General features: G+C 37.4%; 2 protein-coding genes across 11 annotated transcripts in view; one reads left to right on the forward strand and one right to left on the reverse strand.

The window, feature by feature from the left end:
• Nucleotides 1-12,213, forward strand: part of Pde8 (phosphodiesterase 8) — an 85,215-nt gene extending 73,002 nt beyond the window's left edge. The window contains exons 12-17 of one of the 2 annotated variants that reach the window (XM_071597412.1): nucleotides 2,799-3,077; nucleotides 3,994-4,121; nucleotides 4,202-4,353; nucleotides 5,755-5,916; nucleotides 10,197-10,326; nucleotides 11,639-12,212. In XM_071597412.1, coding sequence (XP_071453513.1) covers nucleotides 2,799-3,077; nucleotides 3,994-4,121; nucleotides 4,202-4,353; nucleotides 5,755-5,916; nucleotides 10,197-10,326; nucleotides 11,639-11,757 — 970 coding nt within the window. In that variant the 3' untranslated portion in view covers nucleotides 11,758-12,212. Of the gene's footprint in view, nucleotides 1-2,798; nucleotides 3,078-3,993; nucleotides 4,122-4,201; nucleotides 4,354-5,754; nucleotides 5,917-10,196; nucleotides 10,327-11,638 lie in introns of both variants that reach the window. The other variant, XM_071597371.1, reaches the window with a different exon arrangement.
• Nucleotides 12,214-28,043: 15,830 nt separating this feature from the next.
• LOC139687446 (neuronal acetylcholine receptor subunit alpha-7-like) lies at nucleotides 28,044-100,817 on the reverse strand. 9 transcript variants are annotated; one of them, XM_071584606.1, is made up of 12 exons: nucleotides 100,685-100,817; nucleotides 73,809-73,948; nucleotides 65,768-65,812; nucleotides 59,905-60,014; nucleotides 55,043-55,223; nucleotides 49,556-49,631; nucleotides 45,556-45,750; nucleotides 41,621-41,707; nucleotides 39,805-39,891; nucleotides 39,144-39,230; nucleotides 36,599-36,708; nucleotides 28,044-32,416 (listed from the first exon to the last, which is right to left on the reverse strand). In XM_071584606.1, the coding sequence occupies exons 1-12, from the start codon at nucleotides 100,782-100,784 to the stop codon at nucleotides 31,769-31,771; spliced, it is 1,866 nt and encodes a 621-aa protein (XP_071440707.1). In that variant the 5' UTR covers nucleotides 100,785-100,817; the 3' UTR covers nucleotides 28,044-31,768. The 9 variants fall into 9 exon arrangements, with proteins under 9 accessions (XP_071440707.1, XP_071440716.1, XP_071440724.1 ...); XM_071584615.1 differs by lacking the exon at nucleotides 41,621-41,707; XM_071584623.1 differs by lacking the exon at nucleotides 39,144-39,230.
• Between the last annotated feature and the right edge of the window lie 43,362 nt (nucleotides 100,818-144,179).

The following is a 144,179-nucleotide window of genomic DNA, read 5'->3' on the forward strand; positions in this document are numbered from 1 at the left end:
GTAGATACAGGCATTACCTTATGTATGCACGGGAAGATATTGAGAGCTGGTTTTGTAAGTTGAAAAGTTCCCAAGTTTAAAATAAATAAACTATACCAAATAATTATCGAGACATAGTTTAGTAAATTATAGGCTACCTGAGATCATGCTTTTTAATTATTTACTTGTGTAATAGTTGGTATACTTTCCTTCTTATCTCTGAAAGTTGGTCAAGAAAAATTTTCACTTGCTGAGTAAAACCTGAATTATGTTGTGCCTTGAATTATAATGAAGATAATAATAATGTATGTGCCACAAAAGGTGAATGCCGTGATGCAGTGTGTAATACCCATACTTTTAATGTGGGGTGGATTAACTGGGAATTTACAGTATCTGGGATTGTTCTTTCCCTTTTATTCCACAAAATTGAAAATCTTCTGTCTCATTGTCCTACAAAATTCAATCTTAATAGGAATATTGTCCAAGATTGTTCATGGTAAGTCAAAACCTATTAGAGTTTTATTTTATATTTTTACAAATATGAGGTATAACTACACTTCTTCTTGTCTGTATTTATATCGGTGGCTTCTTATGATGTGAAGAAATGCTATTTAAAAGCTTTTTTTTATTCTAACAGATGAATATGCTGTGTGTGTTATGCACATAACTGTACACTTTAAACTATATTTCTTAAGTATGAATGTGCTATCCATTATTTGTGTACATATTTTATTTCAGTTTATTTTAGTAGAAAAATGTGACATGAAACGTTTTTCTCCCAAAAAGTCTTTTGTTCACATAATATTTTGAAACCTGTTTTTTATGCATCTCAAACGATGCTGAAAACTTGTCATATATTTACTTGCCTTTGCATGAGAATAGTTCTATAAATATGTAGGAAAAATACCATTAACTAAGCATTTTAGAAAAAGATGCTTTGAAAAAATATTCTACAGTGCACAGTTATAAAACTTATGTTTTAACTTAAAAATAGTATGAAGCTTTTAACTTCTAAATTGGGTATAATTTTTTTGGTAATTATTGAGATTGTTTCCTCCTTTCAATGGTATCAGACTCAACCACGCAAACAATCATCTTGAGGAATAAGATAATCTTTGTAAAATCAACGAAAAAATTAATCAACACATTGTTACTGGTATCATCAAAGGGGTAAAAAATATCCCCTATGCGATGAAACTGGTAGTACTATGATGCTAATATTTTTTTTTACTTTACAAAGTTTAAATTCTCATCATTGTGTACACCATTGCAATTGTTGGTTGATTGATAATCACCAGAACTTCCGAGACTAGAACCAAGAGCTGAAACCAAGTAAAAACTGGTACCATATAAAAGGAAAGTGGAACCTACCCATCTGCAATACTCATACATATTGATAAATTAACAAAATTTATTTGTTATTTTTGGGAAAAAATGGTTTCCTCCTACAGAAAATTCGAAATTAAAATGCGAATCATTTTTTGTTTGCACATAAACATTTCCCACTAAGCTAACGTTTTTATATAAAAGATCATATCAACAATATTATTGTGAGCCCATATGATGAGGTCATGTCTTTTTGTAGATCCTGACACTATTTTCTTAGTAGGTGATTTTTTAACGATGAATACTGAAATATACAGCAGAAGAATACAAAATGTAACAATTTTTAACTTTGGAAAAATCAAGGTTAAAAGGTGAGGTTTTACTCAACATAAAAATGGAGTTGGAGCATAATAAACCATTAAGGATGTTTCGGTTAAGTAATGTAATGCAGTTTCAAAATTAGCAGTTATTGGGCTCAGAAGTAGAGAAATGAAAGTGGAATAAAAGTGTACCCTCCATAAAAGAGTGTGAAAGATTTTTTGCAAAATAACTGGTACAGTTTAACAATTTTCAAAAAGTAAAAATCATTCACCTTGACTGGTCGTCCGAACCCTTGATGTTTGGTTGAGTGTTTTAGGCAGTTACGAGTAAGCAACTGAGGCATCCTCTTACATGCCAAAATCATGGGAGCTTTATGAGAAAATGCCTCAAAGCACTTGGCTGGACATTGAGGGACCTGAGTTGGAATCCTGGTCAAGGCGGATGACTTTTACTCTTTGAAAATTGCTGTGATGTAATGCTCATTAGCAGATGATTCCATTAAAAGTTACTGTTCCTTCATCTCCAGCAGTTTCTTTGAAATTAACTGGTAATTGAAGACCGTTTTATACATTTCATATTGTAAACCTTGTGGTTATTACCAGTTCAATAGATAATTGATATCACTATCTCTCTAAATTTATTAAAATCATAAAAGATTATATAATTTCACGATTAATTTTTGTCAATGATGTAATGATAATTATTTCTTTTGGATCATCAGAAATTTGAATAAAACTGAGGTTACAAGATTATGATTTTATATTAATTTTGGGCTAAATTGATTCTGGTATTTCAAAAATAGAAATAGAATATTAAATCTTGATGTAGTTAACTGATTGATTAAATTTTCTGTGCTCAGTTTGTATTAATTGAAGAAGATTGGGAGCCATAATGCTGTGAGGACAATGATACATTGATGGTTTGCTCTATTATTGTGAATAATCATATCCTGATATTTTGTGATTGATAGATTTATTTGTCTACACCAATTGGTCATCATTTCAAATTATTACTTTTGCATCATTATAATACTGTTTGGAATAGCATTTAGCTTTTTAACATTTACTTTGTTTGCAAATTCATCCAATCTATTTTAATTTTATTTTATTGTCTTATGAATAGCAATCAAATATAGTCATTTAACGACTTCATCATTGTAATTATTATTGCAGACCACTTGTTTGGCTGGGATTGAAGCTATTCTGCCGCTTTGATGTGCCTGAGGTGCTTAACATTGATGAAACCACACTGCAGAATTGGCTAAATTTAGTGGAAGCCAATTATCATGGTAAAAATTCTTATCATAATTCAACCCATGCAGCTGATGTTCTTCAAGCTACAGCTGTGTTTCTAGAGCACGACTGCCTTAAAGATATGTTTGAGCCCTTAGATGAGGTAGCCTGTTTGATTGCAGCAACAGTCCATGACATAGATCACCCTGGAAAGTCAAGGTAAAGAACCACTGACTGGTGCAATTACTTAAAAATGACCACTAAAAGAAATGTGTAAATAAATATTGGAAAAATATTGGACATGTATTCTTTTAACTTAGCTGTGTATATATTGTTAGGGCAATAATTGCTCCCTGAATGGGTCTATTTAATTCACTTCCTCAGTTTTGACAGCCATCTTTATATCCTGAAATTACCTTAAGGTAGAGAGGTTCTAGTTTGGGGTATTGAGAGAAGTCTTCCTCTTCCAGATGTTTTGCAGCGTTCTTGCTTTCATCATTCAACATAACACTCTGGTCAAGCATCTTTCAAATCTTTTGTCTGCTATTTTATTTCACTTAAGTATTTTATTTTGATTTGGATGCAAAATTTGCATTTCAGCAGTCATTGACCATGTTAACAACTACATTAACAATTGTCTCTGTGAGCAGTTTAGAATTCACTTAGCTCATTTGAAAAAAATGTGGTGTCTTAGAATTTAATGTTTTTCATGAGTGTCTACATAACTAGTAGGACTGAATGAAACTGTTGTTGCCTGAATTATCAACATGCTGAGCCATTATTATAGAAAACTGCGAAAGAACCTGAGCCATTATTTAATTTTATCCAATCATAATTGATTATTACAATGATGCTCAACTCACAAGAGTTGCGATTCATTGTTCTCAATTTTCAATGGCCCTGTAAGACGTGTTCAAATGCATGATGCAGGAAAATGTTGACCTTTTAGTATTGCTTATCAATTTGAAATGAAATTTGAAGCAAACTTGTGAGAAATAAGGTTTTAAAAGTTCATTATTTTTTTTCAGCATTTTTAATATTTCGAACTTATAATTTTAAAATTGTTCTTCAACAAAATTCCAGTTATACTTTGTGATCTTTATGTATGTATGTATGGTTTTCCTTTTGATTGCAGTGCATTCCTTATTAACTCCAGTAATGAACTAGCAATTCTTTACAATGACTTAAGTGTTCTTGAGTCACACCATTCAGCATTGACCTTCAAATTAACATTATCTGATGACCGTGTCAACATATTTAAAGGTAGAACTAATTCTTTATGTGAAAATATTATGTATAACTATCAATAACATGTTTTTAATTATTTCCTTGCTTTATACCAGGTTTAGATAGTGACAAATATAAAATCCTGCGACAGAGCATCATTGACATGGTTTTAGCCACAGAAATGACAAAACATTTTGAGCACATGACAAAGTTTGTAAATGCATTCACAAAACCAGCATCCAGAGATGAGGATGGATTTTCTATGGAGGCAAGCTTGCAATGTATATTTTTTAACCCTTAGTACTATTTTTTAATTCACTCCTTTCATAATACAGTGTCTAAAATTTTATTTCTTGTAAGGGAACCTCAGGCCTCATGGTGTATTTGATGGATGAAAACTTTACTCAACACATTTCAAGCCCTAATTGCAGTATCTCAATTAATTTTCCATATCCCAGTTCTCCCATTTTTTCCCTTATTTTAATATTTCTCATCTGTCCAATTTAGTCTTTTGTATGTTATTTTACAAAAAATCCGTTTGTGATAATAATATCTGCTGTTGATCTTCTGTACTAAATCCTGCTTGTTCATTTATTGTTTCCATGCAATATCTCTCTCATAATAATTCTGGAGTTCAAATTTCTGATAAAAGGGATGGAAACTGACCTCATCTAATTCCTAGGAGTATCTCGGGTCACTCTTTATGAATGAATGTAATCACTCAACCTCTAAATGGTTACTGATCTTTGTATTATCACATTCATTCCTTTTTGTTCAATACTACCACTACCTATTGCTGGATCTCTTCCCCTCAACCAAGCTCTTTAACTACCATTCCAATAATCCCCATTATCCATCCATCTTACCCTGCACATGTATTTATATTTCATCTTTCTATCTCTTGCTTTATATTTTTTAATTTTTCTGTCCTTAGCATTGCCCCAACATTCCAAGTCTCTATTCTACGTGGTTCAGTGCCCCTTTGCACCTTCTTTGCTACTGCTGCTGTTGATTCCCCTGGCAAAAATTCCATGCGATAACTACTGTGGAAGCTTTGCCTCTCCTGCTGCCAGGCACAGCACATCACCCAGTGGGCCGAGTCCCGTAGTTGCCAGTACTCAAAATCAAATCTTTGCCCATTATTGGTTTATAAGATGAATAATTAAAATAATTTCCCCTCGCCTTCCTTAATAGTGTTTTCACTTGACACCATCACTTAGATGGCCATCCCACCTGGGGCAGATGTCTTTACAGCTGCCTCACTGAGGAGTAGAAACTGCATGGACTTTCTTTCGTCCGGCTTCTACCCTTTGTCCTCTCTGGCATAGGTGACCACTTTGGAAGAAGATATCATTGATCTCACCTGTATAATCCTAGGGTTCATCAGAACATGTAAGCCCTTCCACTGAATCAAAGTTGTAGTCCTTTGGGAAGGGGAATGACAATAGGATGTGTGAAAATAATTGTCATCAATCGAAACTTCTGTGACAACTATCAACATGTTGTCATCTGGATGTGAATGTCTAGTTGTTTTAGTTTTCTGAACTGTTAATCAAAAAGAGTCCTTCTTTCAGCAATAGTATGTCAGCTAGTCATTTTTATTCTAATGGTTATGAATATTGAATTTAAAAAAATAGTTTTTGGAAATAATTTCACTTTAACTTTTTAGGTGGCTTGTGATGCATCTGAGTGTGGTTATACAAGCACTCCCGAAAATATTGCATTGATCAAAAGAATGCTCATAAAATGTGCTGATGTGTCAAATCCCTCCAGGCCATTGAAGCTGTGTGTAGAATGGACTAAAAGAATAGCCGAGGAATATTTCAACCAGGTGAGGTGCCACATAGGTCTCCTGCACTACCACTTAGGGATGAGATGGTCTTTGATGAAATGTTAGAAATGAACATTCTAATAATTGGAAAAATGAGAAAATTTTAATTTACATTCAACTGGAACTTTTTTGTCTGCCTAGCAACTCTTTATTATGTCATCAGATCTTCCAAGCCTTTGATGTGTGGCTTAATACACTTCCATGATTAGTTTTGATACAATCAGATGTCATTTAGCTAAACTTGAAGAGTTATGGCACGAATGTTATTTTGCTTGGTGAGACTTGAGATAAATAAATTCTTGCATTAATTGCCATACTATTTTACGTAACATTCGGAATTTCCACTCAGTAATGGCAAAATATGTTGATCTTACATGGTGAGAGTAAGAGCAGTATTCCCTTATGTGTGCATGAGAGCTTTATGTGCTTTGAAGAGGCATATACATACTGTAAATAAACTTGTTCTGGCACTGAAATGCACAGTTAGCTCTGGATCAAACTTTGAATTGAATATGATGGAATTTAATTCACTTTGCCCTACTTAAATATTGTACATAATTAGTTATGCATAAATTTATTTATTCTATGCACAGATTGAGTGAGATAACATTGTTGTTACGTGACCAATCAGTTTTATGTCTACAGTGATGGTCTCAAGGATGTGAGGCCACTAATGTGTCCGATAAAGTAGCCATAATTGCCCTGAATTTATATCCGATAATCCATCTTTTTTATTTATCTGCTGACATCTTCCCCTCAATGAGTACAGATAATTGGTTCTCTATTGCATGTAGACATACATACACGTTGCCCTGCTAGCCGCCCCCAGGGTGTGGGAGGGGGTGATTACACACCAGACTGCTTTTGACGCAAAATACTTTTCTCCCTACTGCGGTTCGAAAATATTATTCTGATCCCTTATTGTGTGTGAGAAACACTCAATCTCTCTAATTTCATTTACATGATCTTGCAACCATAGTATGATGGGGTAATAATGTATTTTTAACGTCATTGCTAAAGAGACATCCTTCCAATTCATGCAAGAGATTTAATCTGTAATTTAACCTTCACTCCGTGAGTGATTCCCTGCCTAGCTCCTCTAATATTTTGGATGCCCTACCAAGTTAATCGTAGCAACGTTTTACAAATTTAGCTCCTTTACACTGCATGTGAAACAGTCTAGCAATCAATCCAATTTCATGAGGATTTCACATATGTACTTGCAGCATATTCTAATTGAGAGCTGAACAGCAAAAAATAACATTTTTCTTTGACATTTTCATCACATTTACCCAGTACTCTTTTGATAAATTCTAATTTTTTGTTAGCTTGCCCATATATTCCCCGTATGTGTTTAACCCAAGAGAGGTCGTGAGTAAGGGTAAAGTGGAAGTATTTAATCAAGTCTACTAATTCCATTTTGGTGTTCCTGATGCAGTAGCCTTTGGGGAGGGAATTGCTCTTTTGTTGGCGTGGCATATACAAAGATCTGTGTTGCCTTTATCCGTTTTGAACAGATACTTATCCTAATCTTCTCAGTTGAAACACTTGCACGCATTACCAAGTGGAAGAAGTTGTTCCAACCACAGTTGAGGCCTTTTCCCCCATCCTTGCTTGGATAACAATTTTCCTGCTTCATGTTTCCCTTCAATGTTAATCATTGTAGAATCCCTGAAATTTGGCCAAAATGCCTTTAGCTGCGTTGTTTAATTGTTCTGAAGCGTAATTGATGAATAGTAGTGCAAGTGATATACTGTGTGACAATCATCTCTCAGAAGATCCCATGATATTATTTTAATTTTTTATGCTACATTTAGCCTTTTATTATTTTGATAATATCAAAATTTATATTAAAAGCAACTATTTTCAATGGCTCTATGACATTCTTCTACTACTTAAGGTTGAACACGTGTAGTCTCTGAGTTGATCGGTAGAGGTACAATTTTCTTATGTATTAGCAGAGGGGCGACATTCCCTTCGGCCCAACATGTATTAATTTTGTAGTGGCATCACATGTGAGATGAAACTAAATATGCTACATTTTATGCAAATAAAATTTATTGAGGAATTTTTTAGGAAGTATTTTCAATGAAATATTTGAACTATTGCTTGCCACTGCATCAAACAATGTTATAATCGAATTTGTAATAAAGGCAACCATTTTGTATGCCTGATGCTGGAAAAAAACTTAATAGTAAGTATTATACTGGTTAATAGGCTTGTGCATATAGGTTGAAGTTATACCCCTGGTTCATAAGGCACATGCTGATTTGAAAGCACATTTTGGATAAAAATAATTGTCTTATGGACCAGGAAATTGAGTTCATACAAAAGTTGTATCAGGAAGGTTAGAGGGATGATATCTTGCAAGTAGGAAAGTAGAAAACAAGGTGTGTATTATCATTGAGATATTGTTTTTAATAAGAACACTAAAAATGCATTTTGTTTATGAAGACTGTTGTTTCAAATATAGTTAATTTTTTATGCATTTTATGATCACAAACTCCTAGAAGGATATGACGTGCTGCATTGGTGCATCAACTTGTTGGCTGCAAATGCTGTTATAGCGATAAATATTTATCTTTTCTGATGCATGCAAGTTGAGCACGGTCACAAAATCTTTAAGTGTTGTCCTTTATTTTTATCAACTCTGAGACATTCATTCTTTTGAGTTAAGATAAGAGGGAGAGCAAAAAGAAACCTACAGTGAACTCTTGCTGCTATTTGTGAGTTAATGTATGCACAATGGAGCAAGGATAATTAAAAAACACAGATGGCCAAAACATGCTCGGAAAATATGGTTGTGATATAAAAGATAATATATTTATGAACAGAAACTCTCCTTTTTGCTTTCTTGTGATCAGATCACATTGTTTAGCAATGGTAAATACACCTCCATTTTTCAGCCATTTTCATAAGGGTGGAATTATAGTTTTACCAGCACACAGAACTATGCGATCAAGTGACAATAGCAGAATGTATTTTTCTCTGAAAGCTAAACCAATCAGATGGCCAGGAAAAAACAAATGACAGATGAGGGATGAATATTGTCAAATGATCGCAGATACGGATTCTGATTTGTTATGTGACACTGATTAAAATAATGCAGTGTACATAGTTAATGACTTATTTGTTGCATAGTAAAGCTATGCCTTTGAAACTTGTATTTTTTTAATAATATAGAGGTTTGAAATCATTTAATTATCTTTACAATTGTAAGTTTATCAACCCTTTTAGTGCCAGCAAATCTATTAGCCAGTGGGGTGTGGGCAAAGAATGCCTCTGGCCGATCTATCGGCCAAGTGTTTTGTTGCTCGCACCTTTACTTTTCTGTGCATCGCAAAGCATTTGTAGACAATGTTTGAGTATCTGTTATCCTTTCTTATCATTGCTGCCAAATTTTCATGATGAAAATGAATTATGTTCAAGTTTTGGTTATTTGAACCTAAGGAGTTTTCTATATTTTGGCGTATCTTTTCCTGCATAGCAGATGCCGTATCAACATAAGCTTATATTTCAACATGCATCTCTGTATTACGTACAGGCTGGTCTCTGTATTAATTTAAGGTTTTCATCGTAGAAAGCACTATATACCTAATCCCTCTTGCCTTAAACACTTTTCCGATGATCTCATAACTCATTTATCGATAAATTCCGATAACTCATTTCAATGGAAATGAAACATTTTATCTCCGCTATGATATGGGATTCTCCGTAGTAGCCCTTTAGGTGTGTATGCACGTGCACCATTATTTGATTGGGATAGAGCCATTTTTTTAGAAAATTACTGAATTAACTGGTAAGGCTTTGAAAGAGTGGTTTGCAGTGGGCTCTACAGGGTTTATCATGGGCCTAAGCAATTTCTTTTGAATGATAAATATTTTAGTTAGCTTAGTTAATGGACCCACTTCCACAGATTATGATACTATACGATACAAATTTTTAATATATACTAATATCAAGCTTAGCATAAATTTACAAGTGCAAAGTTTTTATCAAAACAGCCGTGGCATTTTTCACATACACCAGTGAAGAGAGGCTGGCCCTGAAAGGGTTAAAATTATAAGGTGCTGTGAAGAGGGAGAGAGAGACAGAGCAGTACGGATAATCCACAAAACATATAATCAGCACATGGATAATCTAGAGTTTACTGCATTTGTTTTTAGAATTGATTATTTTCTTTTCACCATGTATTGAGATGAGATGGAGATGTGTACGGTCAACTAAATTATGGCCTAATTTTTTGCCGTAAACTAAAAGTATTTTTCTCCAAATGCTAGACTGATGAAGAGAAGGAAAATAATCTTCCAGTTGTCATGCCAGTTTTTGATCGTGCCACATGCTCAATACCAAAATCACAAATTGGTTTTGTGGAATACATCATAAATGACATGTTTGAAGCTTGGGGAGGTATGTATCATTTTAATTTTTATTTTCTCTTATTATTTTCACATATCACTAGCCAAGATTTAACTTTCCATTTATGAAATACATATTGGAGTCAGTGCTGTTGATGCACCATTTTAGAAAGCTCATACTGTGCTCATTTTTTTTAACTCTGTTGCATTTTCTTTATGCATTTTGGGTAGTTATAAATTCAGATTAAAAATAATCGGGCATGTTTTCATGGTAGGTACCTTAAAATTGAAAATATGAATTAGTTTTTCTTTATTAATTTGGTAATTTTCTAACCATGAATTTATGACAGCATTAACCCCTTTGCTTGAAGCATTCAAGATTCAAATTTATTTTTCCCAACTATTCGTGTGCAGTGAAACCTCAAATTGACAGATCCAAAATTAAAATAATTTAGAATTTTCATAATATTGCATGGCCCAGATAACCCTCCACATTAATCAATGCAGTCCAGTTGACTGACTTAAGTTACATGTTATTTAAATTTAATATTGATTGAAATGCTTTGAAAAGCTCGAAAGAAAATAAAGGCATTCAAAACGAAGAAGAAGAATCTGGATACTCTGCAAGATACAAAAATAGGAAACCTTATTATGTGAGAAATCATGCTTCAAAATTTTCATTTTAAAGATTTTGTTAGTTCGATTTCTTGTACCTGATTGTATAAACAAAATGTCGCTGTTTGTATCAGTTATTTTGCCTTAATATCCTGAAATTTATTTCATTTGTAAAACATGAATTTAGACTAGCAAAATATTTGTGGCCCCATCCTTGATTATACAGAAACGTCAATTTTTAAATCTTTTTCCTTGGCCCCTTGACACTGTACTGTCTTTCATCCGACAATGGACCTAAATTTGCAAATTGACTTTCCTCTCCTCTGTGAAATTAAAACCTCAGATTGAGGCTGTCCGTTTTTTGCCCTACCTTGGATGATGGTGGGCTTGAAATATGATAACAATATTGTGCATAACATTGTATTGAGGTGTCAGTATTCTAAATAGGAAACCTTTACCACCAACTTTCCCAACTGACTACTCAGCAAGACCACTCTTTTTGTATAGTTCAATTCTTCGCACATCTAATTAATACCTTTCTTCTCTTAAAAATTTATCTTCCCCCAGGCATGTCTGTTTTGTCATTTTGAAAGTACTGCCTTAGGTTCGAGATAATGATAGCCAATCAGTCATAATCTACAATTTTCATGTCTCATTGATAATAAATATGTGATATTATGTTTATTATATCTAGTAAATGTCTTTCAGTATTAAATAATTTTTACAATAATCATTGCTCTTATTTGCAGCTTTCATTGACATGCCTGAACTAATTCATTATTTGAAGGCCAATTACCAGTATTGGAAAGAGAAGGAGCAAATGGGAATTACAAACATAGAAGAGTTGAATGAAATTGAAAAGGCATAATCCTACATGTCGACAGTACAAATCAAGGAAATGTTTTTAAAAAAATTGTTTTCATTGTGATATTTATAAAATCAGGTTGTAAGTATTTTTTGTTTAAACAAAGTTATTTATAAAATATACTATTACTTGAGCTACTTTCACTGTCAAAGCATTTTGTTTCCCCAATTTCTTATTTGCTGTTGAGGTTGATAATTAACTTTTAGGCCCTATTGCCTGATCCTATTTTATCAACACCCATGAATAAACGGCTGTAAAATAGTACCTTGCCACGTCACCCTATGAACTTAAGTTTATATTTTGTTGGTCAAAAGAATATTATGGTACAAGAGAGTTTTTAATGTTTAAAAATTATGTAATGAAATTCAATATTTAAACGTAACCAAAATATCTTTGAGAGTAAATTTTAATTCCTTGTTTCATTAATTATGGAACACAGGCAATGCAATGCTAGCTAGTGACATAAGAAGGTCGCTAGCATTCAAATGCATGGTGTTCCCATTTACTTCATAACATCCTTTAAAAAAAGTCTTGCTACATTTTGAAAAATGCATTCCTATTTATGTTCGTATTTAAATAAAATTATTTTAATCTACCAGTAGATAATTACATATACATGTGCTAATCATTAATACTCTATTCTCATTTCATGATTACATTGAGTATTATGCAGAAGAATGTGAAAAGATAATATAAAACCTTTGGAAAAAACTTAAAAAGCATGTCGAAATTTTATGAAGCAAATTCATACTAATAGCAATAGAATACTTCCCTCCCCATAGACTCCGGTGTTGATGTGGTGGAAGGACTTGTGAGCTCTGGTGACCCTGGGATTTGGCTGTTGGGAGCAATGAAAATTGCTTCTGGCAGGGTCACTCGTGTCAGATAGGCCAAAGGGGAGGAGCCAGATAAAAGGTAGTCTTATCACCATCTGTGCCTCAGTTAGAGGCAGTTGCAAAGACCTCTAACCTCAGTGGGATGGTCTCTTGAGTGATGGTGTCACGTTAAATACACTATTGAGGAAGGCAACAGGAAACCTCCTCAATTATTTATCCCACAAACAGTAGTTTTAGTTTTTATGGGAGGCGACCGATGGCTAAGGTCATTTGTGCCATTGTGAATGGATGGGAAAGGAAAGGTGGAGAGAAACCCGGCGTCGGCATTAGCCTTCTCTTAACGAAAGGCGCCAAGGGGTTCACAGTTTAAGGTCGCATCCAATGGACGTCATACACACTTAAAGTGCTCTCCGCAAAGCATCTGATGTAGGGATTGGGATACCGCTGAAAAATATTTATCTCCAGGATTTAAACCTGGACCCTCTCAGTGGGAGGCCTGTACATTATCCACCGCACCATCCCGATCTCCCCCCCCCCCCCAAATAGTATTGGAAATATCAATGATAATGAATCCTAGAAGCGATAGAACTTAGCCTATTGGGTCGTGTGTTGTGCCTGGCAGCAGGAAAGGCCAGGCACAACACAGTGCCATGGTCATCATTGTGTGAAATCCTTGCAAAGCAGCATAAAATAAAAACAGAAGAGTGCTGAAACAATAAGAATGTGGACTTGGAATGTTTGAATGGTATTAAGGACTGAGAAATTATAAAATATAAAGGAATTGGGATGATGCAGTGACTAGCATACTGGCCTCCTACCCAGAGGGTCCAGGTTCAACTCCTGGTGGTGGTAGATCTTTCTCTGTGGTATCCCAATCTGTTCTCGAGGTGCTTTGTGGAGAGCACTTTAAGTGAGTATGGCATCTGTTGAATGTGACGTCAAACTGCGGGTCCCTTAGCGCCTTTCGTTAGGAGTTGGCTGATGGGTTTCTCTCCACCCTTCTACTTTCTCATCCATCCCTTAGGGTGTAAATGACCTCAGCTGTCAGTCACCTCCCCTAAAGGTACTACTACTGTGCTACATTTAGAAAATATGAAGCAGAAGATAGAAAGAGAAAATATTGTTATTTTAGAGGTGTGCAATATGTATGCAATGACTGGATAGTAGGGATTCATGGAGCAATATTTGTGGAGTAATATAGTATAGTAATAGGGTGAGGGTTGGCAGTGGTATTGAACAAAAAAAATGCTATTGGATGTGAGATGGGAGTGAGGTAGGGGACTACAGTTTAGGAACAAGGAATGATCATGGGGAGAAAGCAATAGGGCTCTGTGTGTGAAATGGCTTAATGAACACTTTTTAAACCCAGTTTAAATTCCCCTTCAAATATGAGGAAATTCATGGAGATCCAGAGGGATATCAGTGAGACAATATAGTGGTTAGGCATATATTTAGGAATAGTGTAATTAACTCGCACAGTTTCCCAGGAGGGGATGAGGATTCAGATCATAATTCATAGCCAATGAAGTGTAATGATGGACTCACAATGATGAAACAGGGAAGATGGATGAAGCAAATGTTATGCAGAACCATTAACTGGGACAAAAAGAAAGGAATATGAACCAGGGTTCAGTTGAGGGAATTATGAGTTAGAAAAGAAATATGGTTGCAATAGAAGAAACTTGGGAACATGTAAAATAATGAATATAGAAAGCTTCAAATGAAACTATGGGAATATTATTGCAGATGGGATATGGGATGGGATAATATGGATTGCAGATGAGATGGAAAGGGAGATAGACGAGAGAAGGAAAATGAAAAAACAGATACACCCAATTGGGTAGATAAAAGTACTAAGAGATTGATGGAAAAACTGAGGTGAGAAAAGTAAGAGCAAAACTATGGTGGAAGATGCAGGGTGAGGGTTTGTAGAGTTAACAGAGGAAGGGTGAAATCAGTGCACTGTACAGGAAGATGAAAGTACTGTCAAGGAAGAGAAAATCTGTGCTCACTATCAAAGATTTGGAAAAAAAATTATTTATCAACCCATGTAAAAATTATTTACATTTATCAGGCTGCACAGGTGGGAGTTTGGATGAACTGTTTAAGTAGGGGGGTACAACAGTGCTATTCATTATTACCTATGGTTTTTAATGTACGAGTTGATGTTATTGTTATGTATGCCACTGAAATTTGGTATTTGAAGAAAGAAAATAGGCATAGATTGGATGTATGGAGAGAAAGGTCAATATTTTCACAAAATGCATCAAACAATGCGGGTACGTAATATAAGGGAACTTTTGGCCAACCCTCAGTGGCAAAAATAGGTCTCAGTTGAAATTATGTTATTTCAAGTTCATGCAGCACAATACATCATGCATGATGCTTTCCTCCCTCCCCATGGGTGGGGAAAAAATGCAATATTTATGGGTATGCCAGAAAGGTTGCTAGGTTGCACTAAGCATATCACAGCAAAAATAAGTGCAACATGACTGTGTGTGGTATCATTTTAAAGGTCTATTATTCTATCCTGGGTGGGTTTATTCAGACAAAGAAAATTTTGGGTGGTTTGAACCAAGCATTAAAAGGGACTCGAATGGTGGGACTCACAGCATAAGTGAAACCTTTTTTTCTGGTTGGAGTTGGTGATTCCAGATTGTTGAAGTGTATGCATATTGGCACATTGCTGCCACTGTCATCAGCTTCCGTATTAAGCACTATCATTGCCTGCATTGAAGTATTAACAGCAGCAACCATTCACCAGTAGAAACTTGCACATTCATTTATGTGTTCAACAGAAGGGGATGCACAGTGTTAACATTCTTGTACAGCCATGTCAGCACATACACGGATGGAAATAAAGCGAAAAATTCACAAATTAGAAAAGAAGGTGGAAGGACTTCTCCAACTGTCTCTCTCCGTCTTTGTACCCAGTTCAGTCAGTCATTCCAACAGCATGAATGGTAGCTCTATATTTGCACTGACCTTCCCTATGTCTTTGATATATGTATACCCTATAATGGAAGATTTTGGAAGTAAGGAATAAATTGGAAGATTTTACCCCTCCCATCTAGAAGCCCGGAGAGGTGCAGGATTTGCTGCTGGAAGTCTCAATTAAAAAGTTTAACAAGGAACCACTTTTTACAGTTGTTGCTTTTAAAACATTACCTACTCATACATTGGTATTTTAACCAGTTAAGCTATCAAGGCATCCTTTTACACTCTGAAATTCAGAGTGTAAAAATTATTCACCTTGAACGGGATCCTGGTCAAGGCGAATGATTTTTACACTCTGAAATCATTGCATTGTAATACACACTTAGTGGAAGACTCCGTTTAAAGTTACTGTTGTGGCATCTCCCACAGTTTCTTGGAATTGGTCAAAGGTAAAACACCATTGTGTTTAAAGTTGGCCCTAAACCTTATGGACTGTGGTGCTTGAGCACAACTATGAATGCCTGTGACATTGTATGTATGGTATTTTGTCGCAACATCCTGTTCCTTTAAAGCCCCCAAAATTTTATTGGTATTTTAAGTATAAAAATAATACATCCACTTAACTTTCTTGGCAAGTGTGGAGCATATGTTATTTTACACAATCAACAAATCAACATGACTGTTGTAAACTTTCATGGCACAAATACCATGGCCCACTACGTTGTCACTGCGACTAAGGTAATTGGTACAGTGATTGATTGCAGCATTTGCCTCAAGTATTAAATAGAATGTTAAATACGTAATGAATAATGGACAATGATACAAAAATATGAAAGTTCGAGAGAATGTCTTCCTTGAATCACCCTCTCACCTTTCACTTATGAGCCATTTCCTCTCCAATGAACACCTTGAAACAATATGTTACTAGCCCATTTCAACTCTATGAACCATATAGTTTTAGGCTTAGCTTTGTGGAAACTTCCCATATTGGAGAGAAATAAGAATTAACAATTGTGATATCCATTGTACAATTATTAATGAAAAATAAATTAAAACCTCCCCTTGTCCTATCTCTCATCAACAAGAGCCAACATGCATGATATTTTTACCTGAAGATGACACGAAGTGTAGAAATCTAGGTTATGCGAATGAAAATAGTATAGGGGATATCACAATACCAAAAAACTGCAGCAAATTGTGACCTTACATGCTCCCATCTGGAGAGCTCAATCAGAACTGATCATCCTCCAATTTTTCAATTTCATAAATCATTGGAATCAATGACAAAAGATTTGAGATGAATAATTTTGACTATCCTACCAGTTGTCATTGTAATTAATTATATAAATGAAAAAAAAAACACTTTGTTCCAATCCACCACTTCCTTACAGGTACGACTAGTTTCGACGCTACAGCGTCATCCTCGGGTACCCGAGGATGACGCCGTAGCGTCGAAACTAGTCGTACCTGTAATAAAGTGGTGGATTGGAACAAAGTGTTTCTTTTTCATTTATTAGAACGTAGCGGACCCAGAAGTAAATGTTTTTTGTGTTAACTGAACTATTCGTAAACAATTTTTGTTCGAACTCGTCCATAAAAAGGTCGGTAGGTACCTGAGGATGACGCCGTAGCGTCGAAACTAGTCGTACCTGTAATAAAGTGGTGGATTGGAACAAAGTGTTTCTTTTTCATTTATTAAAATGAACTTCCACAAAGTTGAGGCTGAAACTATTGAATTAATTAATTATATATATAATTTTCATTGAAATTATTTTTTGTATTCAAAATGATTGTGTGGGTTGCGGTAGTCCAGGGGGTAGAGTGTTTGACAACTGGCCGGAGGGCCTGGGTTCGATTCCCGGGTAAGCCTCATGGGGCACCTACAGCTCCATCCAAGGTTTGTGATTTTTCGGATACCTAATCTTCTGAGAAACCATAACCGGCACAGGGAAAGGAACTGGCCCCCCTACCCTGATGTGTGAATTTCACACGCCTTCGGGCTTAGTACTGGGTGAACTCTACCATCACCTACCAAACCGACCTTCGGGTTGATTACTGTGTTTTTGGTTTTTTTTAAAATGATAATGCGTTTGAATCAATAGCCTTATCACAATTCTTATGGAATAAGTGCTTCTTCACTTGTGAAATACTTAAAAGTGTAGGAATTTTTCTTACTCAGGAATGCTTTATTTCTGACCCAAAAGAATTGCTGCCCGGCCTTGAGATTTATTCAATCGGCCTTGACATTTGATAGTTTCAGGAAAACATATAAAGACCTGCAACACAAAACTGATGAAGCATCAACCAATATTTTATTTAGGTGTTGAAAATGTACATTCTCATATTTCACATAAGATAAAACCCATTGATTTGAATTAGCATTATCATTTTTGCTTCATACAACATCACTTGTTTGTTTGATGGAAGGGAAATGACAAATAGCCATGAAAATGGAAAGAAACCGCTGCCCAAACTGTGCAGCTTGAGGTTCCCAGGTGAAAGGAAATGACTGGGCTCCTGATACAAAGGTTACCGTTGTATCACATGAAATGCTGAGCAATATAATACAATATGCTGCAGCAAATCATTGAATCATTGTGTAGATAGTGTTTACTTACCTTATTATATAGGTATATGTGGTATGAGCCGAGGTTCCATCTTATTGTAATGCTTTCTCAGAAAGTTAGGAACCCACCATATTTTGATAAAGGCGTTAGTCCCATTTTTTTATAGCATTTCTAAAACAGCTTTCTCAGGGATCTGCATGAACTTGGGAAATTTTGGAAAATACTAAATAATTATTTAGTAAAAATTAGGCATCCATTATGATTTATTGTCAACAGTAAGGAATAATTTTAGTTAATTACATTGCTGCCACTGAAATGGTTTGTAATGCATGAGAGAATGAGTGCCATTTTTTGCTTTGTATGGTCCATGTATAACATCATGGAGTTCTTATCCTTCTTGCAAAGTATGTGTTAGACACTCCGTACATTTTGGGAAATTATCTCCAAGGAGCCTTTACTTCATAATTGTTGAACTTCAGTCTACCAATGTGTCATTGCTGATGGAGAGCAACTGTTGTTGAGAATTTCTAACACAAAGAATATTGGAAATCATATAACATAATAAGAGGACTGAATTAGGTGGCAGCTTTTTCTTTACATAATTTACATTGGAAGACATATTGAGGGCATTATCAAATCATATTTTTTAAAAGTTCAGGAAGGTGAAAGAATTTTCCAGACATTTCAGCTTGAGACTGTGTACGATAATTTTTGATGGAAATTCTGAATGGTGACATAGCCCCTTGAATTGTTTGGATTTTTGGAAGAAAAGATTGTAACGTGAATGAGTAATTCTGAAGGGCACCCCCACAAACACCTGCTTATGATTTTAAATTTAAAAGGAATGGATGTTCTTCGATGTTGAAGGTAGCTATTCAGTAAGTTATTTTTCTTCTGTTTCTTCTCCTATATGTTCACTTATAGCTATTGCTTTTGGTGGCATACTCAATGAAGTAAAATTGAGACTTAAGGACTGAGAAGCTTGATTACTGATTCATATTTTACATGCATTATGATACAAATATGTTCATTAATATGTTTGTAGCTTACGGGTCCTGAGAATTCATTCATTTAATGTTGCTAGGTGTGTTATCTATATCATGTATCATGTTTCAATGGCTGTGATAGTATGTGACTATAAAAATAATTAATTGTTACTTATAATAAAAGGATAATGGAAGTATAGCCTTCTGACTTGCCCTATGTATGCATGTCAAGAAACCTATTTTAGCCAACACATTAATTGAATTCAATACATTTTTTCTTAAATAGTGAAGGTTATTGTAGTGCAGTTCAGAATAGGATGAGAATAGAATTATGTTGAGTGAGTCTGCAAGTTTTGACTAACAAGGCATAGGTAGACAATAATGAGGACAAATATTAAATCATCATTTTATGGATATGACTATAATACCTGGGAATTTCAAACTGGGCATCTTTTAAAATGAAAATGCTCTTGATTTGATAGGAAAAACTCCCATATATGTACTTAGAAGCTAAATAATGGGAATTATTATCTCAAAAGAAAAGAACAAACCTTCAATTTGCAGACAAATGATAAAAAAATGCAATACCCCCATTTTTATGAAGTCTGCCAAAAGCTGATTGGAATATTAAAAGAAAAGCATACTGCATTCAGATTCAGGAAGAAATGTTCAGAGGGAATAGAATACGTGATCAAAAGGAAGGACGTTGTTACTCAACTTAGCATGCATTAGCAACTTCTTTTTCCAAAATATTATCCAGGCAAGGAAACAATGGAGACACATTTCTTAAAACAATTTATGTGGCAGCTTTGAAATATAGCGGAGGAAAGGCACACACAACATGCAACACCCCTGCCAAAGGACTTTAACCTTGACATGGTAGAAGAGTTTGTGTGTTCTGATGTCCCCTAGAGCTATATGCTGGTGGGAGCAATGATGATTGCACCTGGTGGGGTTCCCCATACAAGATAGGTTGGAGGGTGGGAGCCAGATGAAAGACAGTCCATGCAGTCAGTGTCTGCTCCTCAGTGAGACAGCTGCAAAGGCCTCTCATCCCAGTGAGATAGCCATTTGAGTGATGGAAGAACATAAGAAGCACTATTGATGAATGCAATGGGTAACAACCTCAATCAATTATTCCATGAGACAATGATGGGCATTAGAGTTAAATTTGAGTCCTGACAACTACAGTACTCAGCCCACTGGGCTGTGTGTTGTGCCTGGCAGCAGGAGAGGCAAAGCTTCTGCTGTAGTTATCACATGAAATTTTTTATAGTGGAATCAACAGCAGCAAAGAAGGTGCAGAAGTGTGCTGACCCAGATAGAATAGGGACTTGGAATGCCTTGATGATGTTGAGGGCAGGGAAATAAGAAAATATAGGCATGCAGCGAGGAAATAAAAATATTTCAGGGCTGTGTGGGGTGAGATGGAATGACAGTGGGGGAAGTACTGAAATGACAGTTATAGAGTAAAATACAGCTGAGTGTAAGAGTAGCAGCAAGGGATAGCATTAGTATTGAACAACAAGGCTGAAATAAACACTGTAAATATAGAGGAGGCAAGTGATAGAATATTATGGTAGAAGTAAGAGCTGAATCAATGAAAGTGGTCATTATTCAGGTCTACATGCCAACAAGCAATCATGGGGAGGAAGAAATAGGGTATATCATCAATTAGGGGAAATAATTGCGGATTTTCCTGTAAGGAAACATATGATAGTAGCATAGGCAAAGGGAGAGATGGTGCCTAGGTGGGGGATTACAGTGTAGGAACAAGGAAATACCGTTGGGAGAAAGCAATAGAATTATGCAGGAGACAGGGTTTAATCAAAATTAGAACCTGGTTTAAACTACACAATAGGCATAGGTGTACATGGGTAATTCCCATGTTTCAGAGAGATATCAGTTAGACCAAATTATAGTTGGGAACAGTTTCACAGGAACAGATGTGGATTCAGATCATAATTAAGTGCTAATGAAGTATATGAGTAATCCCAATTTAAAGAGGATAAGATAGGAAAGGTAAACGGGATGAAGAAACATTAACCCAGATGAAAAGGAAGAAGTACTAGGAGACAAAAGAAAAAGTTATATAAATGAGGACAGGGAGATGGGAACATATCAAAAGAGAACTATCGAAAGTCTCAAATTAAATTATGGGAAGAGTAAACAAGAAAAGGATAAGGAAACTGTAAATTTCATAAGAGATGATCAGAAAGATGGAAGGAATTGGAAGAATATATCACAGAATTAGGAATTAGTGATCAAGCTTTAGTTAGACTATCAGCCAAGGGGTTACAATCATTGATGAGTACATTAGAAAATCAGTATCATGGGTATGGGATGCCAATCAATGTAAGAAAAACAAAGGTAATAAGATTTTCAATCAGGAGTAAGTCCAAGTTGAGCATTAAAATAGGAGGGCAAAAACTAGAGCTGGTGGAACAGTTAACATTACTTGAAAGTGTCTTGGACCAAGACACTCCAAGGAAGTATTAGTGATATATGGGGAATTGCTTCAGGCAAAGAAGCTTTTACAATGAGGGAATTGATGACAGTGCTGTTATGTAAGTAGGTCAAGAAAGGGCTAGTAAAATCTTTGATGATGAGCAAGGTTTTTTATGTTGCAGAATCTTAGTTGTTTCCCACTGAAGGAATATCCAAGTTTTACTTACTATGTCTTCACAGACTAATCATGTAGGCCTTTGTAAAAAGTCATCTTTTGGATGAGGAGGCAAGTTCCAAGGAAAGAAAGAGTCGGTGAAGGCTGAAGTGTAGTCTACAGCTTCCAATTTTCATTATATACTGGAAATACTGGTAAGCATATCAGAAGAGAATTAAAGCTGGAGCAGGAACTGGTAATTAATGAACAAATAAGTTCATTTTTCCAAACAAATGTTACACTCTTGGAATAATCAGGCTTAAGGATGATAATTGAAGGAATTTAAGGAAAAGAAAACAAGCCAATTTCGTCAATGCAGAGATAATGGAGAAAGAAATCCTCCCTGTACTTTGTTTTTCAGATAATTTTATGATAAATCTGAAATGTCACCGTGCTACTGCAACTTTTAATCAGGAAAATACTAAAAATAAAATTATTGGGTCCTAGATTCTGCTTCAACTGAACACCTCATGACAATGCTTTTTTCTCATGAATATCGAATCACTTAAGATGTAAATGAAAATTAAATGTTGCTTAATCAGTTCAGTTGATGACTATGAAGGATTAAGGTGAATTGACTCAAATTGCATCAGTTAAGAGCAGTGTTAAAATGTCTCAAATGCTAGTGGTCCTCAATCTAGAAAACTTCTGTAAATATGTTAGTAATGAGTTTTTTCACAATTATCATTGAAAAGAGCATGGATGCCATCATAAAAGGAAACATTCCTGCTGTATGGGTACCTTTTAATTATGTGCAAGTTGACTGTGGGGAAATTAAGAGTTTCAGCTTATTAGACAACATAAGCTGAAGAACTTAGGCACTAAAAACTAGGATTCAGGACTGGATTGGAAAAAGTTGAGTATATATGAGTGTATGGAATCAAGATTGAAGATTGTAAGTTGAAAAAACAAACAATGCCTCCATAGAAGGAAGGCAGACCACACAACCAAGGTGGAAACCAAGGAAAATGTCCCAGTCAATTAGAGTGCAATTATCTACGTGTGCCAATCAACCCTCTTATCATATGATGGAAACTTTTAAAACTTAACCTTCATTGATGATTTCACTCACTTTGCGGGTACCCATTTGCAATAATAAAAATTATAAGCCTTTCATTTTGTCAAGATCTACGAGGCCGTGGTAACTACTCATTAATATGAGTTGAGCTGATTTTAATGCAGCAATGAAGGGGAGTGCATATCAAATTAAGTTGAGGCTTATTTTGAGGGTTGAGGAATACAGCTTAAATCCGCTATGAGATGCATACCATGGCCAAATGGAATTGGGAAATTTAAGAGACACATCATCAGAGTAAAGGAAGTTTGCTTCATAGTTCTGGATTGATGAGGAAGCCCTTATCTGAAGCTGTCATGGTAGCAATTTACCTTGTCAACAGACCTCTGTGGTCAAAAACCCAAATCTAAGCAAGTTATAAATATTTGAATGAGTTGTATACCCACGTACATGGTTTGTATGAAAAGTATCGGGAAAAATTTCAGAAAACTAGATTTATTTCAGATATCGATACAATGCCTCAAAATTCTTCGAAGTACATCCATTGAGTGTCAACACACTGTTGCCAGTGGCTTCTCCACTACTCATAGGCTCCCTGGTAGTTGAATACCAGGAGGTCCTTAAGTGTATCCATGCAAGCTTCTTTCATGGCACTTACGGTCCCATGGTGGTCTCCTTTGAGGGAGGGAGGGTTTCACTACTTTTGGGAATGGAAAATAGTCTGCTGGTGCAAAGTCGGGACTGTAAGAGGGTTTGGGAATCATGGCAATGCCATGGCATCTTATCAATAACCATACGACCTGCGATCATGCACACACTTCACCAACGGTCTGATTTCAGCACTTCACCCACACATCAGGAAAAGATTGTCGCCGATACTTTTTATACAAAGGTTGGACTCTCAAGGAACTACTTGTAGGGAAATTTGGATCTAGAATTACAAAGTGCTATCAGTGGTATCCGCTGGGCTATTGTACTAATTGATAATAACTTTGGAATCTGGAAGTATAGATCAAAGAGGAGACATTATTTGAGGCATTACAGTTTGTGACAACCATAGAATTTTTTAGTGTTGTGCATTGGATGATGATGAAACTACAATTCTACAGAGGGAAGTTGGAGTTTCAAAAAAAATAGTCAATTGAGATGGAATGGGAGTAAAGGAACAGTTATAACTTTGATGCACTGGAAGAATGAGAAGTCAACCAAAGCATCTTGAGGACTGTTGTATGCGAAGCCAATTCTTGTCTTCTTGCAATATTTACCCAAAAATTATGATGAAATTGAAGATAGTGTATGACCAAGAAAAATAATATGAGACAAGGAGTGAAGAAATGAATGCTCTCAAAGAAAAAAATATTTGGAGTTGAACAATGCGATTGACTAGGGAGAAACTAATTCGTAGCAAATGGGTGTTTAAGATAAAACATAATGAATCTGGAAATGTTGATCAACATTCCCAAATTCATTAAGTTGAAATAGTGATGAAAGAATACAGAAAAAGGGAATTGATTATAAAGAAATGTATGCACTTGTTGCATGTATTTTAACTTTCAGTGTGTGTTTAGTCTGACATGAATTAGTCAGTCTGTGGGCCTGTATACAAATCATCTTGATGTGAAGAATGCATTTTTATACAGAAATATCAAGGAAATAGTATACATTAAACAACTCAAAGGATTCATTGAAGACTTTAATCTTGTTTGCCGACACAATAAGGTAAAATGTGGATTGAATCAGAACCCATGGCAATGGAATTCAAGATGTGATGAATTTGTGAAATACATTTGTCTGTCTGGGAAGGATCCAGCCATGAAATATTTGGAGAAAAATAGCCTACCTAGAACAGTGAGGAGGCCTTAGTCCCTTTCGAAGTATTCCCCTTGGGACCTCATACACTGGGTTAACTTTTAGTTAGGTAAAAGTAAGTAAAATATAATCAAGTCAAAAGAACTTGGAAGCTTGGTTACTATACATATGCTAAAAATACCTATGTCTTTGCAATATTAATGATGTGGATATTGAAATCCTTCCATGCTATAATGCATTATAGGTATTGCATGGAGTGCATCATGACCAAGGCTACTGGAGTATACTCTGAATACCTTGTCAATACCAGCAAAATTTCTTTTAGCTCTGAAATAAGCAATTCTGGTGTCTTACTCGAGCCCCCAAAATTAGTAACTTATTTATATGCTCTATGATAATTATCAAACTCTAAGCATTTACGTTTAAATAATAATTATACTTCTAAGAATACCCCTAGCTATATGATAGTGATAAAAGTGCAAAAGGTTAATTTCTGCAGCAAAGGTCAACAGCAGGTGCTTCACTCAACTGTTTTACTACCGACAAATTAATGGGTTGTTAGTTTCCTTATTTAATATGCACATGTCACTCCAAAGATATGCCTCTTGTGCTTCATAAATATGAACCTACCAATTTCTTTGCTGTGTCTCCCTTCATGTTCATCCCTACTTTGATGATGTTGCTAAAATGTCATCCAGGGAGGATATTCATGAATAGTTGGTTATAAATTTTTATTTAATGCAGTAACAGCGTAATCCACCTCTTAAAGTATTAGTCAACATATTACATCAAAATTTTGGGTTCTTTAAATTCAAATTTTCTGTACAACAGAGATATGCAAATATGTACCAATCAACTATTATTTTAATGTAACAATTTATTTAACATTTATACATAATAATCATGGCATACAGTTGCCATGCATTTTGTAAACATAGTTTTCTGGATTCAGTAGGGTTAAGATTATTTCTCATACCATTAAGATGTAAGTGGCCCTCATTTTAAGCGTCCACTCCCCATCTCTCTTCAATGTATAGACATGAAATTCATTATCATATTGACTATACCAATGAAATCCTCTAGCAGTTAATGTATCAGGAAAACTATATATCTAGAACGTATTTTTGGCTGGCTAGTTGTTGGTAATATTAATTTTAACCTAATTAATTTAGATACATTGGAAATTTCTTAGAATCAACTGACCCTTTGCCAATTTGCATCTGCATCATACTCTTCCAAATTTACCTTTGAATATCCTCCTATCATCTCTTCTTTCTTGATTGCTGCTTTAGTGGAACACTTGAGACTTAATATTTCCCATGCCCAATGATCTACATAATAGTACCAGATGGCATCATACTCACTGTCTTGCCGTAAAATATGTACTGTGTATTTAAGGTACATGCATTTTCAACAAAATTATTGAAATCACCATCAGTTATAATTGCATCCTTGTTTTCTTCTTGAAACCTTTTGATTAATATGCAAAAAGAAATTCCTTCACTTCCAGCTTAGCTAAAGGTGTTTTGAAGACATTTCTTTCTGCTTCGCTGAATGGTTCCTCTCTTCCTCCAGAAATTACTTTGCAAATGAAGATATTAGTTCCAATTACATATGGTCACATTATGTCCGTATTCATCAATTGATTTGGCTAATTTTAATGCAACATGATTAGTTTAATTGGAAATTTATTAGGGTTTCTTTTTCGGAGTGCCTATGTACACTTTGGACCTTTTTGTTTTCACATTCTTTACTGTAAAATTATTGACCTACATCATTAGATTACTATGCATGCATGTGTAAACAGAAATTTTCCATGAAAGGTAAAAAAATCTTATGGCATGTCATAAATTCACTGTCGTCATATATTAAGTCATAGGCATACTAAGAATATTAAAACTTGGAACACCTAGAAATGATAATTTTCAATATTCATTATGTAATTCTAACTAAAAAATTTTGCTGTATTAAACCAAGGAAGAAAAATAAATGTTGCCATACTCGTTGATGAAGAAGCTGTTGATTCAATGTTTGCCCACAGATATTTTGTATTTATTTATAAATTAAATAAGTGATCCCATCAATTTAATGAGGAGATCATATTTATCAATTGTTTGTCGTTCAGTTTTACACACTCAAGTTTACCAAAGATTGGAAAACATGGAAAATATAGCATTGGAATTGCAAGTTATTAGTTATATTCTGATGTTAATTAATAGAAATATGTATTATCATATTGAAATTTTTAACTTTATGCTTGTATTAGTAAACCTTGCGTATATGCTACAATTTTGAATAGGTTCTGACTCCACATGGAAAAACCTATATTGTTGGCAAACTTAAAACATAACATAACAGAGAAATAAGATCTGAATACATAATAAATAAGGGTTATGTAAGTTTTTAAAGGTTCAGTATAAAATGCAACTTTTGGGAAAAATAAATTGATGCAAAACATTTGTCAGCATTGTATGTAATATTGGGAAGACTCTGAAATAATCAAATTCCACAATGGTACACAACCTGCAGTTAAAAAAAACCTAGTTATCCAAAAAAATGTCACACAAGGGTTACTAGAGTAGTATATTAGAGTAATGAGTTGTCTGTGTACACATGAATATAAATTATGGCATGGGCATTGCATGGTTGTTTGTTTAAAATATTTAACATTTAGTATGAGGAAAACTATGGTTGATATTCCCTTGAAATATTACAGCGTACTGTTTGGGTGATTTAAATGTACTCATAATATAGGTGAAATCATGAGAGATTTATATTATGGCTTTTTTCAATGAAAGTTTTTATGGGGTGTGTCTGATTGTGCCAGTTGAATTTCTTAGAGTAATATCTATTTTGCATAATGTTAATTTGTGTCACATTACTAATGAGATGCTGATATGATTATTAAAAATGACAGTTTAGTATTTAGCATTCATATCATAGCATGCTGAAGCATTTTAAAATCATAATTATTCACATGCTTATTCTTCAATGCAAATTTATTGAAGCTTATACCCAAGTATTAAGTTTGGCATGTGTATATATTATTTGTTTATGAAATAATTTAATAATAAATTTCCTTAATAGTGGAAATCTTGGCAGCACTAGGTGAATGTAGTAAAATGTACATAAAAGTCAATAAAATATATGAAATTAGGATAGGCTTGTAGGAAGTTGTACATAGGTACTCCCCTTGCCAGTGACCTCAGAGCTCTTACCACTAGCTCTATGGCCTCAGAATTAGAAATCTACCACTAAGTTTTACTAATATTTCATGTGCACCCATATTACATTTTTATTTATGATTAAACGCAGTCACTGTCACAGCAAAGTAAGATTTTCTGGTGAATGAACGGCTAGAAGAGATTTAGGCTTAATGTGCACTTTATCATGCAGTTCCAAATTTTACGTCATCTACAAACCTTTATATGCTCAACTACTTGTCTATATTATTCAAATACATGCATTACTCAATGAGAAGTTCTTTTAAAATTTATTTATGGAAAATCGTTTACAGAATTGTTATAGCTCTTGTAATGGTTATGAAGCACTTCTACAGAATGCAAGCATTCTGTAAAATTGCACTAGAGATGAACTCTAGTGTAACAAAGAATGATTTTTATAATTCATTATTAAATGGGTTATTAAGTGAAATATCATGCGAAGGAGTTATGAATCAAATATAATAATGATATCTTTTCACATTGGGTTTTGGGTTGATGAGATGTGATGGTAATTTTTAAAAAAACAATTGACATGTCTTATATAGGGTGTAAACATTTAGCATTTACAAGTCATTTATAAAAATATGTCAAATCAAAACACAGGATTTATTTAACAAACATTTCAATATTAAAAGTTCATTTACACAATCTCAATATATCCCATAATGTATTAAAATCTTTGATACAAAGTATTAAATTTTATTGTCATAAAATTATAATTTTTGCATTTACACTTATTAATACATATTTGACACTATTATATGCATTTATGTATCTCTGTTTGTATGGTGTATGTGTGTATGTATGTATGAATGGGCATGTGTGTATGGTACATTTTTGCCATTTTAATTGTGTTGAATAATAATAATAGAAAATCATTTTTTAATTGTTGGTAAAAAATTGACAAACTGTTGTAACAAGGTCTTTTATTACATTTGAAAATTTCACTTACATTGTAAGAATGTTACATCATTTTCCCGCGGCAAGCTAGTAACAAATGATTTATTCTTGAATAGGTATTATATCTTTCATTGCTTTTATGCACTAATTCACTTATCAATATTCCTGCATGAAAAGTGATTTATTCAGGAATGTTTGCTTTTTAATTGGCTTATTCTCAAAGAATGTAGCTTTAAGAACTCGTGGTATTACTTGAGCATAAACATCTTATAGCAGTTCAAAAATAGGAAAATCTGGGAAATTTTTCAATCTACTCTGGTGTTTTCTACTTATTGCCCAGAGGATCTTTCATATAAATTAAAGTATAATATAGTATATTTTCCATTTTATGATATCCTTTTTGATGAATCTGTATTGAGTTTCATCAAAATAGGAAATAAATTTCATCTAACACAACCAATACCATTGGTTAAATGTTTAGTGATCTTTTCCATCCTAGTTCGCTGTTATTAAAAATACTTATCATAACCTTTGTTGAGAACTACCATTTATTGCCAGTACTGTTCTTTATAAAATGTCTGTAGTAGTTGATACCGTAAATGGCAATTCTTTACAAAAGAAGTTCATGTTACAGTTGAAAAATTTCTGATCATTAAAATGGCTGGCCCGCACTTTAAGTTCAGAAATTTTAAAGTAAAGTTCCCAAATTAAAACAATATCTTAAACCAAAATCAATCTAGACATGAGCCTGCCTTATTGATGAGATGTTTGTTGTTATAAATTTATATCCACATGCATTTTACCTGGTTGAATTGGACCTTAGTAAGTTGAAAATGGAAAATTAATAAAATATTTAATAAAAATATTGGAAATAAATTCATTGTTAAATCAGTTGAACCAAAAACTTCTGTAATAGAAGTATAATAGGTACAGAGTAACTTCTATACAAGAATATATTAGTACTTTATATGCTATATAGGTTTCATTCTTTAAAAAATCCCTGTAAATGATAAACCCTTAAAAGTAATTAATTAATAAGCTTAATCACTTTTTAAATTGAAGATTTAGTTACTTCTAATGTTTAATAGAGCAATGAAAGATTTAGATATTAACACAACCTTTGTTAACAGTCAGTTTAAATATCTCATTCCTTTTATATTTCTTTACTAATGGGACAACACAATAAACATGATTTCATTTACATTTTTATGTAAATATGTACCTGAGTTGTAAGCCATACTCGGATATGAATTACTTTTTCATGAGAGTAAACATAATTTCGATGAACTATATAGACTATATGAAGCATTATGAAAATATGCACCAGATTGTAATAAGATAAAACAGGTATGCAAATGAGGCTTACTGAAATGTTTAATTGTAAGATTGTCTTGCATGTAGGTATGCTAAATTAGTGTGGGTTTTTCATTTATGCATATTTTATTATTAGCATTGTTCATAATTGTTTACTTATTTTGTAACCAAATATTAAAAATTTTCCAGTGTTAAAACTTTAATGATGCCAAAATTTTAAGCAGTGTTTGCAGTTATTGTGCTGGTTGAGGAAATTGTTTTAAAGAAAAGAATTTATCATAATTTTTACATGAAAATTAAATTATTTCTTAAAATCATTGTGATGCAAAGTATGTTGACTTGGGAAACAGATTAAGAGCAACATTGAAATGCAATGAAAAATTGGCTTATGGTAGTTTACAAAAAATCATGCAGTATTCAACTTTTACCTATGAACTTGAGCCATTTGGAATATCAAATTCTTGGTTTTGTGAGGCATATGAGATATAACTCTTGACACTTTCAGTTCTTGGCTTGCATTCATCAAAAATTCTAGTCGATCTCTAAAACATTAGTTTCTTATAATTAGCAATTCAATCACACATAAAAATAAGGTTATTAATAATAGGTCAACATTTTGCATTCTTGAAAAAATTTTGTGCATTCATGTAGGTGTTGGGAAATTGATCTTCAGTGTGGTTTGTGATCTTATACTCAGATGTTGAACTTTTCCAATGACCTTCCCAAATTTCTTGCGTAGATGCCATGGCATATTTGTAGATTCAGATACACAGACATACACCATGAACTTACAAACACTCATTGTGAGACAGGTATAGGGGTGTATGGTGCATTTTCACGAAAGATTATCCTCCAATTGTTCTGATTGTTAATAATTTAATTAATTGGATGAAAAATTTTGGCAAATTTTTCATAAAAATTGAATTACCATAATTATCATCCTTTCAAATTTTTTGTAAATCCATTGTTAAAATCTTGCTTCAGTCACTCATGTTATTAACATTGCTTGAGTATTATCCTATGGTTCACAACACAGAATGAATTATTGTTACCGGGAAGATAATTATAAAACCTACCTGTCTGAAGATATATCGACTAATTCGTGTTTAACATGGAAGGATGTCACTCTGAATGAAGTAAACAGGCTTCCTTCATTTATAACAATATAACTTTGTACATTGGTCCTACAACCAAAATGCAACATATCCCACATTTAAAACAGACTAATTTAGCCTGAATATCATCCTATGCTTTTAATCTATGTGTGTATTATGGGACAGCTATAATTTCAATCTTCAGGAATCATTAACAATTAACTTTCACTCCTTAAACAGAAAGATTGAGCGATTAGACATACCACAAGTGTTATAAAATTGATATATAGCAACCAATTCAGTCTATTGAATTTCCATATATAAAAATGTCATTAGTTTTGTCACAACAACATGCAGTTAAGAGACCAGCCCTAACAGCAATTTCTTGTCCCTGGTGTTCTCTGAATTGCCACCAAGAACAATAAAGGGTGTAACCAACACATTTGACTTTTTCACTTTTTCTAATTTTGAGAGTTTTTCTCGGCGATGTTAAAAGGGAATCATTTGTAGAATTTGATTGCCTCTATTGGTGCAGGATAATATCTTTGATCTACTGACTTTTCATCATAGAAAAAAGCTCATCGTTCCCAAATTACCTTGAAGGTGCTCTGGGGTTAGTGCCAAAAAAGATACAGGCCTGAAAAAGCCTATAATGCAGGCTGAACCTTTGTTACTGGACAATGATGTGTGGTGCAGAGAGGAGGACTGCAACCGTAGCAATGACTGTAAATAATGTGAAGACAATGAGGCAAAAACGGTCAACTACCATTGCGGCAAACTTCCAGTCACTTATCAACTCGGCTTCTTCATCTGCCTTTCGCATGCGGTTTGTTATGAACTGAAGCTCTCGCAGAATGGCCTGCAGCTCCCTTTGGGTGAGGGCACAGGGTGGGGGAGACAAACGTCGAGAAGCTGCAGATGCAGCGGCTGCAGCAGCAGCAACAGCTGCGGCTGCAGCGGCTGCGGATGCGGCATCATCGGGAGTCGCAGTGAAAGCACCTGTGCCTGGAATAGATCCACTCCCTGCAGCAGAAACAGCAAGTCCAGATCCAGAAGAGGAAACACCACGAAACAAGGATGTAGCTGGGGCAGAGGCAACAGCAGCTGATGCTGCAGCACTGTTGGATTGTAAGGTACCACCATGACGGAAGTCATCATCAATGTCTAAGACATTTGCTAGAAGGGACTTGGAGGACCGCTCTTTTAGTTCCAACTCTTTCATACGGTTGCTCATTAGAATCGTTTTTCTGGTAATCTTCTTCCCTGGACGACTCATACCCAAGATCCATGGCAGCCACTGGAGGAAGACACACTTGATCTGGAAAAAATATTATGGCAAATGAGAGTTGGGAAAACCTTAAATATTGTGACTCTCTATTTCAAGAAAAGAAAACAGCTCTCGTGAATCTTGCAGAGAAGACTTATCTTGAGGAAAATATTTGGGAAAGCTTTGATGGCAATAGGTTGGTTAATAATAGAATATAAATGTTAAGACATATGATTATGTTGTATTCTTTCGTTCTTTAAGAATGTTGTTTTCATTATTTATCTTAATTCTTCAAAATGAATGAAGGGGTCAATGAAGAATATTTAAGACATCACAACTCATCGATCTTGGATGTTTTACATTTCTCTTCTGGTTAAAATACACTCTGAATCAAAGTTTTGAATAATATTTTGAGCCAATGGCTTCAGAGCAGTACTTTTATTATTACTACACGCATAACTGACATTACTACTAGCTTTCTTGGTAGAGAGGTATGCCTTTTCATACTTAAGGATAGCAATGTGTAGCGGGAATATTTTTCAGAAACATCATTCTAATGCTGTCATAATTAACTTAGCGATGGTGCTAACTCTCCCAAGTAGCTACTTAAATTCAGGGCTAGTTCTGTGATACATGCATTGCCTGTGAACATCCTTGAAAAAATATGTCCATGATTAAGTCTATAGCCATTATTATTATAATTGGGTCCTGATGATTTCTTGAACATCGCTATGTGATGCACGGCTATCCTAAACCCTTCAGTATACCACATAACTCTAAGGATATACCTATATATTCCTTCAAGGAATGTGTTGAAAATCCCACAGTTAGTTGTCACAAGAGACCAAGATTACTTTAAAGCTATGCAATGGTTATTCCTGTCTCTTTTGAAACATTCCAAAGAGTCTCTCCTATAGAAAGGAGTGTATAAAATTCCACAACAGGGTTGACTTACTCAATGTTCTTGCAAGGTCACTTGTAACGCACCATGTTGAGGACTGATTGGTAGTACATGATTGACTTTGAAATTCTGTTGACTGGACTGCCTCCTTTCAGATCGCAGGTTTTATTGCATAGTCTTTTGATTATTTTTCTGTGTTTTGCATGTTCAAAGGAAATCTTTTTTGAGCTCAACTGATAATTTACAAAAATAGTAGGCTTGGTTGCAAGTCAGTGCATCAGAGTTGAATGGTCTTAAAACTCTTCAAATCGTCAATTTCACAAGCCTGACTTATGAGCCTCTTAAACTTGTTGATTAGTGTTGGATAAGATGTTATTTGATTATATTTCTTTATCCATCCTTAATCTGAGCTAAAACCATCCAGAGAAAACCTCCCTTGTTCTTGAATCTAGCATTCCGGGAAAATCACCGCATATGTTTGCAATTCTATCGGAATTTACGGTGAGGTTTTCAAAAAAACTTGTCTCTGCTATTAAGCTAACATTTTCCTATTTGAACCCCTGGACTGAGTTGGACTTTTTTTTGGCAATTTGTGCAGTTAATCATTGATACTTGTTTACTGTATTTACTAACTAATTCGAAAGACGCATTTGTGCGTGAAACGCAAGTGGGATGAAATTTTTCAATAAAGCTATAAAAACGCCACCACCGTGGTAGCAATTTAAGTTGCAACTAACTGAGTGCATACTTGCTAGATTGTGCTCTTTTCCAGTTTTTTAATAACATCCTTGGGTATAGGCAACACATCATGCCCCACATTGGATTAGGCAACAAGCATGACATTCTTTTATTGACATTCCTTTAATTATAATTCTCTATATTTTGGCTCAGAACTTAATGCTATTAATGTGAGAATAGGAAAAAATGCATAGAAATCAGTGGATGATACAATGACCTTGAATTAATGTTGTAAATTAATGGTCTCGTATTGGCAGAGTTGAATATTTCTTTTAATCAAATGGTGAATGGGGTTTGGGGGAATTGAGATTGATACCACAATAGGAGCAGTGGCTGTGGCGCACTTTAAATATATAGACACTGATGTCATTATATTGCAAGCATAAGGCTGCATCCCTATCAGCAATGAATAGGAAGGAAATGTAATCTATAGAAGATGCCTTACAAATCAAGTGAGGAATTCTGCAAAACTCTTTGGTGACCAGGTCATCTTTGAGGTGTCCTAGGGAGTGACTTACACGGCAAAGTTAAGCATGGAAAATATTATATTCTAAGTGTGACCCTGAATGTGTTAACAGCATTCTTACTGTTTGAATTATTTTTCCATAACTAGACTTGATTAGAATGAAACTTATGATCTATTACATTAATTACTTAAGTCTTCATGTGCAATAGCTTTTTGCATATAATCTTGAAGATAAGATTTTGTATTTCAATCGAAAATAGTAGCATTTGATAATAAAGCTAGAGATGCAAGTTTTAGTAGGAATGCTGTTATGGCATTAACCATAAATGCAAAACATGAACATTATAAACATTTGAATCCGATTGTATGCAGAAAAACTGGAATTGTAAGTGGCTCCTTTCTTGGAGAGAATATTTGTTTCAAGCAGTAACCTGAAAATAAATTGTATGAAAAGAACTGGAGTTGAGCCACAGAGCAGCTTCTGAGTAAAAGATTTTCAGAGAACTGATTAATATATTAAGAACTCTTGGGATTGCTTTCCTTCTCCTAAATTGTATTGATTGTGTATGATTGTGTGCTGAGTAAGACCTGCCTTGCATCTGGGATGCAGGTTATCCCAATTTTTTCAATAGTACTCTCACATAGGTGTATTGCTAATTATAATGTGGCTTAATGCTCCGAAGTGAATGCAAACATTGAAAAGTTTTGTACAATCTTAAAACCAAACTAAATGCTAATATGATAATCTAATAAAGCTAGATCTTTTATTTTAATTACGCCTTTGAAAAGAAGAGGTAATATGTGAACACATGAACTTTTTCTGTTTAATTTCCCAGTTGTGCTTAAATTTTAAGGTGGTGATGATAGGGTTATAAAATTTCCATATTTCCTCGCCCATAAGACTATGCATAAGTATAATAGACTATATTAGACAACCCCTGATTTTTCAGGTTCGAATTAAAAAAAAAACTTGAATCAGGCAGAAGAGGACCAAAGTATTTTGTTGACACTGAATTTGAAGATAGTTGAATTTTATATATCTTAAACTAGCAGATATTTGTATATCAATTTTAATTCATTGCAGAATCCTGGAAACTCATCATCACTCTGCCAAAATGCCTTTAAGCTGCCTTGTTTCCATGTTCTGAAGCTTAATCCACAATTTTAAGTTTACATGCAATACTGTATGAAAATCTTCTCTCTTCAGATCCCATGACATTATTATTATTTTAAATATTTATGCAACACTTAGTTTCTGTTATTATTTTGATATTATCACAATTTGTATTAAAAGCGACCATTTTCTCTGCCTTTGAGAAACCCTCATACCGCTCAAGGTTGAATGCCTGTAGACTCCGAGTTTATTGAGAGAGATATGCATTAGCAGAGGGGCAACATCTCCGGTAGCCCAAACACATGTTAAGTTTTGTGGTAGCAGCATCATATTTGAGATGAAATGAAATGCAATCTGTACATTGTAATATTTATGATTTATTTGGAAATTTTAAAAAATACTTACTTAATAGAAAGTATTTTTCCAGTAAATTGGCTTATGTTTATAGGTTGAAGTTATACCCATGTACTCCTGGTCCATGAGATACGGGCTGATTTTAGAGCACATTTTGGAGTAAAAAGTGTTTTATGGGCCAGAAAATATGGTATTTCTTTTAGATTGAATTGGGGTATAAATGAGGGAAAATGATTGACAGTCTTAGCTAAGGTATTTCTTGAACATTAAAATATCATTGAACAAATGTGTAAAGGGATTATGAGGATTTTGTCTTATTCCACTATTGTGATCTTTCTCTCCATGTTTAATTACTGGATCAGGCTCCACAGTACTGCAGCAGTCTGTTTATCAACTATACATGAAAACAAGGGAGAGAGAGAGCATACAATTCAGAATGTTAAAATCATTAGAGTGGAAACTGAAGTTATTAATGTTACTCCATTCTCATATGCTTCAAAGCATGTAAGAGAAAATAAATGATGTGAAACTACTGAAGTAAGAAGAGTATTATTAGTTCATTTGGCATGGGTAATTCAGTAGTGATAATTTCCTTTTCCTGAATGCAAGAGCCTAAAGAATTGAATAGAGTCACTCACCCTCTGCCTCCATATTACTCACCCAATGTGGCATCTCATGTATATCAGCTGTTCGGTGATGATAGTTCAAGACGACTACTGTAAGCACCACCGAAGATGCCACCATGAACATGATGCAGTTGAAGTATGTTCCTGGAATTCACCATTGATGAAGACATGAATGGTTCCACCCCTACTTCAATGAGTAATGGCCAAAGAACTTTTACTTTAAGAAGTATAAAAAAAGTAATATTTGCTCTGATAATGTAACAAGTTAGGAAAATGAAAAAACTTTTGCTAGTATTTGATAGCCCACTTAACAATAAATTTTAATATTCACGCAAATCAGATACAAACAATTGTAATACTTTCCCCATAAGCAGTTAAATTATCATATTAAAAACTATCTTAAATATTCAATTTTTTAATTCCCTTTGAAAGATGATAATTTATATAATAGATATAATAATACATAAAATAACTAATTTACAAATAACTAGGACTAAAATGTGTCGTAGCCTCCTCAAAATAAATTTAAATTTAAAATAGGTGCAAAAATCTACTGAAACGTGTTTGAATACCAACACTTAGTAAGCAGAAAATCTGTTAATTTGAATGTAAGCATACCAGAATTAAAAGCAGAGTTTATTAAACAAAAAGCATTATGTTTAACTTGGAGGTCAAGTTCTGCTTTAATGCTAAAATTTATAATTATTTAATAATTTGATGGCAGACCATCTTCTGTTTTCATTGAGGTTCTCAAGGATACGTAGGTTTGAGAGTTAATAATTTATTCATTGATTTTCTACTTTAGCCATTTGACATGCATGCCACTGGGTCACTCTGCTTGCCCTTTTAATGATAAAAATTATGTAGAGTCCACGATGCTAAATGCTCATCAGCCATCTATGTTAGGATGGTTAACTTTTGGTAAGGAATTTTATTTTAAAGGAATAAGCAAAATGAAATTAACATTGAGTACGAGGAGCTTCACTTTAGTTGCACTGGTTTTCATTCAGTTCAAATAGCTGCAAAGGACTCTTTATTTTTTTGTGACAGGATTTAAGAAATGGGATTTATTTCTGACGTTAATTTACCTTCAGGTGCTTACCAAACTCCAAAGGCATTCCAGGGGATTAGAGAGATGGTTGTTTATAAGTCCTGCTGTTAGGTGACGTTCTGCTCCTTGCGTGAACTTCGCACTGAATGCACGACAAAATAGATTTTAGGAACAAAGTGTTTTGTTCTTTTGCTTTATAACAGGAGTGTTTAGATTTTATATAATTTAATTTTCATATCGTTGCATTTCTTGGTATTTACATGCTTAGGAAATTGCCCTTTCAATATGAAATTGGTGAGGAGGAAACGAATCCATAATAACAAACAATAATAATAATGAAAAATAGAACATTAACTAAATATATAAAAAGTACGCCTTTTTGTGAATGGGACAGAGTCAGTTGATACTTGGAGGTGGAGGGTGGCTTTACATCTTTTGGTTAATAACAGTTCTCATGATCAAGAAAGTAAGAAATCTGAAATCAAGTTAGTTAGTCGTTCATTCAGAGGAATCGTGATGGGAAAATACCAGATATATTTAATAGTGGGTTTAGGGTTTTGGTGGTAGAAAATGAAACAAAATAGGGCTACAGATTAGAGGCAAGATAGCAGAAAAGGGTCTCCATTGAGCAATTTCTTTGAAATTGGTTGCTTTCCTCACACTAATCAAGAGTGGAGAAAACATTAGGCAATTAAACTGGTTAAGAGGCAATCTACTTCCTTGGCACATACATATCCATGGGATCATGACAGCAGCAGGCACAAGAGCCAGGAATATCAAAAGGCAGTAAAAGATAGCTTTGGAGACAAATGTTTAAAAAAGGGGGCTATGTATACAGGAGCAAGGCGTACATTAAAATGGTAGCAGCTTCAGTATGAGTGAAACATTCTTTTGATTAAATAAAAAGTAGGCAGGGTAAGAATAACATATCATGGATATATTGCCTTTAACATGGTTATTAGAATACTGGTCTGAAGTTCACATTAGCAAGGATTTTTAGGAATGTATTAAAGGTTTGGAATGAAAGAAAGAGTAGGAAGGTGTAACATAGGCATAAGCAAATTTAGGTGCCGTTCTTACATTGGGAATGCTAAAGGTTGATGAAGCCATGCTGGGTAGAAGGTGAAAGCGTCACTATAAGCATATTTCACCATCAAAAGTCAGAACACAAGCAGAGTCTCATTCCTATGTTCTACTGAAAGTGATTGGGACCTACAGAACTATGTGTCGATACATTTGATGTAATTTATAACCAATTGCTGTAATGTGGTGTAGGAAAAAAAACGGCCCAAGCTACCATTTTTTATGAGCTTCTTATTATGCATACATCAGAAACTATAATGATTATTGGGGCTTTAAAATTGTTGCATTTGCAAAAATTATACAAAGGGGTTAAAATTTAAATTACAGGAATTGATAGTTGTTTTATAGATTCCTAGTTAAAAACTTAATTATGGATATGGTGAGCATCAACTCATGCAGCGGTACTTCAATACAACCGAAACAGGATTATGAAAACCGATCTAACCTATAAGGGGGACAGCATCGGAAGTCTGGGGCAATACGTCGGCCACAAGAAGGGAGAATACTGTTAGAGACAGCAGGATAGTGACACCTGGAATGTAAGAGACACTCTTCAACGAATGGCAGTGCGAGAAATGGCCAAAGACTGGCTCTTCTCTTACTGTTTACATTCCACTGCCGAGTGCACCGAAAAATTAAATCAACCGAGGCCCGAGGGATTAAGGCCAAAATTCATTCCACGCCGTGAATAGAACCATCCAAAGAATGGAATAATGGGTTCGAGGAGAGTTAGGGACATTACTCAACAGGTTTAATATGGACCAACAACGAAAGTAGGACAAGGGTTATTTTTTTACTTTTTGTGTGGTTATCGCCTTACTGATGTGATGTAAACGGCGAAAAATGACCGTGGTACTAGCTGAATATGGAAGTTTGCATCAAATCCCCCTCCTCCAACTATCCAAGTATCACGAAGCAAACAACTGTCACACACAGTTATCACCACCAGCTCTAAAACCAAGAAAAGGCTCCAAAAATTTACGACATATGCAAACATGTATATGGCCACACTTCCAGGCACGCAGAGACAAACACCCTCACACACTCACACGCACGCACAGAATTATGGCTGTACGGACACAGAGGCGAGAGTGAACCCGAGCTACCTAACAGGGGGATGGCATCGGAGACTTGGGGGAGGGTCTCGGCCACGAGGTTCAGGAAGACAGTCAACGAGAGCAAGATGGTCACTCCTGAAATAGAACAAGGCGTTTAGTATCCCTTAGTCCTTGTAAATGGCACAGCATGCTATGCGCACATTTTGGCACTATCGTTGTAATATCAAAAAATGGAAATCAAAGAATTACTCATATATTTTAGATATCATAAATATTTTTTTTTGGAAATACAGTTTTCATAACGTAGGCCATGTAAAAGATTGTATCGACTTGATATTCTTGATAATCGCTTCATGCGGGGTCCCGTTTTTAGATTGACAGGGAAGATCACATATAAATGTTTGTTTATTTAAAAAGTCAGTTTCTAACTATCAATCCTGAATATAAATAATGTGAAAGATGATAGAATAATGGAAGCAGAAAATTTAGTAGATAACAAGTTTTGTTAAGAGGTAACTTTAAGTTCGAAATGAAAAATCTGATATAGAAGAAAAATAGTGAAACCATGAAGAGTTGACAATTTAAGTCTCTGATGTATTATTTTTTAAATTACAAAATTTTGATAAATGAGATGTATTCTTGGTATATATATAATATGACTGATGGTTTCTGTGGAATTTGCGATAGATTTCCTAGCCAAGTGAATTATGGCGGTTAAAATATTTCAGTATGTGTATCTACTGATTTGATTCTATTCCATTGAAGTGATATTCTCTGCCCACAATTAATCTATATCTAATCAGATAAATTTACTACATAATGATTCATCCCATATAATAAACTAGGCTGAAAACATTTATATTTCTTATCAGTGAGCATGATTAAACACTATACTTTCATGAGACTCAAGGACACGGTAAGACAGTTAATGACAGTCACAGGGTAACTTAAGAAGGTGGATAAAGAGCAATGACTGCTGTTTTCAGTGAAATACCAGTATTTACTGTTTGTATTTCTGTCATTTTTTAAAACAAGATAATTTTTAATCATTTTTGTGCAAAATTTGGTCACAATATGAGCATATAGATAACATGAATTGCAAAGAAATTCTATTGGTTCATTGCTACTACATTCCCTTCTCCATTAAATCAAATAATTTGCCTAGGACAACAGTCAAAGCACATCCACTTCTGCATAGCAGACACAAGAAATGGGGTTATAGGATGTCTATTTGGTGGTATTAGGCAATAAGGATAGCCCATGAGGCAGGGGAATGAGGGTAATTTTAATAATGCCAATGCCACCAGTAGACACAAACCCTTTGAAATGCTGGGATGAAAGGGGTAGGGGCTACAAACGGCTGCATCTATATCTAATTGAAGGCTCACATATTGTCACACGCTTAGCACAACATATAGCAGCGGAGCTATTGGCTGGGTGGATGCTGTTGGTGAATATGTTTGGAAGAAAGGTTTGGTGGGATGGAACACAGAAGGAATACTCAAAAATGCACATAAATATTGGTCTGTAACATTCATTAAAGTTGCACAATGATCATTGTTGTCTTTCAAGAACAATGTCTTCATACTGAAGTCCATATAATGTCAATATCAGCTGCTTCTTGTTGGGGTAGTATGGTAAAACATTGAAAAATGTGAAATACTTCATGTATGGGATTACATAGTAGTCAATAGTGTAAACCATGGAACTGCTGAAAATAATAATTCATTGGCTTTGGAGAAGTGGATATGAGAATGATTGTAGAACTTGCAAAAATGAGCATGATGCCTATAACGAGCCCTCCAAGTATCAGAGTGACCTTGCCTTCGTTCAGAGATCCGAGGTCAGAGGTCAGAGGTCATACCTATCAGTGGTACAGCATCGGAGGTTGAGGGCATCTTTTCAGCTACTAAGTTGAGAAATACAGTCAACGAAAGAAGTATGGTGACTCCTGGAATCAGATTTCAGAGTTGATATTTAGTGATGAATTGAATTCTTAATTTTGTAAGACTCACAGAAACACAGTGAAAACATATCCCAAATTAAAATAACTTTGGTGAAAATCAAGAAAAATGAAACAGAATCCTCTCAGTCATTAATGAAAAGCTGCTGTCATGAAGATAACCAATAATAATGCGCCCTTATGAAGCAGAAAAATATCAGCAGCCCATTGTAAACCTTGAATGTTTTCGTTGAAATGGGGTTTTTTTTAAAATTTTTACTCTAATAAATAAGTCCCTTGCAAGATTGAAAGACCTAATTATATTCAATCCGGGAAAACCACTATGATATAATACAAGTATGGTAATACTTGCGTGTTTGAAATTGTGTGAAAATTTTTCTTAATAGTGAACAAAGGACTCAAAAATCAAAATTATATTAGCATATTGTCCATTTTAAAATATAGTTTTAAGTAAAAGTGGAAATACAAGCTATCCAAAAATTTGTTGATAAATGTTACAACCACATTGAAATATACTTAATGTTTTTGTTGAACCAAAGAGCTTAACAGTATCTTTAATTTAAGCTAGCAAGCGATCATTTTTGAATAAAATTTATTTATACAATTGAGGATTTTTTTAATTTATTAAATATTCTTGATAGATTCATTTGAAATGCCTTTTGAAAGCAAAAATATTTTTGATGCTAAACTGATTTAATAATGCTAAAAGTTAACAAAATACGGAAACTGTTACCATTTTTAAAAATTAGAATAATAGTTATCTATTATATTAATGACTAAATGATCATTTTTTTTAGATGGAAAACATTGTAAAAAAAAATTGAAGGGCTTGCTGAAAATTGTATTAGTTTTAATCTTTTATTGCTGAAGCAACTCCCTGGATCAGAATGCGATGAAATCAAAAAAGGAGAAAGATTGCTGAAAATTATATCAATATCTTTTGAAAGTATCAGACTGATTTATTCCTCCAAACAAAAGTGAGCTGAATGCTAGCAACTGATAAGTATATTGCTGAGTATGAATTTTTTATAATAGTTGTGATTTTCTTTCCCATAGCAAAGGCAATAAGTTATAGTTAAACTGCCGTTCAAACCAACAGGCAGTACGAAAAATGATTTAATTAATTGAATGACAGTTTAGAAGTGAGTGAGAATGGGATATGTAAAGAAACAATTTTTCAGAGGGTACTACAGTGGTTTAAGAGACTAGTATAGGATGAAAATAAAAATAATGATGCCATAATTGTTTTAGAAAAGTTTGCCTGTGATTTTCATAATTTGTCTGTTGCCTGTTTGTTCCAAATCTAAAATCAAGTCTATTCTGCCATAATCCTTGTTCCAGGAAATTGTGAGTGATTTAGAACTGTAGCATAATATCCGGCAGTGAAAGTTTAACAATATTTTATTCATCCCAATTGTGACTATGTGAATAATCCTAAGGAGACTGAAAATTGGCAAAGCCCTCTTGATTAGCTCATTTTTTTATATCTTGTGTATGATATCTACTTATGTAGCATTAATTGAATTTACAATACTTAGCTGCACAATTTATATTTGGCTTCCACGTATCATGAATGTCTCATTACCCTCATAATTCGATGCATTAATTCATTGAAAGATATAGAAGTTCAAATGAAAAATGATATTCTATTTACAATTTTTTTAGCCTCAAGAAATTCCTATACCATTGCATTACTGGTAGAGGAGATCATTCCTACCTGATGTTAAGGTTCCTAGCAATTATAATGTATTAACTGTACATAGCTATCATTTATTGGTTTCACTTTTTAAATCATTTTCATTTTATCTATAATTTGCTCATAAACATTAGGAAGTTAAATGATGCCTCATGTACATGTATTAAACTTTTATTTCTAATATTTCTTCATGGTCCCAGAAAAGTTAGCTAATCTTGCTAGTTACAATTACAGAATCATCATTGTTATTTTTTGTGCTCCTGATCCTGATTTTTCATTAAGCCCTGATTGATGAATAAGTTTACTAATTAATGATACTTAAATTAGGTATTCAATTTTCTATCTGGGCAGTAACTTATTAACTAAATCTCTGCAGATTCATGAGCATGAAACATGATTGATGATTTTTTTATTTTATTTTTTCAAGCAGGAAGCTTGAGAGGACATAATTTTTCCTGATATGCAATTATTTTGGAAAAAATCTTTATTCTTCAATTAACTTTTGATTACATAGCTATATTTTTGTTAATTATCCTGTCATTTGGGAGATATTGTCCCTACTACGAATAAGTTTACCAGCCTAAGTGGCGACAGTTGTATTTCAATTCATTGTTTTTCAGATTAAGAACTCTATCATCAGTTTTCTCTTGACTGAGTTGAACTCTGTTTATTAGAACAGAAGAATAAAGCTACTTTTGAAAGCAATGTTCAAAATATTGGAATCTCAGAAACACATTATAATTTATATTTCTTGATAATTCCATGATAAAAAATGAGTCTATAAAACTTATATAAAAAATATGGGTGAGCACCTGCATATCTAATGTAGGAAACTTTTCAGGATATTTCAGAAAGTAAGTTGGTAACTTATTTTATCCTCTTTTTCAAAGCATATGTTATCTTTTTGTTTCAATGCCTAGGGAATGTCCAAAAATGTAAATGCATGGACAATTTTTTAATACTCAGTGATTTTGAGAGATCTCAACTGTACCTCTTGTCTCTTTTAAGCAGCCGACTGGCATAAGTATTTATTGACTTTATTTCTTCTAAATAATGAGTATTGTATTTGATTATATATTATGTAGTTATGAAATATTAAGGAGCTATGTGGATGTTTAAGGATATTCCTATTAAAAGAAATAGGCATATCAACTATTTTTCACAGCATTCCTACTTGATACATATGTATTAGAAATTTTGCCATTCAGGAGAATTGTTAATTTAAAATCAACATCGGACTGATTGCTATGAAGAAAAGGGTGATAAGTCATTTCCATTTCTTGGCTCAACTCCTTTTGCTGATGGTTCATGTGAGTAAGATAAGGCTCGATGTTTTTTCCCCTTCAATGACCTCTTAATTTATGCATATTTTACCTATAATTTAATGTATTTATGCAAATTTTCACGATGTTGCAAAAAATGAAAGTCAAAGAATACATATTAATTCCTTGGAAATCTAGGTAATTTTCCGTTTTCATTGTAATTAACAATTGTGTGAAAATGGATCTGATCTGAAAATATGCATGGGACAGATGATTGAAATGAATTTTCTTTTTAACCAGGACATTTGCCATGGTTAATAGATGAGTGAATTGAATTAATGAGATGAATGTGACAATGAATGAGAGAGATTATTATTTTATCATATGTGTAGCCCAATGCCTGAAATAATACAACTTTTGAGAAAGGTTTTGTGTCTTTGGGTACTTTGGTAATCTGTGAATGTGAATTTGCTGAGATATTTGGCACCCAGCTGGTTTCCTGATCTTTAATCCGCAGAAAACCCTGTTAACTAATGTAGATATTAATGTATCAATCTTTTATACTCCTTCGGTCCATCCCCTTCCTTTACAATAATTTAGTCAATGCTAAATATTTAATTTTTTGAATCATACGGATGGATGACGTTGATGAACATGTTGGAATAACATATGGAGGGAGACCCGTGTGTGGAAGACTTTTCGGATACCCCGTGGAATATGTTATTGGGGATATGTAAATGAAAGGTCCTCATAGTCATGGTCCACTCCTGACACTAAATGATGATGCCTCATTTCTTCTGACCTGGTGAGTCTCTCCACTGAGGTGACTTCACCCCAGGGAAATGAAGTCGTTCAGTAGATAGATGTGGTTGTCGTACCTAGGGTCAGCTTTTCACCAGAATCCGGTGGAAGAGTGAACCCAAGCAGTGCCATTGATGAGATGAGGACACAGGGGACGATGAGGTTGAAGAAGTAATAAAGGGTCCTTCGGCGGATTTGAATTGTGAAGGTAACATCCACATAGGGCTCTGGGCAGCATTGGTAGGTTATTGTGTTTTTCTTTCCTGGCATACCTGAAAAATCATATGTGAAGGGCATATTATTTATGCAATCAATCGTTTCCACATTAATTGTATTTGTTATGGTTTTTTTAAATTTATAACAACCATTTGTAGGGATAATTGAATGAATGAATTACATTTTTTGCTGTCACAACATCACCTGAACAAGAAGTCAACATCAGGTCAAACTATTCTGTATTTTATTATCCAACCAATTGATAGTTATTTGTTCCAAAGTGATGTACTTTTCTTTAATATTTACCAATTATCAAATGAAGGAAATTTAAAATATTACTAAGATGGTTAACAAGAAAATTGAGGATATATATATATATATATATATATATATATATATATATATATATATATATATATATATATATATATATATATATACACATATATATTCATATATATTTTCAAGGCAGTATACAAAAATTCATGTTGAGATAGCTGAATAAAGTATAATGAATTTTAATAAGAATGGTTGACTTTTTAATATTGTGTAAGAATAGAAGGTCAGTGTGACAAATATGATAGGGGCCACAAATATTTTTAAAGGCCAAAAACTCCCTGAAAGTAATCCAGGATTGAATTGAATTTAAACAATGTAAATTGAATTTTGGTAAGAAATTTTGATATGATGACAACCTAACTAAATAGATCTAATTTTATTTATTTGCTCTTTAATGACAATCCAAACATTTATTTAGGAACTTTTGACAAAGCAAGTTAGGTTTGCATGTTTCTATTATTGCATAAATAGCTCATAACATTACATCTGCATCCTCAAAAGCCAATATTCATGTAGATTGCTGAGGAAGTAATATTTATGGTGGATTGAAAAAAAGGAATGAGATTGAATTGTAATACCATAGATCAAATGATTATCTGGTTACCAAATGGAAAATATTCAAATTTTAAGCCCTGTGAGTTCATTTCTCAGGATTTATCAGACATATAGACATAATTAATTTAAACCAAAAATGGTTTGTTTGGTGTTATGATAAACATAATGCCTATTATTAAAGTTTAATCACTCAGGTATTCTGGAAAGCAGAGAAGTTTTTCAATTTTCCTTTTTTAATATGCCTATATGCAGAAAATTTGTATCTGAAGTAATTATTATGTATTTCATCACTATCATAAAGGATCCAGGCATATCATACAGTAATTGTTTTAGTACAGCTAGGTTTAGGTTAACAGTTTCTCAATGCTTCAAAAGAATTTTTGCTTTGTCATATTTTGACTAATCAAATATCCTAAATAAATGCATTGATATGTAGTGTGATGGCATTATTTCATCCTTATTCTGTGTTATCAAGTATTGTTAGTTCCGAAGAATTTACCGTAATTAAAAACGAGAGATTTTTAACATGGGTGTTATTAGTGGATCAACTGCTGAGTTCATTTGCATTTCTATGTTTAGGTGAGTAAGGATTATGGTTGGACTTGATAAAATTTTAGGGAGGGGAAGAAATATTGAGACAAATGTGGAACTAGATTATTTTGATCAAGGGATGAGATACCTAGTGAATTATTTTTCTATGAATGTACCTTAAAGATGACATTCCTTATTCTCTTTCATTGCATCAAAACATTAAAACTGTGACTATGGAACCATTGTCTAGATATATTGTATAAACAAATTGTCATGTAATCAAGTATGAAAAAGTCCACATTCATCTCCCTCTTCTGAGTAACCTCCAATACCTTTTTTAATCCACAATCTCAAAGAGAAAACATGAAATAATAGGAAGAGAGAGAAATGCAATGTGATGGTAGTGGAGAATAACCTGAGTTCAAATAAGCAGGGGTGAATTTTGTTTACATGCACTTAAATCATTTGTAAGGTATTGTAGTGGAACACAGAGAGTAAAAGGGATGTCAAGAATTCTTATGTTCGCTTGGAGCAGAAATATAATTTTTTTTGGAAAAATTTCTGCCGTTAATGCTGTAGTTCATACTTGTTAGTGAGTCATTGATGATAGAGCTTTGTAAAGACGTCAAGATTGGTGAAAATTTTGATCTGGAGCATAGTTTAGTGTGATCTTAAACTTGCTTATTGAGGGAAGAGGGCGAGATTTGATTTGAGACCTTATTAAGGTATTGAGGGGAGTTCCTTTGCCAGTGCCACCTACGGTTTCTCATGGAGATCTCTTACTTGAAAAAGCCCTCAGGTTGGGTGAAGCTTAGGGTGCCTGTAGGTAATACTGGGAATTAAAGCTGTTTCCTCGGATCAGTAGCCCAGTGCTCTATCTACTGGACTATCATGCCCCCAAAATAGACAAAAAGAGGGAAAAATGAAGAAGTACTAGGCATGGTAGGGGAAGAGAGGAGATTGTTGGAAGAAATTTGCTGGCCCCATAGGGGGCAGGGTAATTTCCTTGCCTGCCAACCTAGAGGTCGCAGGTTTAAGTCTCACCTAGGTGGGTATTCCTCCACCTAGGGCACGGGTGCTTGTATTTTTCTTCAATATAATGCTAAGGGATTAGGTAGTAAAAGTGACTATGTAGTCTCAATCTCAACTCATTGAAGACAATTAATATATAAAGCTAAATCAGTGGACGCAGAGTAGATTGAGGCAATTGAGTGTTGAAGACTGTGGTAGAGAAGAGAATCTTGGATAAGAGGATGAAAGAAAAAGATGGTCATTTTGGACATAATAAGAGGAGGTGGAAAGTATGTGGCTTTAAAAAAGAGGTTTATTATAGTGCATGTTTCTTAGTTCTATGTTAGTCGAAGCCTAGAAGATTGGCAGTGCTTTTATAAATTCTAGAACTTAACTGTTAAAACTGACAAAATATAATTGTTAACAGTGACACAATATTAATGATAACACTGGCACGATATTGTATGGTATTAGACTCTGGACATATTGTGTTGAAGTAAAACATGCAACATGGGATAATATAATTTCAAAATTTATTGTTGATGTATTTTTGTAACATAAAATTATGCAAGGGTTAATTCTAAAAATCTAAAATATTCCACTTTTTTACTCTGAGCAACTGTTACCACTGAGAATCTCATGGCCACCCAAAAGGTGAAATAGCTATTGGTACTGAATATGCACATATATACACATTAGCATTGTTTGTAATCACATATATAATACCAGGTGTCCTAACTGTTTATAGGGCACCTACAGATTACTAGCTGCTGACCATTGGGTCATATTTCAAAACCTACTACCTACTAAATACAAGCTACAAAGCTTGTGGATAGTGAATAATTCTGAGAAACTGCAGTGCATGGGCCAGCTAAAGGAAATAGCCCACATTAACCAGACCAAGGGGATTTCACATGCTTAGTACAAAGAGAGTTTTACCCTCACTTATTAAAGGATTTTTGGATTAATGACCAAGGCTATATGAAATAGTTATTATTTTTACAAGGAGTCTGGGAAAATAATTGATGACTAATTTTACACTATAGTGGAGAATTTTGGTTTTTTGAACTTAATTATTCTGAATGCTGGTTAAGTTGGAAGCAATGACTGGAAAAGGTTAAAGTTTCAATGAGATGTCTGTTAAATTTGTTGCATAATTCATACTTTCAAGTGGTGATGTTATTGTGCCTATATATTTTTAAAGATAACAAGTTTTCATTAACTTGTTTTGATTCTTGGCATTTTATTAGTCGAGAACAAAATGAAAGCCTTGGAACTTTTATGATTTTGATGAAACTGGGATTACTTATTATTTAATTTATCAGGTGGAAACTTATTATTTCTAGGGCATTTGGAAAAATACATTTAACTCTGTTAATTAATAAGGAGTAGCTAATGAAAAAGTTAGCTAAACTGTCAACTTACCTAACAAGTGCCACTCTCCATTGGTAATGAAATCTGACAGATCACCTCCTTCCTCAGAATTGAGTACTAGGTCAAGCTGGAAATGGTTATGGTCAGTCAGCTATCTTGAAAATTAGCCTCAAATTAAATATGCGATTAGCCGCTGGGCATAGCAAAGAGATGTTCATGCATAGTGTAATGCATTCCAAATGGAGTAAGGTACAGTTTTCTGAAGCATTTAATTATTTCATCTACTGAAGCTATTACCATAGTCAATTGAGATATTCTATGAATAACATTCTCAATTCTACAACTAAGAGGAAATCATGCATTTTTTGTGCATCTCAAAAAAATATGGCAATAACAGTAACTCATTCCTAATATTTAAATACATAAAAGAAAATTGTTGGAATCATCTTTGTTTTGTCATCAAATTCCACCTATACCAGAGGATAGGTACCACATAGGAAATTAATGTGAGACAATAAATTAAGCATAAAAAAGCTATACATTCACATTCACAAAAATAAATATTGAAATTGCGTGACTCTTCATTGCAGAAAATTATATCTCTGCAGTATTTCAGGCCTGCCCAGTGTATTCTGTCATCTTATCCTCACAATCGATTTCATTATGATTAAATAGCCGCCAATATCATTATTTTTTCAGGAAATTTTGTCAATAATGAAGAAATTTCCTGCCTTACTTTACTACTTTTCTTCTGATTAATTATAAAATAAAAAATGATTAAATTATACTTTGTTTGTCAAGAGAAGTTTTGGGGTTAAACCTTTTTTTTTCACTTCTGTGGCTATTCAAAGTAATTAACACATTTATTGTGTGTCATATACATTTATTATTTTGATTGTAGACATTGTAGTATATTTCCAGGATCTTTTAGAACATGAATCCCAGAAATGAAACCCCAGGGATAAGTTATTAGTAGACTTAGCAAGTTTTCATTAATCCCTCATCGTGTGATACTACAAACCTCTATCAAAGATACATTTTGGAAATTTATGTTAACAGTGTGTAGTGAGTGTGGGTTCTCTAAACAAGTCAACAATTAAGTTTAATGGCCCTCTAAAGAGTAATTCTTATTATGCAGGTATTTAAACAAATACTATATGCTCTCTGTTGGATGTGGCATACTGCTAACTGTTAGTGATGTGGATTATTCTAGTTATTTTTAAGTGACTACTTTTTGTATCTTTTTTCATTATTGACGACATAATTTCTTGTTGGATCGCCTATTTAAACCAGTGTTAATGAAATCAATTGGAGGATAGGGGAAAACACTTGGCTCCATGCAAAATGGAGTCGACAATGTAATTGCTTCCCCATCTGATGATCAACCAATGATGAAACCTAAGTTGTTGAAGCAGCTAAGTAGCTCGCATTGAAAGAAGTCCACACTGAAGTTGATTATATTAATGCATAGCAATGGAGTAAAAGGAGGCATTAGTGGCTTTTTGGGTGAATCAACGATGAATGGGCTGAAAATTTCTTGACAGGTCATAAGCTATCAGGGTAGAGTGGATGAGCATGGGTGTCTAAGGACTAGGTAAACAGGAGAAGGGCTCGTGGAGAAGAATTTGATATAGCAGGGTGCAGGCTCTCAGTTATTGGAAGAAATCAGTTGGTTCATTCACATTGGGGCCTGACTATCCTACTTCCCTCAGAACCCCACATGTCTTGGCATACCCCTTTTGGTAGGCACCATTATATCATTGTCTGATGAAAATTGGAAATGGATGGGATAATATAAAAAGGATGACTAAAATGGCTGGGGTTTGTGAATGAAGACAGGTATCCTCATTGTTTAGCATTTGATTCTACATCTTTAAGCATATAAGTAATGTTGTAAAGCTTTCATGTTGGTGGAGGAATACATTTCCTTAAACCAGTTTTAATTCAGTGTTGAATCCTGCAATTGTTATACTTGCATGTGCAAGATACAAAGCTTTCCAGTGAAAGTGAGTAAACATTAATCCAATGTACGCCATATCTATGTACACTTAAACACACTGAAGAACCAAAGATTCTTGGCTTCTTAGTCAGAAATTTTTCTTAACAATTTTATGAGCTTGATGATTTATTCTTTTGCCGTAATTTCTAAATTTCCTAAAATATAGTTTCAATAGCTCTTAAAAGTATTGAAATGTTCATTTCTATTTTGATTGGCGATGGATGACACTTGATACCCATGATACTAAATATAATTAGCATTATACTAAATTTTGGGCCAAATGACATGCAGATAAAAATCTTGTAAAAAACTTCATTAAAAATAATGATACAATAAAAGTACGTATTCTAAAGAAACTTTGAATCCTTTCATTATAATTGCCTAATGATATCAACAGAAACCATTAGATGCTGGTAATGATGATCTAAGATTGAAATGAATATTTAAAACTTGAGGTAGATATTAGGATAGAAAAATATCATTTGACACTACGTAATAGAGTTCCTGCTTAAGCAATTTCAATGGCATATTAACATAGGCTACATCACAATCTGTGACTGTTCTAGTGGGGACTAGTTTTTGTGCTGGGTCATTCAATTACTGTTAAGTCTTAAGAGCAGTATTTGCTTTTCAAATTTTATTATACCATTTCCAATTAAAAGTTCAAGTGCAGCATTCCTTGATTCACACTCTACATCACCTATTATTTATAGTCTCATAGAGAAGGTGTATAACTTGTAAGATACAACTTTAATCTTCATCTCTATATGCAGCACCTTTAAAATATATGATAAACCACGGTAGAGTACTCCCTGCAAAACCTGAAATTCTATGGAACTGAGGATCTTGCTCCATCTTCAATGAAATTTAAATACATTGTAAGATAATCCCGTTATTCTCTTTATATGTTACCTCAGGTTAAATGAAAATAATGATACCTTTGTAATTTACTTTGCTTAATATGCCAGAACAAGAGAATTTTAATTTAATGGAAAAAATAAATATTGGATTAATGGCTTTCCAATGGATACATAATTATAATAGTTATATGTTAAAGCTGATATTTAAACCAAATAGAGCCCTTAATAGATAAAGATGACCAGAATATTAGCAGTAAAAATAAAGGTTATTTACTTATACTACAATTAGTCATGAAAAATTGTTTCAGCCCCAATTCTGAGCATTTTACTGAGGGCTAGTAAATAATGGAGACTAAAAATATCAAATTATGCGAGAATATCATGAGCAAATATAATATGAGCTCTTATTAGCAAAAGATGTGGGATATGAGATGAGAACTTCATCAACGTAGTTTATTAAAGAAAAGGGGTTTGATGTGAAACTTACTAGTTTCAGATTTTAACTGACACAACTTTACTGATTGTACAATAAATAATATCAAGAGTCATTTTCAGAATTATATGATTTAATTCCAAGAAAGCATTCATTAAAGAGAATCACAATATTGCTCTTATGGAAAACTTTTGTGTCAATACCTGCATCTATTCCATGTTAATTTAACTCTATACTCTTCTAAGGAGAGTAAGTACCTATGTAATGTTTAAAAAATGCAATTTATATATGTATCATGTCACCTCAGAAGCCCTGTAAGGTTTTTACCAGGCAACTCAGTTTTTCCTGTTTTTACTAAAAATGTCCCTCAGCCTGTATCACTTAATTTGCTGAATGACTTATGAGTACTTTTTTTGGAATATTAAAAGAAAATGATTGCCTGAAAAAATCTGAAATAACAGTAAAATTTGTTATTATTGATTTTTCACGGCAATTTCAGGTAGGTTCTTTATGAAAATTAATTATAATTTAGAATAACGAATATCTCCATGGCATACTTGGAATTATGAGATCACTGGGAAGGTTAAAAAGCATTTCATACTTATGCCTAAATAATTATGCACAATGCATTTCAGTTGAGGCTAAGGGACTTAATTTGACGAAGTTTGAGCTTCCCACTCTTGATATCTACATTTGGAAGGAACCTGTTTACATAATTATTCCAGGAGGAATAATTGTTTTTTCAACATGTGTGCAAGATGTGTCATTTATTTTACTTGCTCCTGTAAAATATTATTTTGTTGCTTTGAAGGGAATAAGTGTCTATTAGTTCTTTATTATGCCTGACAGAATAAATTTTGAAAATTGAAACAATCAGTAAAAATTTAACCTATTGTCGCTAATTAAATCAGTTGGCTTTACTGGTGGTATCTGGCAAAACAGTTGTTATCAACTGATAGCATAGGTGATTATCGCATATCACGTAAAAATATTCTGTTTATTTCTTTATCTGTTGCAGCAGTTTCATAGCCTATTCTTGATGCATTACTATACACATGACGAAAAAATAGAAAAAAATATTATATTTTGAGCAGGTATTGGGCATTTTTGTGCATGTTGTTCCCTCAAGTTTACCAATTTCATTGCATCCATACCAGCCAAATTATGATAATGTTTACGAATTGCATAAAAATAAATGACATAATATTTAAAAATTAAATTTTTGACTAATTTGTAATTAATACCTTGATATTCATATTGCTACAAAAAATGAAGAAAAAGCTGGTACTTTTTAGAAAAATACCTATTGATACATAATACCAAGTTAGCCAATTAGAGCTAGCATTAGCAGTGTAAGAAATTAATAAGATATTAAGAAGGAGGACCAAGGGTTTGATAGGGATCACGTTAGCAGTAAGGTTGCTCAATTTTTGGGAGCAGAATATTCCAATTAGAAACTCCTCTAATTCAGTGAAAAAACATGAAACTGCATGCTTTTATTTGAATTATTATTGTCACAAATGAGATTATTTTGGATTAGATAATTGAATACTATGCTTGATGTTAGTCTGATTGAGGGGGGTGTTGGAGGAAATACAGCATAGAGAGAATTAAGTGGTGTGATGTCTAACGCGTAGCTCATCTGTTGTCATGTCGCATACTTTTCATCATCCCAAACATTATGTTTCTACTCATCTCTCAGTGCATATTATAATGTCTCCTTGTCTAGTTTACTTGTGAAATTCTTTATATATTTGCCATGAAGTTCCATAAAATGAAACTAAATAGAAGTTTGAAATACATATTTAGTTGAATGTTAACTAACATAACTTTGCAAACCAAAGTGGAGGACTGTGTGAAGAATTGATCAAATTTCATTTCAAAGACTTAAGACAATGGAAGAGATGCTCAGGCAAGGTGCATATTTGGAGTTGCACTTACTTTAACCTACTCCATGGAATTTTTATGAGTTGCATTACTAGTGATATTAGAAATATATCTCTTAATTTATTCTGCAACTCAAGGTGATATTTTATGTGACAACTTAGAAAAAAATATCTGAAAACAATAAATTTTTACCAATCATAATTCTTAGATTATAGGGAAAATATGGGGGAATTTTCTGTTAAGAAGCCTATTTTTAAGCTCAACAAAGATTGGACTGGGTTTTGTAGAACGGCCTTATTTCAGTAATAATCATCTATCAACATTAAGGACCGACTAAATAAAAACTCTTTTCTTGATACCTGATTGCCATCATAGGTCCAGCTACCAAACTTCATGTCACAGTGTTGGTCATCAAAGGGGAACCAAGTAATGTCTATCTTGCATGTGCTCTTGAAGATGCCAGGAGGAACGTACAGGCAGCTGCCGTTATGTCTCACCACCACGTTCGTGTGGTATGTCCCGTCGAAACCTTCATCGGCACTTCACAAAAAAGGGTACACAGAAAGGCTATATTATTTTATTTATTCATCCGCTACTTCTTGTATTACAATGAAAGTAGAAAAAATAGGCACTAATGTAAAAACGACCAAATGATAAAAATACATGTTGAAATAAAATTCATTAATATTGTAATTAGTTGAAAATATTGGATACATCCTGTAGCATCAAGGAGTTATTTTGTAACATTAATGTTAATCAGGATCAGATTAAAAGTTTATTGTATTTAGTAGTTTAGTATAAGATGGTCGAATTAGTGGAATTTAATTTATTAAATAAGCATTTTATTAAAGGGTGAATTCTACGTAAATAAAAGGTGATCTATTCAAAATTTTAAAATGCGCAACTTCATGTAAATATGAATTTTATTTAACATAAAATAAAAAGTACTTAGGTTCATGCTCATGTTATAGGTATACGAGTGTTGTAGAAAAAATGATTTAATTATGTACAACTACAAAGTGGAGGTAAGGGTGCGTTATTATTTACCTATGCTAAGCCTCGTTAGCGAGTGAAACAAATCGAAGAAGCTCTTTACTTGCAAATTCAAGACATGCAAATTTCTCAATGATAAGGTCTCTCATGCATATCTCGATGAGCACTTTCTAAATGAGGCCAAGCATTATTAAATAGTTTAATTAATATAAGTGCGAATGAAAAAGTTGCCATTGAACGTACTCATACATACATTGGTTTATGCAACAAGCGGCCAGTGTCATCTTCATTGCATGAAAAGAAATTGAATTAGTGGCCGGGTGTGTCTTGCTTGAGGCACTTATTTATATTTATTTAAACAATTTTATTTTTGCATCACTTGAGTCCTAATTAAGGACATTAGTTTATGCATATGCTTTGAAAATAAGGCGTATAATAATGAGAGTAAAATAGCAGCAAAATGTTTTATATTTCTTATTATCATCTTATACTCGTATTTTAAGTTGTGTTATAAAAATAAATGTTTATTATTTATTTATGGAGATTAATTATTTTGTTAAAGTCACTTAGCACAAGCATTTTAAGTTGCGAGCAATCCACTTGGTCATTTTGGGTTTGTGATGAGGGTGGAGGGAAATGGAAATGTAGTTCGATGTAAGATTTCGTCGGGGACTATTTTTTTAATCAGGGAAATCCACGACCGCCTTTCTGGGAAGGTAAAATTGCAATGTCTTCGGAGATCGCAAAAACCATTCGTCGACGAGACCATTGTTTTGGGAAAACACAATGATCGTACACTCAATTTATATACACATTTCAAGTGGCTTGGGTCGACAAAGGAGAAAGGCAAGCGGGGAGAACCCTCTTCTCTCTTTGCGAAGAGAGGAGCTGATGAAGTGGCCCACAACAACTGCTGCCTGTGGGGTGGGGCGAAAGGGGCGTGGGGGGGGGAGGGGTTGAAGGTCGAATGGGGGCAAACCGCTCGCCCTCCTCCGCAACGGCTCGCGTTCAAAGTCACCCCACGCGTGTGCGAGGGGTCACGGCGAGGGCCTCTTCGGAGGAGGGCTTGGCACGGCCGGGGGCGTAATAGGCCGGAGGAGGGCAGGCCATGGAGCAATTTATTTATACACAAGTCTCTATAAATAAATAAATATATATATATATACACACACACACACAAATACATAATTGATTCATTACTTATTACCTACGCTCCAAGAAAGAGAAATAGAGAGAGCGAGAGAGAGAGAGAGAGAGAAAGAGAGAGAGATAAGAGATATCATAAACAGTAGCCACCCCAAGGAGCCAGGGTAACGCAAGACAGGTGCTCTACAGTGGATGCTTCTAAATAAGGGCGTTTCTATGGAAGTGATAAAAAAGGTTGTGGTTCTATTGGAGCTGTTTATATTTATAGCTAATTACGAGAAATGCACCTGCACGATGTATAGCTAAGTTTTCCAGGGTAAAATTGGACTTCATACATTTGATATGCAATCCAAGGACTCGGAACACTCATTATGACACAAAAGTAGCACATGCTGGTGACTATCTAAAGTGTGTTACATCTTTCGGCCAATGGTCGTTCCTTCATGATCAATAATATTATAATCACTAATGGATCAAAGTTAGGCAATAAATTCTCTACAATTGTGAAGTGTTTTATTTTAAAGTAGCCTTCTGGAACTAGCGGAAAACTTGACTGGGAGGTGACAATGCAGGATCATTTCTTTTCAGCAGGAAAATATTAAAAATGCACGAGGAGAAGTTTTAAGGAGGATATCAGAAACTTGCATGAAACTTAGATGTTATTATTATAGTCACACTTCTGATAATGTATAAATGCATTACTTGAATTCGGAGAACCCAACAGACTGGAATTAAAAACAGCAAGACCAAAAATAAATTGTCTATGAGAAAATATTATAAGAAAATGCCACAGAAAATAAGTAATAGAATATAGTAGTTCTTTAATCTACAAGTCAGTTAATTGCGCAAAAATGAGCATTTAAATCTCAAATATTAGCAAAAAACATTTCTAAGAGTAAAGAACTCGAGAGAGACTACTTTTTTTACCCCCTACAAGAGAGGGAAAAGGTAAAGAGGAAAAGAAGCCACTAAAAGTGAGCAGAAACATGAATATATAGACACAAGTTCACTAAGTAAAACATTATGCAGGTCACTCTAACACAAACTGTGTCGAACACTATTATAAAAGCTAATAAGGAAGGTAAGAAACTCTACGTCACCTAGGGAGAAAGAAATATTTAGGAAATTTAGGAAATATTAAATTACTTAGAGAGATAGACAAATAAAATATGAAAAAGTAGATAAAGAGAGAATGATTATTACCTGAGCACAGAGTATGGGTCAATGAGGGCAGTGACAGGGACCTAATGGGATTCCCAGCTTGATCGTGCGTTTAAAGTAGCGTAAAATTTCGACTTTGAAACAATGATTTAAAATCGCATGACAAGATTAAAAAATTACGCGGAGGCTGACTTTTAATTAAGCGCCTTATAAATGGGAATAGCAAGGGATAGTGGGGATTGTGTTTAGAATCACAAAAACAAAAAGGGAGAGAGAGAGAGAAAGAAAAGGAATGAGGAGTAGAAGATGTGAGCAGGGTTTGGGGAATAAGGGGTGTGGGAGCAAGGGTGTGGTGGAGGGGAAGGGTGGAGGAGGAAGGTTCTGGGAATGTGGAAGAAGGGTCGGCTGTGGTAAAGGGAAAGAAACACGAGGGAAAGTGGGACGTGATGGAAAGCTGAATGGGAGTTAAGAGATGGGGAGGCGTAGGAGCCTTTTTGGAGAATGCATGAGGTGGAGGTAAATTATTAAGCGTAATAGGGAAGTCGTTGGAAGAGGTTGAAGGCGAGGTAAAGAGAAAGTGCGAAAAGAATGAACAAGGGAGAGGTGTGGGAGAAAAGAGGAGAGAAAAAGAAACGCAGAGGAAGGAAAGTGCGCTTTAAGTTTCAAATGAATTTCTTCCTCAAATGTGAACATTTTATGAGAGATTTTTTGAGAGGAAAGTGATCTTGGAAAGATAATTTTGGTACAATGCAATAACGCACGATATTATCGTCTGATTTAAAAAAATTATAATTTATGAGAAGTTTGAACTTTTCATTACAAAAGTTCCACATTCATGATTAAGCGTAAATCGCTTTACGATGCATATTTTTCAGCAACATGTTCACACCATTGTTAACACATCCGTAGTATGATCTTTCGGGAGGACAAAATCTTCCTTTCTTTAAAAAATATATCGGATTTCCAGGTATTACGGTGGCAGTGTGCATATTTACAGAAATGCGTTAGTTACTGATGTGAAATAAGAAATTGGTAAATGAAATGTGCAAACGTTTACTTTTATTTAAATGGTCTTCCTTTATTTTCCTTAAAAAATTATATATTCCCTTGTTTTTTCATTTCATTCTTAATTTTATTTACACACCAACATGCAATTGTAATAATAAAAATAGGTTACTTTTAATGTTTATAATTCCATTCTTGCAGTTTACAGGAATTTAAGGGAAGGTTATTAGAGCGTCTGCCATAAATGCAGCTAGTAAGAGAAAGAAAGTTTTTGATGTTAGATATTCAATAAGAACATATGAAATATTATGTTTTAGATTTTGATTGCACCACCATCGAATAACTTAACAAGTGGATTTCGATATTTTACACATAGATGTCCTTCATCGTTTTAATTTATCACACAATAGATTATTAAATCCAAAGTAATGTACACAATTAAAGATACATCTGGAAATAAAGTATTTAAAGTTAACATAAAGACATAATTACACATATAAAATATTTCTCAATAACTGCGATATATTCCACATAAATACAACATTAACTCATAAAGTATATACGGTTAAGCACAACATTATCTATATTTTACGAAAATAATTTTGAAATCATACTAAATAAAAAATTCATTCAAATGGTAAAAATTTGTAGTTACTTTTGCTGATTAATTTTCTAAATTTTTGCAAGTACTGCTTGGAGGTGGGGAAACTCAGAGCGCGGATACTCAGTGAGATGAGAGACTTTTGAAAGAAGCTAATAATCAATAGGAGTCACGGCCATGAGCGCCGCGATTCGACACCGCACATGCAGTTGTCGTCTGTGTCTCTGAGGAGAGACTGACGTGTGGCGTCTGTGGGTGGCGGGCGGTGTATTTTTTGGGGGTGGGCGGGCAGGCGAGACCGGGTCTCTGCTTTACCTGTTGTACATGAGCACGTCCGGCCTCCATATCTTGTTGGGTGTGATGCGGAGGTCCCTCACGCCGCCATATTCAGAATCGTTCCACTTCAGATTGTAGTCATTCCACTCCTGAATGGGGATAAGAATGGGTGGAGTGGGTGTGCGGGAGGGGGGGGAGCGGAGAGAGAACGTGAAGAATGATGGAGAGGTCGAGAGGGTCAAAGGGGGCGAGGTGGTGGAAAGGGGGCGGGAGGAGGAAGGGGGTGGGGTAGGAGGGCGGAGGATGGGAATGGGAGGGAGGGAGTCGACGCAGGAGGGGTGAGGAGTGAATCGGAGACGAGAGAAGGGTGGTTAGTGGCCCAAACTAAAGCAGACTGGCCGCTGTTTAACCCTGGAGAACTGTGATTGGAGGAAATATCGTATTTACTAGTCCTGGGTGAGCTCTGTCGTTGTTTTTTCAAGGATTTCTGCACGTAGTTTAAAACTCGGGGTTGTGAGCTTTTATTTTCCTTCTTCCATTTTTTTCGTCCTGGCGGACAACGCGAAAAGTGTTAACTTGCTTCATTTTTCAGTTTTTTCTCTCATTTGTATGGGAGCCTACATAGGTAATCTATCTGGTAATTTGGCACTCTTAGATTGAATAAATAATTTAACTGCAGTGAATAGCAGGATTAAAGAAAAATTTAAACCTCTTATGAGCGATATTTCTATGTATTCTTTTTCACAGCGATATGTTGTTAGTCACGTTTCATGACTCACTGTGAAGTGCTGGATAACCTATTTTGGGCAGGCTACATGGCAAACATCCAATGGATTGCCTGTGCGGTCTACTCACTCCGAAGCCAGCAAAAAACCTCTGTTTTTGGTCCGAGTTAATCGATAACTAACCTATTCCATTAGAGGTATCATATGATACCTTTTGGAATTGATTTTATGCTCACCGAATGAGAATAATGAGATGAATCTTACTCTCGCATGATTTTAAATATAATGGATACTTTTGGTAGTGCATTGAAAAGTGTATTTGATAAGTTGCATAGATTTATTTAATAGGAAGTCTTCACGAGGCCAACGGACGTTACTTCGCGATAACGAATAAAATCTCGTCGATTGCGTTTTTCTCGTTTCCGTGGTACCGTTTATTTTCCTGTAAATGTGCTGGCTCAACCATGCTTCATTTACAAGTGGAATCAGTCAACATTTCTAAGACCATTGACAGCAAATATCAGCGTGATATTGTTGAATTAATTATCTGACCAGTCGCGAATTGAATGCTGTGTTATGAGGTTGATAAACACATTTATTTCAATGATGAAAACACAAGTATTTTTCTCTCTTGCTTTGAAAATATCTGCAGTGATTTACATTCCGAAAACATGTTGATGAAATTAGCTGATTGGTGTCATTTCCATAAAAACTATACTAAGGGATGCTACAATACAGGTATGTAATTTCCCCACCTATCGTCATCTAAAAATAAGCTGCCCAACCTAAATTAAACATTGTCATTGAAAAACAGTAATCATTACCGAGATTCCTGGGAACTAAGGTGCAGTGAAAACGGATTTATACCTAAGATTCGTGGCGAGGAAGAAGGAGGCGGGATGAAATTTTTGGTTTATTAAAAAAATCGAAAAAAATAATTTGCATTTAATAACGAATAGAATCATAGAATGATCGTTATTTCTTATGGATTCCAAAGTAATCAGAATAGCATATTTGAATTCAAATTTGGAGCGAAACAAGGAATTTTAAAGAAAATATACATTCATTATTCATGCTGTGGCCTTGTTTTATAACTAAATGAATTTTCCGTCTCCACGGCATTTTAATCAGTCTAGGAATTGAACCATAAATCATTTCTTGAACCTTCATTCAGTGTCAAATCATAGGAAATCCTATTCATCCAAGATTCGTAATGCCTCAACGTCCTCACATATTTTGGTCAACTTAACTCATTTTGAGAGTTTCGAACGAAAATTTCCTCTTCACAGAAAATTGCTAACATTTCAATATCAATAGGCTGGCGTAGATAAACTTCACCCTAGTTCTTCGATTACAACGTGTTGTATCTGTTTACCTCTTTTCTCTGTTTCTTTCCATTTTGTAATACCCTCTCTTTCTTTTTCCATTCCTAATAAGCCTCCGGCCTTCTCAAAATCCTTTCCCCCTAGTGCGTGGCTCCCTCTTCAGCGAACCCCGTCACGTGGACGGTGGGGGACTTGCAAGGTATCCTTAAAACGACCACTGCCCCTTCGTGAAGGGTCACCTAAACCGGAAGTTTCAAAAATGAGAGCCCAGCGGAGGGATTCCAGGAAGGGTTGGCGTCGCACACAAAAGTTCGTATGGAGGAGGAAGAGCTTCAAGCTTCCTTCGTGTCCTTCGTGATTGTGGTCTCTCAGTTGACGGAAACTCGAAGCGTTTCTTACTTCGCTCACAGCCATATAGCACATATGTTACGACCTCCTGAGAATTGATTTGAACGTCGGTTTTCTCCAATGATTCCTTTAATACTTACTTCAAGTAGATTGATTGTTTGCGGTTGTACGCTCTGCGTGGGGTCAAATAAACTATACCAAGTATCAAAACCATGCTGACGATGTTATTCATTTTTCCTGTGCCAAGCTCTTCTTCTTGTACTAATTTAATTATCCTGGGTTAAATTTTCCTGAACTCAATTATATCATATTGGTATTTATTCGATATGTGCTGTCAAGAGCAAAATATTTTTAATGAAGCAATTTCATTTGACTAATTACGATAAGAATGACTTCAGATCGCCTTCTGATAATAATATTGTTATTACTCATTAAGTGATTCAATAAACACTTGAGAACATGACATTTAAATTTCTCCAGGGTTACAGCTTTATGCAAATTCGACGTAAATATGTGGGATGTAAATTTATGGATTATTTAAACAATAATAATTACATGAAATTATAACAAAAACTATTTTACCAAGCATAAACACAACATAACATGCACATCAAAGCACAAAAGTATTTTCTATTACTAAAGTTAGATGGCATTGAAAAATAAAATCATGCATCACAGATTATACTGCAGAGAGTGATGAATCGACTACAGAGACATCTACCTTGAAAAACTCTAGCTCAGGAAGGATTTAGATAATCAGTACTAATCGTTAATCTGACTTGTTAAATTCGAACAATTGACTAAGGCAGACTTTCTTCTTTTTTAAACACGAAGAATCAATTTAAAAAGTCACCTTTTATTTTCATGTAGACTCCATAAAATTTGCTGAAATTGCTCAATTTTTGTGGAAAAATAACATTAGCCAATCATACTATGCAGACATGGAGACCTTCCCTTTTATCTTTTTAGTGCTCTTGAGAAAAATATTACGAACTCAATTGAGAATTGTTGCTACCAAAGTGAGTATAGAAACGTGTTACATGCTAAGACTTTGAAATAAATCATCATACAATTAATTTAACATTGGGATAAAAAATGTCTTTTACGAATAATTTTATGTCTGGCGTGGATAAAAGGGGCTTAAAAACGGTATTTCTTCAAGAATGAAGTAGTGGTGAAGCATTTGTACGATTTGAAATAGTTAAAACTCTAAGTAATTTGTGGGAATGATTCTTATTTTGCAATTTGAAGTCAAAGTTAATAGTTGGGATATTTTAAGGCTTCAGAATATTCGTCTTTTCCTTTATTTCAAAGGAACTACGAGAACATTAGTTTTTATATTCTTACGTTCAAAAAATTTTGCAAATGAAATTGAGGAAGCATTTCAACGTAAAAGTGGAGTTGAAAAAAATAATGCGTGAACATATTATGCAATTAATTGGTAATTTTTCCAGAAAAGTTTTTTTATTCGTCATATTTTTGCACGTGCCGAGACAGTTTGAAATACGTGAGGGTTTCTAATAAACGTGAGGGGATTTTAACTTCCAATATCCTTGTTTCAAAGAGAAAAAGTACTAGCTTCAGTACTTACCCATGGATAAATATTTAGCAAGATAGGATGGACTCATCACCTACTTAAAAAGTTTAAAAGAAAAGAAGTGAGATTTTTCCTGTCAAAGTCTCCAGTTGTGTTAGATGATTGTTTACCATTTAAAAATTAATTACCCTCAGTAAACATTTATTTGTGCTTAGTGATTGGTAAAAGTGCTTTATAATTGTTTGATTGGCTGGCTGTACATGGTTCTCGATGATAACATTTAAAGTGGAATTTTAGTGCCATCTCATGGATATGAAGCTTGAGTATTACAAATTCCGATTTTTCACTGTGGTGTGAACTTATAACTGAGCGTGATTTTCAAGCAAAATTCTCACTTCATGAAAGGCTAAAATTCAATGTAGCGGTGGGTTAATGGAGTTAGGAATTTTGCAGGATCTACTAAAGAATGTATTGGATTATGTCAAACAGGCAGACAAGTACAGGTAGTGTGCGAATGTTTTTCTAAGAAAAAGATTTCCAATTTACTTGGTCTAAGTTTGCAAATTTAAGGAAAGTCAAAGAGAAAGTATCTTAGGAAATGACTCGTACATGGCAACCTCCGGGGAAGAAGATATTTAAAATGGCGTCAAGTGAAGGGTAAGTTTCAGGAACGTGAGAAAGGTAAAGTTTTAAACATAGGAAAAATACCAAATTCACATCATATATCCGGGGCATTAGTTGTGACAACTTGGATAAGAGAGACTCGTAGTCCCCCTTTCGGATCAATGGATGTCGGAAGTGTCTGTGATTTTTCCGGAATACTTTCTTTAGTTCTTTTTTGAAATGACCTTTGATTATTTTTTATAATGAATTCAACTAAAGTCACGTCATTGTCACGTTGTAGCTCAAAAATGGTGTACTTATCGAAAACATTTTCATAGCTTTGCCTCGGAAAGCAGGAAAAGCGATCAAGGAAGGTAATTACAGATTTAAATCATAGCCGAAAGACAAAAGTAAAATCTTGGGGAATATTACATTCAAAATTTTCTGAGGATCTTTTGAACAAACTGTGATTCGCAATAAAAAATAGTTTCATTTGTGCCATTATCACTATCAGTGGAGAGTGGATTCAACCTTCGAGTAGGAAAGGTATCTTAGTGGTAAAGGATATGGCTCCTGTCTGAATGAAATCGGGTAAAAATTCAGGCATTGCCTCCAAATTCGAAATATGTGATTTTTCTAAAGGAGAGTTCCTTTGCCGGGGAAGGTAAATTTTTTGCGAATCCACTGACATTCCAGGGAAATGAGCTGTCTTCCGCGCCATGTGGGTAATTTAACACTTCTTAGAGCTTGTATCAGGTTACCTCTAACATCACGTGTGAAATATCACCTCGGGTTTCAAGATTTGATTTTCGATTACCGGGTTTGGAACGAAAAAGTTGGGTGAAGTTTTAGAATGTGATTACGAGCTAGTTTCATGAGCTTCATTTCGCGTTCAGGGGTTGTAAAAAATTCGTGATAGGCTTCATTCCATGTCATTCTTTTTTTGTTTTAAAAAACTATGTCGTAATCCCACCATAGAAACTTAATGGGGTAATATAACACATGACTCAAATCGAGTCACATTATTCTGTGACAGTTATTTCTTCTTGATTCAATGACCACTCTAGAATGATATGTAGTCTTTATACTACGTCAAATGTTCTCTGCTAAGTGAGTGAAACAGGAGGAGAACGGTATGAATTAAATTTTACTTAAATTATGTACAATAACGGTATGGTTCATGAATACGCCTAAAAGAGCATAGATAGATATTCTGTTTGAGTTGGTCCACCAAATTCACTTAGAGTAAGAGGAGAGGGCTGTGGGGAGCAGGAAGGTGGGAAGGAGATGGAGGCTGCCTGGTACAGAGTGCTCGTGTTTGTGTAGAGAGGAGCAACTGTTGTTATGATTTTGATAAGACTTACCAAGGAAAGCCAAATATTTGTTATTAGGAGTTGGTTCTTCTCGTCCTATAGTAAGACACAACAAAAAAGGGAAAACAACGAATGTTAGTGACGTCACGAGACACATGCAAACAGCAAACATACGAGGGCGGAGAAGAGTCGCGAGGCGAATGCATTTGAGATTCCGCGCGCGGGGGAGGTCGACGGAGAGCCAGGGGGTGGGTTTTAGGGGGGGAGGGAGGGGTCGGCTGGAGGGATTGGAGAGGGGTGGAGGGTGGGGTGGAATGGGGCTGGGGGAGGAGGGGGGAGGGGAAGAAGCAAGACGTAATGGAAGTGAGGTGGTAATACATATACTCCCGATTGGGTGGTCGAAAGAACCCGATATTTTCTTCGAGAATAATGTTCTAAACAAACGATAGCAGATCGAATATGCAGGATAAGTGAAAAAGGATAAAGTGTGCATATATTTCATTGAACTTAACGATGGGCAACTCGCAATAAATTGGTTTCTTATTGAACATTGTTTATTTGAAATATTGAGAAAAAATTCCGCTGGGGATTTGAATTATTTTGTGTGATCCCTCATTTCACGGACGCATTGTATGAAAGGGTTTGAGCGAAGGATGAAAAATCATGAAAGCTACACGTGCTGTGCGGATGATGCGTTTATTATATTTACAAAAAAATCTTTTTTTCAGCGCGTTCTCACACAAAATCAACGAATAGTTCCAGATTCAGTTTCGTTTCACACATTAGTAATTAAGTTCCCGCCACCAAGCGTGCGAGAAATATTGTTTAAGACTGTGAATGAATTATCAACTCGATTCAAGATCTGGATTAATCAATATTTAGATCAATGATCCATTTCCATAAAGACCAGGGAGAGATATACCGTTAAATCAATTGGTTTAAGGCCCCAAAAGGGATGTCTTGCCACTCTTTTAAGTCTCACGTTTTCTGGGTGAAATTTCACACACATCCCTCGGGATCCTCCATCGAAATCCATTTGAGTTAGATATTGAAAAGGAGGTTTTAAGGGAAGGGGATGTGGCGGGTGGGGATTGGGGTTGTGGAAGGGGAGCGATAAAGAGAAGGATAAAAAAGGCTCTCCATTCACACCCACATCGCGGGGAGGTACCTTCGCCCCCTCGTCCTCTCCGCCTTCACCAATCGTCGCCAGCATAACCAGCAGCCGCACAGCAAGACGTCCCCTGAGGACGTTAGCCTTCCTCGTGTGAAAGCAGCCAGCCAAATTAGCCAACGGGACACGGAGGGGGCGGGGAGCGGGCGCCGGAGCCGGCCATCCCAGCCCACTCCCAAACATCCCCCCTCTAGGCCCCTTCTCTCCCCTCCCCCCGCCTCGTCCACGTCCCCTCTCCTCCCCCCATCTTCGGCCTCCCATAGAGGGGGGCGGGGGACAAAGGGGGGGGGGAAAGAGAGATATGGTGGCAAGGGGGCTTCGAGTTATGTTTGTTGACCCGCGGAGGTGTGAGGGGTGGGTGGGTGGCGGGCTCCCGCGCGCGATCTCGCCGGAACACACAAAAGAAAGAAAGAGAGAGTGAGAGAGAGAGAGTCACACACGCAAGGAACCAATACGACAACCTCTGCCCCCGAAGGGAACGCCTCCCCCGCCCGCCGCGAAGACCACCCCGAGGGGCGAAAGTGCCCGTTGCCGCAAAGGGCGAGTTTAGTTCGGCGGCGGTGGTTGCGGGGGTGGCGCTGCTTCGGGGGCGGCGGCGGAGGAGGCGGCGGCGGCGTCCGGTCCTCGGCCTCCGGCCGACCCCGGGTCGGCCGGAGGTGACGACGGCCGCCACCCCCGTCTCTCTAACATTATAATGATTAATAATTATTATTATTGAGCACACAACACGCACGTACGAACCGTGTCAACGAGACATGGCCAAAGATCCACTTACCAAATTCAACCAAGCGTTTGTCGTCAGAATTTGATTCTTTTCGTCCTGGAGGAGGAAAGAGTTGGCGGGTTGGTTGGAGGGGAGGGAGTCGGAGAGGAGGAGTTGGAGGAGGAGGAGGAGAAAGAGTGATAGAGAGAGAGAGAGAGAGAAAAAAGAGAGGGGGAAGGCAGTTAATAAGTGAAAGAAATCGCCACACACATACACTTAAAAATCAATGTGTGCAAAAGACACCTTGCGGATTCCTGGTCAATATGAAAAAGCGAAAAACTAAGGTGGAGAGAATTCAGAGAAAGAGATAGATAGAAAAAACGCAGAGAAAAGACAGAGGTGCTGCGAAGGACGAGCGACAGAGGGAAAACGGTGGAAAGTTCATGCTGAATCAGAAACATAGAAAGAAATATGGGTTTCTTTTCTTTTTTAATTAACAATCGATCTTTTCAGAAGTCTGTGACAAATTAATAAACTGCATTCCAAAATTTTGTACTATGCTTACAAATAGCGCAGTATTGAAGCGACCTAATGAAATTAATTGTGACTGCTAGAACAAACACAAAGGTCAACTGGAGAGCCATATTCTTTACAATCTTGTCTATTTAAAAACAGAAGAAAGCCACGCTAGCAAGAGTAGTAAGCATGTTTAATGTCCTTGATAAATGTAAAAAAATAACAAGTCTAGGAAATATTAAGGCATAGTTTTAAAGTGAGTTTTGCTGCAGAGACATGGCTTCGAAGAAGCATTATTACTCACATTTATAGTTGTAATTTAAGAAAGTACAAATTGATATTGAAAAGCAATATTAGGAAACAATATAAAAATAATGAATGCATGAATCTGGAGGCCAACAAAAACGTTCTATATACAACGGAAATGTAATAAGAGATAGAAAGAGAGAGAAGGAGAAATGAAAGATTGTAGCTACAAGAAATATCAGAAGTAGGATGGTGACATTTTGTGGAGAGTATTTACAGGAATGACTGCGTGGGAGGGAAGGGTTTTGTGATGGGATGGCGGAGAGGAGGAGGGCCATGGGGGGAAGGAGTGGTGAGGAAGGATGTCCGGGCAGGGAGGGTGCAAGATGGCAGGCGTTGGGAGGGAGGAGAGGTCTATGCGGAGGCACGGGACAGGCAGGGGTCGGAAAAGAAAAACAGCGAGAGAGTTTTTTTTATGTGAATGTGCCACGTATCTTTTAATTGATTTTATTCTCATGCTGATTTTTTTAAGACACCCGATTACATAAGCAATCAGTGATTTGTTGTTTAGGCAGATAATTCATGGATATTTGAATATGGTTAGCGAGTTGGTTGTTATTTTCTTGTTACGACTGCTGATGGGACTGATATTTAGGTTTATCGCAATTTTTGTTGCATATCATTAATTCCGAAGCTTAAAGTGACTTGTTTGTTTGGTTTTTAATAATTTATGGCTTTTAATCGACAACGAAATGTTTACATGCATATTATCAGGACAAGGTACCATTAATTTTATGATAATTTTACATTTTTTTTACCTACATCTGTAGTCTTATTGTTGTTTTTCCCGTTAGTGGAAACATTAATTTCACGATATTTCCCTGGGACACATCGCATTTCTATGAATAAACAAAATATATGAATCAATTAATAATTTTGGCTGAAAAATGTGAATCGTTTGGGCCAATGCACTTCCATGCGCAATTAAGCCAATTTGGCTTGACAGCGTTCAGTATAAGGTGGACGTGTGATTCTAGCGAGTTATATTGAGGACTATTCTGCATTAGTATTGGTATAAATCGGGTTTTGTGAATAATAATAATAATATGTGTAGGTGATATTAGTGTGTTCCTTTATTTATTTCTCTCTGTTTTATTAACAGTAAAATAAATAGCTGAATATTTATATGATTATATATGTTCTGCTGTATTTGATAATTATCAAATGGGTGTAGAAAATATCTCTAGCTATGGAATATTAATGACTAAATCTCTTGGATGCCTCGGCTATAAAATTTTGATGAAATGTCAGATCTGAAAGTTAATTTGAAAACTAAGGAAGCACCTATGGGTAAAGATGATTTTAGAGTACAAACTTAATGGAAAAATGTCTTTAGGATATGTTAGTATATTCTGTGAGTATGAAATCTAGAACTTCACTCCTAAAGATGGAACTCATAACTTTCACTTCTGGTTTATTTAAGCTTTCTCTGCATTTTTAAATCTTAAAAATACATACTGTGTTATGCACGTAATGTCTGTCGTAGGCGCAGTCTAAGAAACTTGAGCCGTGTAATCGACTTGATAATAAACTTTAGAGCTACTCGTATATATTAATACGAAGGCGATGTATTTTAAGTTGTTTATCAGTTAGAAATATGAGGGATGCTGCCGTTATTCATATAGATTTCCGATCTTTCAGAGGTCAGTTAGATGTTTAGATGAAAATGAAGTGCATGATAATAAAGAAAACAGCATTTTTGAAATTTTAATTAGGATAATTTTAAAGGTGTTACAGGAGAGGTTAATAATTGTTTTTGGTGATCGCCATTATTAAAAATGAATTCCAGGATTCATAGTAGGAACTCGAGAATAAGTTGGAGGATGATAATTGAAAATTCGAAAAGTCAAGCCATCGCAGTAACTCAGCAGATACACGTTAATTAATAAGTAAAACCTTGCCTATGTCTGTGAAGATATTATATTGGAAAGAACAAGAACGTGAATTTTTAATGCCACAAAAATATTGTGGTATCGACTGTGGAGTACCAAATTCGATGTACCACACTAGGCACTCTTTCCACGTGATTGACATATATTTCGGATGGTGATTGTATTATCACGGTCCATTGAATGAGCCAGGCTTGCCCCTTCGCGTTTCGATTGTCATCTCTCATCCTCCGTCGAGATTCACGGCTAGGAAAGATTATACTTAAGCATAAAAGAGCGGAAGTTCAAAAATATAAGGAAAGGGAGTATTAATTTTCAAAATAAATTAGTTTCTTCACATTTGATCGCATATTCTACTATCGATTCAGATTTTATGAAAAAAATCAAATTATACAGGAAATAATATTGGTTTTACTGCTTGGTCGTTCAAAATCAAAATTAATGTTTCATTTGAGGCCCTTGAAGTCGATATGGGTAAAATTTTAATACGCGTAAATGGAATTAGCATTTTATTTGACAGAATAATTTATGGAAAATAAGAAAAAATATCAACACTAATTGAGATGAAAGGATAATTTCTAGAAGAAAGAAGAGAATACACATATTATGGAATTGAAGATGGACGGAAAGAAGGCAAAGAAAAATGAAATATGTGAAGAAATGATGGAGTCTCAGATAACGTTTTTAGAAGAGTTTGATGGAGGGTGAGAGTAATTGTGAAAACACTGATGGAAATATAGTACATTTGACACTAGTGATTAGAAGTTTCTTGATCAAATTTTGACGGTCATTTCTTTGAGAATTATTCAAAGGAATGCAGTTTAATAATTGATGTACATTCATTGTGTAGTGTGTGATTTAATTCAATGATGTTTGATCTATGATACATGTCTTTTAACCTTTCAGTGTACGCATTTAAGCTAAAGTTTGTTGAGAATTTTAAAATGTCTATGTTGATTTTTACCATTTTCAGTTTAAAATTTGTATGTCTGCAATATATTATTTAAATTTACCTTAATTACTGTCTTTTTATGCTTCTTGTCTCTCAATCCTGTCAAACAGAAACAATGTATTGTTGTTTAGAAGAAAATGAAACAGAGAGAGCATAAAGTGCACAAATTAAAATATTATATTTGTATGCAATCCATATATATATAATATAAAATTAAAGTAATGCAACAAATTAGATGGCTGAATCTTATATCCTATTCCTTTCATTTCTCTAATAGTTTATAATACCTACCTTTACGAAAACATTTCAAGAGATCTTGCATTATTATTCCAGTGAGTAATTTAAAATGACAGAAAAATCAGTATGACACATTTCTAGAAATTAAAAATGTGTGTCTGTCGATTTAAAAAATATAAAAATATTTCACCCTTGTCGAAATCAATGGCTGTCAGCATGTCAGCTACTTTTTAACATCTTTCGTGCGCCATGGGTGTATGCCTTAACGTCATTGTTTTAATTCAAACAAGAAATAACAAAAATAGAGATCATACTGCTGATACGGAAACGGAGTGAGTGCTCGCGAATTAGGCATGACTCTTTCAGCACAAATAGTGTACCTCTTTTTTGCTGTATTTTTTCAGGGATATTTAAATGGAATACGTCATCAAGCCAGGGTTTCAACGGCTATTTCATATGAGACAGCCGTTCATATTTCCCAGATACTCGTTGAAATTCACTCTCCCGATTGAAAAAAAATCCATTACTTTCCATTAATTCATTGATTTTCATTCTTATGGATCTTTGCTCTTTGTTGGAATTAAAACCTGATCTTTCACAGCTTATAATTAATTCATCAATGGCACAATAATCGTCAGAACTTATTGATAATTTTTTTTCTTTCTAAATACCTTGCCTAACACTTAAATCTTATAGTTACATATTCTGTCTTCCATTCATTATGAAATATCAAAGTAACATTACGTAAACTAAATATACATAAATGGCAGCAAAATATGTACATCCTGTCTCCATGAAGCTGATTTTTTGTCTTTATTATAGTATTCCGCCTCAAAATAATAAGCACATGAACCATTACCATCGATTATAATTTTTTTCAATAGCTTAGCTGTGTATTTTCCTATTGCACTTTCATTCGGGTCTTCAAGGCATTTACTTCCTTATGTATCAAATGCATTCACTGACCCTCATCTCCTTTGCATCATACAATATTTTCTTTGCGTATTGAGTTTAAAAAACACAGTGAAACAGGAAATGTGTAAAGCGCAAAAGCAGTGATTCCACTGAATTATTTTTGAAACAGCCATCTGTCATGTGTGTGTTCAAAAATTTTTCACTTTTTATCATGTCCATGCTTTAACGTAAGTTCTTATGCGAACTCCTAATTTCGCTGTTTCATTGCATATTATTGATAATAAAAGACATTGATGCATTGATTTAGAATGTTTACAAGGTGCACACCTTCAATTATTTTGAAGGATATATATATATATTTTATTATCAATAATATGCAATGAAACAGCGAAATTAGGATATATATATATATATATATATATATATATATATATATATATATATATATATCCTTCAAAATAATTGAAGGTGTGCACCTTGTAAAGGATATATATATATATATATTTTATTATCAATAATATGCAATGAAACAGCGAAATTAGGATATATATATATATATATATATATATATATATATATATAAATATATATATATATATCCTTCAAAATAATTGAAGGTGTGCACCTTGTAAACATTCTAAATCAATGCATCAATGTCTTTTATTATCAATAATATGCAATGAAACAGCGAAATTAGGAGTTCGCATAAGAACTTACGTTATATATATATATATATATATATATATATATATATATATATATATATATATGATATCCTTAAAAATACATTTGCATGGATATCGTAGCTGTTTATCACTGTTCATCTTTTTCTCAAATTTAATTTAACGCCACTGAAGGAGACAGGGTTTGCTGTCTTAACATTTACCCTCTTTTTTGTATGAATACTGAAACATTGAAAAAAAATTCAATGCCAATTATGCAACATACATTGTGCATAGAAATGCAATTTTTCATGAGCATAGCACCAGTATATGTTGCTAATTTATATCCCGTGGAAATGAAAATCATAGGCATGAGAAAGATATTATTTCAAATTTGACATTTGTGACAGGGCAGGAGTTCTACTCGGAGAAATTCCTTTATCGTTCGACTCAGGGCGTAGGTAGCTCAAGCTCACTTCGACAAATTCTTTTTTCGCGAGGCCCTTCCCTCGTCTACCTCCCCTTTTTCCCCCTCCCTCCATTCCCCTCCCCTCCCCCCGCCCCCAGAGCCCAGAGCATCTCGCGCTGCGCCGAGCCATAAAGGGATTCTCTCCGAGGCGGTCCAGTCCCCTGGACCGGAACACCTTGTTGATATGCAGTTATTGTGTTTACATTGGAAAGACGAGGCGGGCGCCTCGCAATTATCAGTCGGCCCGCCGAATCGCGGCCTGCCATACTCACCACATCTATTATTTGCTGGAGGGTGAGGCCGAACTTGACCTCCAGCGGTTCCGACTCGTTCGACACTGGCCGTTCAAGTGTGTTGTACGTGGAGAGGAGGTAGTTGAGCAGCCTTTTCTCGTGTGGGCCCTGGATCGATCCTGTTTGCGTCGAGGGAGATAGAGAGGGAAGACAGAAGAAAAGCGGGTATGAGAGAGAGGGACGGATCAATCGATGGCATTTTATAACTGGGTTTGAGCGCCCGAAGGGAGGCTGGTGTGCGGGAGCAGGGGTGGGGGATGGAGGGATTTGGGAGGGAGGGGCAGTGATGAGCGACGGGTGAGGAAGAGGGGAGGGAGGGCGATGGCAGGGGGGGGGCTAGAATGGGAAGAGGAGGAGGCTGCGATGCGTTTACGGTGCTGACCTAAATCTGTTGGCGCATCGATAAGATGCCAATGGGCGGAACAACACCTCACCGCAAGGGCATTATCTAGTTTGCTCATCCTTTGCTATTCGGCTGAAATCTCGGAATGGGAAGGCGGCTTTCCATTGTGCGAGTAAATACGCTTGACGGGACGTTCGCGTTAATTCCATGTTTTGGGTCGTGCTCTCTCGGATGATCGTGGCGTGCTCTAGGCAGGGTTTGTATTTCATGTGGCTTGCGTCGCGGGTCGGGACTGTCACGGGGAGAACTCGGGAGTGGAAATGTGAAAGTATGTCATTTCCACCTAGTTATTTGGAATTTGCTCTGCGTTGGCGGTGGGAGAGATTATTTTCCCTGGCGCCCATCGTTGGACAATCGTTTCCTATGGCGACGGTTATTTTATTCTGCGAAAAGACGAGTGAGTCAGTCTGAGTTAAAAACAATGATTTCGGAGCGCTCTCCTCTTGATAAGAACGTCCATTAATTTTAAACTGATTTATTTTCGTATAAGATTTATAATCGGATTTATTTCAGTTTCAGGGGTTTGAGAGACAGTTTCATGTCAGGTGTAAAATTTGATGTCTTTCGCCGGAGAAGGGAAATGTTTGGAAAGTCTCATAAAGTAAGATTGTAAGAAAGCAATTAATTACGACTCTCTATCGCAAAAGTGATGTTCAGGCATATTTTGTCGGTGCGTTCTATCTTTCACCTCAAAGTTGGCTATGCTCACCTAAGTTATTCATTATCGGGCGCTTTTTTGTCCTCATGTAAGAGGAAAGTTAACAGGAACTCATTTCTAATCCCTGAGGTGAAAGATTTAAGTTATAAGCCCCGATTAGATTTCAACAAAAAAAACTTGAGGACTAACGTGCTGGTAGTATCGTGATTTATGGGCGATATTTTTGGTTAACAGTTAATTTTATGCGAAGTGGCATACTTGTCCTCCTTAGATCTCTCCTTTTTCCCTTCGGTTGACATTTTGGGAAGCATTCTCCAGGGCTAATTCCCCCATGCCCAATACAATCCGATTCCCTAGGTCCCTTAATCCTAAATTCTGGTCCAGGAGAATGTATACCATAATGCTGCAATGATCGTTAGTTTTTTCATGATTGTATTGGGCTTTGCCAGAATCATGAAATAACTGAGGACCATCTGAAAGGACTGTTAACGTATGTATGTACAAGTATACAGTTATCGTATCGTGATGTGTCTGACGATGTTAATGAGGTTTTTGTTCTCGCATTTAATCTCGCAAATATAGTCACTAAGAGCATTATGGGTAGTGTTCTCGCGATTCTCTCGGTAAGCCTAGTTGCACATGCTCGCAAAATAACATAATATTCTACTTTCGGATTCTCGGAGTAATTTCTATACAGCTTGTATCATTTTAATCTCCGGTAATTATCTTTCTTTCGATCTCCATTCCCAATATTACGGCCCGTCCTTAGAATTTAGGAATCCTAGGCGTCGGAGGTTAGCCATTTGGACGCTAAGGTATTATTGTGAGATAATTGCCTGCCCTCCCGGGATTTTGGATTGAATTGATTTAATATTTTGATTACAATTTTTATATAGACATTCGTACGAATACATATTACGTAATCATAACGACATAATGATATGATTGAATACATTAGCACAGTGATATTTCATTTGAACTGAAGATGAACCATCGTTGGTACTAAATTTGTCCTCATAAAATATGTTTACAAACCGACGACACGACATAAACCTTCAGCATTTGTCAGTTCGTCCCTTAAATTTCTTTGCCTTCGGTATGATTGACAAGCAGATGGATGGTGCTATATTACAGTAGAATGGGCAATCGACTTAGAAAACAATAGGAATTAAAGGCTGTAATTTGTTAAAATTTCCACTAATAACCTGTCAGTTTGATGTCATTAAAAAAACACGAATTATATTTAACGGATAGGTAAACATTATCAATTTTTTCGGTCCCACTTAACTCATTATTCCGTCATAGATCTGGAATTGAATTCTGACATTGAATTGCTACTAGTAAGAGCTAAGAATAGACTAGTAAGGTTATGAAGAGTCGAAAGAAGTGTTCTTGTGAAGTTCTTTATGTTGGTTGATTTTACCTTGCACACTACTACTTTCTTGCCAAATTTCTAGTCCATATTTTAGTGGAAAGGAACTCGTCATGTCATAAAAAATGTAAAAACTCTTGTAAAGGCAATTTATCCCATATTTCATGAAAGGATTTATGACGTGGACGACTAGGTTTGTATGTAAAGGGCGTACTTTGCAAAATCCTATAAATTAACATCCGTGATTGGCCGGGTATCTTCTATGTTCTTAAAGTAGTCATTTCGGTGGACACCTTAGAAATAATATAAGTGGACAATTATATTCCTAATCAAATTCCTAATGTATTCATTGTGTTCATCCTTGAATTATTGAATATGACACAAGGTTTGATTGGAGTGAGTGATACTGATGAATTTTTGCGCCAAGGTGATCCCCAGTATAATTTTTGCTTATTATTTCTGATTATATTCATGAAACAGTAACATCTTCTGTAGAATTTCAGGCCTGTAAGACTTAAAACTGCGTTAGGATTGGCAGTTATTAATGTTAATCTGAACGCAAGTCATGGTATATTTTTGATTATGGTTATATATTTGGTTGTTGCTTTGAATTTGGAGACTCGTGCAAGATTAATTGAAGGCTAAATGCAACTCTATCGGCTAATACTCATAGTAAAATCTCAGTTAAGCCGATAGATAATTTAAAAATAGCAAATCTACAAATTGAAAAGCAGGGTGTCATAATAAACAGAACCCAAGTATTAGAATACTTCTATATTTATGGTAGGTAAAAATCATGGCATTTAGGTATTCTTTTCGATCCTCATGGATCAAAAAACAGTATAAAACTTACACTTTTTCACACAAAGTCAATTGAGAAATACATTTAATTGTCCGGGGGTTTTAGCCATTGAGCTGGTTGCTAAAAGGGGATTGTTGTGCGCATTTCATAGCATTAGCCAGAAGTTTGAAACCAGAAGGATATAAATTGGCATCAATTGCACATTAAAGACATTTTTAAGACAAAGAAGAAGTTGAGATTTTTGCTGTAGCATTTCTATCTGGAATAGAATTTTAAAAAAGCCTAATAAAATATCAAGAAGAATTTTGAATGGTATTCCCTAGAAACGGTTCAAGAATGCCTAGAGAGACAAGTATTACTAGGAATTACATCCTATTTAGGCCATCAAATCATGAAGACTTAAATTTTAATCAATAAAAAATAATTATCTATATAATTGAGATGTTGAGCTGTTCATTGATCAAAATCTTAGCTTAATTTCGAAATATGCATCTCAAATTGGTAGATAGCAGAGTTGAATCAGTTAGTTGAAAAAAATCAAAATTGTTATAGTTTTAACAATCTTAAATAATTTTTGAAAAACTAAAAAGTAGCATAATGAAAATAGTCTATTTATAGTTGTGTGGATTTGAAATTTCAAGCTGTACTGCGCGCAGATTACACTTAAATGAGTGACTGCAGTCCTTTGAAACAAAATTCTCTCGTTATTGTTACTTCAGAAATAGAGGCAGACTGGAAAAGTGAAAGGGAAATAAAAGTTGGAATATGGAATGGTCAAAGTGCTTGGGTGAAATAGTGAGTGGAAAGCAATACTGTACGAGGCATGGCTATCGAGGGAACGTGATAGAAAAAGAAAAGAATCTTTCGGAATTTGGATTCAGTGGAAGATGTTGAATATCACGAGGTCGGACAGGAAAAGAAACGAAGATGTTCTGAGGAGAATCGGGGAAGTGAGAAGCTTGATTGATACCATCTTAATGAGGAGGAAGGACTGGCTTGGAACCGTTCTGAGAAAGGACTTTTTAATAAGTGATGTCTTGAAATCAGCGGTGGAGGGAGGTGTGAGGTGGGAAAGGAGGAGATATAAGTTTGTGGAAGTTTAAAAGGGGAATTACTACGTGAATATCAGGAGAAGGACAGGGGAGAAGGAACTATGGCTGAGCAATTGGGGTCTACCGAGCAGATTAATTATGATGATAAAATTACTGGAAGGCATTGCATAAAACTCAAAGGCAGGACGGTTAACATTTGGAAAACAATATTATGCAATTGCTTGAGGCTGTTTGACTAATTTTGTCTTGAATATGCATCGTCATTTTAAAATTATCATACACTGTCTGATTAAAAAATATAATTGCGGGAATTGGCATTACGCTTACAAAGAATAATGTGTGTAGTTCATAAATATGATCACATGAAAACGTGCAGAACAGACGAGGTAAGAATATTAATGAGGCCGATGTCTTGTAGCTGCAAATTAATTTCATATGCATAGCTATTTACCTGATGTTGTTGAGACGATGGTTTTAGTATTATAATAGAAGACGAGTGCCATGAAATTCATTTGATATTTAGTTATGTTTCAATATCATCTGCAAACAATAAAAAAAGGCAAATTGAATCTCAAAAGGGCTATAATACGTATTTGCTCACATAACTACTCTTATATCATATTTTGACGCAACTTCTATTGCTACAGGAGGCACATATCCGAATTCGTTTGTAGAAATGTTGAATCATCTGACTTGTTTGACTATGCCGAGACGAAGTGTTGGATTAATCTAGACTACAATTGAAATTATATGAACATTGGCCGTGGCAATACACTCTTGGTTAGATATACGAGTATTGCGTATTTTGAAACAAAAGTTTTCAAATCACTGACAGTAATTGAAGAATTGATATTCCCGACATAATTGGACGTAATGAGGCTTAGTTTTAGATAATAGAATTGAAAAACATAAATACCAATTGGCATTTTTAGAATGAGATCAGCCATCCATTTCGTTCGAAGTAAATTCATCTTTCTACCTTTCCAGTCGGTAGTGCCTTAAAAGACTATAGTGTAAAAAAATATGCCTGAACGATTTAAGGGATGAATATATGTGTGAATGGAAGTAAAAAAAAGTGTTCCGAAAAATGGTGACTACATTGCTTCAGCAGAGCCGACTGAAGCATGCACTGCGGTAGCACCAGAAGGTAAGGAGTGCACATTTGGTGTAAACATAAATAGGAGCTGCTGCCTCCTCACATCGTTGTTCATTCACTAAATAAAATATAGTATATATCCAGGTGAACCAATGAAGTGTGGGAACAGGTGCAGGCATTTAGGTTTTTCCTAAAGACATTGCCAGAGATCTTGTGATAAATCAACCTGCTAAGGAAATTTGTGTACCTTTTATACTGCTTAACCAGTGATCTTGTTTAGCAATTAAAGAGGGCAGATAATTCAGGGGATTAGTTGTTTTAAGTATCTAATCAAGTGCCACCAGGTGAGAAAATCTCTCATGATCGAATGAAACCGTATTTATTACTTTGAGATTAATTATTGCCAGGGAGGAAATTTACCAAGTATCTACCTAATTGCTTCCCAAATTTGGAAATGGTAATTGCTCTGTCTTTTCCAGGAAATAACTCTAGCAAATGGTACAACGGCAAAACAATGATAAGTTATCTGAGCGTTAACCGGTGCGGTTGTTTAAATGGCTAATGTCCCCGAGATATTAGGGAATGTTTCCTGCTTTTGAACACAGATGACGCTTCTCGAGCAACCATGCCATCAATCTCTGTGATTTTTCGGCCACCAGATTAATTTTGGGAATATAATGATGGAGGAAAATTTCAGGTTATGGAATTTCAAAGCCAATTAAGGACATTAATACGGCCTTCCTTCATATCAATAAGTGTTGTCATATTATGGCCTAATTTCAATGTCAGGCGCCATGGAGTCTAGTTCCAGGCGAAGTCAACTCTAAATATTGGACCGATTAGGAAGAGAGATTAGACTACAGATATTTTTTATCGGACTGATATTGCAATTACAATTTAATACCAGACCACCCTCCACTCCGCAGACACCTATTTCATTCGCTTCAACCTAGTTCCTGTGGCGTGTGTTCTCAATAAAAATACATTGACCCTTATTAACGTTGCAGCGCGTCATAATTTTTGACGGGAAGTTGGGTGTGAGGAACACCCCAAGATTTAACTAATTATTCCTAACACATTTTACTTAGTGGCTATTGTGATTGTTTTTGAATTCTAGAGTTTTTTAGATACGAGTAAATTTTATTTGCTTGGTGCTTGAGGCATTTTTAATTGTAACTGAGAAAGTACTAAAATTGAAAGGACCGATACAATTCAGTTTCTTCGGTTATTTCTACAAAATGACCGACTGCAATTCGGAATTTCATATCACTGGAGCTTTTGGAGGTGAACTAAAAATTATGTGAGGACAAGATCCATAAGAAACTTGAGAGAAATGAAATAAATATGGAGATTTGAGAGATAGTTGATACTTTGTATGGAACTCCATCTGTAAAGCACGAAGAAAGAATCAAAGGCTTTGTGTTTCCACAACAGGAAAGAATTTATTATATTTAACTAGTTTCACAACTCTGTATGATGATACCGCTACTCTGTATGATCGCCAGATGATGCTACAATTTGGCGAAACAAGTCGAATTAATAAGTTTTTCCTCTGGAAACGAAAAGTCTTTGATTCTTTCTTCGTAAATATTTAGATCCTGGATTCTACAGTCTCTTGTAAATATTTCTCGTAATAATTTCAATTTCTTGTAAAAAATATAAATCTCTTGTAAATAAATATTTCTCGATTTCTTCTCCTACCCCAATTTCCGCCGGAGCCACGAACCGCCCGAAATCTTCCCGTTGTGCGTGCTCGATTCTTTTTCGTTCGTTCCCTCCTTGGGCGAAACAAATGCACGTGGCGTCGCGCGACCTGTGGCAATGGTCAGTGCGAGAACAAAGGACGAATTGGCACGCGAGGGTTTATTTTTAGAGACGCCTGCGAGCGGGACGGGCCATTTGGAAGGCCTTGCCCCGAGTCCGAAGGGACGCACGCACGGCGCCGTGCCTCCGCGGCCTTCCTTTCGGGCAATTTGAAGTGAGGCGAGGGGCGGGGGCAGAGAGGAGGTGGGGGAGAGTGCCTAAACAGTCGCTTCCGCGTCGAATCGATCCCGGACCTCGCTTGGCATCGTCGCTCTGAACCGTCGCTTCGTGAATCTCCTCCGACCCCTCCCCTCGCTATTGATGGAACAATTAGGATTCCTCTCCTGAAGAATGTGGGCAACACCGGCGCTATTACCACCAGAGAGATATTGAAGTTTGGCGGGGGAGGGGGGGAATCGGGGATGGAGGCGGTGGGTTATGAGCGCATCCATGCGGACGGCATGAGAGAGGGAGAGAGGATGAGAGGAGGGGGAGAGGGAAGAAAGAGATGCGGAACCACTCCTTCCTTGCATGCCCCCTACCTGGGTCTATTTTCCGACTCGTTGTCGATACTTACTTCCTTCAGGGCTTTATGGTGCGTTCGGAGACACGTCAAAAGGGTGGGTGGGTGGGTTTTGGGTCCCATTTCGGAGTTCGCAGCAAGTGGAGCGAATGGATTTCGAGCGGAAGGACCGCGGAATAACAGCCGAGATTGGCCGCGTTAAGTTCGCCCTCGACGTCCTCCCCACTCCCCCGTTTATCGACAAGGGGCGACGGAATGGCGGCAGGGTGGGGGCCGGAGAGGGGAAGGGAAGGGAAGGTAGGTAGAGAGGGGGGGTAGAATTTGAGAGGGGGTTTTATTCCATATTAAATTTGGGAGAGATTTGAATCTGGGGAAAATTGTTGGGGTTGGCTTTTATGGCATGCCTTCCCCGCGAGTCGGAGCGAGAGAGAGAGGGTTTTTTTTACGACGACGCCTTCCGCAGGTGGGGGCGGGAGATCGATGTGGGGGCGCTCGTCGTCGCCACCTCGGCCTGCCCTTGTTTGTCTTCGATGATGCCTCTTCGGATCGCTCCCCCACTCTCTCCCCCCCAACACCAGAGTAAATCCCGGCCGCGACCCCCCCCCCCTCTCTTAGGCACCGCCGCCGTTTATGCACTTGCCGCGGGGCGGCCTCCATCTCCCTCTCGCACCTCCGCCCCCCTCGCGACACCCCCCTCCACTCCCTGTCGACCCCACGGCCACCCATCGCACACCTGTTTACGCCCCCGAAACACAAATGTTCCTCGCTCACCGGCACGCCATCGTCGACTCCTCCCTGGACACGCCACTCGCCGCGCCCCCTGCCCCTTCCTGCCTGCCCCCTCGCCCCCTCCCACCCCCTCCACCCCCTCCCGCGTGCGTGCCCCGGCGAAATGGACGGACTCCATCTGCTCGCTCCTCCTCGCCTGTTGCATCGCTTGCCACTTCGGAAGCAATGCCCCTGGGCCATTAAGCGAATGCCGACCGACTTCGTGGATGACATTTTACGTACATGACATGACGTGAGTTCAGCTGTAGTTTAGGAGGACATATCGTGGAAAAAATTCTGTTCCTCCTCCGCTTTCTAATTAATTTTTTTCCCGAATTCACTGGAAACGGCTTGTTTTATAGTCTCGAATTACTCGAAAGGGTTAGGAGAGTGAAAAACTCCGTCCTTCCAATTCTCGCGGTCAGATTCACGGAAAAAGGAGTGTTTTCATTTTTATTCGTCCTGTGTCATTGGCCAGGTACAAGGAGGAAAGCTGTCCGTTTTGTGGATTTGGTGGTTTCACCGCCTCCGGGTGAAACGTGTAAAGGGACGAATTGGTGGTGGTGGCGGGTCAATGGAAAAACGTTGTGCCCCCAGGGGCAAATTCAGTGGCCTGCTCGTATCGTGACAGGATGTTCAGACTTTGGCATTTTTCCTTTAAAACTATGGAATTCAAATAAATTTAAATACTCTGCTACGCGAGTGCTCGACTCAATGTTTTTGGACGTGCGCTTACAACTTATTTCTTCATTCAGATGATCGATTGGATTTAATAACAATCGGTATGACTTCCCAATTATTTGCATATTTGTTATTTGAAGCAAATAGTGTTCAATTTGGTTCATTTATTTATGCGGTTTACAGAACGTCGGTGATTGCTTTGTAATTTAGCTCCAATTTGAAATATGAGGCTGATGTATCATTTCTTAAATATTGGACACATAAATTGCATTCTGAATGTCATGTCTCATAATGATAATTGTGCTCGTTGATTTTTGCAGAGTGAAGCAAATACCGCTCAGCAAATTTCTTACAGTGGCATCCATCTATTATTTTCATCCATCCATCTATTGTGGTTCATCCATAGATGGTAATCGCTATTAAAAATCAATCTAAAAATTAGGATGGGTGTTAACCTTTTGTGATGCGAGGTAATATGGTACATTTTTCACAGTGTCGATTAACAAAATTCTAAGTACTTTGTTTCTCACATGGAATATTTTTTACTAAAAGTAGATAATTTTTAGCTTCTAAAATTATTAGACAATTTCAATCTAAAACTATTTAATGCCAGTAATTCTTCCGTCTTCAAGGGTAAGATAATTAACTAAAATTAATCTGCATATATTTTTCTAATAGCATATAGTAAGCAGAATCATTCTGGCCAAAAACCAACTTCCATTTTGGAGTAGAGGTTAAATGTCATTTGTCTCAAAGTCCTACGCTCTATAATAAGTACACATTTAATGATTCTTCTTTTCCTATAGGACCTAGCGCTCATCAGAAAGTTCTAGAACCAAGTAAATCATAAATCCTGGGTTTAGTTGCTTGCCTGAACAATAGTAGGAATCTGATCGTGGGGCTCTGACTCTTTGTCAGAAGCCTTTGACCTCTGTCACCTTGGCTACAAAGACGCGGCAGATATTTCGTAAAACACTCGGCATACATTTTAGACGAACCGAGACTGTCCCAATATCATGTGGGACTCTGTGGATAATGTTTTTTTTCCTGCCGGCGATTCTTGATTTTTGATCCCCCCGTGCCAACATCCGAATTATTTTTATTGCACCATACCCCGCTACGAGGATTCCGCCTCAAGTGTAAGACTTTACCGTGTCACATTGGAAAATATTTCAACATATTTGGGTAGAAGAGTGGATTTTTACGTGATTTGGATGCTCTTCTCTCACCTCGACTGCCATGAGATTTTAGTAGTATTGAGATTGATTGTGTGAGTGGTATCATTTTCTTCCCTTCATTGTGTTGCCCTTAAAGGATGCCCAGAGCGCAGCACCGTCAACTAGAGTGCCAACACCGTGTGTTACGCAGTGCCTTATTTTCATCGAGATTGTCCTTGCCGGGGTGTTCTCGCTACCAATCTAAATACTCCATTGGCACATCCGAAATTTGAGCATTCATTTCACATGACTGAAAATATAAACAAACGAATGATTGACCCAATACAAACCGTTCTTTGCGTAATGAAATGAGGTCACCAAAAAGGCAGGAAATCTGAAATAGATGTGACCTGGAAATTTACCTGGAATGTGAATGATTGGCAAAATCTATAACTAAAGACTATGAATTAGAAATTTGCTTAATTTATGGAACTTAGATAATAAAAAGGGCAATTCAGTAAGTGAAACATTTATTAAGACCTAGGTTTCGCTAATTACAGCATCATCAGGTAAGCGGAACAGGTGGAACTATTAATAAGTGTGAACCAAGTGCCGCAGGACTTGCCTCATCATTATTTTGACCTGATGGCGCTGCAATAAGCAAACAATAGGTCGTAATAAATATTTAACTTGTGGAATTTACGTTTTTTTATTTCTTTTGGTGATGTTTCGTTCCCACGAAATACATGTATCACCTGAATCTTCAGATTTTACGAGTGATGGAACTGAAAATATGCATGCGTGGTTTTGAAACAAAACATCAGTGCCCAAATCCCTTAGGGAGTGCGTTGTGCCTGTAATTAACAATTATATTAATTTGCACTTAAAGTACTTCTCATTTTAAGTGAAAAACGACGATCATATTGAATTCTTGAACCGGATTTCTACAGCCATGCATTATGCACCGAAAGCGTATTCCGAGTCTTGAAAATAATTTGTATTTAGCAATGATGATTGAATATAAGGTATTTTGAAATCAATATGAATGTCAGATTATTACTTCTTTTACTGCCTGACTAATTCAAAATAACATTTTCCTTGTAGTGAGTCTACGCAAATATTTTTATGCATGGAAATTCAAAGAACCGTGATAGATGCCACAGCAGTAACTTAAACGGAGTGATACACTAAAATGCATCAAATTTAAAGTGTGAAAGCCATTCGCCTTATCCTGGATATACATTTATTTGAAAGAGAATTATTTAAGAACATACATAAGAATATATATTTGGCATATGATTTGCAATACTAGGAAAAGAGACAAAATACATGAGAAAGTTTTATAGTTCTAACTTAATATGTTAGAATGGTGGCCATTTAATAACGTGAGCTCGAGGAAGGACTGGGCTATTCTGCGGATCTTTCGAGGCATGGACCTACCCAAGGAGATGCTGGGGTCGATCATTAACATATACAGGGACACTTCCGCGACTGTGGTAATGGATAGAGTCGACTTCGCCCGGTTCCCAATCCTCTTCACATGGGAGACGGGGAGATTCACTCTGGTCACCCCAGTTCAACTGGGCTGTGCCTCGAGCCCATGCTGCGCTCGGCATTGACCATGAGAGTGATCGCTGGCTACCCTCGCGAAGGATCTATCATTTGCACCCTGGTCTATGTGGATGATATAATCCTTATCACCATGGAAGCGGGAGTGCTACGAGCCCTTCTGTACGAGGTGGGCAATACGGCATCCTAGTCTGGGCCATCATTCAATCCGAAGAAGTGCCCAACCCTGCACCTGGACTGTCCCAAATCAAGCAGAATGATTTTTTGTCACCAATGCTGGAGTGGGGTGTTTTGTGGTGGGAAAGGTAATGGGAGATCTTGGGAAAGAAACGCGACTCAGGTCATTCACTGTAGACATAGCGGATTGCTGCTAGACTCACGACAGATTCACGATGCCACTTTTCATGAACCGATGATATGCGATATAATTGTTAATTAAGCTTGGAAAATTTGGTTCGGAGACCATGACCATGATTTAGGATGCTTATGGAGAAATGTCCCAAGTGATGTGAGTTTTCTTCTTATGCAGGATGTCCCGGGAGGGTAGAGAGGAGGTTGACGATGAGGAATGCCCTGGGCATCCATCAAGAACACAGTGCGATGAAATAGTGAAAAAAAGTGAGGCACATGCTCAATTCCGACTGACCCCTCAGTATTAGGATGGTAGCAAAAGAGTGGAATATTCAGACAAACACAGTGCATTGCATTCTTACAGAAGATTTAGCCATGAGAAAGATGTGCCAAGATGGTCCCCGAAGTTCTGTCAGAAGACTGCTTTGTGTGACAATCTCGCTTTGGGTGTAACCTTTTTGAGTACCATTTTGGACCACTGGATTATGTCAAGTAGGCCATGACGAGTTGCCTGAACGAATATCCTGTTGATCCTGCCTTACAGGAAGCATCCCGCAGCTGGCGGAGGCACTGACATTGGTGCGTCTATACAAAAGGGTACTCTTATGAAGAATTCTAGTAATTTTTACTTTGATCTACAATAAACATTTCTCTCAGATTTATTCTACTTATTTTTTGGACAGACGTTGCAAATGGATAAAGTTATGCCTCAAGATAAGGAATACTAGGAGTCATAGGGACGACGAATGTTTGAACCCACGAGTGAATGTGTGAGACGAAAGTAGAGTCAAATATTTTTCAAATGTTTCGGAAGGACTCGAAGCTGGTGAGTGATAGCGATCTGGCCCCATGGCAGAAGGGTTGATGCCCCTTGTACATATTTACCACCACGAGTGGACTTCCGCGAAGTTTCGTGCATGACCAAGAAGTCCTTGGAAACGTTTGGAAAAGCCATAATGGAAACTCTAACTATACCATCTCATTGTTGTCGGGCACACAAATGGCGGTTCGCCACCTGCGTGCCTGACCGGTTCTAATACGATTATACCGACCACAGTGGGAATGGAGTGATACCAGACTTTCGCTTCGGGTCATGGACCCATCACCAAAAAGAAAGCTGCTACTGGTACCTCCCTCGACCCACGTACAAATTCTCCCCTCCCTTCACAGTAGGGGAGGCATGCAGACGGAGGTTTAGTAGTCAAGCCCGACCAAGACGAGGCAATGGAGGTGATGTGCTAATGCCCAGACAATAACCAGTAGCACTCACTATAGAAACCAGTCCGCGCACAAACAAGGACATAACGCAAGCTGCGTGCGGCTGTGAGTTGTTCGCTATGTAGGTCTCCTACCACAGCAATTGTAGAAACGATATGTAAATGCTAGCTGCTAGATTTTAGCGGATTGTAAGTGTGTGTTTTTTTACGTCGGGTTTTTCTGTTTTCATTGGACCGCTCCTTGTTCACAAGGCGTTTCGATTGGCACTTCATGCGCAGGGCACGTCCCTTAACGTGACGAGGAAACAGATTTGGACAGGAATTGTGAAGCGGCTGACGAATCGCTGCCACACGTAATTGATCCCTGCCTTATGTTCTTCCCCATGTGGACCAGGAGGCACGAGGAAGTCCTAGAAAAATGCTTACCAATACCCTGCCGTCTTCATCGAAAGTAAATTACGAGTGATTAAGACAGTAGAAGGTGACCCCAGACTCGATTTGGTGATCACCGAGATCCCAGGTGGTTTGGCCCACGTCGTGGACGTGACCATCCCATTTGAGAACAGGATGGAAGCATGTAAGGTGGCGGGTGAGATTGGCGGGAGTGGTGAAGCAGAGTGCGCTGCGGGCGCGGGCAGGGCACTCGAGTGCGTTGGCGGTTGGGTGGATGGGAGCCAGAGGACGAAAAGGTGCGGCACCAACAGAGGGCACATCCGGAGGAGGTCTCTCAACCACAATAAAGTGGTCGCGGGACATCTACGGACAACATGTCTCAGGGAAGAAGCACAATTGAGCTATGAAATTTTTTCACTGGTATTTTCACGTTTTTTGTTGCCCTAATTATTCTGCACCATGTACAAATAAATTGTTAAGGGTCTATTCCTATCTGCCGTCTTCTGGCAATTGGTAGTTATGTAATATGTTTATCAATAATAAAGAATTTCAGACTTGATCTATTGCATCTATTAATATGAGAGCAGTTAAGAAAAATTTCTTCCGGAACGAATGAGTGAATCATGGAATAAGGGAATACAAAATCAATCAATAAGCGTGGCTGGTGGTGGTGAATTTATGTTAAGAAAATAGAATCAAAATCAATTGAAGTCCATGTTTTCAGGCTCTACGTGTAGAAATTTCATGATTTATGAACAATCAAACTCTGTATTTTATTTGTTGTCTCAGGCGTAACTTTGTGGAATTTGCATAACATATTGAAATGTAATGAAATAATTGACTTTGTAATTCCACACACTTTATTTAAAAACACACGACCCAGGTTTCGACGTTGAACGTCATCATCAGGTGGTCCTCATAGAAGCACGCTGGCTATATATACCTTCTGATCATAGGAGGGGGGGGTTGGTCAGAGAGGGAGGTCGGAGGGGTAAAAAGGTTACAATGTAGCTGGGAAGAAAAGAGAATTACATTTTTGATTTAGAAGAGTGGTAGGTCTAGGAGTGGGGAGTGGGAGGGATACAAAATTTCGTTGGCAAGATCATCTTTCCAACGGACACATTTCAAAATTTCTAACTGCTCCAAAGCATCGAGCCTTTGACCTTTTTCTTCAAAATGAATAATTTTTGTCACAAAGTCACTTTTGTGATCACTTTCGATGAGGTGTTTTGCAAAGAGGGATGTTATGTTCTTATTTTTTACACATGTTTGGTGTTCTTTAATCCTTTCTTTAAATTTCCGTCCTGTTTGTCCAATATACTTTGTGCTACAATCCGAGCACTTTAACTCATACACTCCACTCCTCTCGTTTTCGGGGACTTTGTCTTTAGTGTGAGAGATCAGGTTCTTAAGGCATGAACGACTGTAAAAGGCACATTTAATTTTTTCTTTAGGTAAACTTTTAATTACTTTTTGAGAAATAGTCCCAAGATATAGTATTCTCCGCCATTTGGCAGTGGGATCTTTTACATGTTCGGGGTTGTAAATGTGGCTTAAGGCTATTTTTGTAAGTTTATTCCGGTAAAGTTTATTTATTAGATCTTCTGAATACCCATTGTTTACTGCATTTTATCTGCTCTGTATTTTATCCCAAAATTCTAATAAACTACTAATGATGCATCGAAACCTGTAGTCGTGTAATATACCATTTGGGAAAAAATACAAATTTTACTTATTCAGTGGATATGCCATTATTCTGTATAGTTTTATGCAGGGGTGATAGTTTATTTGATAGAGCGCCAGGATAATGAGCCGAGGACCAAAGTTCAATTCCGAGCGACGCCTCTGGACACCCTTGGCTTAACTCAAACTGTGTGATTTTTCGGGTTCTAGTTATTTGCGAGAAACCATAGTCAGGGCACAGGGGAAGGAACTGGTTCCCCTCTGCTCTGATGTGTTAATTTCACACGCATTTTGGTTTAGTACTAGGTTAGCTGAGCTGAGTCTATCAAAATTTGAGTCGATGACTGTGGCTGGTTTTACAATGATATAACAAAAAAGATATAAATATAAAATGAATCACTCAGAAGAAATCAGAAATATAAAACTCTAAACATTTTATTAAGTGTGGTCGACCAATCGGATACGTTTTCCCGAGAGATTGCTTTTTATTCAATTTAAAAATATGAGAAATAAATAACTTCTTTTATGAGCATTCACAGCGATTCACAGAAATATCAACTTATTTTTCGAGACAGTGAAGCTTGAAATAAACCTGGGCCAAATGTAATTAATAAATAGCACTTAATTAAGTACTAATAGTAACTAATAAGTAATTGAAAGAAATTTCTATATCTGGAAACAAGTTTTAGTTTGGTTTGAGTCGACCCAATTGTAGATGTGTTCCTATTTTTTTGTGTATAAACAATATAATTTTTATGCCACATTCTACTCATGAAATCTTGACGATGCGAGTCGACTTCTGAAGAGAACTGTCATACTCACCCGCTATTCTATCTCAGCACCAAATTTTGATTTACGTCTTCTAGCTGATTTTTTTAAAAGCAGAGAGATTCGTTCATCTGAATGAACATGCTAATATTAAATTTCGCACATGGTTGTTCATCTATTTTTTGTTTCGAACGTATATTTTCTCCTCAGGCATTTGTTTTTTTCTCATCGTGCTATTAACCTGTTCATGCCCTAGCTTCACTAGTTTCTCCCTTTAATGATTAATACCCTAAAATCCTCAGCCACATGCCTCTGTGGCGACCAGCAAGGTGATACGACTCCAGGTGTAGTGGACATTAAATGGAAAGGCGGACGTGAGCGAGATATAGACACAGCCACGAAGCCTCCTTGAGTACCAGACTTAAAAAAAATGGAGCGGAAAAAGCAGAGGAGAGAAGCGGGTGTTTGGGAGGAGTGAGAGGTGTGGGGAGGGCGGGCGAAGGGGTTAAGGGATCGAAGTGTTGGGGATGGGGTGGTATCTGCCAAAGAGGGAATGACCGAGGAAGAGAAAAAATATAAGAATGGAGTGTGTCGGCGGCGCCGTTAAAGGCCCTCGAGGAATACACCAATCAATGAAGCCATAAATAGCCCCCCGAGGATGAGAGAGTAATCGGATTTTGCTTGTGGAGTCCTAGGGAGGAGGGTAATATGGAAACATTGGCGTAATTGATAATTCATGGATGCTTACAAACATATGCAGATAGATATTCATCGGTTGGCTGGAAACTGATTCGTTGCGATTGAACCGAAGCATCGCGTAATCAAGTTTTAAAGCCATTCCAAGACCGGTGGGAAAAAATATTTTGAAAGGATTTTTATCACCAGACCTGCACCTGTGCCGAGACGGCGTGAATTTTCAATAATTTCACATTTGGACACCTTTTAGGGCACTCAATATTACGTTAAAAAATCATTTCAATAAAACCCCTTACTCGCGTTGCACCAAAAAGTTCCCCACGCAAACTCAACCGTTAAATATAATCGTTGTTAAAGATGCATTTATAAAATAAGGGGGCAAATATGTTTCGACAATGATTTGAATTAAGATTCAAAATGAGTGCAGTGCGCACGTATTAGTTTTGCGCGGGGAAGCTGCTTTCATGAGAGATCGAACATAATTTCGCATCTGCTGTCGTCTCGTGTGTGAATGAACACCAATGATCTCCTGATTAAAGGGAAAAAGGGTCGAGTGTATGATAGAGCATTCATTTGTTCGCGCCAACGGCAAATTTTCGTGTTGAAAGTAATGAGATAAAAAGGAGAGAGAGAGAGCTTGGTGTCCAGCGGGCTGAATCTTCCCATGAACTCATCACTTATTTCACACCAGCGGGAATAACCCTCTCAGCCGCCGCTTTGTGCCGCGATCCGCATTGGAATTTCGGCATGTGGCCCCTTTGAGTCGGGATCGCTGCCTAACGTGGCTATGCACGAAGTTTCGAGAGCGGTTACAATGGACGCTTCGAAAGCCGCCTCCTTTTGCATGAGCCGACCGCCCCCTTATGCCTAAGGTCACCTAGACGAGACCATAGCGCTGCGGTCGGCGCATTTGACGCTATGCGGCAGTTTCCCCATTTCTCTGCCCCCCCCCCCCAACCCAATACCAGTGCGCATTTTCGCCCGCAGGGCGGCGTTGTTTGCCATTGAAGATCATTATCTTATTGGTGACGACGAGAGATGAAATTTTCATCAACGTCTCCATTCAATTAAATTGAGAAAAGGAATTGACTGCGAGGGAAAACTCAAGAGCTTACGAACAGATTGAACTAGATTGCTGCAAGGGTGGGAGTTGACAAGGGAGGAATAAGGGATGCCAGTCTAGTACATAGTAATTTCAACCACATGCAGCGATCATACAACCCCATCCTCCCGTGAAATTTTACTCCTAGGACCCCGGGAAGGCACAAAACTGCCTTTCAAAAGCAACCCAAATTCCATGTATGGTGTTGTGGGGCTATAACGAACGTTCAATGTCTGAGGCATTCGAGGGCCACGTGTGAAAACCATTGTCGGATCATTGTTTCGTTGAAAGAAACATTCAAAATTGAGTCTGCCCGTGATATATTGCATGAGAGAGAGAACATTTATACAAGAGATGTGTTGTATAATAAATTAAAATATAATTACGAAATAGAGAATGATTGCGAGATGACCATCTGCAGAGAGGCGGATATGGGTTCTATCTGGAACGATTGCGTTAAATTATTCCCAATCCAATTCATTTCCTCGTGATTTACCACGAAATATATATATATATATATATATATATATATATATATATATATATATATATAATATATATTTTCCCTCTATGAATGCTCAGTAGAACTTTAATTTACGGTCTGTAACCCAATGGATAAAATAACAGGATCATTAATGAGGCTATCACCCTGGAATGAGTGCCTTCCAGTTTAAATTCAAAGGAAGTGCGTAGGTGCGTGCACATCTCTACACACACTCAAGTGAAATACACATTCGCAATTTAAAAACTATTTCTTAATATTCTATTAAGTCTAGTATGTAATTTTTACCTGCGGAGAGAAATTATTTTTCATTCAAGGCAGGGGTCGATTTTTCTTTCTTGTATGCGTTTTTTTTATTATTTTTTGTCCAATTTGAATTTTCCAAAAAACTGATCTATACAAGGTGAGCTCAGGTCCTTTATTGATTCTATACTCATGTAAGCATGAAATCTTTATGATGAGATTGCGAAAAGTGTTAATTTTAAAAGATAGTTTTACGTCTCTTATGAGAGGGTAGGTTGAAAACTAATTCACACATGCTTGTAGACCACAAACAAAATTACCTTCAGAAGCACCCCTGGTGGCATGTGGATGTAACATCCCCGTCAACACGCATGCGCAGGTTTGAGGTCGTTACATTCACCAAATAAATAGACATTTATGAACGGCAAGTATGATATAATGAGGTTACCCTTACCGTAATAGAGACGCAATGGGGGTTTTGAATTTGAAAACAAATGAAGATTCTCATATCATAATATTTAATTTTTTATGAAAACCTTGAATGACTATGAAAAATGCTAAAAATGATTCTTTTGAAGACTATGATATTTCTTGTTGATCTTTAGCAAATAACACCTGTGATGAGGGCAATAAGCCATGACGGTAGGAATGCGTAAATAGGTTAGTTATTACGAAATGGAGTATTTCGAACGCGTAGAATATGCTGTGGAACAATTCGCTATCCTACCGATTGGAGACAAGAAGGCCTCAAAAGAGACTCAGGGGACAAAAATAATGCAAGGGTGGTGTGAAAATTTCAACTCAAACTCATTGCTTGTCGTATTGAGGTGATCTTTCGAATGGAACCAGTATTTTAGGATATCTGTGAATATTTTAGAAGCTCGTTCAGTTTTGTTGCCACCTCATATAATTATCAGATTTCAATAAAAATATTTTTCTATACTTTTTGAACAATATAAATATGGTTCATGAGCTGATAAATGATAGTTTTACGAGATGGGGACTACTAATGTAAATCAAATTTACTAATGAACTATGCACACATTACTAATGAACTTGACTCAACAATCGTTGAAAAAATCCTTGGAGAGTTATTCTAGTGGAGGGAAATCGGTCGTTTTTTCGATATAACATAAGATTTGTAACAAATCAAAATATGATTTTTCCATCTAAAATTAACGAGCGTATCTCTACGAGGAAAAAATCTTACTTCGTGTTCTAGTATGCCTGAAAGGACAAAATCATGGAGTTATCGCACTCTTTAGGTATTTAATATGAACGGTAAAACACAAACCATTTTTAAACTAATATATATTTCTCAGAAACTTTGAGGGAAAAGTGCGATTTCTGGAAGGACTGATCATAACGTTATTAGTAGAATAGAAATATTAAAATAATTTTCTAATAAAATAGATCATTTAGTCATTTTAAGGTAGGATTTAAGATAAGATAGTTCAAATAGTTGAGAAATTCGAATTTCTGTTCTTCGGATAGAGTTCGGGAAAAAGGGAAATCAATTGGGATGCCAATATTTTTCTAGTCGGTAGAAGTGCTTGAGAGCTAGGTGGTCAAGGTTATTAATCTATAATGATGACTTGTTTCAACTTTTTATCGAATATACATAGACCAATTTTGTGTACACAGAGTATTATTCTTCGAGGGTTTGCTTATTGTGGCGTTGTAGAAATTATTAACTTTGCGCTCTATAAATAATATTGTGGGAGATTCCTTTTCGTGCTGTTATATTTCCCTCATTTCAATTCAAAGCTATTTTTTAATTTCTTTCCCAACCGATAGTGTATTATTAAGTTATATGAATGTTAATATGAATCTGACACACTGAAATAAATGGAGAGAATTTAAGGAATTCACTGTTTATTACTGGAAACATTTCAAGGCAATACACAAGTTCTAAAACGAGAATTGATTTCAATTATAGAAATGCATATAGTTTTCGTATGAATATCTTTTTAAGTGGGAAGTTAATATGTATCTGTTCCCAATGTATTGACCCTGTCAGCAAACATAATCCTGCAAAAATCCACTCGCAGAAACTATTGGTTCTTAGTTTCAACAACTTTTTATATCCATTTGCTAAATAAAATGTATTATTTGACCCAATATTTGAAACCCAATACGGTTTCAAAAACCTTTCGTTGACATCAGGTATCAAAAATGTCTGTGATCCCGCCCATTTGAAAAAGTATGATATTGTAAATATTTTTTCCCAATTATTTCTGAACCCAAATTAATTTTTTCATTCTATTATATATGATTTACTTTCTAGTGTGAATTTTCAGAGGAAAGTTTACGGTTTTAACAAAGATTTTCCGTTATTTGATCACAGGAATATTATTGTACACATATGTGTATAAAGTCTTTTGGAATGTATATGAAACTGTGTATCTATTGATTTTGAAAGGCTTATTAGTGGTAAATACACGCCAAAGTTTAAAAAAGGCCTATGTGACGCATAAAAATAACAATGAACACTACCTAACTGGTGCTAAAAAGTATTGTTAATTCATCATTTAATAGGAGTCTGTTCTGAGGAGTATTATCCATGGATTCGTTGAAATCTGCAAGAATAATTTTTGGGGCAAGTGATAAATTTATTTAAATCATTAAGTGGACCTTTTATAAAAATCAGATTTTGGGTTCTAGTGTTGGAGTTTTATTTAATTTCCCTTGTGCTCAGCTCAGTGGGCAGTTCTGCCGCCTTCCAATTCTAGGGTTGCGCCCACCGCTTTGCTTCTCATCGCTATCGCTATCCTCGGCGCGATTTTACTCAGCAGCAAATTAAGCGATCGTAGATCATTCGACTCTGCTTCTGTAATTCGTAGCTGCGCGGGAAAAAAAATTTTGAGTCCCTTGGGGCATTTAAAGAACGGCCATAGAATATTTGATATCCATCGACTCGTTAATCCCTGTGAGGTCAGCACACGTGCGTTATGAAGATCGATAATGCTGGATCCACAATGCAAAGTTAAATTATTAAATTCTGACAGACGCAACGTGAAAAGTCATTATATTATCTCAAGTACCGTGAAGCTTCAAAAATCTCCTCCTATGAACGAATATATCTTTTATTTCAGCATAATTTTAGTATTCATGATGTTTTAATCATATTGCGTTGCATGTATTTGCATCATAAACGTATTTTATCTCCAGTCGAGCACATGCTTCAAACGTTTTGAGCAAGTTTTCTTTCCCTATATTTTTTTCATTGTTGCCAAGCTGCCTGTCAACAGATAATTTGCCATTGGTATCTGATTTCTTGGACGGCTAACACAGTAAAATAACATTCCTGTTTGATTTAAAGGTTCACAATAGACAAACAGAATAGGGAAATGTGAAGAATAATTTAATTACTTTGAATAAACAAGGACGGGCTAGCGGTAATGACAAGCCGAAATCAATAAATGTGTTCAAGTTGAATTGCATGTATTCAATGGAATATCACATTGTACCGAAAACAAGGAAAAGAAATGAAGTTAATAGAAAATATATTTGGTAACCATTATTTAGAATCAAATTGTTGTACGGAGAGAAGAAATGGATTTACCCGGATGACCTTCAAACGCTCTTTCTTTGCTTTTCAAATGGCTTCACGGAAAAATAAGTGGTACATTTTTCTTTTGTTCGTTAATTACGTTCATGGAAAATATATGGTTGAGATGCAATTTTGATTGCATTTGTAAATTGATGAAATGTTACCCAACTTTTTTTTTACCAGCAGAAAATCACGTCGCAGATGGCGTACAAATTGACCTAAGCTCCAAGGCCCACGAATGACCATTTTATTTTACTCGCAGCATCATTCAATAAGGCACGCAATAACGAGGTTAATAAACATTTAAACCATTTAAAATAAATGAACCCACGGCATGGAATACGTGACTGCTGGAGTCCACGCATAAAATTGGAACTCTTTTCCGTTATTCATGAATTGCAGACACACACACTCTCTCTCTTTCTCTCTCTGAAGCCCTCTCTCTGTCCCTCAATACCCACGTTCCATTATGCCGCCTTGTAACACAATTTTCCGCGAATGTATCCCGAAAGCCGTATGCACGAATATGACAGCCCGGCAAACTAACCACACGCAGTTTAGGCATAAAATGGGCTATACAGAATGGCACACGTTCCGTAGCACCTCCATACGCCGTAGTCCAATTAAAAAGGAGGGAAAAAGAAGAAGAGGAACGGGAGGAGGGAGGTGGAGGAAGACCCTTTAATTTAAAGGATGAAAGGAAGTAGATGGCGGAAAGAGGAGGACCAACGGGGGTGTGCAAAGGGGAAGGGGGTCAACGAGGGAGGGCGTCGGAGGGGACGAAGAGAGGGAACGAGGGTGGGAGGGGTGGGTGCTTTGGGCGATGGTGTGTGTGTGTGTCTGTACGAGCATGTGGTGAGGGAGCAAGGGAACGGGGATGGGGGGAGTGGCGTGGAAGGACGTGCGGAGGGTGGAGGCGAGGGTGCGGGGAAGGGCGTGGAGTAGGAATTGACGGGAGCGGTAGCGAAGGGGTTAGGTGCGGGACGTGGAGTAGTTGAGGAGGCGGGGTGTCGGCGTGTGGGGTGAGGGTTGGGGTGGGGTTGTTGGGGGCGGGAGGGAACCCAGGGGCGGGGTTTAAATGGGAGAGGAAGGAGGGGGCGGGAGGGAAAGGGGGCGGTAGTCAAGGTGGCGGCGAGGGAGTCGGATTGCGGAGGAGGACGGTCTGGGGTGGGCTTAAGGGAGAAGGGTGGGCGAAGCGAGAAATAAAAAGGAGAAAGGGACTGGGGAGGGTGTGCAGAGTTGAAAGAGAGAGAGGAAAAAAAACGAAGTTTGCGGAAATGGATATAGGGAGCCGTCGGCGGTTGAAGGACAATGTGTTGGGGATGTACAAAAGAATGCAGCCACGAGGGTGAAAAGGAATTTAAAAAAAAATACTAAATCGAATCTCAATCTCTTGTCGATAGCCTCGGCCCCTGGTAACACCGCAATGCAAACAACTTGCCTGTCACGCGGGTCACCCTGGATTCAGGGAGATGAAGGGATCTTGGATTTTTTTTTGAAGAATCCGAGAATTGATCTCCGGAAAGGGGAGCACTGGTCCGAGATCTCTCCCCCGAGGTATGAGATTTTAGGGAGATCATCGATGATCATGCTCCCTATTGATGAAAGAATAATGAAATTCAAGTGTTCGTATCCATATTCTCTCATTTAACCCCCACATTCCAGGCAAAGCGTCGGAAGTAACCTTCAGAGTGACTAAGCATTTGATGATTTTGTTATTTACCTTCGTATAGGACAAATGACACTATTTATTTTGGAATGTTTTTTTGAATTTTGAACCCATTTAGCAACTTGAAAAGTATTGGGCATGTAGTCGAATACATATGAAAATTAAAAAAGGGGGGAGCATTCTACTTTTGAAGTAGTTCCTCTGATGGTTTTAATTGCTAAGTTTACTCGAGAAATTTGTCCTAAATTTCCATGGCTGGTATTCGATGAGGTAAGGAGCAGTTGAGAAAATGATTGCGTGTATCGATGCAATCTAGGCGTGAAAATCGAGTGGACGCAGCGATAGAAAAATTTTACATCTCAACTTGATGCTTATTTTGGACTAAATTTTCTTGAAAATCATTCAGGAAGATCCCTTCCTTCTTATTGCACTGTGTATTGGATCATAGATTGTTGATGTTTTCTAATTACTGGCAAAAATAATGTCAAGTATCATTTTGAGAAAATGAAGATGTTGCCAATGCAAGAGGAATCAAGGAACATTTTTCAAAATGAGAGGAAAATTGATTATTAAGTTTAATATTGAAAAAAAACATGTGTATCAAAATGTAGCAAGAAAAAATCTAAATGAATCACTTTTGTCAACATTTAAGGTAATGAATCCGGAGAGTCAATACGAGAATATTATTTTGAAAACCACAGAGACTAGTGAATATAATATTATCTGAAAAATGAAAGGTGGAAATATGAAAATCACAAACAATTTAATATTCAAGGATATTATTATAACTTAGTGTACATGTTAATAATAATGTGGCTACAATTATATCTTCATAATTGAAGTTAAATTCAGGGCATTCTTTTATATATTATTTTGCCTGATCTCTTTCAGTATTTTTTTGCTTGGTTAGTTCTCCTTTTAATATAATTTGTCACAAATATACAACTTTACTTTGCTCCATGATTATATCTGTTATGCGCTGACCTATTCCATGATTGATTCCTGGGTGAATTGTTGGCATACAAAATAGCCACAAGGCGAATGCGAATAATACATTCAAGTAAAGTAAGATTTTATTTTATTTGTGATGCACAAATGATTCGATTGCCCAAATTAACCCATACCCTAAATTCAATATGAATTAATGTAAATACATACATTCTTAATGGAGTTTAATTTGCATTCTGTATGATTATTTTTTTCATTTTTTTTCCGGGCTTTTTATTATTTTTACACACCCATTTGGATCTCACGAAAGAATATTTTAATATTCCAAGGGAAATGGGTTACATGAGTTGTTTTCCTATTTTTTTAGATCCTATTCTTTAAATTTAATTGTCCTCATTATCAAAAAATATGGATACATAGACAACATCAATTGCATAGACCTTTGTTTTGGAGAATAATTTCATCTTGTTATCTCATCAGATTTCAATCGATAATTTCACATGATATTTATTTTTCAAGCATTAATAACTATTCAAAACGTAAAAAAAATATAGGGATACATTTTAGCTTACTATGGTATATTTTTTGTGAACTATAAACACCTTTTAAGTTTGTTGTCTCTTATATCAATTCAGTTTTGATATAATATCTATTTGTTCGTTTATAAAATATCCTGAAAATATGAAGAAGTCGAAAAAGACCTAGTTTTTATTCATTGCTAGACCTGCTACGATTAAATTCAAAAAACAGACCATACCGTCAATTTTGAGCGCCATTTTAATCACATACACACAGTAAAAATTCAAATGAGGATATCTATACAGTTCCGACTCTCGCATGCCTCGGCGGCATATTTTTGTTCAAATATTCTGAGCAGCTTATACCGCTCGCAATATTCTGCGAACATTTCAGAGAAATATCGATCTCATGTGCGAAGGGAGAGAGCGAGAGAGAAAGAGAGGGAGAGAGAGAGGGAGGGAGCTCCGCTATACCTTCCTTTCGCCATTCGCAGCAAGAAGCTTCTTTGCTTGTGCGCGAAAGAGAGGCAGAAAGAGAATGGAGGAGAGGGGTAGAGAAAGAGGGAGAGAGGGTAGTGACACAATATACACATACTATACACATGCTATACATATAATATGCACGCATACGAAAATACATGCATGTATATATGTATTTATATTTATGACCACGACGAGTCCAAGAGAGTGCAGTCGAGAATTTCCAAGCTTCGCTTCCAAAGGAGGTGTTATTCCCTTCCCACTCGCCCCCTTCCGCCATCTCGCAGAAATGCGTCCCGATCACATGAATTGCCTTCATCCGTTGTGCAACAATTAAGGTGGGTGTGTCCTGCCTCGATTGGCTGTATCGATTTTTTTTTCAAAGCAATCAATCACAGTAAACCACGGGAAAGGAATAGATTTTTCGCAACCGAAGGGCGTTTTCTTTTTCTTATTTCTTCTTAATAAATTACGCATTACATTCTAAGGTACTCGACTGTTTGACTGCAACTCTCGCAAAGGTTTAAGGAGGTCGTCTGCGCGTCCCACTGGGGTTCCCGCGGAAGGAGATCATTTTTATTACCCTGAAGCGATCCTTGGGGGAGCCTCCCCCACGGGAGAAAAAGGGTTCGCCCGTGGAGGGTTCGTTTATCGCCTTCCTTTCACCGCGTTCCTCTCGCCGCCGTGACCCCCCCTCCGCCCCCCTCGGAGCGTGCCAAGAGTCTTTCCGCGCTTTTGGTTTTCGGGACCGCGGCAAGGGGGGGCGGGGGGGGCTGGGGCAGGGTGGCGGGAGAGGGTTTTTGCGTGGAGAGTGCGAAGGTCCCCCTAATCTTTCAGGAGGGGCTTACCTTGAGGAAGCAGGAGCAGCAGGACGAGGAGTGAGACGAGCACCTCGGCGCGGGCCTCGGGGTGGCCCGGCCACCCGGAGGGCACCCTGGAGGCACCCATGGCGCCCCCCTCCTCTCCCCCGGGACCGCTCGACCGTCCACACCTGCCCTACCGCCTCCGCGTCCTCCTCCCGCCGTCCAACCCGACGCCGCCTCCCGACTCCCTCAGCCCCCTTGCTGCTCGGACCGCCGCAGGTGCACCACCACCACCGCCTGGCTTATTCGTCATGTCTCCGCGCACCATGCAGCAGCTGCGAGCACCATCAGCGCGCGGCCCTGCCTGCACTCCCGGGATGCAAGGACCTGCTGCCTCCGTCTTCTGCCTGGACTCCCCCTCTCTCTCTATCTCTCTCTCGCACTCTCTCTCTGCCCCCCTCACCCATGCCCCCCCGCCCCCCCCCCTCTCCTCCGGATTCTACTCCCCTCTCCTCCCTCTCTCTCCCTCACCCTCCCCTTCCCACCCCTCCCGCTCTCTCTCTCCCGTTCGCGTTGGCGGGCTCGGCCGCGAGGAGCGCCACCGTCGCGGGGGCTGCGCAGTGGACTCGCGGTGCGAGGGGCGGCCGCGTTGGTTCCGGCAGACGGCGACATCTGGGTGCGGGATGGAGACGTTCCTTTCCGGCCCGGAGGAGGGGGGGCGTTGCGGAAGGGGTAGTGGAGGAAGGAAGGAAGAGGTGGGTGGGGGTCGGGGGGCCATATTCCACTCCCCCCTCCTTCCCTCCCATCCTTTAAGAAAGGCGGATGCAAAACGACAATGGATAGGCCCGAGAGCAGGTGCAAGCGGGGGTGGGTTGGGGTGGGAGTGGATGGGGAGGCTATACATGCCTCCGCAGTAATTTTCATCGGCTTCGTGGAAAAGGAGACGCCGTCCCGGGCTAACTATGAAGCAATTTGTTCCTCCGGTATGGAGATTCAAAAATATTCATCTCCTTTGACCAATGAGATAGTTAAATTTTTTTTTCAAGACGGAGTTATCTCTCGCGGATCCGAATAGTTTTTGTTTTGGGTGCCATTATCGCGTTTAAATATTTAGGGGCGAATCATTGCGACGGTGCCCGAGGCGGACTTTGGACCAGAATCGGTGGAATGGCTCCAAATCTCTATGCCGACCGATCTAATTCTACGGGCTTGATAAAACACCAGTTTGTTTTTAGGGGGGGCGGGGTGAAGGCCGTGGTTAATTAGCAGGATGTTGAATGTGGAAGGAAAAATGACTCCAAATATAAAGGGAAGGTTTTTTTTAATTTTTGAGCAGTTTATCGGTAATCCTTAATCGGCCTTATCATATATTACGCTCAATAAAATATGCATGGAAAATTGATTTTAATGAATTTCGCGAAATAATAGGTAGGGGCATTCCTCCTCTGAGTTGTTCCGAATTTTAAATATTTTTATGCTCTTGCTTACTCTATTTGTGTAAATATATGTAAGAAACTCAACTGGGAAGATGAAAGTATTCACCCAAAACGACCTGTTAAACTTAGAAGACACCGTCTTAAAAAAACTCATAAAAGAGAAGATTTTTAGTGTCTCATATAATAAATTTAGTAAGGTATTTATTTAGTGAATTTTTCAGTCAGATTTTGCGGAAAAGTAATATTTCACTCCAGAGATTTTTCACTCTTTATCATGGATTCTAAATTAAGAAATTCTGATTCTCTTACGAGAAGATGGAGTATTTGGAATGGAATTGTTTATGCTCTCGTGCATATTGCATTTTATTGCTTCTTTGAAAAAATCATTAATATATTTTTTTAACATTTTAAATTAATTTTGAGACAGAAGCTTTATTTACATTAAGGAAGGACGCGATGGAAATGAGATCTTGGAATTAAAATCTATCTGGTGTGCTTATACGTTGGTCAATTTACCTACTACCTTACCAGGGGAACAACGAGACTTTATATAATGGAGCTTCCTTTTCTGTTCCTTGACTTATTATCAAATTGGCTGAGTACAAAGAAATGCCTATTCATCTAATGTATTCAATATCATTTCGAAGAGTGCCACTTGCATTTTCATTATGGGTTGTGCATGAAAATTTTATAATGTTAATATCCCAGGGCCGAGAATCTACCTCGGAAGAAAACAAATTATAATAGAAAGTTGAAGGAGAATTCTCCCATCATCAAAGAGTAATTTGAAAATGGTGGAAAATAGTCCATTTTTTTCGTACCTGTAATTCATGATTTTATTGCTTTTGGATGTGAAAAGTTAAGGCTAAGTATGTGAAAACATTTTTGAAGAGAGTATGTCATTGGGATTCTTATGTCTATGAATGCACTCTGTTATGGAATGTTGACAGACAGTTGACTTTCGCCCTTGTCAAACTGTTTGGTACGGTACCTCTAAAAACCTCATGTCAAACGTTTATTTGTATGTTTTACCCATGATATTTTTTACAGATTTTCTACTGAGGGGTAGGTAATTGCGAAAAATGTATCAATCCAAAGTTCAGTCTTGATCCAAAATAAAGTATTTGGTTGCGCAAAATGCATTAAAAAGATCCTGAAAAAAAGAAGAAACAACTTGATGCAAACGAGAGCATTTCCGGCATTAAACGAGAAACAGGATTGCAGTGCTGTTGGATAGAGCGTCGAGCAAAGCGGATGGACATTCATTACATCACCCTCGGGGCACAAATTTGATTACTAGCGAAACAAGCATCGCGGGCAGGATGCTCTCCGTTGATTCACTCCTATGTACAAGGGGATCTCTTACGTCCAGTGGCTGCTTCATTTCGAATTAGATATGATGATATGGGAAAAAGAAATCCGACAAGGAAAATTCATTTCAATTGCGTAATGTACCGTATTGCACCTTCTTTTTAACTGTGGGCACATAAATCCGTATAATATCGATGGCTTAACGACTCTGATCCCTATGGACACCTAAAAAGTTTATGGGTACTACGGCCATTTTATGAGAAATCGGATTTACGAGAAACCTGCAACCTTATCGCGCTATCAAATTAACAGTTAAGCTGAGGGCGACTATTTATTTTGTAAGACATGAGAAAAAAATCAAAATTCAAGATTCAGGTAATAAATTATACCATAAATTAGTATCATTTAGATGAGTTGGAGGTGGGAAATGTTTGTAAAATTATGCCATTTCATTATCCTTTGAGATTAATGCAATATTAATTATTCTTGCGTTCAATACCTATTAAGTATGATATGCCATAACATAGACACGAATGTTTAGTGATAGTATGTATTGATATGGGTATGAGGGACTGAAATGAATAAATTCATTGGAAATATCATGAATTTTATTTTAGCATTATCCGTATGCAGTATGAAATCTTGATAGTTATGTCCTGCTTTGCCATCAATATTAAGATCTAAAATTTTGATTAAATGAAATTTATTGAATTAAATATGATGCAATTGTGGAAATAAAATAAAACAGACAAGATGTACGATATGGCAAACATTTCGTGTTATCCTCTACAAAAATTCACAAATAACTCGTGTAAATTTGTATTTTTGAAGACTATTCTTGACACTGCATTCAAAAACTATCGGTAATTAAATCTATGATTTACTGATATTTAAATCTAAGAAAAAATAAATAATACGCTGTAATATTCACGCAAAAGAAGATACGGCATCGGAAAGATGGAGTAAACATAAACTACTGTTTTTCTCCGGTCAGTACTGAATACTGGTCTCGTTCTTTCGTTTTTAAGACTCTGCTTAAAAGTAATAAGTCTGCCATAAGTAATACTAAGCTCTGAAAATGTTATCGTCACCAGAATCGAATTTGAGCCACATGTACATGTCACAATTATTACAAAAATAATATACACCATTGCTAGAAAATATGGATAGAGAAAAATCTTGTTGCGAGGTTAGGAATTTAATAGTGCTTACTGAGTACACTTCAATGACTAATAATTCACTTCAAGAGTTTAAAATGTTTAATGGAAACATCTAGTTAAACACTAATCATTATAGCAAGCATGTACGTCATTGATTTCGTAAAATTCATGAACAATATAGCTTGCAGAAAGAAACATTTGTGAATATACACACACACACATATATATATATATATATATATATATTTTATTCCTTAAAGAATTAACCATTATTCTCGACCAATGGCTGTAATAGCTGAATGAATTATTTATTATTCGAAAAAGAATCATACTTTTTATAGCGCTTTCTGTAGATTAAACATTATTATTGGTAATCAATGGAAAAGTCGAAGATTAAAATAAAATAATTGCTCATAAAAATTTTATTTAGATGTACAGATTTAGTCTCCTATGATTTGGCTGAAAAATAAAGAGACATGTTTTTTTGCAAATTATTGCCCATTCGTATAAAAAACGTCAATCCTAACAAGATGCTGCAAGAAAAGAGACGCAAGTTGCCAAAAGCTCCCCAAAATTAACACTACAGCACACTTCTTCCCTCTGCCACACTTAGGACACACAGAGTAAGAGCTTCCTGAACGAACGGAGGAATTATCCCCCCGTTTCCATTCCTACGCCCGGAGAAGAAGTCAACCTTCTTGCGGTGAAGGCGACCCTCGGGAAATCCGGTACACTCACTCCATTATTGCTAACCGGCATTTTTACTAATGAATTTCGTCTATACACCCCCGTGTTATCATCCAGTACTCTACTTTAGCTTATTTCGTCAAAATCAAACTCGAGTCGAATATCTAAGGACAAACCTCGAGGACGTTAAAGTTCAGCAGGGTAAAATAAAACGAGGACCGCAAGGGTGGTTCTGGGGTTGAGTGAGACGAGGGTTCACAGCCGTGGGATCGGCATTTTCGGGGGTTATTCAAAGGGTCGCGGGGGTGGTGGTGCCCCGGAAGTCAGGAGACGGAAGTGGCCAAGCGTATGAAGTGTGTGGTTTTGGCCATCTATTCCTGAGAGCGGAGGCGTGCGGCCAGGGCCCCGAATCAAATTGCGGCCACCCATTACTTCCTCCTCGATGGACTACTTTTCAATCCACACACATTTTTATTTCACCCACGGAATTGGTGTACTCGGGTCCCAAACTTCTAAGTTTTAGCGTCAAAGCTTGAAGATAAAAATGCAAATATCCCTGCAGTGCCAATGCCGGTGAAATGTTAATTCTGTTGGGTCCCTGAAAGTGAATGATCATGAATGGACTGCATTTTTTATAAATTAGCTTTGGTAATTTGTACTCATAAATATGAAAATGTATTTATACATACAAATGAAAATAAAGTTTCTTCAAACTTGATTTCTCTCCACTAAATAATTATATTAGGATTAAAACCGTTAAGGAAATTATAAAAAAGTTAAATTTTCATCTATTTTAAATATTGTTCAATTGGCTCTTCGAGCATCCTTATAATGTACGAGATATGTCTTCCACAGTATACCTTTTTTTCTACACACTGGTTTAGGAAATTGTTTTTATCGAGCTGAGAGCGTAGCAAATAGTAATTAAACATGCATATTAATATGAGTGATATTGTTGATTTATTTTTGAGGGGTTATATTTTCGAGGGATTTTTATTTTTAAATATTATTTATTCTCCTTCACATCAACAAATATGGATGCTCTGATCAAAATGAATTCAAATTCACTGCAATGCACTGTGCAATGCAGTTTTAAAATGTTGAAATTACGAGTATAATGCTAGTAAGTGTATGGTGAATATCATATATTTTTAAGTTAAATAATGCGACGAACTGTGCTCATATCTCAAGAACGATGAGCCGCCAACATTTTCGTTCTCCGTATACATATACGGTTGAATGGCAGTTAGACTCTGGCTGTGAAAATTTTAAGAGATTTGTATTTTTACAGTTACATGATCCTTAAAATTCTTAAAACATTTCACTGTTTTTCCGTAACCAATCAGTTATTTTTAAGAGGTTACAAATAATAGAACGATTGATAAAATAAGGTTCAAAGGGTTCTTTGCATCATGTTCTTCTTTGCGTGATCCTACATACGTAAAAATTATCTCAATCAGATGAATGAAAATGTTTGCATAGAATATTGAACACCCAAAAAATGTTCCAACGCTGAGAATGCGTCGTATTTAAATTAATTATTCATTGTTATTTCACCGTAAAGAGCAACTATAACTACAAATGTTCTTGTCAAGAAAAGTGTAGTTAAAAGCATTACAAAGAAAAAGGAATTTTTTTATTCAATCGTTCTTAATAAATTATAGCACCAACGTGAAGTAGATTAAAAAAATGAAATATCATTCGTGGTCAATTCATATTTCATGAAAAAATATGGTTTTGGCATAGGTTATAATTTTTATAAGCAGATATTACGGGATTTATTATTGTAAAAGGAATTTCACGCATTAAAAAATATTGTATATAATTGTCGTGTTACTACTTACTGAGAGAATGGAGAATAAATTGTAAAGGTTTTTCTCACAGGAACTTGTTTTGTACAATAGTTCAAAATGATATTGCATTTTAAATGCTGCAATGCCATTAGAGTTTACATCCGGTAAAATATAACAGGAAAGTATTAGCAATAATTTGTTTTGTTTTAGAACAATTTTATAATTTTTATAATAAGTGAACGAAAAATATTGTTTATAATTAGAACTGATTGAAAAATCAATCTAAAAAAACACCTTAATTAATGAGTAAAAATCGTCATTGGACTCTTCAGTATCTCTTTTTGTCGCTTTCTATGAATTGAGTTGAAGGACTAATGTATCAGCGCAAGATTTATCAATGGCGCACGGTGGAGAAGCTTGGTTGCTGGCCCGGATCTATATTTGACAGGCCGCATGCGTGGGTCTCCTGCCTGTCAAAGGAAAGATGGAGGTCCATCCGTTAATGGAAGAGCTAAATACAAACGAAGAGCCATTAGTGCGGGCATCGGAAATGTGAAATGGCACGCCCTCAACGCAAAAGTCACCCCAGATGGGCGGCGGCGAACATCGGGAGGCGCGCGGCCGGGCTGCGTCGCGTGCCTAGGAAGCAGATTGTCTTTAAGGCTGCTCTCACTTTTCTTTCCTCCTTTCACCTTCCTTTACAGCGATAGATTCATTCCCTCCCTCTCGTATCTAAGTCAATAATGACCAGTTCCGGGTCCTAAAATTGTACTCACACAAAAACAAAAGGGTGCGGGGTATATGTATATTTTTTATAGCCCATGGCCTCTTTCACTCTGTTTGCTATTGAATAACACGGTATTTCCCGAGACGAATTTCTTAGCTTTGTTTTCTATGCATAATTGAGGATAGGGTACGCAAGGTTAGCCGAGCCATTGGAGTACCCGTGCAATGTAAAACTTCCCCTGCGAACGTTTGAGGGAGCTCTACTGATTTGGCGAATTTGCTCAGCGATGCGCAAATCTACGGGAACTGTCCCAGAAATAAGAAGAATGATTTTTTGCCTCCAATGCAGATGACTTAAGTGGAGTAATTCGTGGTGGGAAAGGTAATGGAAGATCTTGGGAAGGCAACTGACCCACGATAGTTCACTGTGGGCATTTAGAGTGTGCGGATTGCTGCTTGACTGGACCCCTGTTCGACGGTCACGTCACAGATCCACGATGGCACTTTCCATGGAGCAATGATATGCGATAAAATTTTGTTTTAAACTCGGGATATCGGGTTCGGAGACCATGGCCATGGTTAAGGATGCTTATGGAGAAATGTCCCAAGTGATGAGAGTTTTCTTCTTATGCAGGATGTCCCGGGAGGGTAGAGAGGAGGTTGACGATGAGGAATGCCCTGGGCATCCATCAAGAACACAGTGCGATGAAATAGTGAAAAAAAGTGAGGCACATGCTCAATTCCGACTGACCCCTCAGTATTATGATGGTAGCAAAAGAGTGGAATATTCAGACGAACACAGTGAATTACATCCCTACAGAAGATTTAGCCGTGAGAAAGATGTGCCAAGATGGTCCTCAAGGTGCTGCCGGAAGACTGCTTTGTGTGACAATCTCGCTATGGGTGTAACCTTTTTGAGTACCATTTTGGACCACTGGATTATGTCAAGTAGGCCATGACGAGGTGCCTGAACGAAGATCCTGTTGATCCTGCCTTGCAGGAAGCATCCCGCAACTGGCGGAGGCACTGACATTGGTGCGTCTATGCAAATAGGTAAACACCAGGCTGTTTTTAGTACCTTAAACAGGCTAGTATCCCTTCTGAAGAGACTACCTCATTTGCCGAAATGAAGTTTCCAGCACTTCACAGCTAGGAGATGTAGCGTACTGTGTACTGAAACACCAGAACGCAAGTGCCCAATGAATATGCAAGTTTGTCATGCCGAGAGAATGGATGAGTCCTATTACCAAACATGAGAATGTGAGAAAAAGTGTAAAGAAATGAGTGAATAGAAAAAGTCATGGTATGGTTGATGTTGAAGGGGTTCTCAATTCCGGAGTTCTTAGAATCCTCAGGAACAGGAAGAAAGTCCTGAGTGTTAGCATGAATGTGGCAGTGATAGTAAGTATTCTGGGATAGGAGGGCGCGGGATCTATTAGTAAAATTAAGATTAACTGGCAATACGTTTCCTGAAATAAATTACGGCCAGAATGTCGTTTTCCTACCCCACCCCCATTTGGAAGGGCTTGAAAATATTCTTGCTTGGAGAATTTGCAAAAATGGCATGCAATCAATTATTTGAATGAATGATATTTAAATATGAACAGATGGTCATGGTAAATTACTCCTTTTATGGATGAAAAATGCGATTGTAATTCTTTCCCTGATTTACCATACTTTTGTTTGATGCACTTGACAATTATCTTTAAATAGAAAAGTTGATTGCGATTTCCACATAGGGAAAGACAATACTTCAAATGGGTAATCTCTTCAAATGAAACAAGCGATCATAAACATAAATAATAGTCAAACTAAGATTGATAGGTTCAATGCATTATATGAATAGATACTGACGGCAATTAATGAGTAACAATGATATTTTAGACAATTAAACTATTTACTTGCTAACCTCAGTAAATATTGAAATAAATATAGATACCAAAATCGGAAACTTGGAAGCAATGAAGTTGCTTACATTACATCAAATATTGGGAATACCCTCAGGATGTCTGGTAGTGCTATTAGGTATTATTTTATGCCAACGCATTCGGTTAGTCTATTGATTAGAAAATCAAATAATGTTAGCGTAATTATATCACTGGTAAGAATTTAATTACCTTACATTTTTGTCAATTATGAGAGTAATGACACATGCATTGCTTGTCCATCATCGCTTTCTATCAAGTAGTCAAATGGTCGTATGGAGCGTGATGCACGTATTAGGGAGTTCATATAATAATGTGTCAAATATCTAACGAATTTAGGAATGCAGTATATAATTCAATGGTCATAAGGGTCATTTTTGTTGAAAATTAAAAAAAACCGCATCCTAGTCTGAACTTTGACATAACCGCGTCTTTGTCACTGTTTTTTAACGTTAATATTCAGTTGGATATTTCGCTAGCAATAATAATATTGACAGTGGACAGCCACGTCAGAATCAGCTTCACTTCCATCCTGCTCATCAATATTGGATTGCTTAACCTCGATATTAGCGGTGCCAAGCTGAAGACCCCGCAAACGTTCATGCAAGTATGATTCTGTGGGAACAGAAATGTATGAGCATCGAAAAAGCTGGCTTTTCTATGCTCAACAGGCTCAGGAAACTAAGTTGTGCAGCAATATCTGCATATCTACATTGCTCGGTACACTGGTATTGGAAGGTTTTTATGTTGCATTTAAGATATTTCGGAGAACTTGTGATAGAGTTCGTAGGTTTGAGAAACCGTCTCCATATCATCTTCTGCCTGCCTGTAACTATTATTATTAAGTTAGCGTCTGTCAACTGGCGCAACGAGGCTGTGTGTTTTTTACATTACCAACTTCGACACCGCCACACCCTATGACCCTTGAGGAGTCCAGAGATACCAACGGTCCAGCCTGATGTTCTTTTTGGCCATCGATCGCGTTCCATGCTCGTTATCGAGTATTCAGCTCACGATGAAACAAATATGGATACTAAGAATGCGGCAAAACGAACGAAATATCAAGATCTGTAGTATGGAGTGAGGAGGTCAATCTACCCGAGCTCCTGTCTGAAGTTAACAGCTGAGAATGTGGGGGTTCTCGGTGCACTCATAAGGCTCACTGCCGGGTGACATCTAGGGAAACCTTGCCAGCAGGGTGGAGGTGTACTCGCACCGCGTGTGCGGAAGGGCGCGCCCTCCAAGGGCCTCTACTTCCGCTCCAAGCGGGACACGGCAACGCGGGAGACACCCATACAAGGGTGGCGGAAGAGGAGAGTCCGAGTGCGAATCCTCTCTAGAGTCTGCGGGCATCGTGGTGGCCCGATGTTTCCAGGAGACGCGGGGGTGGGTTTACACCATTGAAGAAATACTAATAATGACAATTATCAACCGCACAAACCATCACCATAACGACATAACAGTGATTAAGTAGGCACCCCGCCATAGGTATGCGACGACACACTTCGTAGAATGAGACATTATCAATGAAGAAATTGATCTTTTAAAAAGGCCGAGGGAACAGCGCATACGTCTTTATTTCTTCCACTTTCTTGAAACTATCATTTTTAGATCATAAGTAATGACAATATGACTTGTTCTCATCCTCTTAAAATTGGCAGTCGATATTAAACTTTCACTGACCGAAAAGGGAATTTCTTCCGAAGTAATCGATCTGATATTGATTTCCGATTAGCGGAGCCAGATGTCACGATCTCGCAAAAAAATGGGGAGTTATTAAAAGGAAACTATGGTATTTTCGAATTTTAAGAGTTATTGTTTCGGCTATGGGCTACACGCGTATGTTATGTTCTAAAAATGTACTTGGGAATGCAGTAAGCTTAACGTTTTTAAATTAATTGAATGATAGGGTGTGGAAATGGGACGGCAATAATCATTAATGAACAAAAATAGAAGGATGAAAGTTAATTGAGCAACTACTGTCGCCTTGGAATAGGAAAGGATTTTATATTAGAAAATTAGTGTTGAATATAAAACGCAGTGTACCGGTTACAAAAAAACGCAATGGCCACGTCAAAATGAAATTTCATTCAGCAAATGCCGAATGCCCAAAATTGGTCCAGTGTGGCAGTCACATTGCTCTTATAGCAACTGAATCAACAATAAGAATATATACTTTTCGACTTGGTATCTTTCACTCCATCCAAAAGTATTGAAATAATTCGGGCAATATTATGGCCTTCAACATCCGTAATGGCTGCATGAGGTTACTAAAAGGCAGGTTAGATTTCCATAATAAAATTCACTCCCCGCTGTAGTAATTGTTTTATTGGATGCAGAAAGTATAACATTATTATACGATATACTCGTACATCTATCATTGGAGTAGAAGAATAGTTCCTGACCATTCTGCCCTAATAATGTCGCCCCGCTTAAATTTTACGGGTCATGTGCCAGGAACTTTTAATTCTACCCCAATACAAGAGCATTGGTAAAACGACTTTCAAATTATGACGAAATTGCTATTTTTAACCTCCTAAAATACATTATACCTCGTTGGTGTATTGGCCAAAGCAAGAAAAATGTTTATAGGCATGAATGTAACCACCAAATTAATGAACCCTGTCATTCTCATTAATAATTTTATAGGATTAAAAACAACATTCGTCTTTATTTTTCATTTAAAAAATGCAATGAATAATCAGGTTAACCGCTGACTGCAGTAATATATGATACGCTTTTTCTATCTTCAATGTCCATTTGGTAATTACCGTAATTTATTAGGCAATCATGGCAACTTATTGTATATAGCCTCTTCAATATCAAAGGAAACTGGCCTCCATTTAATTGACTAGCCAGGAGATTCTTAGGTGTTTCGAATGAATACTTGTCTGTAGCGGAGGGAGTGTAAAGAAGATGATCTTGGGATGCTACCTAAGGTGGTTGCTATAGGAATCGCCAACCTCGGGGGTGATGCTGTATGCGGTGCTGTTTGCAGTGTGAGGTCGGAAATCCATATTCAAAATCATTATAGGCTTACCATTTCATATCTTCCACTCATGTATTTGTTTTAATGACGACAACGAAGAGAGACTTCGCCATCAGTGGTGGAACTGAGAGCGGCTCTTCCCTGCAAAAGAATTTCTTGCATTTCCTGTCTTCGCATTTCGATCCACAAACATACATGGTAAAAATGCCTATTTAAATTCTCACCGCAAGTATGGAAGATGCGCATATATTTTAAAATAAGACGAGTATTTGTTCGCTATTGTCTTAAAATTGTCCCAAACGGATAAATAATGCAAATAATTTGAAAAATAGTTTATTGCCTTGGCGGGAAAATTTTTGATTTATTGGTCTATTCTACATGTATCATAAAGCACGGTAAAATAATCATTAGCGCTGTACAAAGCGAACTATAACAACGGCCGTATGAATATAATGGGAAGGGTCAACCCCAGGCGTACTCTTCCTTTGCCCATTTATAAGAGTACGGCTGGGGTTGACTCTTCCCATTATAATCATTAGCACTTTTCCCTTATCTATATAAATTTCAATATAATGCGATGATTAGCTAGTGATACAAAAATTGTGATAAATTTTACACGAATTCTTTGCAACTTGGAAAGGATAATATTAAAAACACAACCGAAGATTAGGCGAAGGAATCAAATACTTCAAATACGATTTGAATTTGTAAAACATTTGAACTTTAACTCATGATTTGCATGCATCTAAATTAATGCCAAATTTTTAAAAGCAAAGATTTTCCTTCAAGGATAAACATTAATTGAGTATGCTGTGGCACGCCCCTAAAAAAGCAAACCTTAATGAGGTAAGCTTTAAAAGACTTTGAGAATGGAACGTAAGGCGTGAATATGAATTAAAATTCGAAACCACTAGGGCATTATATCATGAGGGCGAGAGACATTAAACTTTCAAACTTACGCAGCCCTTTCAGAAGATGATAAATTACTGAGCTCAGAGCAAAGCGTTATTTTATGAAACGCTTTTAGCTTCACGGAAAGGTAAACGCCACCGAAATTCCCCTTAAAAACGGAAAACTTGGTCGAAATATCGGAAATATAACAGTTAAAGCCTTGATGCGATGGGCATGGATGAAATTGGTCGCAAAAGGTCACAAAAAGAATAAAAAATTCGCCCTTTGTGATATGAATTCAAGGGGAAATCGTCATTGTGATATCATACTTCCTTTCCTGGGCAAGGTATATCCGGCTCCATCCAGGGAATGCCATATGAAACGCCCACTCGTAAAACAAACATATCACCCTAATGAGGGACAAATATAATTTTTAAACTTTACTTAGCCTTAAGCGTTTCTTCGTTTCAATATTACCTTAGTATATTCTAAACCACGCATGCAATTTTAACTGTACATGTAACTGTGAAAACAGGCTATCGTGAAAAACGTATTTAAATTACCTGGTAGTCCTAGTCACGCACTTCATCTAAGTACTTGATACCTTAACGACTGAAATAAGACCGAAAAGAAGTCAAGGAAAACCAATAATTAAGGTGAAGGTACCTATAATATGTGAATCAGGATATCTTGCGCTGTTTAATAATTCTTTTTCCATCACAAAAACGTTTTTTTTTTCAATTAATTACTCTAATATATAAGGATATTCGTACACTTATAAAAGAATCTAAGACATACATCAAAATAACTTTGCTTACACAAGAAGACTGAATGAAAATACTGAGATTTCATTCCAAATTATTTTACAAACGATTTATGTGCATTATTTTCAGGAAATGGTAATTATCATAGTCAATACGATTATCAGCGGATGACCGATGGTAATTATGGACATGAAAGTAAGAAAAGAGCAGTTAATTACACCGCAAATTAACTATATACGAAAGTAATAAGTCAATCGTGAATATTATCGATTATTAACATCTTTCCTTGCGATATGTACGTTACTATGCTATAGATTTTAATTATGTCATGGTCTGCAAACGTTATGGATTATTATCTACTCAACATTGAACCACCGTTATCACCTTGGCGTTATTTGATTGTGCCGATATTCGCAATACTGTTATGGATTGATTATGCTTTTTTCAATCAGCCGTTCTCACATTTTTGGTCATTTAACATATTTACTCTTTAATTTGTAAAATAATTAAGCTCATTATTAGCCATGATCGGCCCTCAGTTTCATCTGACTGTGATAAAATCGATTCTCTTGGCTTAAAACATCTCCAATACTGTGTCTTCGTTTTAAGCATTGCTCCGTCTTGTCCAGGATCCTTCCATTCTAAGCTTATTTTTGAAGTTTTTTTCCATTAAACTCTGGGATAATCTATGGTAAAGTGACATACCACATTGTTTCATTTGATTTCATCTTGGAAAACGGCTATAAGACGAGGGCCTTTTTACCGTTTTCAAAGAGTTACTTTCTTCACTCCTACGAATTCTTTATCAAAAGCATAAATGTTGAGTTTCTTCTTGATAAGCAATGCACTATATGGAAAGGGTGGCAATTCAAAAATGAGTGAAGAAAAACAAAAAAACAGGAAATCTACAGAGCGTAATTAAAATCCGTCAAATAAATTATATATGTTAGTGAATTTTTTTGTTTTTATATGCTATTCGTCGTGACTAAATTATTTCGTTGGTTAAAGATTGATGAAAGGAAGGCAGCAGTAATTAATGACTTTAGGACTATAAGTTTGATTTCACACGCGGTAGAGGTGATAGTACTCAGGATGACCAAGTAAAATGTGGAGAATAGAGAAAAGGGATACTTAAGAGGAGATGAGTTTGGATTTATAGAAAGAGGATGCGTACGCTTGACACCAGAGCAATTTAAACATTTCTCTTGCAAGGGAATATATAACACAACCGGAATGTATCCACATGCTTCGTAGATTTTTAAAGGGGCGTTTGACAGAGTAAAATGGGCAAATTTCACAAAATATAGGACTAGAGTGAATGGATGGGCTACTTATCCGAAACCTGTCCAATTTTCAGGCTGCGTGTGCAAAGATAGTGGATGGAGAGTCGGGATTTCAGGCCTAGTCAGAGGGTTAAGTCAAGGGTGACCATAATTACGTGTTCTTTTCTCTTTCTATATTCGGAGGAAATTTTAAGACAAGTTTGAAGAGGAACTGAAGTGAAAATAATACTGTTAAAATCAGTGAGATTTACGAATGATCAAGCGTTAGTTAGCCATTAAATCGGAGAGTTACAATCATTACTTGGCAAATTTCACAATCAGGGTGTTATGTATGGGATGAGACTCATAAAAAAACGAAGTAAATACGATTCTCAAAGGATAGGAAGGCTAAGATAAACATTGAAGTTGAGGGATATGGTATAGAGAAGGCAGAAGGGTAGAGTGGTGGGGGTAGCATTAAAAGAAGAATTTACGCTACGTAAAGGATCGTTTCCCAAGGAGCGGGAGTTGATGATAGGCCCCTTAAATAAAGACGCGAGGAAAAGAAGATTGAACTTTTTAATATGGAGCGTAGTACCTTTGAGGCTCAGAAACTTGGTCGTTTAGGCAGAGAGGATTAGAACCGTGGATCGGAAGCTTTCGAGATGTGGATGCGGATATTAATCGAGAAAATAAATGGACGGAAAGGGAAACAAGTGATGAAGTTCTAGGGATAGCGGGGGACAGATAGATAGCTACTGGGAGGTATTCGAAGAATACAGGATAGCTGGATACAATGAGATGCCGAGGGGGGGAATAGCAGGGAGAATGTTGGGAAAGCAAGGTAAAGGGAGAGAAAGAATCGACGTTTTGGATGGAATCAAGCGAGGCTAAAACCTTTGAGAGTTAAAGAATGGGCTGCGAGTAATGTTTTGAAATTGGTTTTAAAATGTGGTTTGAAATTTTTTTCGCGTTAGTTAGGGCTTACGGTCTATCATAAAAATCATGGAATGATTAATTGAGGTGGTTTCCTGTTGCCTTCCTCAATATTGTTTTTAACGTGACACTCACTCAAATGGCCGCCCCCCTGTGGTCGGACGCCTTTGCTGCCGCCTCACTGAGGAACAGACGCTGCGCGGACTACCTTTCGTCTCCCTATTCTCCTTCGACCTCTCTGGCGTGGGTGACCCTACCAGGAGCAATTATCATCGCTCCCGTCAGCACAGCTCTAGGTCCGTCTACCCTTGCCAAACCAACCTTAAAGGGCTATTTGTATGAGACTTCGAACCATTCAGCGTGTCGGAGCGTGGTTATGCACGGCACGGAAACATGGCCTCTGAAGCAGCATGATAGAGGTAGATTGGAGGCTTTTGTAATGAGGGTGTGGAGAAGGATGGGCAAGGTTAAGCGGACAGAAAGAAAAACAAATGAGGAAGTGTTAGGAATGGTGGGGGAGGAGAGGGGATTGTTAGGTGAAATCAAAGGGAAACAGGAAAAATGATACAGGGCATATTAAATAGTGGTAGTGGAATGTTAAAGACTGTATTACAAGGGATAATGTTCGGAAAACGAGGTTGGGACAGAAATAGGATAGGGATGTTGGACGGAATGAAGGGAGGAAGGAAGTGTACGGAGATAAAGAGGGAATTTGTTTTAGTGTAAGCTTTTGGGTATTGTTTTGTTCGGAAAGACAAGAGAAAATTTAGTTTCTGTGTCCATCGAAAACCTACCTTAACCGGTAGGTTATTACTACTACCTATAATAATAGGGCTTACATGTGTTGTATTGTGTAGCGCTATGCTCCCTAAAAACCTACCCCTATATGGTCTGCTCCTTTAAATAATAATAGTATTTAGGAGAATATTTTTTTCTTTGCAAATATTTTCCTCTTTAAAATCAAATGACATTATCTGGTCACATGAGGTCAGAACAATGTTTGTATTAGCTACCACATTTACTTTATCAGATTTCTTAAAATTTATTTTATCATAGAAATACGTTGATAATGTTAATAGCATGCTATTCCGTTTTACTATCCTTAGATTGCTGTTATGCTAATTTTTCAATTTTCACTCCGCCACTGAATACCTACATTTCCACTATCAAAATTAGAACTTATTGTTATTTTATTATTAAAGATGGAATTAATGAATAGTCTAAATAGATTTTATAAAATGTATTTGCATTTATATTGTGAACTTCGTGGATAAAGCAATTCTATGTTTTTTCGACTTCATAATTGTATATTTATTGATGCTTTAATTTTCTCTAACGTTTGAATGGTAGCTAGTTGATTTGACCGATAGATAAGTGCTTCAAAATCTAACTAAATTTAAAAAATAAAAAAACCTAAGCATTTCGGCATTATTGTGTTATGTTTTCTGTGAAATTAGTACTTGATAATTTTTTGAATTTCTATTTCACAATTGTATTTGCTAATTTTTACTTACTCTCTTCGAAATAACTACAGTCCTTGATCGCTAATTTTCGTAACATTATAGTCGTATCCCATGATCGATTATTTGTTTTAGGCAAACAACAAACTATTTCATTTACAGAGATCCGTTCAGACCCGCAATCATGTCGGAATGAGGTTGTATGTCTATTCACATTGGCAGAACATAGAGCACTGTTTGTCAGACACGTAGTTGCGGTCAATCGTGACAAAAAATGAACCATTTTCCAAATGGACCTTTTGCGCTCGAGCGAGTACTAAACGCCACAGCTTCGTATTCTGCAATCCGTGGAAGAAATTCGTTAATTATTTTGCCATGGATAGATCAAAATTAATTTGAACACATCTATGAAACTCCGCTTAAGTTTTGCTTCGTCACAATAATGATTTATTAGCAATTTAAAAGAAATATGACTTGAATTATTTAGTGTTAAAACCCGTAGAGTATGGAATACATTGAACCAAATAATACGGCCAAAATTTATACCATATCTGTTAAAACATCAATAAATATAATAATGTTTTTATCTATCGATTACAAGCTGAAAAGAAAAACATTTTAAAAATATATTCCTATAAGAAAGAGAATTCAGTACTCTTAATTTTACTTAAATAAATATTAAATTGATTAACATACGGTGACCTAGAATTTGGTACCATATGTGACTACATGCTTGGTTTGCATAATATTTAATATTTTAAACTAATAAAGCTAAAATGCATGTAAGCATTACCAATGGTTTAAAAGTATTACGAAATTTATGAACTCATTATTCGTGCAGTAGGGTCCGAGGAAACCATTCAGGATATTTCATGAGGTGTTTAATAGCCCTATCCTTGTAGGATTATGGAATGGTAAAAAGATAAAATGCCATTAAATAATAAAGAAACTAAATAAAATTTAATTTAAAGATTAATAAAATTAAGCTCATGAGTAATTTTACAGCCAAGTTAATATGTGCGATTAATTAAGGAAGTGCTTTTGGAAAGTGCTCTTCGAAAATAATTAAAGTTTGGATTTAATATAATTTTGTAACAAGACCTTTATTCAAAGTCGCAACCTTGAGATCCTTAGAACGACGGAGATGTATTTACATTCCTAAATGCTAATTTTTTTTCATCACGATCCTTGCATTTCCAGTTGTTGATTTTTCTTCAAATTTTAGATAAAAAGTAACAATTAGGGTTGGTGTGACAGCTCGGATGCTGCACAGTACTTACCTTCTTTGATTTTGTGTTTGAAGGTGAATTTTAATATTATGTCGAGGTAAAATTTCTTCATGTTTTATAGAACTGATCCTATAAAATAAGGATTTTTAGGTATATATGTTTTTATTTATCCGGCGTGTGCATTTTTTTGTAGTAGATGACATTTTATATGTGGTGAAGTTTGGACAGTAACCTAAGCACAAAAAATTACTGAAATGTGTTCCCATCTGGCTGAACGGTATACTACGCCAATGCAGCTTCTCGTACATTGATCGCTCTGCGTTACAGTAGGCAAACGCAGTTCCTCTTGTGACCTCTAGGGGATTGATGTTTTTACGAAAATTCCTTGCAACTCACAGCTTCAACATCCGTACATGTGGAAAAACCGTAGTAACTTTGGACTATACTTCTATATCCTTGCTTTAAATTGAATCATTTATGTTTTGCTTGGGAAGGGGTTTTTTCAGTAATGCACCGAGGACTGAATGAACTTAATTAAAACCAATTTCATTCAAGGAAACAACTTATTGTATTCGATATAATCACTTTTAAGCAAAATTGAATCCACGAGTTTGTTGGGAGAGAGATTTCGAGAATCGTTTTGCGTAAAACATTTGTTGAAGATTTTTTAAAATTCTGCTGGACTTTTGCTGAAGCTAATTTTTCTAAAATGATAGGGAAACGGTCATTATAGACGATATGTTGCAGGTATAGGAAATTCTGAATGGGAAAATACGGTAATAATTTACATATTTATTGCGGATTTGAGGTAATTCTGCACAGCGCATCGATAACCTAATACTGACAAGAATATGTTTCCATAGCAATTCATTCAGGTAGATGCAATACTTCGTTGAATAAAAGTATGTAGCACATCTAAAAACTAGTTAAGTGTTGGATCATATTTAAACTTAGAAAAATACCCTGTTGATATTTTACACCTGTTCAAGACATACACCATTTGATATAGTGAAATAAACTAAATATCTACTAGATAAAATACTTCTAAGTATCTTATTTTTTGCCCTCAGATGTAGAAGAATGATGTAAATGGTTTAATTTTCCTTATGGAAATTATTTCAAAGAGCGAGGATGATTCGTTATATACTATTTGATCATTCACTTAATTATCATTAATATCTTGAAAAAACCTTCATTAAGGTTTTTTCTTTTAAAATATTTGTTGTGAATAGAGACTTTAAGAGAAGGGTTGGAGTTTTCCCTTTCAAGGAGTTCAGGGTTTTTTGAATCGCAGAAATTCGACCAAAACTCTACTTTCGTGCGATATAAAATAAATAATTTGTTTACAAACAGTGTGACACATTTTTCGATTATTTTCTTTTGATTAAAATTCAGCCGGCACTGAAAAACTAGTATATCACGAGCTACTACGCTCCAGGTTTGTGATCGTCCCCTAGGCTCTAATCCTGGCTGCACATCTGCCTTAGCTCTTCTCACCGAGCCTCGGCTGACTGCAAGGGTTGATGTCCAATTGCCCGAATAACATCCTCATCCAAACCTATCAGATACACGGCCACGCGCATGGCTTTCGTTGAACATGGCGCCACAGAATTCTGACTGTTTTTTTTGACACAGTGTTCGAACAGTTCAAACGTCTTTACATGCTTATTGACCTTCTGAAAATTATAAATTCCCAAATTAGAATCTACAAAAACTTCCTCGGTTTCTGTGTTTATCCTCTTTCTGCTGGCAAGTAGACTTTCAATGCCATAATAGTGGCTCGTACAATACATACGAGATTACTTGACTGCGGTCCTCTGTTATTCCATATCCAATGATGATTCCTTTAAAACTCGATACTTTTTCCACATTGCACGACTCTTAATTTGACTCACTTATGCTCTTTGGCTCATATTCGCATTCACTCTTATTCATTCATCCCCCGCACTAATTCTTTGGTGTTCGGTAAGGGGTATGGCCTTCTTTTTCTGCTCGTCTCAAGTTATTAACAAATCCAATGCTTCTCAAGGTGAGTCTGTAAACACTGTCGGGTCTGGAGCTTCTTCTTTGCGTAATGCCCCCATCTGATCTTTTCCTCCTCCAATCTTCTACACCCTCTTCTCGAATATATGTTATGTTTTTGTTCAACATGAGAATATTTTATAAGGTAAAATATACTTATTCAAACGCAACTTTGAATTGGGAAAAATAAATACTCCTCAATCAGTAAACTGCAGACAGATGGATGAACAATTAAGAAATAACACAATCCTATTGACTGAAGCTTTGAAAAGGTAGTAATAGATGCGGCTAAAGATGTACAAACAAATGCAGTCTTTTCCAGAGTGGGAGATGTTGGGTCGAGCTATATATTACTATGATTATAGTTTAACAATGACTTCAACCAATTATACAGCATTTGAATTTCAAAATGAATACATCGAGTTGGGACGCTTCTAAAGAATGTTGCTATTGAGGAACGGGCGAGAAGTGAGTAAGGTGCGAACAACCATACGGGTTTACTAATGCCATCTGTTGCACATATTACACACTAATATTCACAAGAGCAGGGAACTTTCTTTTTTTTCCTCTATTACATATATGAATCAGATGGATACTAAATTACTAAATCTTTACACCAATTACAGACCTAATAGCCCATCGCTCATCAGAATGAAGGATTGACTGTTGTTTTATCATGCTGTGCTAATGCCGAAACGAAAGAATATATTCCTTAAAATGTTACCCAAAGAAAATATTTTTATCACAATCCTAAATTCAACTTACTCGTAATATTTTTTCAATCGGTACGCCAATAATTAGATATCTCATTCCTATCATTTTTCATCCAAATTCACGGCCTTTACATTGTAGCATGTAAATAATTAAATTGAAATAGCTTCGATGCGTTGGGAAATATTCACAGAATGGCAAAAACGAGTGCAGAGTTCATCGAGATGCTTCATTATTCGTAAGATACGTTGTATATAAAATCGCTAATAAGCCTGAAAGTTGGTGTAAGGAATGCAAGTATATGTGGAAAAATGGATGTAACGCCAACACCTATGTTTTCATTCAAGAAAGTAATGAAATATTAGTCGATATCACAATTTCTCTAATTTTCAGTTGTCAAACCAATTAGATTAATTCAAAATGAAAAAAAAACTGGTTGAAGCGTCATACTTTCAAAAACATTTCCAGATGCAAAATTAAAAAATTCTTAAAATAAGATGAGCCATAAATGTATGTTAATTCGATAGGACTGAACATATTTGCGAAATTTATTTTGTAAAATTCTTACTAAAAACTTGGATGCATTTTAAGACGCTCTGTAAAGCATTCACTTATCATTAAAACTTAATTATTTATCTCACATTCATACATCGGCCTTTGGAAAAAAGGTTCTTCGTTTTTTATAGTACTGAAGAGTTGGCATACTAACTACTGATTTTTCGCCAATTCGGCCGCGAGATAATTTTTATTAGCACCATGTCTATCGTAAAATAATAATTCCGTATTTTTGAAAGATAATGAGTAATTAAATATCATAGCGGATACACAAAACTGTGCAATAGCATTATGAATAAAAATTTTCGTTGAAATGCAGATATTTGTAAGTTTTCATATCGGATAAGAAGTGGATGCGAAAGAATCGAATAAAAAGTGATAGCGGCATGCATAGAAAAGGTGCGAATGTGAAGAATTTGAAAATATCGCATATTTGATTAAAATATTATGTTCTAAACTTCGTAGCCCTACCTAAATGATAATTTTCCTCTACTTAATGAAATGCTCATAAAGAAAATTAAAATCATGATTTGGTTCACAGTTCATAGTAAATTTATCAATTAGTTTTCCGGAAAAATTTCATTAGTAGACTTTTAAAGAGCCCATTCTACCCTTCATTGAGCAAGATTAATAGCCCGTAACGTCTCTTTATCAGGTTCGTTCAGCCATTCCTTTTTTTACCAATTAGAGGGAAACCTTCTTCCGTCTCCTAAATCATAGCGAGATTACATAACTCACCTTAGGTGAAAAGTTCTAATATTTTTTTCTTACATAATATTTACAAGGTTTGCATCGTCGCCCGATACGAATAATACTGTGAAGGATGAGAACATTTTTATGTTCTTTGAAATTTTAATTTTAATAAATACCATGATGATATTGTAGATGAATAATTGTCTGCTTACTCTCAACCCCATATAGTAAATGAAAATGCCATATGGCACTTATTGTAGTTGTGAAATGGTAATTGGAACACGAATCCAATTATTTACATACATTTCATACAAATTAATACATCATAATAATAATGAATTTATGCACGTTTATTTCTTTAATTAAAAATGACAATCTATATCGCCAATCTTGGTGTATTTATGTAATGGCTTCATCAAAAATTAAATTAATCCTGTGAACCTTAAGAGTTAATTGATGAGATACTTTCGGGAGGTTTGATTTATACCTGTAATATAAGTCTCTCAATTCCTTCGCACTTATATGAATGCTTCTTATTACATCATTGGAGCCATGTGTACCTGTCGTAGTTTTGTTTAATGCCTTGGAAATATATTAATCTTTTGTAAAAATTTATTATTATATGTATTGGAATAAATTATTTTTTAAGACCACTCTTCTCTTCTCCGCGGCTTTTGTTTCCATATTGTTTGTTTTCTTCTAAATATTTTCGTGGTCACCATCCTTTACGAATATCGTCTTGCTATACGCTCTCCGATAGATAGTTCACGCTAAAAAGTAAAATGTTGATATGGGAGGACTTCTCTGGGAGTTAGTTGCAAGATGCGGAAGCCTAGACCCACCTGGTTATTCAAACTGAAAACCTGTTCACATAGGGCCGCAGAAATTTTATTTTTTGTTGGTTATTAATGAAGCTTATGAATGAACTACTGTGAATGACAGCAGCTATCGTGAAATATAAATTTAATATATTTAATTTCAAAATTCCATCGCACATGCATAGTTTGTATACAACGTATCGAGAAAAGTTTCGGAAAAATAGATTTATTTAATATGTAGCTAAAATTCATTAAAAATTCGTCAAAGTACATCCCACCGTCGACACACCCTTTCCAGTGGCTTTTCCACGATTTTCCTCGGTGGATTCCGAAAAGTCCTTGAGGGTACGCGTAAAATCTTCTTTGACGGCACTTTGACGGCACTTCTTTGACGGCACGGCCATGGTGGTGTGGTTTTAGGGAGGATTTCACTTTTGGGAGTAGAAATAATAGTATACTGCGGGCAAATCGGGACTGTAAGGGGGTTGGGGAATCGTGGCGATGCCATTTCAGAAGGTCTTCGAAAGTAGATACTCGACTCTGCTTTTGGTGGTCCGTTAAGATCCTCGAGACTGGTTTACCGTCGATCTTCCGCATCGTCAAATTTTCATTGATAATGGTGTGCACTGTCATCGTATCAATGCCAAAACGATCGGTGATCATGCGAACACTTAACTGACGGTCTGAATTCAGCACTTCACGCCCAAATCAGGAAAAAATCGTTACCGATACTTTTTATACCATCCTTGCATGTGTTCTATTCTCGCCGTTCCTTCTCGGGGGAGTTTACGTCAGGGTTGATTTTATTTGGGGGAATTACTTCTATTCCTGTCTTCTACCAGATTTTCCTCCCTAACTTTGATTACTACTTTCATCTCTTATATTAACTCGTGGGTTTAAACATTCACCGCTCTCGTGAATCATAGTAATCTTCAGGTATAACTTTATCCATCTACAAGGTATGTCCAAAAAATAAGTAGAATAAATCTGGGGGAAAATGTTATCGCAGATCATAGTAAGAATTGCTAAAATTCTTCATAAGTGCACCCTTATGTTTAGACACACCAATGTCAGTGCCTACGCCAGTTGTGTTGTATGCTTCCTGTAAGGCATCAACAGGATCTTCGTTCAGGCACATCGTCATGGCCTCTTTGGCATAATCCAGTGGTCCAAAATGGCACTCAAAAAGATTATACTTGGGCCATACTCAAAGACCCACGTCTCGTCACCAGTAACTACCTATTCGGAAAAATGCGGGTCTCTTTCACCGTGGTCCAAGAGGTCCAAGGCAAGATTGTCACATACAAGCAGTCTTCCGACAGCACTTTGGGGACCATCTTGGCACACCTTTCTCATGGCTAACTCTTCTGTAAGAATGCAATGCGCTGTGGTTTTCTGAATATTTCACTCTTCTGCTAACATCCTGACACTTAGGGGTCAATCACAATTGAGCGTGAGTCTCACTTTTTTCACTGGTTTTTCACGTCCAGGGCATTCCTCATCGTCAACCTCCACTCTATCTTTCCGGGACATCCTGTACAACCAGAAAACCATCACTTGGGACATTTCTCCATCTCAATAAACATCCTTAGCCATATTCATGGTCTCTGAAACCAATTTCACAGGCTTAATGAAATATTTTATGGCATATCATTGCTCCATGGAAAGTGGTATTGTGCATTCGTGACGTGACCGTCGAATAGGGGTCCAATCTAGCAGCATTCCGCACATTATAAATTCCCACAGTGATCTGCCGTGCGTCGCGTTGCTTTCCCAAGATCTCCCATTACCTTTCCCTCCACAAATCACCCCACTCCAGCCATCTGCATTGGTGCCAAAAAATCATTCATCTTATTTTTGGGACACACCTTGTACTCCTTCCTCTCCGGCTACTCATTCTTTGGCGACTCCACTCTCATTTCATATATATCTATATGATTACACCAGTGAAGCATACTTCTTTAGCTCTAACTACTGCCGGTGCAACCAATTCACATCCTTTCATGATTCACTAATTCTTCACCCTATCTCTTTTATCGTTTACATTCAAACATTTCTCCAATACCCACCGTATTTACTTACAGGCATGTTTGTTTATACTGGCATCTTTGAAAGTAGAAATTCCGATGAAAAGAACGCAGGTATGATTTTTACCATTATACAACATCGTAATATATATATATATATATATATATATATATATATATATATATATATATATATATATATATATATAGAAAAAAACTTTACTTATCAAAACCCATATTTGCGATCTATTATCTTTCCTTCGCCAATATAAAAATTTTAATTCTACAGTGGATGAAACCTTTCCGCTCTTTGTTTTGGAGACAGCGCCTCCCTGACCCCCATTGAAATTGAGATGGACATTGAACGTCTTTGCATCGGGAAGGATTTCAATATGTAGGCAAATAACATTCATGCCCGTGGCGATTGTAAGTTGGTTTCGTTCATCAATTAGCCACGGAGGGTGGGTTCGAGGCGAGCCGAGGGAGACGCCGCTCCAAAGAATCTCCCGCGGTCCTGTTTCTATAAATATGTGCGCTCAATTGTTCATCTTCGAGTGGACACAATAAAGATTCGAGATTTTCATCTCAAAGACTATTTATAGCGCCGTTTATTCAAGTATTTCCGCAAACAAAATCAATTAGCCTCTACACCCTCGTGATTTGAAAAGGGGGCGCTGACAAAAGAATCCGAAAAATCAATCAGGGCCCCGAGAGAGAGAGAGAAAGAGAGAGGGAGAGAGGGAGGGAGGGGTGGAGGGAGAGAGGGGAGATGTATCAAGGGAAGGGATGGAGAGAGAGAGATAGAGAGAGAGGGAGAGAGAGAGAGAGGGAGAGGGAGAGATAGAAAGACACAGAGGGATCGCTCAATAACGCCCTTGTAGCGATGCCGGGGAGATACCGCTGGCTTAAAAAATTGAGTTTCAAGCGATTAACCCGTTTTCCGACTGCCTGCTGCTCGCGTGTTTCATTCTAAAGGAGCCAATGTTTACATTTCTGAATGGACGACGGCAATCAAAATGTTGTCATTTCCTTCGCTCGGGCGCCGGGAGTCGCAACCCACTCCAACCCCAAGCGGAAACCCCCTTCCTCACTCCCCCGCCACCCCAAACCCTTCTGCACACACACACACACACACAGAGCCCATCCCTCCCTCCCCCCTTTAAAAAACCACCCCCCTACTTCGCTTCCCTTCCGCCGGATTCCGTTCCGTTCTGCCGTCGACTCCCTTCTCGCGCGTTTCCCGCCACCCTCCCGGACGATCGGAGGCCGCACTCCACTCCCGTGTGCCCCACTAGGGGGGGGGGCGTCCCTCAGGAAGGGGGGAGGGCTAGGGGCGAGGAGGTGGGACGGGTTGTGGAGTGCGAGGAATGCGTGGGACAGAGAAGGAGGGAGAGTGAAAAGGGGGGGGACCAAGTTGAAGGGGGGAGGGGGGATGTAGGGCCGTGCTTGCCCGTGCGTGCGTCTCCGTGGTGTGACTGCGTGTGGCCGTGACATGTGTTTCGCGGGCGGAGAGGGGGTGGGTGGAATGTTGGCGGTGGTCTATGGGAGGGGGGTGAGGGGTTATGGAGGACGGAGAGGGGGCGTCATTGATGAACGAGTCTCTGTGGCAGGGTGAGGGGGGCAAAGGGGGTTTTGGAAGGGCACAGGAAGGGGGGTGGGGGTGGACGGAGGGACGCGAGAAGAGCCAGCTCCCGTGGAAGGGAGGGAAGTGGGACATGGGGGAGAATGTGGAGCAGGGGGGCAGCGGGACCGCTCGTGCGAGGGGGGCGCTGGTGTGGGGGCAGTGGGGCAACGGGGGCGAGGGTGGGAAGACCGCTGGGTGGGAGGGGTTCGGGAGCAGGGAGAGTGTGCCACGCTTCGTCTGAAAGGGAGTTAGGGGGGGAGAGGGGGGCAGGGGCTGGAGGCGAGGAGGGCTCGGAGTTTTGGGACGAGGGGACACGCCCGTGGTCGAATTCCCCGGGGGGATGGATGGATGGCGACGGGGGGGGGGGAAGGGGCGGAGGAAGGAAAGGCGATTCGAAGGAAGGAGCGGCGGCGAGGAAAGAAGGGCTGCGAGCCCTCGGCGGCGGGTGTTAGGGGAGGTGAGGGCGGGAGGGGGCGAGCGAAAGGGAGGCAGAAGAGGCGAGAGAGAGAGCCGGGGAGACGAAGAGAGAGGGAGAGAATGCGTCAAGAATGGGATCAATACTCTTTAGTTACGGCGCATGCGCGGCGCAGAATGATGGCGGGAACGGAAGACGCTTCGCAGTGGATCAGAATTATGGATTTGTGGCGACAGAGGGCGTGGTGGTGGAGGAGGCTGCGGGAGGGGTCCAGAGGGAGGCGATGGCGAGGCGGGCGATGAGGTTGGAAGAACGGCCGTGAGTCGGTGTGGGCGTGGCGGAGGGGGATGGAGAGAGAGAAAGAGAGGAAGGCGGGCCGGGGTGGTGGGGGGTCCGATATGAGGGCGTTTGGGGGCGGCGAAGGCGTGGTGGAGCGTTTAGAGACGAGAGACTGACCACGGCGTGGTTGGGTGGGTGCGCAGCCGAGGGTTGGAGCGGTGCAAGTAATAATAATGGGGCGAGGGCATCGACGTGGGGGCGAAGGCTGGGGGGGCGGGTGAGGGCTGCTAACCAGAGTGAGGCGACCGGGGGAAGCGATAACAAAAGGGCCCGGGGGGGGATGGCGTCCTCCCTCTCTCTTTCGGGCGCCGAGAGGGTTGCGGTGCACGCGCGCGGGACGGGAAGGGTTTAAAAGGGGGGGGCGTGCAGGGGGTAGTGTATGTGTGTGTGGGGTGGGGGTTGCCAAGGTGGGAAGTGCGGGAAGGGTACGGCCTCAGGGTTTGTGTCTGGCGACAAATGCACGGGGCGTGGTAGGGGCGGATGGGGCGGGATCGCGAGGGTTCGTGGGAATGGGGAAGGCGATCGTTTTTTCGCCCCCCCCCCCCTGACCCCTCCCCACACTGACGAGGGCGCGGCGGTGGGGCATCCGCGGTGGAGTGCCGTGGGACGGGCGGGGAGGTGGGGTGGAAGTGATTCTTGGGTTTGGCGGAGCATGGCGGGGCGGTGGGGGGTGGGTGGGGCACGGGGGGTGTTCCGAGGGGTGCCGCAGCAAAGGAGAGCCGGTGTGGCGTCGGAGGATGATGTGAGAAGGAGCAGCTTTGGATGGGTTGGTAGGGCCGGAGGGTGTGGGCTATTTCCCGTGGGCGTGGTGGAGGTGGAAAAGGTGGGGGGACGTCGGGGGGCATGCGAAGGGCGGCGGCGGCCAAGGGAGAGGCAGCCAGGGTCGGAGGGCGGAGGAAATTAAGAGGAAACTCAACTCGAGCCCGTCCGTCCACTCCACGCGCTGCTCCTCCTCTCCTTGGGATATCCCGCCAATTCAAGCCCTCCTCCGATGGGAGGCAATAGGGAATGTAAACAGAGGCGTTCGCGTTTGAAATGGGGTTCGCGTAATTGGCTAAATTGCAATAGAAGCGCCACACGATGGAATCATCAATGGAAAATGTCGAAAAAAGTGTCCTCCTCTCAATTTGTTAGTTGATGGGTTTTGTGATGCATAATCGGTCTGCAACAGATGTAAAACGTCGAAATAGGAATGCAAAGGCGAAAAGGAGTCTGAAAATAATAACAACCACGGGATATGTTTTTGACAATTTAATTTGTCAGACGCAGTCGTGTCTTTTTCTCCTTATGATCTTACCTACAAGGGTAAACATCCTAAGAAAATAAATGTATCTAGTTCCCCGCGAGGGTAAACATTCAGCGGATTATGTAATTTTTCGTGTCAAAGAGAAGGGAAAAGGAGAAGAATGATCTTTTATAAACGAGGTTGCCGTTGGCTTTTAGGCGAATAGAAACGATTGTAAAAAAATCTTCATTTCCCAATTGTTCCCATTAAGGTTTTTCTTTATATGGATTCGGTTACTATTCACCCCATTAGCATTTAGATTCTGTTTTATCTATATATAATTGTTTATTAATGTATTTGAAAACACTATTTCACAGTTGAGGTTCACTGTATCAGTTTCTCAACAGACCATAATGAGCATGAGGAAGTAACTACAGAGATTTGTTGTTTTTGAATGGTGAGTAGTTGCTGTTTGTTTCCCTTAAAAAATAATGAATTCATTGAACGTCGGCAGCCTTATTTTGTTTCTTTAAGGGAGCAATTATTTTTCCATCGGACCTGTTAAAATCAAAGCCTCTCTCTGGTACAAAAAAACTGACAATGTCGAATCGAGAAATAAGGTAACTATTTCATTGTAGCTGTGATCATTGCTGTTGAATACCAAATTACTCGGGTAAACGAAACATGGAGAAGAATAAAAATATGGAGGATATTTATTCACCACTTCGACTCTGCCTCAAAAATTTTTTAACGTTAATATCCGGCGTTTTTGAATTATTTCTTTGAAAACGGACGAAATCACTTCACAACCCAATTTACAGGGACGTACCTATTAATATTTTAAAAAGTGGATTCATTTCGGGGAAACGTAGTAGTATTTAGGCCAAACGCGGAGCCCTTGGGGGCTCTCTGCAGTGGGCATTTTTGGGGGTCCCGAAAGCGGATTTTTGGTGCACCTGCATCAATAGGGATAAAAGGTCACCGAAATATGCATCAAATGCGTGAATGCGATAACATTGGCAGGTACGCGATGGGAGATGGACCGATGCCACGCTCTCGGAGGAGTGTACAAAAACCGTACCGACCGTCGTCCAATTGTCCGTCAACTCCGACACCGCCCCTCCACCCCACCCCACGTCCCCCATCCCTCCCGCCACCCCCTAAAATCCAGCCCACCCTCCCCCACCCGGACGTGCCCCCCATTCTTCACCCTCTCGTGCCAAAGTAAATCCACCACGGGATCCACCTCTAGCCGCCTCCCCCCTCTCCACCGGTGCACTGCGTCCCCACCCAATCCGCCTCTTTCTCTCCCCCCCCCATCCCCTCGCCCGCTCCCCCAGCATTCCCATTTCCTTTGGAAGCATGCAGGCTAAACCCCTTTCTCGCCACTCGCATACGCCTCGCCTCCGGGTTCCGAGGGGTCCTTGGGGAAGGGGGAGTGCTTAAGGGGCGATGGCGGAGTGGGAAGGGGGCACTGCAGAGGCATGTGGAGGGGTCATGTTCACCGAACCATATCGCCCATAACACCCTGCGCCGACCGCTCCCGCCACACCAAATGGTTCGCTTCCCACCTCTTTCTCTCCCTTTCATTTGTTTTTCGTTCGTCGCCTCTTTCCATAAGTCTTTCAGGTGAATGGGTTTTTTCGATACCGCGTGGCTTCCCAAAAACACTCCAACAACCCCCCCCCCTCCCCCCCTTACCCTCCCCCAGCCCCCCCACCCTCTGCATAGCGGGGTTTTTTCCTTCTTTTTCCTCGTCTTGCCTTTTATTGCTGGTACACGATAATCCTTGCGTCGAAACTCATTTTTTTGATGTAAGTAAATAAATAATAAGTGAATTCTTTTGCCCGTTTCTCTTGCCTCACTCGCAGGATATTGGAATGAGGACGAAATTTTATAGCGTTCATAAAAAAAGAAGGCGAACGAAGAACTTTTTTTCTCGTTACACGGCTCATTTCTCCGGGAGAAACTTTCATTTTCTTGTGTTGTTCTTTGCCATTAATCTTCTTGCGATTTCGTTGAGATAAGAGAATTCTTTCTGCGTCATGTGACTTGGCGACAAGGGAACATCTAAAGCAAACATTTACCCATAACGACGTGGGTTCAAGTGAATAGGAGAAGACGTTTTGTTAATCATTCTGTGGCTTCATCTAAATTCTCTTTGAAAGGACATTTTTTTAATGTCATTGCTTTAAATCATATCTAATTTTATTTATGTAATTTGGATATGGCCTGAAGTTAGACATCTTTTTTTTCGTTAAATTATTACATTATTGCCCACGGTAATGGATATCCAAACGTTCACATCTATGAAGTACTTTGGCGGCCATTGTTTTTGACAGAAGACTGATGTATTAAAATATGATTGAACATTAATAATGAATCGATATTAATTTGCTGATAACAATTTTTTAGTCACCAACTTGAATGGTACCAATTACATTACCTAAGAAATTTAAAAGATTCAGAAATTGCCCACACAAGAATTTATACATTGCATTTATGATTGGTTTTACATTTATCTCAGTGCAGAAGTTGATAATGACTTTTTAACAGAAAACGAAATGGAATGGCTAAAATGAAATAAAAAATCAATATGTTGATTTTTAAAACGAACCATCGTATACGTATATGACCATAAACTAATGGCTAAGGATGGTCATTGTAGGAAGTAATTGATGGCTTTGATTTGAAATTATTTTATACTGGCAAACTTTTACTCCATAAAATATTGGAAATTTTGTATCGAAGGCAATTAAAAACAGCCTCATCCAATAGAATTTTAAAGACCTTCAACGGTTACTCATCAACATTTAAAATGATAAAAATTTCTGTGAAAGGAATTGGTTACTCTTGAAATGAACTGAACGCCGATATGCCTACAGGAAACTCCATTAAAATCCCGATGAGCCGTCGTTAAAACAGTCGTTGTGAATGTTCCAACCATTGACGCTCAAGGTCATTTCGGGGAACACCGAATCCCAACAGCGTCCCCTGCAATGGCTGAAGGTAATGACAGAGATTGTCATAATCGATATTATACTTATTTAGAATGGATAGAGTGACACGGAGATAATCTCATATGCGAGATTCCAATCAGGGTGGCGAATTACATACTTCATTCCACAGTTTCCGAGGGCTTCATAGAGAGCCTTGTGTTATGGTAATCGGTGAAGGTCACTCATTATTTCTGTGTGCCAAAATTGAAACCTTAAAATGGTGTTAAATTTTGAGCACCACAGCATATACTCCTTGCGGTGGAAAAATGTGATTTAATAATGCGAGATCGACTCTGATTCAATTCTTTTTCGGTAACAATGTGATGTCTAATGAAGTTATTATCAGTTTGGATCAGGAAAATAGTCTAACAATTGTAAAAGGCACAGAATAACGCGTACATTACGTAATTAGAGGTATTAATCGAGGTTTTAATTGACTAATTGTAATCAGGGTAAATAATAATCCCAGTAAAGTATTATGATTTAGCGCTTTGATCACATGGCCAATAAATGTGCAAATAATATTTCTCCTGCCTATCACCGAAACGAAGATATGAGCACACTCTTAAATTTGGTAGAAATTTAATACTGGACTCTAAGACAAATTACAACTCAGCGACACTATTGTTATTTAAATGAAAAACACTCCGGTGTATTAACACCTGACATAATGGTTTGTGAAAAATATTTTTTCGAATTCAAGGGAAATCGTGGGAATGAAAAACGATACAGTGCATTGAAACTAGTTGCTACATAAAATATCAGCAGGAAATTACTAAAGGGTTCTTTAGTGCTCTGAAATAATTCCATAATAATTTGTTTACTCAAATTTTGGTAATTAATTCCAGTTATAGTGTTTCACTTCAAGATTTTGACTCATTGACTGTTTTCACCCAAAGTTACGAGTTGGAATTCAGTCTTAGTCACCACTGAACACATTACGACATCATGACCACTGAATGTTATAATAAAAATACGTCTTCATTGGGGCGAGATTGAGACTAGATAGCCCCTTCCCTCGTCCTCTACATACCTTAATGCGTCAAAAATCATTGCGACAAAGAGTGTGGAAATTTGATGACCGGAAAATATGAAATAGAATACGTTAAAAGAAATGATAACAAAAATAAATAAACTAGACTCTAGATTGGGGGAAAAATTGGGGTGAGTGTCAAAATATACATACACTCGTGGGAAAAATGAAACGATTGTGGACTGACATCCTAAACGAGAAAACCCACTGCAGAACAGCACCCATACGTGGTGCGACAGACCTGCAAAAAACGTGACGAGATATAAGTAATGTGCGGGTACTTAATAGCAGTGAACGTTCATACATAAATATCATGGGAGCAGAAAGAAAAATTATACATCATATTTAAAATAAACAGCAGAAAAATACATGGTAAAAATATTAAATTTAAATGACAGAAATAAATAAAATTTGAAATAATAATAATAAATTATTATAAAAATAATATTTTGTGTAAATATAAAAATAAAATAAAGTTTGGAATAAATGACTACAGTAATCATAATAGTAAGACCTATAGTCAATGCTTTGCGTTCAACCATGTTGAATGAATTAATGATGTTTCTCAAATATGATGTCGAAGCTCTTTATAATATGATATAATCATGTTTGTATGCCACAATTCGTTTCGTTGAATCTTCTCTTTATAGGCAGAAATGATCACAAATTTAAGATAAAATGCCGGGCACAGAGGACAAATAAAAAAAAATTTTCTTTTCTAAATAGAACAATTGTTGAGTGGAACACCTTACCTGCAAAAATATTCGAGCCCTTTCCTAACAGAGTGTATACTTTTAAGACTAGATGTAAGGTATATATGTAAAAATTTGATTTATGTGTGGTGTATGGTATTATATGTTATAGCTTAATTTTTTTTATGTATCTTTTTTTTTTCTTGCTGATTGGTTGTAAATGGGATGAGGATTCACTTGTTTTGTTAAAGAGATCTGTGTTTGTCTGGTTTTATGTATTATATTTTGCAATTATTTGGGACTTGTGTGCCACCTGACAATGTCTATTAGCACATGTGTATTTATAATAATAATAATGAATCCTAGGAAAGAGTTCTTAATCTTAGTACTCGTTTTCAAATTATAAAATTATAACTACTGCAATAAGGCATTGATTGCATTTACGTCATAAAACCGATCAAATGTTTTGAACGCATTATTATTATGACAGCTGAATAAATGCCTTTGATTCAGCAAAAAACAATACAATACACGTGTGATATGGGATCCAAACTCCGGGTTTTGGTTACTCGGGAAGCGAGGTTTAATTCCGAAAAAGCATGTTAGTCGTGCGCGAAAAAAAGCACCGCAAGGTGAAATCTTTTCTGTGGCTGTCTTTTGGACCTCCGGTGAATCTCATTATTTTATTGGTGTTTCAAAGACTGCACTTGGGGTATTTGCCAATTTCCCAACTTGCTCGAGGTTAAATTTTGGGCAATCAACCTAATTTCGAACGGAACGTAAGAAAGAATGAGATTCCGTCAATCTTTTGACCTCCTGAAACCCCCAAATGATCCGTCTTCGGCCGAAACTTCCCACAAAAAAAAGATTCTTAAGGCCACTTGGAACGAACGTTCAATTCAGTAACTCCGCCAAGGTGCTGCAGCTGCTTCAATCGAAGTTGAATTTTGAACGCATAGGTTTGGTTGAATCTATTCGCCCCAAAACTCAGCGAAAATTTGATTTATTGCAGTAGGTGCACCAAGAGCATGTATAATATTCTTTTGTCTAAAGCATACTAAAAGAAGTTTCCAGTATCTCAACGTTCAATGTAAAGGTAACGCGGGAAAACAGCTCCAAAGGTTTTACATAAATGAGGGCACGGCATAGCTCTCTTTCTAGCTCTCCTCCCATATTTTCTTCACTTGGCTTCCTGAATTTCAAACTGCGATGGATAAGGTCAACTTTGATGAGACCTTTCAAGCACCAAAACTTTGTTTTAATTTTTGCCAAAACTCTTTTTAGAACTTAAAGAGTTAGTTTCCGTACTTTGAATTGGATTAGCTTCCAACTGTCTCGAAAATGATAGCTCCTCATTGCTTGTTCCTAAACGGCGCAGGATGGGGGGGTGTGGGGGGAGCAGGATGAGGGGGAAGGAGGAGCAGGATGGGGGGATGGGGAGAGCAGGATGGTGGGGTAAAGGAGCAGGTATGGGGGAGGAGGGAGCTGGACGGGGTGGTGGCGGGAGAAGGATGTGGGGGTGGTTGTAGCAGGATGGGAAGGTGGGAGGAGTAAGATGTGGGGGAGGGGGGGCAGGATGGGGGGAGGGAGGAGCAAGACGGGAGTGAGGGATTAACAGGATCGGGAGGAGGGAGGAGCAGTATTAGGAGAGGTATGAACAGGATCGGGAGAGGAGGGAGCAGGATGTGGGGGAGGAATGAGCAGGTTTGGGGGGAGGAATGAGCTTGATTTAGGGGTGGAATGAACAGGATCGACGAGAGGGGGGAACAGGATGAGGAGGAGAAAGGAGCAGGATTTGGGGGAGGAATGAGCAGGATTGGGGAGAGGGGGGCAGGATAAGGGGTTGTGGGGAGCAGAATGGGGGGGAGGAATGAGCAGGATCGGGGATGGGGGGGCAGATAGGAGCAGGATTGAGGAGAAGGGGGAGCAGGATGAGGGGGAGAGAGGATGAGGATTGGGGGGAGGAATGAGCAGGATCGGGGAGAGGGCGGAGCTGGATGGGGGGTGGGGGGAGCAGGATTGTGGAGAAGGGAGCAGGATGAGGGGGAAGAATGAGTAGGATCGGGGAGAAGGGGGAGCAGGATGGGAGGAGCAGGATGAGGGAGAGAGAAGAGCAGGATTGGGGAGGAGTGAACAGGATCGAGGGGAGGAATGAGCCGAATCAAGGGAAGGAACGAGCAGGATGGGGAGGAGGTATGAGCAGAACGGGGGGTTTGGGGGAGCAGGATGGGGGGAGGGAGGAACAGGGTCGGGGTTAGTGGGTGGAATGTGGCGACCGGGAGGGTGGAATCGGGAAGTGGGCGGAGGGGGAGGGATGGAGGAAATGCGTGGTGGGAGAGACTTTGGGGAGGGGAGGGGCAAGGAGTCAACAGTTGTCACAGTGATCGGAAGCTCAGATAGCTCACGTGAATGCTTGAGCTATTAGTGGAAGAGGGAGAACACTTAGCATTTAAGTTTAACACTCTGGACCTTCCTGTAAACTTCTATAAATAACATATAGTACGACAGAAGCAGTTTTCACTCTTTTTTTTAACGTGGTATCGTGCAGTTATTAAAGTCTCTGTATAAAAGTATAGAGCGTAGTCCAGTTAAAGAGTTAGGAAAAATAGTTTTATAATTTGCGTGTAGGCTGAGGCTACGATGGTCTAATTAGAAAATTGTACATAATAAGACTGCAGAAATAATGGGATGGGGTGATGAATTCGATCGGATAATAATGAAGGGCTGTTTTTTTACAGTGAATTTGTATTGAAAAAATTGCAAGGATATTGAATGTGTGATGAGATTGGAAAGAATGAAAGGAGAGGACAATTCGATTTAGGCATTTTTTGACGATTAAGCTGTAGGTAGACAGGCAGTCAGTCTGGAAATAGAATAATTCCACTTTCGAGCGTGTTACAGAATTTATGCGGGAGGCGGGAGGGGTTAAGTTAATCACAAGAAAAGGTTAGTAATGTAATGCTTTTGAAATAGGAAAGCTAAGTCAAATATTTAAGTTGAAAGAATAATTTGGAGCCGGTTGGAGTCATCATACGTTGCTATTCATATTTTCAACCTAATTATGAAATGACAGCAATATATTGTTGCAAATGGCTTTATTGTTTTTCGAAGTATTCTCCATGATAATCAATACACTTTTGCATGTGCTCGAACCTATTTTCGTAACATTTTTCCACTCCAATTGAGGTACCTCCAAAACATGGTTTCTTTTTCCGTATTTCACCAAGCACTTCTGGCAAACAAATGCTCGTTTACCATTCAGAATTCACGGTTCTACGTTCCTCCAATGGTAGGGTTGCCACATGTCTAGTTATGCCGAAGAAACAGGCGACCATTAGCTTCCATGTGCTTCACGCACGAATCACTTTTGTCGGATTTGGCTCGTCTTGGAAGACCCATACAGTGGATTGCTGTTTTGTTTCGGGAACATACGCATCGATCCAAGATTCATCACCTGTGTAGTTGTTACCCACAGCTTTTGATTCACCGCGATTGTATTTCTTGAGCATTTATTTATACCAATTGGCACGAGCATCTTTTTGAGCTTTTGTCAAATTATGCGGGATCCAACTCGAACAAATTTTTTTCACAGCTTAACGTTCAATATTTCATTGATGCTCATTATACTAATTCCCAAGGATGCCTCAGTCTCACGATAAGTCACATGACGATCTTTTTCACTAGTTCTTGCACAGCATCAATGTTTTCTGGCACAACAACTGATTTTGGACAACATACACGACTTTCCTCGCTGAGCGAATGGCGGACATGATGGAATGCGCTATACCAGCGTTTCACAATATCAATGGATGGGGCTTCATCGCCAAAAGTGGACGTAAGTTGATCAATGCATTCCTGTCTTGATAATCCACATCGAAAGTCGTAAAAAATCATCGTACGAAAGCGTTCATGAGTTATCTCCATTTTTTCGCTGAGACGAAATTTTCAAGTCACTGTAAACAACACAAGTTATAATCAAACGACAAAATGCTCTGAAGAAAGTTACCGTTAAAAGGGTCAAACTTAGCGATGCCGCCTAAAGCACTTAGTGTTGTCAAGGCTCAAAATATAAATAGCAACCGTCTCATATTCACATGTGAGTAATGCATAGGACGATAATGGGCTTAAGGGAAAAATTGCTTAAGTTTATGTACACAGAGGAGGAAATTAAAATCCGGGCGGTGAGCAAAGGGACAAAGTGAAGAACTAGAATCAGTGAAGTTTTTGATTTGCAATCTATTGCTGTAATGGTTCCAAAGCCTAACATTAATTGGAAGAAGATGTGAGAAGGTTTGTTCACGGAAGACGGTAGTTTTTTTAGAAGACGTAAATTTTAGGAGGCTATGGAGAAGGCAGGAGGAAATAAGCTGGATAGAGAGGGAGAAAATGAAATTATAGATGAAACTGGTACTGAGTGAATAATATTGAGCGGAAAAAATTGAATGTAAGTTGAAAAATATTTGAGAGGTGGTAGGGTATTAAATTTCCGTGATAAAACAACTAATATTACGTAACGTGAGCGGGGGAGTTAGGAGAACATTACAATTAGCGCAAGGTGTGAACTTGGTGTATATCATTGATATATTCAGAAAGAAAAAATAAATCTTGAGATTATGCTGCACCACAACGCTTTAAAAGTTAATGATTTTTCGCAATAGTTTTCAAAATCCGTCCGCAACTTTCCCAAATTCAATAGACTACTTAAAAATATAATATCAGAAGAGTGGGAGGGAAACAAATTTTTATTCGGAGTCTGGATCACCCGGCCAGGATGAGGCTACAACGTTTCAGAGGTGTGGCCCTAGCGGGTCATGAGATATTTTAAATTACTTCGTGAAAGATCGGAGTATTTTCTTCAAGAGATCGAAGTTTTACATCACGGTTCCCGCACACAGCTTGCTTGGCCACTCGATTGGCGCTCAAACCAGAGGGCTGAAACTACCACACTCAACAAATCCTCCGAAGGACTGAAAATAAAGGTGTTGATTAGACACAAGACTATCACGGCGTACGTAAAGAATTACTAAACGAGTGCACTGCGTGATGACTACAAATTTGATGGGTCTGTACTCGAGCGTGCACCATCGCAAGGGAAAAGCTTGCTTCGCCCCTGAAGAGGCGCTCCTCCAATGCGCCTGTGTGTGGCCTTGTGCAATTCACATTGACTTTAATTGCCAACCATTGACAGAAAAAACAGTTTCTTGCGTGAATTGTTTTCGTGCCCATCAGTCAGTGTGCACACAGAATCCTACGTTCAACGCTCTCTTGAAAAATGCGCCCAGGTGGAGCACGAATTAATCGAAGAAGTACTTGATGTTCTAGGAGGGTGCAACCGATTATCGAGCATTTAGCCTTATCTCATATTGCCGCATTTTGCTTTATACACATTGTTTAAACATTTTCATGCATGTTATGAAACTATTGTATTATTTTATTCTGATTGAATCCTGAAATGTATCCTGAACGAATGCAGGATAATATACTATTTTTTGACAGAAATTTGAAATGGATACACATATTGCTGTTCACGTAGCGGATAGTCACCGGGGGTAACTTATTAAATATTCGTCAGCTGTTATCAAAGAACCACTCTGTAGATATCCTTGCGGTTTTGTAGCCGTGTATTCCAAACAGAAGAGACTGATGGTAGTTTTGCCGTTATTTTACGGATATCCCTTACTTTTTTATTTTGCCTGGTGCTGTTTACAAGGAATTTGGGTTTTTATGCTGGTATAGTACCAATATGTATATATTACCAAAGATGGAGTTTTTCAGCAACAAAAGGCTAAATAAATAATATTTTTAGTTAGGCAACTAGAAATTGAACGCCAGAAAGTGCTCCAAAGTCGTAGTACACGGAAAGTGGAGTGGTATGGAGAAGATTATCTTTGGCGCACACGTCTCATCTCTTAGTTTATTCAACGAATAATTTCGTTGATCATATCATTTGAAAAAAAGATATATTAAATCAATCTATTGACTCCAACTAGTTGCCAATAGTGCAATACTAGGTACGGTGCTGTGGAATATTTGATGTGGACCGCATGCCTTTTGTGAATCTTTTCTGTCAATAGGACGTAACGGTTACTTCATTAAGAGAAATGTTTCCCTTATAACCTTGCCTCAATAATGGCTATCAGACAATAATCCACGTTTTCTTCTTTCCATTCGTGTCCTATGCATTTTCCTTTTCCTTTATCCTTCTGCTCTACTAGCTTCCCATACTACTGACAAAATATCATCTTCGTGTGCTTTTTTGCCGATTTCTAGTGCGTAATCGGTTCTTCATTCCCTTCTTACCTCTTTTGTCTTTTACTTCGTCTGCTGACTCAATTTTTCTAAAAATCTCATAAATTTCATTTGAATCCGTTATTCTTAGAATCATCATCAAAGATTGAAGGCAGAGCCTCGTCGCAATAGCCACTTCATCTCCGCTGCATTCACTGCTGCTTTCTTCAGGCCAGCATACGAATACAGCATAGTACGAATACAGAATAGCATACGATGGACCCAGAAGTACCCGGCCTGACCTAGAGATGGCGGTAGTCGTTTAAAAATATCAATGTCTTTGAAAGTATTCAATCTATGAAGCATATGTTTTGAGTTTGAAGATGCTACGTCGTTTGGTAATTGTTTGGTAGCCATCAATAGTGAACTCTTTCAGTGAATTTGTAAAAATGGAGACAATTAGTCGTCGTTATGTGATACAATACTTTTATTTGAAAGGCCTCAGCACAACCAAAATAAAAGCTGAACTGGATTCTCCTCTGGACGAGTCTACTCCTTCGTTTACAGCAGTAAAATATTGGGTAGCAGAGTTTAAACGAGGCCGTACGAGCTGTCAAGACGAGCATCATATTGGTCGACCAAATGAGATGACGACTTCAGAAACGGTGAAGAAAATCCATGAAGTGATACTGGTGATGATCTTCGACTGAAAGTGCATGACCTAGCAGACATTATAGGCATTTCAAAAAGTGCGGTACATCTCATATTAACTGAAAATCTGGACATGAGAAAGCTGCGTGCAAGATGGGTGCCGCGTATGTTCTAAAGTCCAACTCTTGATCCATGTTCTTGAAGGAAGCAGCTTTGGGACATTTTCTTGGCTTCTTCCCTACATTCTTCTTAGAAGATTTTTAGAAGAGAACTAAAAAATCAGAGGGAAAAAATAAAAAAATCGGAATTTTTGCAATTTAATATATGTGCTCGTAACCAAGCAATGAAGTGCATTCCATTGTAATTTATACAAAAAATGATATTTAGTTCTTGAATCGGTAAAATTTTAAATTTGCTAGAAGAGAAAATGAATCCAGATATACGAGGTTTGTCCAATAAATACGCGAACTGAGACAATAACAACTTTATTTTATAAAATATGATCGATTTTGTCCCCTTCAAAGTATTCTCCATTCGTTGCTGTACACTTATTCCATCTTATTTTCCACTGTTTAAACACCCTTGGAAGTCGTCGGCATTTAGGATTTTTAGTTTTCTCGTCGTTTCTTGCTTTACTGGGCCCACATCCTCCCAGTTACGTGCCTTCATCACATGTTTGCACTATGGGAATAGGAAAAAGTCGCAAAGGGGGGGCGAGATCTGGCGAATAAGGAGGATTATCAAGGATGGTGATTGAATTTTATGCCGGAAACTGGCGAACAATCTATGCTGAATGTGCAAGTACATTGTCATGGTGATGGATCTATCCATCATATTCGGTTAAAATATTGTGCCTTGTTGATGTTTCTAATTTCAGTTCATCAGTTATCATACGGACAGTTTTACGACGATCGGGAAGGATAGGGTTCGCACACGATCAATGTTGTCATCAACACAGGTGTTTGAAGGTCGTTCCGGCCTTGCATCGTCCGTGGTGTCTTGTCGGCCACTTTTGAGCTTTTAATCCCCTTGAAAACGGATGTTTTCTTCAGAGCATTATCACCGTAAACAGCTGTCAACATTTCAGTAATTTTTTGATGACTTTCATAAAAACTTGATGTCTTTCGTTGCTCCGTGATTTCGTCAATTTCGACAAACAGCAAAAACAAGGGCAACAGAAACTAATGTAACTGGCATACCATACGCGCAGCTCGACGATCGACCAAGCACAGACGGCTCATTGGGTCTCAGGCAACTAGCGCCGCTAGTGGGCGGGAGCTATAGTGCGCGTCATGGCTGCCAGGTTGCACCAGTTCGCGTATTTATTGGGCGTACTATTTACATGCGTGAAGTCTATGGAGTCGATACGGAATAACTCCGACCAGCAGGGGACATGTGACCCTGCTCGCGTTTAAAATAATGCTGAAAAATAAAACTAAGCATGGTTATCAACCTGACAAGGGTTTTTTGATAGGTGAGGGTAGAGATCACAAATTGAAATGTGATGAAATAATTGACTTTGTAATTCCACACACAAAGTGTGTGGAATTACAAAGTCAATTATTTCATTACATTTCAATATGTTATGCAAATTCCATAAAGTTACGCCTGATACAACAAGTTTTTTTTAGAGATCACGTTACAAAGCCCAACATCATGCTAAATTCACACCTGAAGTTGGTGAAGGGGCTCCTTTGTCTAGGCACGGTCGTGGTTTCCCGAGAGGCTCTGGTACTCGAAAAAACACACGTCTCGGGGGAAGATGAGAGTACGCAGATTCGTTCCCTGGTCCCTTGGTCATTAGTTTTACTCTCTACCCACTGGAATATCACGTCTATTAAACATAAATAGCATAATATATTCAACAGTTTTGCGGATATCAAAAGAACATTTTCCACCCTTTATGCACTCATTGTATGGCCAGAAAAAGCCCCGATGAATATATGTGTTCAATTTATTCGACAATACTTTAAAGGAGTGACCTAAAAAATGGCGTATTTTAATGGTGGTTATATGAATGAGATTCGGCATGGATACAGAGAAAACTTATTTTCAATAATCAATATTGGGATGTAATTGTGTACTTGTATTCAGCTGGATAGATAGATAAACTATTAACTAAGCTGGATGAGAGATAAGTCTATTATTCGAGGGAAATTGAGACCATAAGGTCCCATTTTCCATTTAACCTTTCGTGAAGTACATAGCAATATAAATCATACTACAAGGAAATGTAACGGGCAATAAGGGAAATAGAAACGAATGGTAAAGAGCATATATATCATAAAAGAAATAAGAAGAGATGAAATTATGTGGGAAAGATCTAGGGAGTGCAGATATGAATATCCTAGTAGAAACCCACGCAGGAGAACACCCATAAAGAAGGGGGTTGTGAAAAACTTGCGAAAACCCTGCAAGATAGTAAAAAAAAATCGGTAGAATAAGAATGTGGCAATGATCACCTCAACTTCACCCTTAAATTTTAGGGTTAGATGCTTGAATGAATGAAGCCTGGTGGATGAATGAAGCCGGGTTGAAGCTGGAAGAACTTTGTGGATAAAAATGAATGACTTAATATTAAGTTAATGTATTGTTGTGTACCTCAAATGAAATATCAACGTACTTTTTCAGCTTTCACTCCTATATTAGAACCATAGCGATGGTGTTTTTTTCCGACTAGTGCCCAAACCCTTGCTTGGGTTCTCTGCGGAGACCAAAAGTCTACGAAATGCAGTGTTTCGTCTCCTATCATTATTGGTTGCTCTGCCGCGCGGCAGGTTATCTCATGGTTGATCTCCATGTCTTCCCATCCTGAGCCATTCTCGTGGTTCCTACATACTTTCCCCCAATCTTAATCATGTCCATCATCATCTACCCCTTCCTCTCTCCTCCTCTAGTCCCCTCCATCATTATTCCCTTCAACACAGTCTTAAGAAAGC

This window comes from Hetaerina americana, unplaced genomic scaffold, assembly GCF_022747635.1.
Source record: "Hetaerina americana unplaced genomic scaffold, ioHetAmer1.1.p SCAF_1, whole genome shotgun sequence".
NCBI lineage: Eukaryota > Metazoa > Arthropoda > Insecta > Odonata > Calopterygidae > Hetaerina > Hetaerina americana.

Bases quoted from the DNA above. Each gene is read 5' to 3' on its own strand.
- LOC139687446 (XM_071584606.1), bottom strand. From the start codon at position 100,784: ATGGGTGCCTCCAGGGTGCCCTCCGGGTGGCCGGGCCACCCCGAGGCC. The intron at 49,632-55,042 runs GTATCAAGAAAA...AACCATTTCCAG, and splicing joins GGACCTATGATGGCAATCAG to CTTGACCTAGTACTCAATTC. The intron at 45,751-49,555 runs GTAAGTTGACAG...ATGATTTTTCAG, and splicing joins TGGAGAGTGGCACTTGTTAG to GTATGCCAGGAAAGAAAAAC.